A 144,179-nucleotide genomic window follows, 5' to 3' on the forward strand; every position below is an offset into this window, starting at 1 on the left:
TGCCATATTTAGGCTGGAGTGTACTGGGTAGAAACTCAGGGTTCCATGGAACAAGGGGAACTAACAGGTGCGATAGTGCACGCCCAAACTAGAAATGGCCATCCGTACCCAACCCAAAATCAGTTTTCCCTGTCATAGGTGTGAGTTAAGTGCTTCACTCAAAATAGTTTGCAGCCTCCCCTGCCTTTCTATTGCTGCTCCTGATCTTTCCAAGCCATCACAAAAAAAAAATTGCATATAAACTGGCAAAAACAGATCTTATCTTCAGAGGTGATGACCACCAGGGAAGTCCATCTATGAACATTCCCACAGGGATTAGCAGGGAGCATCATCAACATTCCTGACAGATACCACCTGCATCAGAGCTGGCCTTATTGCAAGATGGAGGGACGCATGCTTATTTTCCTAATTATTTCTATCACTGCCTGAAGATCTCTACTGTTCCAGGACCAATTAAATGAAGGGAGGCCTGGAAAGGAGCTCAGAAAGGTTTATGGAAGTGGGGAAAGAACCTGTCATCCTAAAAGGGGCTGCAAGCAGTGTTCCAGTGGAACCCTCTCATTCCATTCTTACAATTTCCAGAGAACTTCTATTCAATTAGCACTAAAACCCTAAACTCAGTCTTAAAGTTTTCTTCTCAGATCTCATTCAATAAAAGTTCCAAGCTATAGGATTGCTCCAGAACTAAGTCAAGCAGACGGGGTGTGCCTTACAGTGTTTATCACTAACACATCCTCTGTTTCTATTAACATTTCCCAGAGATCAGACACGTGATAAAGCATATCTTTTGTTGGTCTAGAAAAGGAAGTATTTTCCCAAACATCCTGCTTGAAACGTGGCTAAGCGCGGCTTCCCCTATTTCATTTCTCATTTTTTGCTGTTAAGGCAAAATCATTATAGGGTGTATGATGCATCATTATAGGGTGTATGATGCATCATTCATAGCTACAGCACTAAAGGGAAGAGTGTGGCGCATGGGTTAAAGCAACAGCTTCAGCACCCTGAGGTGGTGGGTTCAAACCCACACTATTCCTTCTGACCCTGGGCAAGTCATTTAATCTCCCCATTGCCCCAGGTACATTAGATAGACTGTGAGCCCAGAGAAAGACAGAGAAAAATGCTTGAGTACCTGAATAAATTCATATAAACTGTTCTGAGCTCCCTTGGGAGAATGGTATAGAAAATTGAATAAATAATAAACTAAACTAAACTAAACCTTAAGTTTGTATACCACATCATCTCAATAAAGATAGAACTCAGCACGGTTTACAGGTAAATTCAATGAGGGAAGGACATAATAAGAAATTAGAGGTTATTAAGAGGATAGCTAGCTTTATATTTTAAATAGATTGCTTTACGTTTTGGAGAAAAGCCAGGTTTTCAGATGCTTTCGGAATAATTGGAATGAGCCTAGGTTCAGCAGCGGGACAGGGAGGTTGTTCTAAAGCTCAGTGAAATTGAAGAAAAGGGATTTCCCTAATTTACCTGCATACATGACGCCTTTTAATGAGAGGAAAGATAGTTTGAGTTTGTGGGCGGATCTGGTAGTGTCAGGTTTCAAAAAATTCCAGGATAGTGGAATTAGGGGAGGAAGAATGCCAAGTAGGATCTTGAATATTAGGCAGGTACATTTAAAGTGAATCTTAGAAATCACCGGAAGCCAGTGAAGTTTAGACAGAAGCGGGGAAACATGGTCAAATTTGCTTTTTCCGAAGATCAACCTAGCTGCAGTGTTTTGGATCCACTGAAGTCTTTGAAGATTTTTACTGGCTAGACTTAGACGGAATTACAATAGTCCAGTCTGGAAAGAATGATTGATTGTACAAGAACAGCAAAATGTTGTTGGCGGAAGAAAGATCTCACTTTCCTCAACATGTGAAGACTAAAAATATTTTTTTACCAGAGAGTTGAGATGATCATTAAAGGAAAGTGTAGAGTCAATAATGATGCCCAAAACTTTGCTTGAGAATTCGATCTGCAGTGTGGGACCAGAAGGTAGTGGAATGAGTAACTGATCTAATTTTGGGCCAAGCCAGAGTAGTTTTGATTTGGACTCATTCAGCTTCATTTGTACAGTGAAGGCCCAGGACTGGAGTTTCGTTAAGCAAGCTGTTATATTTTTGGTGAGGTTAGTGAGGTTCAAATCTACCTCAAGAAGGACAAGGATGTCATCTGCATATGTAAATAGAGTTTCAAAGGGAGATAGATGGAAAAATTTCAAAGACATATAAATGTTGAAAAGAATAGGGGACAGGGGTGATCTGGGGAGCACCACATAGTGGACTCCAAGGAGAAGACATGGTTCCATTCATATTAACAGTGTAAGAGTGGGATCGTAAAAATTTCGAGAATCAGTCTAAGACTCTGGAATCAATGCCTATCTCAGAAAGTTGGTAAATTAGGATATCTTGGTAGACAACATCAAAGGCCGCAGATAGATTGAATTGTAGTAGGACAGCAAACTTATTACGAGATTGAAGTTGTTGAAACTTTGAGATTAAAGAGGCCAGCAGGGATTCGGTGCTGAAATTGGGTCTGAAGCCATATTGGCAAGGTAATAGAATGGAGAATCTCTCTAAGTAAGATGAGAGCTGAGTGGTTCTCCTAGGACAAGCAGGATGAGTCAGCCACATATGGGTGTTGTCCCAACACCTCCCAATTTGCGGATAAGCTCTCCAATAGCTCAGAGAGATTTTTTTTTTTTTCTCTGAGCACGTGCAGTGCCCGGGCCCCATTGGGCATGCCCGAGCCCTACCCATTTCCCCAGTCTTTAGTTTCCGCCCGTTCCCATCGGTCGGATTTTTCTACAGCTCTCCATTACAACTTTTCTACTCATCAACTTGAAGATGCCTGAATCATCTAAAGAAACAACTGGGATGCAGGAGGAGGATGAACACACTGGATCCTCATGAATTGTGCGCCCACTGATTGGATCTGGCACTCGAGGTTTTCGTGTGGCTTGCATTGTGCGCACATGTCACCACGTGCACGCAAGCTAAGGAAGAGGGCACTGAGAGACTTCATGAAGAGAAGTGAGGCCCGAGAATCTTCCTCCAGCAGCCATCCTCATCGGAGCGTAGCAGCGGGGGATCCACAGACGAATCCAGTGAGGAGCCTCCAGGACATCCTGGCTCAGTCAACCCCCCCGACTGCAACTTGCCCGGTCGAGAAATCTCTCCCGGAGGTCCTGCATGTTGCTGCTTACAGCCAGGCATGAAGAGAAGTGAGGCCCGAGAATCTTCCTCCAGCAGCCATCCTCATCAGAATGCAACAGCGGGGGATCCACAAGCTACAGTGGCAAGGAGCCTCCAGGATGCCCTGGCTCAGCTAATCCCCCCGCCTGCACTTGGCCCGGTAGAGAAATATCTCCCGGAGTCCCTGCATGTTGCCGCTTAGAACCAGCCTCTGCATGGCAGCCGATAGGAGTCTTGCATGCTGCTGCGTAAATCCACAGCCTCTGCAAGCAACAGATTGGGCCTTTCACCCTCCAGACGGCATGCTGCCTCTTACAACCAGCCTCTGCAGGGAGCCGATTGGGGTTCAAAGGTAAGTCCTATCTGCTTGTTTTTGGGAAAACCTCTGATAATCTGTTGCAGCCCCGAGGGCTCTGCCCCACCCTCCTCCCAATCTGAATTTAAGGAGAAAGAATGTCCCATGCTTCTTTCCCTTGGAGGGGACCTGCAGACCTCTCCCCCCAGTAGGAGACATGCTGCCCCAGAGTTCAGCTTATAAAGGACATGCTGAAAAAAAAAAAAAAAAAAAAACCCAACTCGATGTTTCTTTCCCTCTTGGGGTCCTGCAGAATCTACAATTCACACCTTTCCCACCCTGCCCCCCTCCCCCTCTCATGTTGGGAACGAGGAGTCTGCCTTTCTTAGCAGGGTGCTGATATCTTCAGAGATGCGGCATGTCAGACCATGCCTCTCCAAAGGTGGGGGTTTAAAACTCCTCAGTCTAAAAAGCTGTTTGCTCTTCATAAAACCTAGGCAGAGTGCTTTTCCAGCTAGCATGAGGGACTCTGTACTATTCATGATTTCTATAGCACTGAAAGGCATATGCAGCGCTGTACAGTTTAATATACAATAGGCAGTACAGCAGCAGAAGCCCACTCAAGAGGCATTATCACTCCTCTTTCTCTGCCTTCAGGCACAGTGGGAAACGCAGCCAGGAGCACTGGCACAGATGAAGGGGTGCATCCTGCCCCTTCTCTGCAGGCTCTCCCCCCCTCTCAAGAAGGACAGAGAAGGGCGGTGGGGTACATGGAGCCACCCAACCAGTCAAGTGGAGCAGTACATGAACCTGCGAACCACCAGGGGTGGGACCAGCAGCCACAGTTAATCCTCCTGCTGACCCACTCCTCTCTCAGCGGGCTACATTCCCCACTATGTCCCCCTTTAGAGGGAGCCACGCACAACAACATGGCGCGGTTCAGCGGCATGCCATGCACCCAAGCAACGGAGGAACAAGCTACACACCAGCCTCCAGCCACGCCCCGAGTCACCACCCACAAAAATAAATAAATATTTACTAAAAAAAAAACAAAACCCCCCACAAACGAGGACTCACCCCAAGTCCCTCCAGAAACTCACAGCCTTTCTCAAGATCCACGTGGGTGGACAACAAGTACCCAAGACAGAGTACTACAAGGCCTGAACTACCAGTACCAGTACTTCACGCAGGCAGTGGCGATTCCAGTCCACAAGAACCTCCTGGACTGCAGAGACAAGATTTGGCTGACTCCCTCCTCAGGGCAACCAACATCAAGGAGACTGGGATTGAAGTACCAGATCTTTCCAGCCCAGGGATTCGATAACCCGCAGCAGCCATACATGGACATTGCGGTAGCTTAAGAGAAACAGGGCAGCACGACCCCCCCCCCTCCAACCCCCGTCAGGGAAGGACCTGAAAAACCCTGGTTTCCATGGGGAAAAAGACCTTCGAGGGCGCAATGCTGAGCACACGAATTGCTGCGCTCCAGTTCCAGATGCGGCTTTATCAGGAGGCCAGTGAGAGGAAATAAATAAATAAAATAAAATAGAGACTCCAGCTCACAACTGAGCCAGTCCACACTGGCAGCAGTCTGTGCCCCAGCGCTCGCAACAGTAACATAACTGCTACGCAAACAAGCACCGCCCGAGGGGCAGGGGCATCCAAGGGCAGCCCTCTCCCCAAGACAAAAACAGAACCTTGATCACCCTCCGGCCCAGCATGATCAGATTGTCTGCGAAGGCTTGGCCCAGGATCACCATCGACCAGTGGGCCCTCAGCATCATCAAGCAGGGATTCCGAATTCGTCTCCACTCCCGCCCCCCCCCCCCCCCGAGTGGGCAGGGCACCCTCCTTCTGACGACCCAACTTTCCTGCAGCAAGGAGAGGACCTGCTTCGGCAGAATCAATAGAGGCGGTGACGAACAGAGGAGATCACCAAGGGGTTTCTACTCCAGGAACCCCCGCGTCACCATGGACAAGGACAACGCTCGTTCCTGGATCTCTGTAAGCTCAACAGATGCATACACAAGGTCCAAACGCACTCTCTGGGTACAGTCTTGGCCCTGTTACAGCCCGAGTATTGGCTAGTATCCCTTGCACCCAGACCACAGGAGGCATCGTCGCTTCTAAAGCCAAGACAGACGCCTCCAGTACAAGGTCCTGCCCCTTGGACTCTCAACGGCTCCAAGAGCATTCACAAAGTGCGTGGCAGTGGCACATCCTCGCCTTCAAGGGGTGCGCGTCCTATCTTATCTCGACAGCTGGCAGCCCCGTCAACCACCATAACCCTCCTCCAAGAACTGGGGTTCCTCATCAACTACATGAAATCCCACCTGATACCCACCCAGGGGATATCGTTCATCTGGGCAGTCATCAACACCACGCAGACCAAGGCCGTCCTACGGGACTACCAGATCGACGCCATGACATCCCTGGCCCAGCGCATCCCTGCCAGCAGCTCATCGTCAGCACGCTCCGGTCTTTGTTGTGCAGCACACCAGACTACTCATGTGATCCCTGAAAGGGCACCTCAGACGTCACTGGGACCAGTGTACCCAACCTCTGACTACCCACCTACTGGAGCTCAGGGCCTTAGGGAATGCCCTCGAAACTTTCAAACAGGCAGGGCAGTCCTCACCCAAACAGAAAACCAGGTGGCCTTGCACTATATCAACAAACAGGGAGGGACAGGGTTGACCTCGCTATGCAAGGAAGCTTGCCACATGTGGGAGTTCTCCAACTCCATTCAATGCCCCATCCAGGCAACTTACCTCCTGTGGGAGCAGAACGACCTGGCAGAGAGACTCAGCCACCAGCTGGATCCCGATGAGTGGTGTCTCAACCCAGCGGCGATGAAGAAGATCTTCAGCACCTGGGGCACACCGAGCATCGACCTGTTTGCAACCGAACCGAACTCAAAATACTCGACCTTCTGCGCAAAGAGATCAACCCATCGCCGTCTCAGCCCTGACGATCTGTCTGTGAGTTGGAACACCCTACGTCCTGCAGAAGATTCTTCAGGACAGAGCAACGGTGATCATGATTGCCCTGTTCGGGCTCCTGCAACCATGGTTCCCGTTCCGGCAAGGGATAGCGGTTCACCCACCTCTCCCTGCTCCTGATCAGTGCAGTTCTCATTACACAACGCGGGAACCTTACCCTCCACCACGACCTGCGTTCCTTAGCCCTGACCGCATGGATGATGAGAGGATGAACCTACCACAAGACGTGGAGCACACTCTTATGGCAGCCAGAAGACCTTCAACCAGAAAACGCTATGGGTTGAAAGGGAGAAGGTCCCGCTACCAGTGCACAGACACGCAGCGAGACCCCTACAACTGCCCCATACCGGACATCCTGCAGTACATACTGAGCTTATCTCAGGGGGACCTAAAACCCACTTCCATCAAGGTCTACCTAAGTGCAATCACGGCATACCACGCTGGCCTAGACAGCAAACCAGTGTCGAGGCATCCAGTAATCACAAAATTTCATGAAGGGACTGCCCAATCTGCACCCACCGGCCAGACCACCACCGCTGGGATGGGACCTCAACTTGGTGCCGCATCATCTCACCTCGACCCCTTCAAACCTTTGGGGGAGGCAGATCCCGTATTCCTGGCTGGGAAAACCCTGACCATCGTGTCTACCGACACACTCCCTCATGAGAACAGGGTGGTACCCAGAACCCACCCCCGATTCTTGCCGAAGGTGGCTTCAGCGTGCCTCCCAGCACTCTACATCTCCCCACAGGGAGGCACACTGCCACCTCAGCAACACCTCCTGGACTGTGTGTGGGCCCTGACTATGCAGCAGATTAGACAAGCCTCAATTGTTCATCTCCTACGACCAAAACAGACCAGGACTTCCGGCCACCAAACGCAGGCGCTCGCGCTGGATATAAGAGTGCATCCCCTTCACCTATAGAAAAGCGCAGCATCAACCGCAGGTGGGAGCCAACGCCCACCAGCGCAGAACCATAGCCAACACAACGTCACTTCTGCACCACACACCAATAGGGGACATCTGCGATGCAGCCACTTGGTCCTCCATGCACACCTTCACCAAGCACTACTGCCTCGACATAGCATTCCACGCTCCAAATGCATTCGGCCGAGCAGTCTTGGAAGTGGCTCTTCCCTCCCAGGAGGGACAGCAACCACTAGCACAGCCTTGACAAACACTGATCAAGTAGGGGGTTATAAATATCGACAAACACTGTTCAAGTAGGGTGTTATAGATATTGATTAAGTAGGTCTTCCAGCACTCCTTCCTAGACTGAATGTGGAATAGGCAAGTATGAATTCTCATATGCAAGTACGAATTGTCACTATTAACCAGTTATGAATTGTCACCGTTGACCAGTTGGTTTTCTCACTGTTCATTGATTGTCATTGACCAGTTTTCGCTGTTCTGTGAGTTAAGTAGGTCTTCCAGCACTCCTGTCTAGACTGAATGTGGAATAGGCAAGTATGAATTCTCACATGCAAGTACGAATGGTCACTGTTGACCAGTTGGTTTCTCACTGTTCATTGATTGTCATTGACCAGTTCATTGTTCTGTGAGTATTATTGCTCAGTTAACATAGCACTTTATCTAAAACCTTGTTTCCACAACTTTACCTGCTTTGCCTGATTACCCTGCCCGGCTCGGCCTCCACAGCCAGGCGAGGGATGCACAAAGCGCTAAGGCGCAGGTCCAGTCGGTACATCCCTCGGCTAGGGAGTCACCCATATGTGGCTGACTCATCCTGCTTGTCCTAGGAGAAAGTGTAGTTACTTACCTGTAACGTAGGTTCTCTGTGGACAGCAGGATAGTCAGCCACACAACCCACCCGCCTCCCCATACGGCCGACCCGGCCACAGCTAGGAACATCCTGGGGATTAGGGGGAAGCAGGGGGAAATGGGTAGGGCTCGGGCATGCCCAATGGGGCCCGGGCACTGCACGTGCTCAGAGAAAAAAAAAAAAAAAAAAATCTCTCTGAGCTATTGGAGAGCTTATCCGCAAATTGGGAGGTGTTGGGACAACACCCATATGTGGCTGACTATCCTGCTGTCCATGGAGAATCTATGTTACAGGTAAGTAACTACACTATATAATAGCCTCGAGCATTTTGGTCATCAGAGGAGGGGCAGGACTGCGGCAGAGGGAACGTGCTGTGGAAGCTGACGGCAGCCTGCTAGGATCGCTACAGCTGACCGGCGATCCTCTGCAGGCTGCTTTAATGTGAGACCGGGAAGCCGGGATAGAGGGAGGGAAGGAACAGAGGGCCAAATCTAAGGCTAAAAGGAAAGATGCCAGACCTCTGGGGGGAGGGAAGGGAAGAAGAAAGAAGGAGACCAGAGCCCGGGACCAACATGATTGGAATAATAGCCAGACAACAAAAGGTAGAAAAAATAATTTTATTTTCTGTTTTGTGATTACAATATGTCAGGTGTGAAATGTATATCCTGCCAGAGCTGGTGTTAGACAGCAGGCATGAAGTAGGACCTAAAAGAGAGAGGAAAAGTCTTTTATTTATTTTGTTTACATCACAGAGCCGGCTTGAGGTTGGAGAGGTTGTGACCAGTGTTCCCTCTAAGCGGGCGGGTGTTGTGAGCAAACTTTTTTCACTGTGAGCTAAAAATATCGGGCGCCAGCAAGTTATGAGCCAAATAAATATGTTGCTTTCTACCACAGAACTTCCTTACGTTTGTATGGAATCTATCCCCTTTCAACTTTAGAGAGTGCCCTCTCGTTCTCCCTGCCTTAGCTACTAAGTCTATTCCCTTCAGTACCTTGAATGTTTCTTTCATGTCCCCTCTCAATCTCCTCTGCTCAAGGGAGAAGAGGCCCAGTTTCTCTAATCTTTCGCTGTACGGCAACTCCTCCAGCCCCTTAACCATTTTAGTTGCTCTTCTCTGGATCCTTTCGAGTAGTACCGTGTCCTTCTTAAAGTACCAGTGCTGGACGCAGTACTCCAGGTGAGGGCGTACCATGGCCCGGTACAGCAGCATGATAACCTTCTCTGTCTCTTCAGTCCAGCATCTGCCCCTTCCATTCACTGTCTGTCTTTCCCTGCCATCTCTCCTCCTGCCCCCCCCCCCACCCCCCAATTTGGTCTAGCATCCATCATCTTCCTTCTGTTCCCCTCATGGTCTGGCATCTCTATCCTTCCCTCCCCCCTGTGGTTTTTAGCATATCTCTCTTCTCATTTCCTCCACTCAGATCTGATCATTCTCTGCTCTCTCTTCCCTTTTCTTCTCTGGTCTTCCTTCTCTATTTTCTGCCTCCATCTAAATTAAATTCTTTCTTACTATTTAGTCCCGTTTCCCTCTTTTCACTGTGTCTACACACAGCTTGTCACCCCTTTCCCTCACCCCTCCATTATCTTACTATTTTCTTCCCCCTTTATTTATCTCCTCCTTCCATCCAGTATGTGTTCTTTCCCCACTTCCATTCAGCATCTGCTCTCCCTTCTCAACTGACATCCATCTGCCTTCTGCTCTCTCTCCCTTCTTCTCACTTCCATCATCTGTCCCCTTCTCTCTCTCTCTCATCTCCTCCATTCCATCATCTGCCCCTTCTCTCTCTCTCTCTCTCTCCCCCCCCCCAACTTCCATCATCTGCCCCCCTTCCCCTCACCTTTGTGGGTCACTTTCTTTCCCCTGAGGGTGGCTCATGTCACAGGGGAAGCTTTGGCCGAGCAGAACCGCTTGATTGACAGTGGAACTTACTTGATTGATGTCGATGCTGGGGCCCGTTGCCGTTTGAAGGAAAAAAAAAAAGGTGGAAAAAAGGAACCTGTAAAGGCGAGAGGAAGGGAAACCTCCAGGACAGCTGCTTTTTGCCCTCCTTCAGCGGCCCAAGAGTTCAGACCAGCAGCGGCAGCTCTGTATGCTTTTAACTTCGGCACAGAGCTGCCCCTAATCAATAGTTTAGCGCGGTTTCATGAGGCAGCCTCGGGGCCTTTGATAGCCGGCCCGCTTCGATGATGCGATGTGGGCCGGCCTAGCAAAGGCCCCGAGGCTGCCTTATGAAACCGCGCTAAACTATTGATTAGGGGCAGCTCTGTGCCGAAGTTAAAAGCATACAGAGCTGCCGCTGCTGGTCTGGAGGTGCGGAGACAAGGCAGGAGTCCCGGCGAAGGCAGGAGTCCCGGCACAGCGACTGCAACAGGAAGTTGCAAGTCAGCTGACGCCGGCCTTTCGTTGCGGCGGGGACCGAATCCTTCGCGGACCGGCAAGATTTTGTTTGCGGACCGGCGGTTGAAGAACTGTGCTCTACACTGTGTGCGCTGTGACGAGAAACATGTGCGCTGCGAGGTAATATTTTGTGCGCAAGCGCACCCCAGCGCAGCTTAGCGGGAACACTGTAATACTTCTAAGACTAAGGGGTCCTTTTATTAAGGTGCGCATTTAGTGCACACTAAATCGGTTAGCGTTCCTTAATAAAAAAAATTTGGCCCGCGACTTAGCTTAAGTTTTAGATTTCGGCACCTTATGTGATTGAGCTTGACATCCCTGATCTATAGTGACTTGGTGCATCTGCTTATGCTCAGGGCCTGCCGGCTCCCACCCTCTCCGAGATTCTCAGAGAAGGCGGGAGCCAGCAGGCCTTGAGCATGAGCAGATGCGTTTAATTCATGTATGATAAAGGGCGATTTGGGGGATCAACAGCCTGTTAAGAGCTAAGACAGAAATATTTAGTGCCGTTGTTCCAAAAGGAGCATGAGAAACAAAGAATGAAAGTAGTGAGAAATCCAAAAGCTAGGTAGGGTCCTAATGTAGTCTCTGAAACTTGTGTCCAACATCAGCTTGTTTTGGTTCAAGAACTAGGTTTGTAACCTAGCAAAGTTCTCTTCAGGCCCACTTAACAGCTTTGACTTTAAAGGTAGTTAGCAATGAAATGAAATGCAACAAAAATAACCGGGAACATCATGTCCAAGTGACTGAGAAAACCCCCCACACAATTGTGAGATTGTTTATCAAAAGTTAGGAAGGAAACGAAACCCAAGCAATCGGAAAGATCGGATGGAGGTCATCACATGGTATTTCTGAAACAACTAAGTACAGAAAAGAACTCGCTATATCACGACAGCAAAAACTACAAAACAAATATACTGTAGTGTAAGAGTTGTCATAGAACACCAGCCCCCTAAAGCTATACCAGATCCCCCACTGAATCTGAAATGTAGAAGAAAAAAATACCTCAGAAAACATGTTCCAGATAACTTTTAAGCACAGCAGAAATTATTCATAGGAGCTAGAGAATGACAGAAGGACAAATTTTTCCCTGTCCCCGCAGGAACTTATTTTCCCATCCCTGCCCCATTCCTACAAGCGCCATCCTCATCTGCATGAGCCTGAAACATTTTAAAATCATAAGTGTTTGAGGCTTGTGCGGTTAAGGCAGAGCTTACAGGGACAGGGCTAGGAAATTGAGTTCCTGCAGGGGCGGGGAAAAATTTGTCCCCGTGTCATCGGTCAAAAATTCCACTTTCTTAGTCTGTGTATTAATATCTAATTAAAGGCAAACAAGAGTCCCAATAGCAGATCTCAGTACGAGCAAAATTCCCCGTCAAAATAAGGTTGTTTTTGACTATGCCAATTACCGCAGCAGCCCACGGTAATCGCAAAGAAGCCCACTGGGAATTAATGGGCTTTGGTGTCACTACCACGTGTAGGGTTACTAGAGGTCTGGATTTCTCAAGACATGTCCTCCTTTTGAGGCACTTTGTCCGGGGTCCAGGAGTCGGGGTCGGGCAGGAGTACATCTGCACATGCATGGTTGCCCCATGATGATGTCACGTGCACAGGTGTGTGTGTGATGTCATCATGTCGCATCAGCGCATGCACAGATGCCCTCCTGCCTGATGAGAACAGGCAGTGGGAGCGGGTCTGGGGCAGGATTGGAGGCGGGATTGGGATGTAATGGGGGCGGGGATGGGTGGAAGTGGGCGTGCCTGGGGGGCAGGTCTAGGGGTCCGGATTTTCCAAATGGAAAATCTGGTAACCCTAGCCACATGGCTTTGTAAAAGGAGGGGGATGGGGTAAATGAAGGCATACAGCCTCAAGAAGACAGATGAGCTGCTTAAAACCCCCCGAGAGCGACCCTATTTCCCACAAAACTTTCTCTTAACGTAGCGGCATAGCCATCATTCTGAAATTCCTGCAAACATCCAGGGGATTACTCCGTAGCTGCACTCAGGTAAAAAATGCTGGCCTGTTTCTGAAACAAGCCACAAAGATACAGGAAGTAGGAAAGACCTTGAAAAAAGCAAAGTAAAACCAGCTAACCACAACCTTCGGCTCACTAAACACCCATGTCCAGCCTCCTCAGATGGCTGAAGCTCAATGCCAACGTGAGCCACATCAAATTAATTCTGCGAGTTCTCAGGCAACAATTCAAGCTGAGCTTGAAATCTGAAATAATTTTCCGTACGTGGTCCTTAATTCACACACATATCAGCCACAGACTTTCAGAAATAGACATTTTAAGAGGCTTGCCCTGTTCTGGCACAATGGCAGTGCAAAGCTAAGTTACTGGATGCCATTGTTAACGCTGTCACTCATTCAGTTTATGGAAAGTTCAACAAGCTTATAGTTTCTGTTCTTCCCTGTTGAATCATCCTTTGTGTGAAAGAAGATGGCAAACAGAAGGTTTGTTAAATGAATCTTACTTCATCTGTTTGTGAAAGAAGCTCTACAGTGCTGCCAGTCCATTAAATTGGCCAGGTTGAAATGCCCTCATACAGTTCTACTACTACTACTATTTATTATTTCTAAAGCGCTGAAAAGGCATATGCAGTGCTGTACATTTTAACATACAACAGACAGTCCCTGCTCAGAAGAACTTACAATCTAATTTAGACAGGACATTACAGGGTTGGGGAGATTATGGTAGAGGAAATGATAGAGTGCCGCTAAACATATTATTTTAACATAACATAAGAACATAAGCAGTGCCTCTGCTGGGTCAGACCAGAGGTCCATCACGCCCAGCAGCCCACTCACACGGCGGCCCATCAGGTCCAGGACCTGTATAGTGATCATCTATCTATATACCCTTCTATCCCCTTTTCTTTCAGAAAATTATCTAATCCCTTCTTGAACCCCAATTCTATCACACCCTCTGGAAGCGCATTCCAGGCGTCCACCACCCTTTGGATGAAGAAGAACTTCCTAGCATTGGTTCTGAAACTGTCCCCTCTTAATTTTATCCGAATGCCCTCTCGTTCTTGTAGTTTTCAAAAGTTTGAAGAATCTGTCCCTCTCTACTTTCTCTACGCCTTTCATGATCTTGTTAGTCTCTATCATGTCCCCTATAAGCTCCGCTTTTCCAGGGAAAAGAGCCCCAGTTTCTCTATTCTTTCAGCATATGAAAGGTTTTTCATACCTTTTCTCAATCGTGTCGCTTTTTTCTGGACCCTCGAGTATCGCCATATCCTTCTTAAGGTACAGCGACCAATACTGGACGCAGTACTCCAGATGCGGGCGCACCATCGCCCGATACAACGGTAGGATAACTTCTTTCGTTCTGGTTGTAATACTTTTCTTGATAATACCTAACATTCTATTTGCCTTCTTGGAGGCCGCTGCGCACTGTGCCAATGGCTTCATTGTCTTGTCCACTATTACCCCCAATAATGATTATGGGGTTTTCCAGAGTGAGGGGGATGGATTGATTTTGTGAAACTTGAAAAGATTTTGGTAGATAGGGAGGTAAGGTCAGTTTCCAGCTGAATGGTTTAGTTGAGATTAGTATAAGGACTATTATAATGGTTTGTAAGTCGATGCAGAATTAGAAAGTTTCTTTTAATCTTTCTTTTCCGTTTTTGTTTTACGTGTTCTCTCTGGGATCCCAGGGTGAGAGCCAGTGGCGGTCAGCCCCGGGTACAAGCCATGATGGAGGTGTTCCTGGCCTAGGAGTCATGGTCCAGAAACTTCTGTTCTCACGGCCCAGTCCCAAGGCTCTGGGTAGTCCCTGTGGCCCAGCATGTTCCTAGCCTTCTCGCCTGTCCAGTTCGATGGCCCTTTTTCTTCCGTGAAGCTGAAAAAACTGCCGGCCTCGACAGTGATTAAGCTACGTTGCCCATGGCTCCTCTTCCTGCTTTCCGCGTCTGCCAATGACGCCCAGGCAGATTGCGGGAGAGGCAGACGCGGAAAGCAGGAAGAGGAGCTGCGGGCAATGTAGCTGAGTCACTGCCGAGGCCAGCAGTTTTTTTAGCTTTACGGAAGGTAAAGTGCCATCAGACAAGAGAGAAGGCTGGGAACATGCTGGGCCACGGGGACTACCCAGAGCCTTGGCACCGGACCGTGAGAAGGGAAGTTCTCAGACCATGACTCCCAGGCCAGGAACACCCCCCTCATGGCTTGCACCTGGAGGAACATTACTAAAAATATATTTTTTTACATTGGTGGAGGGGTGTCAAAAATGATGGCAGGGGTGTTAAAAAAACAATGGGCTCCGGGTGTCACATAAGAACATAAGTAGTCGCCTCCGCCGGGGCAGACCAGAGGTCCATCCCGCCCAGCGGTCTGCTCACGCGGCGGCCCATCAGGCATATTGCCTGAGCAGCGGTCCCTGACTAATTTTATACCTACCTCTACACTTATCTCTAAACCTTCCACTGCTCTTATCTGTACCCCTCAATCCCTTTGTCCTCCAGGAACCTATCCAGGTCTTCCTTGAAACCCTGTACTGTGCTATTTCCTATCACGGCCTCCGGAAGGGTGTTCCATGTGTCCACCATCCTCTGTGTGAAAAAGAATTTCCTTGCGTGTGTTCTAAACCTGTCCCCCTTCAATTTCATCGAGTGACCCCTTGTTCTTGTGGTTTCTTTCAAATTAAAAAATCTGATCTTGTCAACCTTTTCGATGCCCCTCAGGATCTTGAAGGTCTCTATCATATCTCCTCTGAGTCTCCGCTTTTCCAGGGAGAACAGCCCCAGCTTCTTCAGTCTGTCAGTGTATGTAAGGTTTTCCATACCCTTAATCAGTTTAGTTGCTCTTCTCTGGACTCCCTCAAGCATTGCCATGTCCTTTTTGAGGTACGGTGACCAGTACTGTACACAGTATTCCAGATGCGGGCGCACCATAGCCCGGTACAGTGGCAGGATGACTTCCTTCGTTCTGGTCGAGATACCCTTCTTAATGATACCTAACATTTGGTTTGCTTTCCTCGAGGCTGTGGCGCACTGTGCCGACGCCTTCAATGTCGTGTCTACCATCACTCCCAGGTCTCTTTCCAGCTTACTGACCCCTAGCATTGATCCCCCCATTTTGTAAGTGAACATCGGGTTCCTTCTCCCTATATGCATGACCTTGCATTTCCCCACGTTGAAGCTCATTTGCCACTTTTTCGCCCATTCTTCCAGTGTCGTAAGATCCCTTTGGAGATCCTCGCAATCTACTGTGGTTTCAACCTTGCTGAATAGTTTGGTGTCATCTGCGAATTTGATGACCTCACATTTTGTTCCCGCCTCCAGGTCGTCAATGAATATGTTAAACAGGAGCGGTCCCAGCACTGACCCTTGAGGAACCCCGCTCGTGACCCCTTGCCAGTCCGAGTAGTGGCCCTTTACACCAACCCTCTGCTTCCTGTCTGCCAGCCAGTTTTTGATCCATCGGTGGACCTCCCCTAGGTACACTACTGGTGAGAGCTTAAAAGTGCTGAGTGTATGTGATTATACTTTCTGCCTACTCTCTTGCTATTTATTTAATAAGTGAGCAGATTGCTTTATGTTTCTGTATATAGAAATTGTGAAATAAAAATAAAATTTAATTACAAAACAGATTTTTCTGAATAACTTCAGGAGTTAACTGAAGAAATCTTAACTTTTGATTTCCCACCCTACCAAATCTTGTTAAGCGCTTAAGTCCCTGATTCTATAAAAGACGCCTAGATGGAGAGGCCTAGATTGGTACGCTTAACTGAGAGCCAGATTCTCTAATATTTGCGCTGCCATTACATTTAGTGTGCCATGGCTCAAGAAAGTTTGCGGGACACTGCAATAGACCACTGGGGTAACTCCCTTTCCCCCCACATTTACTGACAGAGTATCATGCTTGGATGCTGCTTGAACCCAGTGAAACGTAATACAGTCTTAATGATACTTCAAAAAAAGAAGGAAACAAGTTCTTCTAGGTCCTTGAAGATCAGTATGATAGTCAATGAAATAAAGCTCATCACACATATTGTCTGACCAAGATAATGAAATGTTCCCGATACCATCTGGAAAAATAGTTCAAATTACAGAAAAATACTTGTTCCAAATTGCATTCTAACACAAAACACAACCAGTCTCTCTTCAATTTCCTGATGCTCCTTTACACCCCCACCCCAACCCCATTGCCTCCAAAACTTCCCTAGTAACAGATGTGCGATTTTCTGTTTGTTCCATCAGACTTTCCCTTGGATCTGAATTCTTCCCAGATTCCCAATGGGACCCATCTCAAATTGGGACAGCAGAACTCCTCTGGTTGCCAAGACGTTGCTTCATGGTAGATTTAGATTTCAACTAAATAGTTCTGGGTCACTGAAAGAGTAGACCCGTTCTTGTTGTCAGGGGCAGGAAAGGCTAACCCTCCTTCTATCCCTTCCAGAGGCCAAATAAGACTGCAGAAGCCTCTCTATTTTCATTCCTCTCTACATGACTTCTTGTTTCAACTCCGCCGAACTTCTTGGAATTCTATTATAAATACTAAGGAAACGTCTAAAAAATATGCCATGTGCGATGGATTATACAAGTATTACTAAGCTTCTTTACACTTTCTTGGTAAGAAACCTGAGAGTTTTGTATTGTTTAAATATTGTTTAAAATTTGGGCCCTCTTTTACTAAGCCGCAGTAGAGGTTTCTACCCTGACCCAGGGCGCTAAATGCTCTGATGCTCATAGGAATTCTACATTATAGGCACCGCTCAACACAGTTGTCCCTAGGCATCACTAGGCATCCACAATTGTGCGCCTAACCTAGGCTCCATTTATAGAATCAGGCCTTAGGTGTGGTTGTCAATCAACCGCTAGGCCTAGGTGTGCATAGGTGTCACTAGGCATGCTAGAGGTAGGTTCTGGTATATTAGGCCAAGTTTTACCTGGCCTAATATACCAGTGCCTAACTTTGATGCCTATCCACACCCATGTCAACCACACCTGTTTTCTGCACCTAACTACACCTACTTTTCAGACGTCAGAGGGCTCCTTGACTTAGGTGTCACTTGGTATCCTAAGAGTTCCATGTGAAATCCTTAATTGGTGATCTAATTTTTTGTTTTTTGATTGGCTATAAACTGGTGCGGTCATTTACCATGCCAATTAAAAAAAAGTTGTGCATAGATTCCAAAGTTAGGCATTGCTAGGCATCTTTGATTTAGTGTTTCTCCGTGCAGCGTCTTAGACAGGAGAGCTTTACGCCTGTTTCGTTTGAGATTTTGTTTGTTTTATCCAATTTGGTTTTTGATACTCTATGTACTAAACATCCGGGACCCCTGAGGAAGAAGTGTTTTTTGAAACACGGACTGTGTTGGGTACGGTACACATGAGAACAAGGACCAGTCTTTGGATACATTTATTTTATCTATGTGTATCTATGTTTTTATGATTTTTATTGAATAAATTCCTGGACCTTGTACTCTTTTCTGCAGTTTGGTTTTGGTTTCTTGCTTTGCATCCTTACTGCAGTCACCGTTGGTTTCTTTTTGCCTTGCCTAATGTAGGCATCGTATACAGAATCTGGCTCTTAATCTCTCCGCTATGGCCTTGTCTTCCTTGTATGCCCCTTTTATCCTTTGGACTTCTAGCAGTCCAATTTATTCTTTTACTGGCTTCTTGCTTCTAATATACTTAAAGTTTTTACTATAGCCTGAATTCTATAAATGGCGCCTGGTGCACAGCACCTAGGTCGGAGGTGCCTAACCAGTTAGGCGCCATCTTAAATTGAAAACCAAGGTCAATTAAGATTTTTAATTACCAATACACTTCTCCTTCCGTATTCACTGTGATAGGGGATTAACAGACCTGCGAATACAGAAAACCTGCGAATAACTTTTTCATATGTTCGCTGTTTTCTATTAAAAACCATCGTGAATATGGTGAAACCGCGAATAACATGGTGGGAGACCTGGTCTGTTCCTGAAGGAGAGGCAAAACACGGTGAAGAAAGTGCTGGGAATCAGCAATTTTCTCTGTAAACGCTTGTAATCGGTGATTTCTCTGTGCAAGCTGATGTAATTTTTTGGGGGGGGAGGAGCCAGCAAGCTAAAAACCGTGAATCGAAACTGTAATTGCTGAAACTGCGAATACGGAGGGAGAAGTGTAATTAATACTTAGGCGCTAATCACTGAAAAATAATTCTATAACATGGCGGCTCTGAAATGTAAGGAACATAAGAACATAAGAGTTGTCTCTGCCGGGTCAGACCGGAGGTCCATCGCGCCCAGCAGCTCGCACCCGCGGCGGCCCATCAGGTCCGTGACCTGTTAAGTGACCCTGTCTTTCCTGTACCTATCTCTATGTCTATCTGTCCCTGCCTTTCCTATACCTATCTCTATGTTTATCTGTACCCCTCAATCCCCTTATCCTGTAGGTATTTATCCAAACCTTCTAGGCACCGTCTAAATTTAAGCGCTATGGATGCTGGGGGGGGGAGCGTGGTTTGAAGATAGGTGCTGTGTTACAGAATCAACACCGTTCAGCGGTACTAGGCGCTCTGATGACCGCCTAATATTTAGTCGTGGGTGAAGTTGGCCTAAATGTTGAGCGCCCCTGGCATAGGCGCCGAGCCGCATTCCATGATGATAAACTATTTTATTTTCTCCCTTTAAAGACTCATTTTTAAACTCACAAATTCTGTGTTTTTCTATGAATTCTCAATATTTCTAGATTTATAGCTACATTTTCCCCACAATTTTTCCCTTTCACAATTCTTTGAGTTTTAGGTTTCTCAACTGCTCTGTCCCCTAGAACACATGTTGTATTGTAGATGGAGACTTCAGCTTTGACTTAAGGTTATGAATACAGAAAATGAAGTGTCAATAGGGACACAACTTCACATACTGTAGAATTGTCCCTTGCATACCTGCTACTCACATCCGTGCCCTTTCTGCTTCTCTTTGTGCTGTGCTGTAGTTTTCAGTGCATACTTTGGTAGGGATTACTGTTGTCTGTGATAGAAAACCTGTGCTGTTTACATGTAGGCTGGGTATATTTATGTTTATTAAAATTTGGTATCCTGCAATTCACAACAGATCAAGGCGGCTTACAAAACACAATAAAATCAGTTAAAACAAGAAAAGAACGCCTATAGGAAAAATCGAATCTAAATATTGAGGAGAGAAAAAAAAAAAAAAACCCAAACCTTTTTGTTGTGGTCTCGGGAAATGTATCATTTCTTTCTTCTCTTTGGTTTATTGTCTTTTATAGTCTATAAATTCTGTTTTTCCTATTTCATTATATGAGAACATAAGAACATAATAGCAGCCTTACTGGGTCAAACAAATGGTCCATCGAGCCCAGTAACCCATTCCCATGGAGGCCAATCCAGGTCACTTAGTACCTGGCCAAAACCCAAAGAGTAGCTACACCCCATGCTACCGATCCAGGGCAAGCAGTGGCTTCCCCCGTGTCTTTCTCAATAACAGACTGTGGACTTTTCCTCCAGGAACTTGTACAAACCTTTCTTAAAACCAGCTACGCTATCTGCTCTTACCACAACCTCTGGCAACGCGTTCCAGAGCTTAACTATTTTCTGAGTGAAAAAAAATTCCTCCTATTGGTTTTAAAAGTATTTCCCTGTAACTTCATCGCGTGCTCCTAGTCTTAGTAATTTGTGACGGAGTGAAAAATCGATCTACTTGTACCCATTCTACTCCAGTCAGGATTTCCTATCTGGCACTCAGTTCGGAGGGGGTGGGGGGGATTTAGCACAGAATATATGTGTGCTACACACACTGAAGTATATGCAGGAGTACAACTGATTATCCTATTGAAGTGTTGTTTTTATATATTTTTAGCTTTTTTTTCTGGCTTGCTTTTTTTGAGCTGCAACCTCTCATTCTCACGTGAAGATGAGATAAGACGATAAGACAAGGGCATATGCAGCAATGAAGAGTGCCAGTCTGTGTAGGATGGAAAGTCTGTTAGAACACTTTAAAATGTGTGTGCTGAGATTTGCTTCACAGAAAGCAGTACTGGCGCTGTGTGCAGAAAGCCTGCACCATACCTCTCCTTCTTGCTGTATTAGCAGTGTGGGGTAGTGCTGCCCAATTCACCGATTCACTTCGGTGAACTGATTTGTTTTCTAAAAAATTCAGACTCACCATTCCAGTGAATCCTGACCTGCCTCCTAAAGAAGGAGTAGTGGTGGCTGCTACTTGGGCTTTCCCTCTGCCGTGTCACTGATGACTTGGCAGAGGGAAGCCCTGGCGGGGCAGGCTGCGAGCTGCATGTTCACCGAGCTGCCTCTGCCAGCCAGCCCCCGCCATCGCTGCTGCTGCTACTTTAGGAAGCCCAAAGGAGAATGGGTGGTCAGGAGGTGCTGCACAGGGGAATAGGAAAGATGGAAAGCTGCTGCATAGTAGGATAGGAGGGAGGAAAGCTGCTGCAGAGGGGAATAAGAAGGAGGAAAGCTGCTACACAGGGGGAGAGAGGAGAGGAAGAATTGTTGGACATGAGATGGAGGAGAGAAAGGGAAAGATGCAACAGATATAGAAAGAGGTGAAAAGAAATCCTGCATATGGTGGAAGGGAGGGAGAAATGCATGGAGAAGAGAGAGGGAGAAATGTTGGACATATGGTGGAGGGCAGGGAGAGATGGTGCATGGGAAGAGAGAAAGAAATGTTGCACATGATAATGGAGGGGAGGAAGGAGATGTTGCATGGAGGGGAATAGAAATGTTTGACCTAGGGCATGAGGCAGAGTAGAGAGAGAGAGAGAGATGGTAGGCAGTGGAAAAGAAACAGAAATGTTGGATATGGCAGTGGAAGGGAAGGTACAGAGGTGGAAGATGGATGGTGAGCACGGAGAAATGTGCAGGAGACCCTGGTGAACAAGTTAACAGAAGACAAACAGAAACCAGAACCTTGGACAAACATGATTTGAATAATATAATGACCAGACAACATAAGGTAGAAAAAAATAATTTTATTTTCTAATTTGTGATTACAGTGTCAGATTTGAAATGTGTATCCTGCCAGAGCTGGTGTTAGCAGTGAGTGTGAACTAGGACCTAACAGAGAGAGGAAAAGTCTTTTTTTTTTTGTTTACACCACAGTGCCGGTGTGGGGTTAGAGAGGGCAAAGGGGCCCGGGTTGGGTGAAGAGGCTACAAAATAAACCTGCCAGGATGTTTGATAAAAACACGCCCGATAGGGTAGGAAAAGTGAATTGAACCGAAATTTTTTTTCCCCTAAATCGGGCATGGGGACAGAATTAGATAGGCACACTCAGATGGCAGTTCTATGAAGGGATGCCTAGATGTAGATGCCGCAGTGCAGAAGGTACATTTGGGGGCTCTGATTCCCTCATGCAGGCAATGGCAGGTATAAATAAGCACACCTAAGTGTGGCAATCAATGCATGCAACATAGAAGTTGGATGCATAATTGGAAGATGTACCTTAAACTCACCCATGCTCCACCTGTGTAATAGTGCACCGTAGCACTTCTGTGTGGCCTTATAGAATGGCCCCTAGTGCACTTATGTATGTAAGTCCCTGCATGAAGTTATAGAATGACCTTTTCAACCCTGCATGAAGTTATAGAATGACCCTCTTGCTGTCCCACCTATAGCTTTTCATGCACTTTGTCTCTGAATAGACAGCCCATGCCAAGGGGAGGAAGTTTCTAGAGCAGTGTTCTTCAACCACCGGTCCACAGAAATTTCCTGCCAGTCCACAGGGCCAGCATGTGCATCAGGCCCAACACAGTGTTCTTCAACCGCCGGTCCACGGTGCGATCGATGCGGCGTTATCTTCGAGCCAGCTCCATCTTCCTAAATGATTCAGTGCACAAAGCCACGGACAGTGGCTCCTACGGGCATCCTGCGCCTGAACCAGAAGCCTTCTCTCTGATGTTGCAACGTCAGAGGGAAGGCTTCTAGATGAGGCACGGTGCAATTAGTACTATTATGGGGGCGGGGTCTGGGGTGGAGATTGGGTAGAGATGGGCGGGGTCTGGCCCACGACTTAGCCCCGTGTTCTTCAACCGCCAGTCCACGGAATAATTATTTTATTTCTGCCGGTCCATAGGTGTAAAAAGGTTGAAAAACACTGTTCCAGAGCACTACCAGATGTAAGCAATGCTGTATGTACAGACTCACGAAAGAGACGGACCCTGCTAAAATGGCCTTACAATCTAAACCAGGGGTGTCCAACCTTTTGGCTTCCCTGGGCCGCATTGGCTGAAAAAAATGTTTCTGGGGCAGCACAAACGCGGCAGCAAGACAGAGGAAGGAGCCGGCAAAACGGTAAATATCTGGGGGCAGCGGAAGAAAACATTGTATCGCCCTCGACCGGGGCTGCACAAAATACTTCACGGGGCCGCAGGTTGGACACCCCTGATCTAAACCCTCAAGACACACAGTATGCCAGTTCCAGGTCCAACTCTTTGGAATTCACTGGCACTGCCCCTGCGGGAAGAGACCCTTATTGAAAAATTTAAAAACATTTTTATTCAAAGATGCCTCTGATTTGTAACTCTCCAACCAAAGAACAATGACAGAAGAGCATATCCCTCCCATTGTATTGACCTTTTTATCTCACTATCCTATTGCAAATTGTCTCTCTCTCCCCCCCCACACACACTTTCCAAATGTGTTTATGGTTTTGTCATTGTTCATGTCTTATTCATGTCACCCTGATGATTTTACGATTTTATATTCTTCTTTTGTATACCGCTTAGACAATTTTTTAAGCGGTATATCAAATTTTCAGAGTAGGGGTTACAGTTAGAGGGTGGTACGCAGAGTTGGGCATAATATATTACAGTATTAAGTAATATATTACTTTTACAATACATTATTTTCACAATAACCGACCTAGCTTAGTAACTGTAATATATTCCTGTTTTCCCTCCAGCCATTAAAGAAGAAGGGACCCATGCCCCCAAGGGCTACGCCACTGGTTTCAATTAGTTGCATCAACATTTATGGTTTTCATATGATATTGCAAACATGGGAATCTAATGGAAACCAGCACTGTGACTCCTTGATGTAGCTTAATGCACTTGCAGTATTCAATATACACTAAAGACTGTAGAGCAAAGTGAGCCTTATAACAAAATATTGTCCCTGTCAAAAGGCATCTTGATAGAGGAAAGATGGCCAAACTCAATTGTAGCAGTGGCCTGTTGGTAATTCTAAAGAATCTGGAAAGGAATAAAACTATTTTGGTGAGACATAATTCATGTTAGCTCTGCCAGTGGTGAAAGTGTCGCATGCAGTTTCTGAAAACGGGAAACAGTTTCTGGTTTGATTTCACAGTTATAATATACTGCCATTTCCTTCCGCAACCCACATGATTATATATTCCACTTTAGGAGGGAACAAAAGCACACACTGTGCTAAGTTCCTGGCTGTTGAGGCTCATTTACAGAAATGGCAGATAATGAAATCAATGTTTCTGCTTATCATCAAGGCTACTTTTTTTTTTTCAGCTCTTGGCACCCTTTTTCCTGCCTTCCAAAATTGCCCTACTCGCCCCATTAAATTTCTCACTTAAAATCTCCCAGCTTGATAGTTTATTGCCCTGCGAGTGCACGAGCCAGCCTCAAACCAGTGACCCTTAGGGCCCGATTCATTAAACTGACCAGGTTGCTCCCTTGTGGGACATCATCGCGTGTGCGGACTTCCTCCCTGCTCGTCAAGCGCAGGCAGCGGGGGCAGGGCTAGGGCGGGCTTGGGGGAGCAATTAGGGCGGTGATACGTGGAACTAGGCAGGCCTGGAGCCGGGGCTAGGAGTCGAAAATCTGGCACAGGCCAATATTAAAGAAAATCCACTGATTGCTGGTACATTTTTGTGTACAATTTAAAATCCTGGGCTCAAACTCTATCTAATGTACCTGGGGCAATGGGGGATTAAGTGACTTGCCCAGGGTCACAAGGAGCAGTGTGGGATTTGAACCCACAACCTCGGGGTGCTGAGGCTGTAGCTCTAACCACTATACCACACACTTCCCACAAGGGAGCAACCTGGTCAGATATTCAGTTAAGTTAGGACAACCTTAATGCTGTCTTAAGTTAAGCACAGACTAATATTAAAGAAACTCCACTGGTTGCCGGTACATTTTCACGTACAATTTAAAATCCTGAAGATAGTTCATCAGGGGATTTATGCTATTTTACCTGGGTATCTTAGCAAATGTTTGACCTTATACAGGCCAAGTAGGTCACTGAGATCAGAGAATTGTATGCTATTAGATCTTCGAAAAAGAGAAGAGGTAAAGACTGGAAAATCCACTTTTTCTATAGCTGGACCCAGACTTTGGAATGAGATTTCTGGAACAATACGATTGTGTAAAAATGTGCTACAGTTTAAGAAACTGCTTAAAACACAATTTTTTTGTTCAAGCATTTGAGTGAAACAATGACTTTTGGCATTCAGATGAATGTGAAATAAGAATGTTTAAAAACTCAGACTAAGAGATGACTTTCGCATGATAATTCCATTGGTTCTGTTTATATTTAGACTGCATGGGTCAATGATTGGCTGAGTGGCAGACTTCAGAGGATGGTGGTTAATGGCACCCTCTCTAAAACATTGGAGGTGACCAGTGGAGTGCCGCAGGGCTCGGTCCTGGGTCCACTCCTTTTCAACATATTCATAGGGGATCTGACTCAAGGGCTTCAAGGTAAAATAACACTATTCGCCGATGACGCCAAACTATGTAATATAGTAAGTGAATGCAGTTTACAGAATTATATGGCGCAGGACCTGCTTACATTGGAAAGTTGGTCCTCAACCTGGCTGCTAGGCTTCAATGCTAAGAAATGTAAGGTCATGCACCTCGGAAGCGGAAATCCATGCAGGACGTACTTCTTGAACGGAGAAACTTTAACTAGGACTTCAGCAGAACGAGATTTAGGAGTAATCATCAGTGCAGACATGAAAACTGCCAATCAAGTGGAGAAGGCTTCATCTAAGGCAAGGCAGATATTGGGTTGTATCAATAGAAGTTTCGTCAGCCGAAAGCCTGAAGTCATAATGCCGTTGTACAGGGCCATGGTGAGACCTCATCTGGAGTACTGTGTGCAATTCTGGAGGCCACATTACAGTAAAGATGTGCGCAGAATTGAATCAGTTCAACGGACGGCCACCAGGATGATCTCGGGGCTCAAGGGTCTCTCGTACGAAGAGAGACTGAACAAATTGCAGCTCTACACTCTTGAGGAACGTAGGAAGAGGGGAGACATGATCGAAACATTTAAGTACCTCACGGGACGTGTCAAAGTGGAAGATGATATTTTCTTTCTCAAGGGACCCTCGGCCACAAGAGGGCACCCGCTCAAACTCAGGGGCGGAAAATTTCATGGCGACACCAGAAAGTATTTCTTCACAGAGAGAGTGGTTGATCATTGGAACAAGCTTCCAGTGCAGGTGATCGAGGCAGACAGCGTGCCAGACTTTAAGAATAAATGGGATACCCATGTGGGATCCCTACGAGGGTCAAGATAAGGAAATTGGGTCATTAGGGCATAGACAGGGGGTGGGTAAGCAGAGTGGGCAGACTTGATGGGCTATAGCCCTTTTCTGCCGTCATCTTCTATGTTTCTATGAGTAAGTGGGAACATGTGTCAGAATACTATATTAAATTATATTGGCTGAAATTAGATTACCAGATGCGTTACAAGCTGCTGGTTATGGTATACTTATGGGTACATGGGCTAACACCAAGGTATCTGGTTGACAGTATTTTGCCATATGTTCCCCTTCCAAAACTCTGTTCTGTGGAACATGGTAATTTGTTTGTTTCGCCTGCTAAACACTTGCGTTTGCAAGCGTCGAGGACAGGTATGTTTTCATGCGGAGGCCCGCAGACACAGAATGAGATCCCTCTGTATACATCCTGGAGCAGGGAAATTTGTACAATTTTTAAGAAATTACTGAAAAAGCATTTGTTTTGTAAGATGAAATATGGGGATTGAAGGTTTAATATAATTGTAAGCGCTGGTCGCTGAAATGTTTTGTTTGTTTGATTTGTTCTAATTGTATGTGATGTGATAATATTATATAAGTACTTTTTGGAACCCGCTTTGTATAAAGCGGGATATAAGCCAATAAACTATAAACCATGTTTAGATTAGCAAAGTACGAGGCAAGGCTCTGGGTTTCTGGCCCAGAAATATCTAAGAAAAAGGGCTATTTAAATTAAATGATTAATTTATGGAGCATGTATGGTTGGGCAGACTGGACGGACCATTCGGGTCTTTATCTGCCGTCATTAACTATGTTACTTTTCAGATTGATATGTAATTAACATTACAGTTCTGAAATGAAATTGGTTTTATGTTTATGTATTATTTGTTCAATATATTATTGTTTTATAATAGTAGATTTTGTAATTATGAATGTAACTCTGTAACTTGCACAGAACTACAGGATGTAGCAAGTAAGAAATGTTTAAATAAAATAAAAAAAACAGGCTATTAAGTGGATAATAAATTAATTAATTAAAATAACACCCCCTTTTACAAAACCGTAGCACGGTTTTTAATGTTGGCCATGGTGGTAACAGCTCTGACTCTCATAGGAGTATGAGCGTCAGAGCGGTTACCACCGCAGCTGGCGCTAAAAACCGCGCTAAGATTTTGTTAAAGAGGGAGGGTAAATAATTCAATTAGATGCCGCTACAAATCTGGAGATCCCCCATCAGTGGGAGATAACTGGCTAGGATTATGTTCTCTCTAAGCACAGCACATGAGCAGTCGTTCATACATTTTACATGGTCACTCAGAAAAATACTGACCTGACTTTTAAACCAAATTAAACTCTAAAAAATTAATTAAACTAAACTATCCCCCCCCTCCTTTACATAAACCGCGAAAACGATTTTTAGTGCAGGCCGGCGTGCTGAATGCTCTGCGCTGAGCAGTGGAGAGCATTCAGCGTGCCGGCCTGCACTAAAAAACGCTTTTGTTAAAAGGGGGGTAAATCAATTACCATATGTGTGATGGGTTATTTGGGCTATATACAGAAATGCATTGCCAATACTGGAATCAAAAATTGTAGGTTTTTAGAACTTGTTGCACCCAGCCATTCCTTAGAGGAAGTATTGGGCTATGAGCATCTTCTTCCTGTTTACATCTTATTAAATGTTGGCCATGTGCCTTCCCCTCTTTCTGAATGAACAATTGAATAAAAAAAAAACCAAAAACATTTAAAAACCCAAGAAATGTTTTTTCTGTATTTGACGTACCTTAATTGTATAGACATTTGAGAGCAAAAATCAATAAACATTGCCTAGGCTAGAAATGATAAGAAACCAACCCCTCCTTTTATGAAGCTGCGTTTTTATCGCCGGCCAAGGCGGTAATAGGAATTCTATGAGCGTCAGAGCTTGTACTGCCGCAGGCCAGAGAAGCTGCTCGTGAAGATTTAAAGAGGTATGGGGTGGGAAGGGAGGGCACAAGTGTGGCATAGTGGGTGTAGAAGGAATGGGGTGACATGGAAGGAGCGAGGGGGGGAGAGGAGGGCGCCACCACTCTAAGCACCTTCTACCTTCACTACGCCACTGATCTAGAGGAAATATGATCATCAGAGCACAAATAGATCACTAGTGCTTTGTATCCAACACAACTGCCATATTGAGGCAAACCTACCAAATCTCTCACATAGAATGGGAGACTTCTGCTTTGGAAGGCCACTTCCTGCCCAAAATCGGGAACCTCCCATGGTGTGTGGAGACTGAGGATCCACCACTCAAGTTTGTCTCTGCCTACAAGCAGTTTCAGATCTCACCGCTGATCCTTCCTACTGAGTGATAAACGGGCAGGAAGTGCGGGTTGAGAGATCTGAAGCTGATCAAGGTCATAGGGCTGACGAGAAGTGTTGCAGCGGAGGTTGCAGCATGAGCAAAATGGGGTGGGGAATGAGCTTGGTTGGGGGAGGCCAAAATCGAATTATTGCTCCCTTTTAGGATCTCTGACTAGATATAAGAGCCTGGAACTTTCTTTACCTTCAAACAATTATTACTAATACAGACTTTCATAAAGAGGGTGACAGGTATAGAAACAGAGAAAAATGAGGTGTAGATAGTGGCGGACCTAGAGTATGTGACATCTTGGGCTTATAATTTTTTAACACCCCCTCCACGTACTCACCAGAGAGCTTATGTTCTTATATAACTCGGCATGGCTCCTACCGCTGCCTACAATGAGGCACCTAATTGCGCCCACCCACACATACTCGCAAAATAGATGTGGTAAGGGGCGGAGAATAGGCGTGGTATGACTTAGGCATTGGTAGGCATCCATGTTAGTTGCTGGTAAATTAGGACAGGAAAACCCTGGTCTAATACACCGGTGCCTAACATTATGATGCCTACCAGCATTTAAGTCGAGTTAGGCGCTGCCACGCACGATTCTAAAGACAATGTCTAGTGATTGATTGACAACCACACTGAACATCGTTTATAAAATCAGGCCACAAAGGCCTGCATCTTAAGCTGCTATATTATATGTTTGCTTATTTGGATTTATTAACCACCTTTATGAAGCTATTCACCCAAGGTGGTATGTATAATACGGTTAGCATTGCTGATGTCATCCACTTACATTAGGATTGCTAAATGGCCCATCCAGTCTGCCCATCTACAGCATCCACTATCTCCTCCACTATTGGCTAAGACTCTTTGCACCTGCGTTGTGAGGTCTTAGAGCTTTATGGTTATAGAAACAGAGAAACATGATGGCAGATAAAGGCCAAATGGCCCATCCAGTCCGCTCATCCGCAGTAACCTTTATCTCTTCCTCTCTCTAAGAGATCCCACGTGCCTACCCCAATCTTTCTTGAATTCAGACACAGTCTCTGTCTCCACCACCTCTTTCGGGAGACTGTTCCATGCATCTACCACCCTTTCTGTAAAAAAAAGTATTTCCTCAGATTACTCCGGAGCCTATCACCTCTTAACTTCATCCTATACTCTCATTCCAGAGCTTCCTTTCAAATAAGAGACTTGACTCATGCACATTTATATTACATAGGTATTTAAACGTCTCTATCATATCGCCCCTCTCCCGCCTTTCCTCCAAAGTATACAGATTGAGATCTTTAAGTCTGTCCCCCATACGCCTTATCACTGCAATCCAGAGAATTCTATCGTGCTTACTTTGCTCCGCCCATCTCTTCTATCCCTCCATTATACTGATACTATCAGGACTGTAAAGGAGGGGGTAAGTTAGGTGCTTTAAGTGGCCTTTATAGAATCAACTCCTAAATGTATACCAACTGCTGGTAGTCATATTAACTTTCTTTGAAAATTGATCTCAAAGTCTTTAGGTTCCTCTGAATTTCCACATCAATAAATGTCACCCAAGCCAACTGGACCAACAAATGTGTTATGGAAAATCTGAACGCACATTTCTAAATTACTTTCAGTGCTATCAGTCCAGTAAAGCTACTGTCTAGACATTTTTGCTCTAGAGCATCTGGCAATACACCAGTTATACTGTATGTTTTCTCTTTTTCTGCAACAAACGACCGGCTTATTGACTACTTCAAAGTGCTCCTGACACGCACATCAAAGTCGACCACGGGGGAGAAGATAACATAGCTTTGATGGTAAAAGCGTCGGTTGAAACCCAACTGTGCCGCAGCATTTTCCTTCCTTATCATTTCAGACCAGCTTTTCAGGGCCTCTCTTTCTGATGTGGTCAAAATCTTTCAAGCACAGATAAATAATTAAAAAAAAAAAACAACCAACCCCAGCAACACTAATGCAACATAACTGTTTTAATAATTGACAGGACATGTTGGTCTAATTTATAAAGTATATTTTAGCATGGCAGACTTACATTTTTATTCCTTATTTTAATTTTATTAGATTCATCTGACATCAAACATGCTGGGGCACAAGCAGAAAATTGAGAGGGAGTTCCAAAGTCAAGTAATAGACTGTTTTACCTTCAGCTTCAGGCAGGCTTGAGGACCAAAGAAATTGTCTTGTTTGCATCAGAAGCATAGCCAGACACCCAATTTTGGGCAGGTCTGAGCCCAAAGAGGGTGAGCACGATAATGCTACCTTCTGCCTGGCATATCTTCCCCCCAACCAGACACTTGGAGGGTCACTTAACTCCACTCCCCTGACCTCTCTGGTACCTTTAAGTCTTTAAGGTCTTTGTTGTGTTCCTTTTGCTCATGCCAGTTCTGTGCCTTCCCTCTAATATAACTTCCTGGTTACTATATGGCTCCAGAAAAAAGAGGATGGATTTAGATATCCGGGATTTACTTCCATGAAAAGACATCTCAATCTGTCCTCCTTCTTCTGGATGATAATTTAAAAAAACTCAAGGGGATAACGAAGGAGGTATTTCCCACAAATTCAAACTATAAAAGAGCCCCCCCAATTAAAAAGTGAAGAATTTATATTTGTGTCAGTTTCAGTAACCTGGAACTCAAAATGACAGCAATCCCTACGGAATCTCAAGGGACTTTGCAAAATAAGCAAGAAATATCCAGAGTCGGTGTTATATCTTTAACTCTCACTTTTTTGGTTTTAGTATTGCTAGTGCTGCTGTTGCAATAAAATAATCCAAAATCTTTAAATCCCAAGGCAATTCCAACTACTGGAAAAGGACCCTATTCAAAGATGTACTTAGTTGGATGTTAGACACGGTCTCAGCGGCATCCGACTGACTGCTCTGTTTCATTTATTCATCAGGGGTAATCTGCACTTTGTGGAACTGCAAGTTTCTTAGAAGTTTGTCATTTTCAAAAGATCTGCATCTGATTCTCACTAATCTAAATTCCAAACGTGGCCATTCAGCAGTGGAGCCACCAGTGGAGTGGTTACGCTAAGAAATTGCATCAGAGGTAAGGCTCGGGCCTGCACAAGTAGAGGGAATGTATTGCTGCTTTACCACCAGTGAAGAACTAAAGGGTTTAAAGCAGGGGTCTCAAAGTCCCTCCTTGAGGGCCGCAATCCAGTCGGGTTTTCAGGATTTCCCCAATGAATATGCATTGAAAGCAGTGCATGCACATAGATCTCATGCATATTCATTGGGGAAATCCTGAAAACCCGACTGGAATACAGCTCTCGAGGACCAGATGCTAGCCCTAATGAATATGCATGAAGCAAATTTGCATGCCTGTCTCCTCCATTAAATGCAAATCTCTCTCATGCATATTCATTGGGGAAATCCTGAAAACCCGACTGGATTGCGGCCCTCAAGGAGGGACTTTGAGACCCCTGCTATAACACATGTCTTTGGTTTTATATAACCTTTTACTAAGTACGGTTTATTTTAGTTATTATGTAAACCACCTTGATTACCTGAATAAACTTAACTTGAAACTTGGAATGTATGAAACTAAACTAACTAAACCCCCCCAAATTGGAAAACAATTCAGGACAAAATGAAAAATTAACCAGTTTTTTTTTTTTTTTTGCCTGTACACATCCCTGCTAAATGTAATGTCTTCCTGCTACGAGGGCCCGCTGAAAAGTTCTCAGCCCGTGTTGTCTCCATCGAGGGCTATACACTTACCCCCTCTTCTCCAAAGCCGCACGGCAACAGCCCCGAAGTCCTTTAAATCTCTGTGGGCTTTGGGGCTGTTACCGTGCGATTTTCTACTTTGTCGTTGCGTATTTTTCTGATGGAACCAAAACCAGTGGAAAATTACTGGATGGAGATGGAGACTGGCTCAACTTTGTTGTTTGGGCTGAGAACTTTTCAGCGGCCCCTCGTAAAACAAAATAAGCAGGGAAATGCATCTCAAAAGAAATGCGACACATTACAAAAAATGAAAACTTGTAGTGGTAAGAAATCTGCCTATTGTATGTGCTTTGATCTCTCAGTCAAATGATTGAGAAAAGGAAGGGAAGTCTGTGAAGATAAACAGAAGCCAGGGCAGTGTGAATAGAGGTCAGCTTCAACCGTCATGTCTGTTAGCAGTGTCCCTGAACAGTGAGAAGTAGGAAGTCCTCAGATTGCAAAACCCATGTCCTTATCGTTTCAAAAACAGAGCACTTCCTCACTCTCTTAACTGGCTGCTACATCAAAGCCACCTTTGGAGGTCTTAACATTTTATTTAAGAAGTTTCCTTGAAGTAAAAAAAAACCAGCCGCTTGCCTCTGTCTATTTTGGGTCAGATGGCCCACTTTTGGTCAGTCCCACCCCCAAACATACCTTGCCTCTTTTCCATCCCCAAGTCCGTGCCATGCCTGGAAGGCCTCTGAGCATGCGTGGATGTGACACGATGATTAATTGATTTTTATATTTTATATTCTAACTTCTTCAATCATTTTAAAATCACCTACCTTTCCCCATTGTTTTTATCCTTAAATGTTTCTATTATATTGAAATGTATTTCTACTCCTCATCTTACCTATTGTTTTCAAGTTTGTCTAGTTATGTTATGTATACTTTGGATATTTTAATGTGTTTTAAATTGTTATAAATATATATAATTTTGTAATTGCTGACTAGGCGATTAATCAAATTTTATAATAAACTTGAAACTTGATGACATCACATATGATGTCATTGCATTGTATCCATGCATGCTTGGAGGCCCTTCAGATGCAGCCCTGAACTTGGTGTTTTCCAAAACCCGGACAAACTGCTGGGTTTTGAAAATCTGTTCAGATACCCCGACAATCCTCTAAAAAGAGGACATGTCTGGATTTTACTGGGTGTCCGGTAACCCTACCTGAGTCTCACTGCATCATCTAAAGCTGTGTTTTTCAACCTTTTTACACCTATGGACCGGCAGAAATAAAATAATTATTCTGTGGACCGGCATCGGTCCGTGGACCGGCAGTTGAAGAACACAGGGCTAAGTCATGGGCCAGACCTCTCCCATCTCTACCCAATCTCCACCCCAGATCCCGCCCCCATAATAGTACTAATTGCACCTTGCACGTCCCATGCCTCATCTGGAAGCCTTCCCTCTGATGTTACAACGTCAGAGAGAAGGCTTCCGGTTCAGGTGCAGGACGCCTGTAGGAGCCGCTGCCCGTGGCTTTGTGCACCGAATCAGTTACGAAGAGGGAGCTGGCTCGAAGATAACGCCGCATCGATCGCACTGTGGACCGGCGGTTGAAGAACACTGTTTTGGGCCTGATGCACATGCTGGCCCTGTGGACTGGCACCGGTCCATGGACCGGTGGTTGAAGAACACTGATCTAAAGTATTCTGCAAGTGAAAAATTGTATTGAGATGAAACAAATCCTGCCTGTTACTGTCAATAGTGGGACAAGTGAAGGAATTCAAGAGATATTGTACATAATTCCTGATACCTGTTGCTTCTGTCATATTCCTGCATCTGCCACTTTTATTTTTTTTTTTACCAAAACCTGATTTCAGTTTATATATTTTTATAAAAATTATATTCCACTCTGTCAACATTTTTAGGCAGATTCCAACAAACACATAATTATTAACAAGCAAATACATTAAAACTGCAATTACTTAATAAAGTTAAACACTTTTAGAAAAATCTAGAAAGTCAGCATTGATATATCTCCCTAAACACTAGTTTGGGAGTAAGCTAAGTTATTGAGTGATTGGAATGTATAGTGAGAGTTTGGCAAATAGGAGCTCGATTCAGTTTACATAATTAGATCACAAAGAAAGATCCATTAACATTCATTGGAGCTTTAGCCTATAACATGATGAAACATAGTGGTTTTTGAGGTTTTGCAAAAGATCTGATGAGATAAACACGATCTAATTTGAGGTCATCCATTCCATATCGCAGTTAGTAAGTACTTATTTTAGTTTATATCGTATTATCCTTATTCATTAGTTTTAATGCTAGTACTTAGAATTTTTTTTATGTATGATGTTATTTTTAAGATATTGTATGCTGAGTATTTAACTGTGTAAACAGCTATGAACTACTGGTTAGGCGGTATATAAAAATAAATTATTATTATTATTATTAAGTATGGAAAGGAGTGTGACATTTTACTAATGGATTTGATTTCTCTTAATGATGGAAAAGAGAGCTTTCTGTTAACTTTGTAATTACTGTATTTCCCTGAAAATATGACAGTGTCATATTAATTTTGGGCCCAAAAAACACACTAGGTCTTATTTTCGGGGTATGTACATGATCATCTCTCCCTTCCTCTCCATCCCAATTTTAGACCTTTATTCAGTACGGAAACAGTAATTGCGGCCATTTTAGCCATTTTGCGGCCTATCGTTTAGCAAGGGCCTCAATGCCTTGATCATGCAATTCGATATGAACTCTGCTTTTGATCTGGTAGACCATGGGAAATTGCTACAATGCCTAGACGCCATTGGTATCAGGGATGAGGTGTTGAACTGGTTTTGCGGCTTCCTTACATCCCGTACCTATCAGGTACGTTTCAACTACGATTTTTCCAATATCTGGAGCAACTCATCCGGTGTGCCACAAGGATCACCACTATCCCCATTGCTTTTCAATGTCTACATGTCCTCATTGGGCATGCAATTAACCCAACTGGGGATAAAACTATTCAGTTACGCAATCGATTTCACGATCATCATCCCATTTGCTAACTCTATCTCGGAAACCATTCCCAAGGCATCAGAAGCCATAAATGTGATGGAACAATGGATGACAGATTTCAAGCTCAAACTCAACCCAGAAAAAAAAATTCTTCGTTGCCTCTCCACATCCGATTGACACCAAAACCCCACCATGCATCAGTGAACTTAGTTACCCTATTCAGTCCACCATGAAGATACTGGGTGTAACTCTAGATCAATGCCTAACCATGAAAGACCAGGTGGACTCCTTAATCAGAAAGGATTTTTTCACACTCTGGAAACTTAGATAAGTTAAATCATATTTCGATACGTCAGCATTCAGAATCCTAGTGCAATCCCTCGTACTAAGTCAACTTGATTACTGCAACATCGCCTACCTAGCAATCTCCCCAAAAAATATGCGACGTCTTCAAATAATGCAAAACGCAGCGGTCAGACTTATCTTCGTGCTAAAGAAATTCAACCATGTAACACCCTACTACCGGCAGTTGCACTGGTTGCCGACGGAAGCACATGTAAAGTTTAAATTTGCCTGCCTCTGCTTCAAAGTACTATATGGACTAGCCCCCAAATACATAACGGACATTTCTCCTTTTTCACCAACAAACGCAAGAGAAGCACACATTCAAACTTCGTTTCCCCTCCAGTTAGAGGCTGCAAACTTAAAAAACACCATGAACACCTTCTCTCACATCGGGCGGCATTATGAGGTAAGGACCTAGAGCAATTGCTCTCGCCCACTACTTACGAGGAATTTAGAAAGCGTCTATAAAACATACCTGTTCCTGAAATACCTAGACAACTGACCTGTTCTTCTCTCTCGTACTCACTCACTCTTTCCGCTCTTAAATCAGAGTCCAGTCCTCTTCGGGGGGGGGGCCCTCTTCTGTTCGTTCTTGGAAATGTTTACAATCCTTATCTGTATTCTATGCTTGTGAGTTGTTATTCCATTTGCCAATAAAAATAGTTTCATAATAATAATAATAAATCTAATTATTCTGTACCTTCTCTAATCTTTTGTAAATCGCATAGAACTTCACGGTTTTGCGGTATATAAACTGTTATTATTATTATTATTATTAATTCTTCCTTTCCTTTCCCTCCCACACATGTGCAGCATCTTTCTTCTCCTCCCTCCCATCCCTTGTGCAGCAGAACGTCACCACCTTCTGCCGCCGCACAACCATCTTTCCCTCCCATCCGAACCGCCAACCACGAGCGAGCCCTATATAGTGGTACCTCCCTCCAAATCGGCGTCGGGCCAGCAGCATTCTAAACAGGCTGCTTCGGCCTTGTCCACCAGTGAATTCCCTCTGACCACTAGACACTTATCTTTAGAAGCTATAAACATTAGAAAAAATGTTCCTGTCTGCTGCCTCCCTCTCCCCATCCAGTAAATTGGTTGAATTTAATCAAGCCCATGTTCATAATGCATGAGAAATCGTTTAAACTCTAAGCAGACAATCCAGAATGTTTTCCTAAGAGAGGTAATGTATTAGAACTTCACGGAGGAACAGAAAAAAGGTGGTTGCCACAGTATAAGGGGCCGCGGAAAAGTTCTCAGACCAACCAAGAAGAGAAATGACGTGGAGCTGTGAAACTTACCAGTTATTCCACACTTTTTCTGACACTTTTGTTTCAATGATATGAAATGAAAAGTGTCAAAAGTATGGAATAACTTGTAAGTTTCATGGCTCCACATCATTCTCTTCTTAGTTGGGCTGAGAACTTTTTAGCGGCCCCTCATACAGGTACTGAGGTATTTAGTCTCGCAAGATATTTCTCCTCCATTTCTTAACCAGAAAGGAAACTTAAGTTTTCCAGGTATACAATCGGGGGGGGGGGGGGGGGGAAGGTTGCAATAAAAAGAAAGACATTGGGGTCAATATTCACAGCAATTTAACTGGCCAGAAATTGCTCCTGACCTGATTAAATCACTTGTGCAGTGCTATCCGCTGATTTTCAGTGGCATTTAAATGGCCTAGACTATCACCACAGATCACTAGACTGAAAACCAGCTATTTTATGGGCGGTCCAGAGGTGGAGTCATCATTTATTCGGATAAATACCATTGTTCAGCAGTTAAAGTGGACCGCATCAAAGTCAGTGCTATCTTTATGTGATGCCACTTAGGCTGTTAAGTGTTGATTAACACATAATCGCAAAAAAGATAGCTGACTGTATAAATCCAGATATTTAATGCCGCTGCCCAAACATGATCCCTTATTGAATATCCGAGAATAACGACAGTAACTGCTAAAATAACACTCGCCGATGTAGGCCGAATACTGATAATCCAAAATATAAAGAATGAAAAGAGAGGTACACTCCAAAAAAATGTCGCAAATATACACAGATCAAAAGAGTGAACTTACACCATATAACTATTTAGTCAGACCTTGTACACCCAGAGCATTACTTGAAATACTAACCAGGAAAGTTCAGCTTAGAAATCCAGAGAAAAAAAAGAACTTGGAGTCTAGATGATTCCTTTGAAAATATAATCCACAGTGCTCAGGACGAATTTGTTATATATAATTTTTGTGGCAGGTATTCTCTAGAAAGGCTGAAGCACTTAAAATGTCCCACTTGACTAATGAATATGCAACGATGAGATACACGTAACCCAAAAGGCAGACTCTGGCAGGATGTTATCTCCTGTTGTAATATTCAGATCACAAAGCAGCAGACTATTATCCTCATATGACCGGACACTTCTTTAACTTTATTCCTGGAATAACAAATTATTAGGCATATAAATAAACAAAGCAGTATGAGACAAAGCACTCATTCTGAAACTAGCGTATACTGAGAGAGACTATTATAATAGAGCTATGGTTTAGCCAAGAACAGTCCCAGGAGACTGTCTTAGTCCAGCCCATTTCAACATGATGTCATACCTTACAAGCTCCCATAACCCTTTGAAGAAGCTACTTGAGATGTAAATGTCTATACCAGTGATTCCCAACCCTGTCCTGGAGGAACACCAGGCCAATCGGGTTTTCAGGCTAGCCCTAATGAATATGCATGAGAGAGATTTGCATATGATGGAAGTGATAGGCATGCAAATTTGCTTCATGCATATTCATTAGGGCTAGCCTGAAAACCCAATTGGCCTGGTGTTCCTCCAGGACAGGGTTGGGAACCACTGGTCTATACGAAGGGCTGATGAAAGTTCTCAGCCCGACCGACAAAGTTAGCGCAGTCTCCACCGAGGGCTAGACACTTACCCCCTCTTTTATGAAACTGCAGTAGCAGTTTCTAGCACTGGGAGCTGCGCTACTCCTGACACTCATAGGGAGCAGCAGGGGCCATTCAGCGCGGCTCCCTGCCCTAGAAACTGCTGTCACAGTTTCATAAAAGGAGGCTTTAGTCCTGCAATTTTCCACCTTTTTCGTTCCGTATTTTTCTGACGGAATGAAAAAAGTGGAAAATCACTGGACTAAGTGTTAAGCCCTTGATGGACACTGCCCCAACTTTGCTGGTTGGGCTGAGAACTTTTCAGTGGCCATTCGTAGTGTTAACATGACTTGAACTATCCACCTCAAATCAAAAGGCCATGTTTCAAAAAGCTCCAATATGAGTTTGTCTTGTTCATGGACTCCCTAGTGCCTAAGGTTGCCAGCTGGATTGCATTGGCCTTTCATGGTTGATACCAACTTAGGTTTACCCCATTGCATGCAGAGTTCTGACTTCCACATTGTATTGCTAAAGTAAAGCAAGACTTCAAATCCTTGCATGCAATGGGATAAACCCAGGATTAGATTGACTTTGTTGGGTGAATCTGGATCTAGTGAACCACCCTTCAGTAAAAATGAGGATTTCTACTACATTTTATTCAGAAGATTATGGATATCTGCCCTTGTTTAATAAAGAGTGTTTCCCATAGGCATGGAATAGGAAATCATCTTTGTCGCATGAATGTTATTACTCATTTTGGCAACAACCTTATGATCTTGAGTTGGCACTTTGTTATTTTCCCCCTGCTGAAAAGTGAATATGTAGATTGTAAAGGATGAGTTTACATTAGTTCAAACAACAAGTGGGTCAATACGAGGGGGGGGGTGTGCTGAAAAATGTTTAGCCCAGCCAAGAAGAGAATGGTTCAATTAATGATCTGAACATAGTAACATAGTAACATAGTAGATGACGGCAGATAAAGACCCGAATGATCCATCCAGTCTGCCCAACCTGATTCAATTTAAATTTTTAAATTTTTTCTTCTTAGCTATTTCTGGGCAAGAATCCAAAGCTTTACCCGGTACTGTGCTTGGGTTCCTACTGCCGAAATCACAGTTAAAACCTACTCCAGCCCATCTACACCCTTCCAGCCACTGAAGCCCTCCCCAGCCCAACCCCCACCAAACTTCCATACACAGACACAGACCGTGCAAGTCTGCCCAGTACTGGCCTTAGTTCAATATTTAATACTAGTCATGATGGCTTTTCCATTGGGAGCAGGGAAGAAGACCAACTTGTGGACATCTGTTTTTCTAGTGCAGAGCCTCAAGCTCTGGCACAAAATAATATGATTATTTTCTGATTCTAAATCTTCTGTGTTCATCCCACGCTTCTTTGAACTCAGTCACCGTTTTCCTCTCCACCACCTCTCTCGGGAGCGCATTCCAGGCATCCACCACCTTCTCCGTAAAGTAGAATTTCCTAACATGGCCCCTGAATCTACAATCCCTCAACCTGAAACAAGGTTTGGACAATTTCCTAGAGGAAAAATCCATAGTCTGTTATTGAGAAAGACATGGGGGAAGCCACTGCTTGCCCTGGATCGGTAGCAGGGAATGTTGCTACTCCTTGGCTTTTGGCCACCATGAGAACAGCTACTGGGCTTGATGGACCATTGGTCTGACCCAGTAAGTCTATTCTTATGTTCTTAAATTGGCACTTAACGAAATAAGATAACACTCTTTTCAGCTACAGTGGCAAAATAACACTCGGAATTTAGGAAGTTGGTCAGTTGGGCTGAGAACTTTTCAGCACCCCCTTGTATTCAGCAGTTTTCAATGCCGGCTACCGCAGCTGAATTAAAGCCAGACATTCGGAGCTGCTATCTGAATAGTGATCCGTTCTAAATATCTGGATTCAGCAGCGATGGTACCATTTTCTAGATAAGGGATGATATTAAAACTGTTACCTGGATAGCAACCTGAATAATGTTAGAATAATCTTTTGGCTGTCCTAATTTTATTTGGATAGTTATCAAACATTAACCCCCCCCCCCTTTTTTTTTTTTTTACAAAAGCGTGGAGGAGGTTTTTAGCGCTGGCCAGTGCGCTGAATGCTCTGCACTGCTTCGACAGTCATAGAGTTCCTATGAGCATCGGAACAGCGCAAAGCATTCAGCATGCCGGCCGGTGCTATAAACATCTTCCGTGCTTTTGTAAAAGGGAAGGGAGGGGGGACTGAATAACTGTGACCTCTGCCCCACCTCCACTCACAGACTGCTCCAGCACTATGCGAATAGTGTTGAGTGGTCTGTGTTGAGAATCTGTGGTGTCTAAATCGGTACTTCACAACCCTAAATAGGGTCATGTACGCTGCCTTTTAAGGTCATGACCTGGGCAAACACTACACAAGTGCGTCATTATGATGTGTCACGGCAGGGTCATGAGTTTCAATCACAAGGAGTTTGAACAACACTGATCTGGATGGATGGTGTGACTGAATATTAGCGGATAGACCCGACCAAGCCATTAATTCAGAAATATTTTGTACGACTGTCAAAACTCAAACAAGATTTAGAAAATAAGGGTTCCATTCCTTAGAACTAGGCTTGATTTTCTGAAGGAGACTGTTTATACTTTATACCGTATTTTTTTGCTCCATAAGACGCACTTTTTTTCCACCCAAAAGAGTTTGGAAATCTCGGTACTCCTCCTCTCTCTGGTTACTCTGTCCTAAATTTTCTCTTCATTTTGTCTTTTCCCTTCACTGGAGTTCCTTTCTACCCTAACCCTTGTTAACCGTGTCGAGCTTTGCGAATGTAGAGATGATGCGGTATACAAACCTAAGGTTTAGTTTAATTTAGTTTATTGAGCGAAGAGATAATTTTTAAACCCCCGCACCATTTTAAAACACCCGCCGCCTCCCCTCCCCTCATTTTTTAAAGCACACCGCCGCACCTTCTAAAAACACCCGCCACAGTCATCGTAGTACCGGTGGTCCAGTGTATCCCTCCCTTGCTAGCGGCACACAAGTCAGGAGCGCGGAGGTCAGGCGCAAGCTTTCCACGCTCCCTATTGGGCTCGTACCGCTATCTGAATGGCTACTGTGAGTTCTTGTGAGACTCAAGTGAACTCACGGCAGCCATTCAGATAGTGGTGCGGGGCCAGGCGGGAGCGTGGAAAGTTCGCTCATGACCTGTGTGCTGCGAAAATAAGACAAGACAGCCGTCTATTTAAAAAGGTATTGGGGAGCCGGAGACAAAAGATTTTTCTGCCTGTCCTACGGTCGGGGCTGCCTCTGTGGAAGACGGACCTTTCTTCCTTTTTTTCTCCCTTTGTCTGGGGTTTCAATGCCTCGTTTCCTCCCCCGAAGGCTGGGGTCTCTTAGGAACCAGAGCTTTGGCTATTCCAGCATTGATGCCACATAGATGTGTTGTTGACATGGTGGGGAGGGGGGGGGGGATTTTCTTGTTGCTTTTGGGGGATGGGAGATATTGTAGTTGTAAATGAATATTTGATGATATTATAATTGTCATTTTTCTGATCTTGTTACCAGTGGTGTTATGTATTTTGTATACTGTTTTTCTGCTTGTAATTTTTCTTCTCAATACAAATTGTTTGATCATAAGAGAGGAAAAGGGTGGGTGGGATGGAGTTGGGGCACTTCCTGTAACTTCTGCTGGATGATTTAATATAGTCTTGCATTCTTTGTATTCTATGTTTTTGAATTTCTAATAAAAGAAGATTTAAACTTAAAAGTATTGGGGGGGGGTACGGGGCAATTATTTTAAAGTACTGGGAGAGTATGAGGGGATGATTTAAAAATGTACTGGGGGTGTAAAAAATTGTTACTTCACTGAGGCAGATCCCTCCTGTCCTGGCCTACCACTAGACCACCATAGGGGGGGACAGGATACAGAGCCTGGCAGGGAGGGGGGGCAGGGTGCAGAGCTTGGCAAGGAGTGTGGAGTTGGGTGCAGAGCCTGGCAGGGAGAATTTGATTCAGAATGTTTTTTTTCTTGTTTTCCTCTAAATCTAGAGTGTGTCTTATGGTCAGGTGTGTCTTATGGAGCGAAAAATATGGTATATGATTTAGATTCTTTAATTTGTAATTTTTCAATTTGTATTTTGTATTTCTTATCTTTTCATTACTTTTTATTCATTAAGGCTCTCATTTACTAAGCCATGGTAGAGGTTTCTACCGCGTCCCGGGGTGCTAAATGCTCCGACGCTGCTCTAATGCTCATTGAATTCCTATAAGCGTTGGAGCATTTAGCGTTCTGAGCTGCGGTAGAAATTTCTACCATGACTTAGAATGGGGGGGAGGGGGGGTAAATTTTAACTTGTAATTGCAATTTATCACACGATTAAAGGCATTTTGTTCATTGTTGGGGTTTTTTTTTTTCTTTCATTGCAGCTCCTTGTGACTCTGGGCGTTGGAGAATTAAGTGGCCTGCCCAGAGTCACAAGGAGCTGTAGTGGGAAAATAAATAAATAAATATTACCTTTTAATCGTTCAATTAAAATTAAACACAATTAAAATTTTAACCGACATGCAGCCCTATTTAGACCTAATGGTATCCTTCATGTTTTAAGGTTAAAAGCATGCAAACAATGCATCTCTGGAGACTAGATTTGGTGCTAAAATAGATTATATCTCTAAGAGCACTGAAGGCAGCCTGAATCAAGTGAAGCAAAATCTCAGATTACAGGAAACCTTATTTACTGCTCACTTTCCTCTCTCTGGCTACCATTAGACAAAGCAGTTAGCAGTGACCTTATCAGATTCCTTGGGGAGTTTGCTTTCAGAACCATATTACTCACGTTACAAATACAGGTTGTGGAATGCATCTCTGTCCCCAGAGGCGAAAGAGAGACAAAACCCAGGCATCACAAAGAAAGGAAAGCCACTCGCATACAAGCCCTAATACAGGCATGCCCAAACTGACTCATCTAAAAACATTTCCCAGTATTGGTTTGATAAAATACTGAAGCAGTACTGGGTAAAACCTTAGTAATTTAGGTTTGGATGTTATAGTAACATAGTAGATGACGGCAGATAAAGACCCGAATGGTCCATCCAGTCTGCCCAACCTGATTCAATTTAAATTTTTAATTTTTTTCTTCTTAGCTATTTCTGGGCAAGAATCCAAAGCTCTACCTGATACTGTGCTTGGGTTCCTACTTCCGAAATCTCAGTTAAAACCTACTCCAGCCCATCTACACCCTCCCAGCCACTGAAGCCCTCCCCAGCCCAACCCCCACCAAACGGCCATACACAGACACAGACCATGCAAGTCTGCCCAGTACTGGCCTTAGTTCAATTTTTAATATTATTTTCCGATTCTAGATCCTCTTTGTTCATCCCACGCTTCTTTGAACTCAGTCACCATTTTCCTCTCCACCACCTCTCTCAGGAGCGCATTCCAGGCATCCACCACCCTCTCCGTAAAGTAGAATTTCCTAACATTGCCCCTGAATCTACCACCCCTCAACCTCAAATTATGTCCTCTGGTTTTACCATTTTCCTTTCTCTGGAAAAGATTTTGTTCTACGTTAATACCCTTCAAGTATTTGAACGTCTGAATCATATCTCCCCTGTCTCTCCTTTCCTCTAGGGCAGGGGTGCCCAATACGTCGATCGCGATTGACCAGTCGCTCGGGAAGGCAATGCGAGTCGATCACGGAACCCATCCCGGGTTCAGTGATAGGCTCATGTTGCGGTCCCGATCGACCGACCGATCAGCCTTCCTCTCCCCGAGGTTCCCCACCGGTCATCACTTCATGCTCGCTGCGTCCTTCCTTGCCCGACTGCCTGAACCCGTCTTCCTTGCGCGCCTTTGTCCCGGCGCGCTTTTGACCTGACACCCTTGCTTTCTCCCGTAGAAAATCTTTGATAGACTGGAGGATGATGTCACTTCCTTCGGGAGAAGGCGGAAGGGAGGTCTAGGGAAGTCACGTCACTGGAAAGCTGAGCGCCGGCTGCCCCTGGCGGAATCAAGCCGCCAGACTGGAAAAAAAGGTGGTCGGGAGCAGGAGGTGCTCTGCCCAAAAATGCAAGAACTGCTGCTGCTCTGGCATCTTGAGCCTGAAAATGGGAAGTTGAGGAGGGGGGGCTATGCATTTTTGTAAGTGTCCTGTTGAAAGGAGAATGGAACGGCTCTCATGGAAGGATTTATAGACTGTCTTTTTCTTTTCCTCGGCCCTGGGTATCCGGAGATTTGGGCCTGCAGAAGCCTCGCGCTGACCAGCATTCCTCTCTCCGATGTCAATTCTGACATCGGAGAGGAATTTCTGGGCCAGCCAATCGCTGCCTGGCTGGCCCGGAACTTCCTCTCCCACATCAGAATTGAAGGGGAGCGGAACCCTGGTCAGCGCAAGGCTTCTGCAAGGAAAGCTTGGGGCGGTGGTGGCTTGGAGGCCTGTTTTCCGGTAGCGGTGGCAAACCTAGTGGCTTGGGGGAGGGCAGGGAGACAGAAAGAAGGGGGGACAGGGAGACAAAGAAAGAAGGGAAACAGAAAGAAAGAGGGAACAGGGAGACAGAAAGAAAGTGGGCATGGAGAGAAAGAGAAAGAAAGAACAGGAGGCAGGGAGAAAGAAAGAAGGGGGCAGGGAGAAAGAAAGAAAAAGTTGGGGGGAGAATGAGGTCTGGACTTTGGAGGAGAGAAAGCATGTAGGAGGCTGAAAGAAGGGAAGCAATATTGGATGCAGGAGTGGGCTGAAGTCAGAAGATGTCAGAAGAAGAAGTGCAGCCAGAGTGAAGTGAGAAGAAGTTAGAAGAAGAAAGTGCAACCAGAGACTCATGAAATCACCAGACAACAAAAGTTGGAAAAATGATTTTATTTTCAATTTAGTGATCAAAATGTGTCCATTTTGAGAATTTATATCTGCTGTCTATATTTTGCACTATGGCTCCCTTTTACTAAACCTCAATAGCGGTTTTTAGCGCAGGGAGCCTATGAGCGTCGAGAGCAACGTGGGGCATTCAGCGCAGCTCCCTGCGCTAAAAACTGCTATGTGGTTTAGTAAAAAGGGAGGGGGTATATTTGTCTATTTTTGTATGGCTGTTATTGAGGCGACATTGCATAGAGTCATTTGCCTTGACCTCTTTGAAAAAAACCCAGAATATGAATTATAATTAACATTTTCTCTGCCTTTCAGTGTGCTTTGTGGGGTTTTTAAAAATTATTTTATTGTTGGTAGATCATTTTGATTTGGTCATTTTAAAAGTAGCTCGCAAGCCCAAAAAGTGTGGGCACCCCTGCTCTAGGGTATTCATATTCAGGGCTTCCAGTCTCTCCTCATACGTCTTCTGGCGCAAGCCTCCTATCATTTTCGTCGCCCTCCTCTGGACCGCCTCAAGTCTTCTTACATCCTTCGCCAGATACGGTCTCCAAAACTGAACACAATAGTGGGGCCTTACCAATGACTTGTACAGGGACATCAACACTTTCTTCCTTCTACTGACTATGCCTCTCTTTATACAGCCCATCATCCTTCTGGCAGCAGCAGCTGTCACACTGTTTTTTCGCCTTTAGATCTTCGGACACTATCACCCCAAGGTCCCTCTCCCCGTCCGTGCATATCAGCTTCTCACCTCCCATGTCTTTGTACCATTTTCAGACGTAAGGGATTATCATCAATGTGAGCTCTGTAAAGAAGTGCTATTTTATTCTTAACCCCAGTTATTAATAACTAGGTCACACTGAATAAAATTATACCTGTACTGAAATAGCACGTTAGTGGTATAATAATATGTCTTAACACTAGTTCATGTTGGTACCTTTCCCCCTCAGTGTGCAGAGTTTCAGTGTCTGGAACCAGAGCTGATATTTCGATGTTATAATGCCTCATTCCATCAGTGCCTAAGAGCCAACCTCATCAGTGATGTCACAATGGCTTCATTGTCCTAAACTTGGCTCACTTTTATTACATATAGGTAGGGTTGCCAGATTTTACGATAGCAAAATCCGGACCCCTAGATCCACTCCCAGGCTCGCCCAGTTCCACCCATCCCTGCCCCATTACTGATTATTGTAATTTTATCTAGTAATTAATGGTGTTAATAGAATCAATTAGGGGTTTTGCATATAAATTTAGGTGCAGGATGTGTTCTTAAATTTTACACGCAAGTCACAAAATGGGGTGTGAAAATGGGCAGATCAGGGGCATTCCTTTAAATTGCACGCATATTTACAGAATTAGGGCCTCCTTGCCTAAATTTAAGTGATGTCATCACGTTTTGTCTTGATCTGCAGCTGTTTCCTGGGCGTCTCCATGCTGAAACACCATTTTGCCTTGAGACACTCACGTCTGATCTCCCCCGATGATTTCTCTGCCAGCATCCAGTGTTTGCTCCTGAAGAAGGGGATCAACTCCCTGAAACGGAGCTCTGTCCAGTAAGTCATAAATAAGCGTTTACAACTGTCTTGATGTACAGAGAAGTACTACCGTAATTGTTCTGCTTTTTTTCAACAAAGTCTTGACTCTATATTTGAAGCAGTGGATGTTAGGGGAGCGTTATCAAGAACCTAGTTCTGTGTTTAACTTTTGATCTCATCGTATGGATTTCAAAATAACTTATGGCACATTGGGAGTGATTTTGCTATCGTTCAAAAGAACAAGTAAAAGATTAACAAAAGATAAAAAGAAAAAAGAAATACAGTGTAATCTCGTTATAACGGACTCGCTTATAACGGAACCTCGCCTATAGCGGATGAGGTCCGCTGGTCCCAGCCGTGCGCCATTATAAACATACAGAAAATTGCATATAGCGGACTCGCATATAACAGACTTTCAGATATAATGGACAACCAATTTGGTCCCCCGTGCCGCTTTTAGGTGTAGTTTTCTTCGGCTATAACGGACATGCAGGCTCCGCCTACAAGGCGCGTGGCATGCCGGAGATATAGTATCAAAATGCAGCCCAGAAGAAAATGACAGTGTATTTTTCTTTCCAGTACAGTACAACATAATGCTTTAGAACAGTGGTTCCCAACCCTGTCCTGGAGGACCACCAGGCCAATTGGGTTTTCAGGCTAGCCCTAATGAATATGCATGAGAGAGATTTGCATAGAATGGAAGTGATTGGCATTCAAATCTGCTCCATGTATATTCATTAGGGCTAGCCTGAAAACCCGATTGGCCTGGTGGTCCTCCAGGACCGGGTTGGGAACCACTGCTTTAGAACATCTTTTAGTGTTCTGCTTTTGCAATCATTTCGTGCCATACCAATGTTTTGCTGAGTTTTGTTCTTGATGTTGCTGATATGGTTGTGCAGTGACTGTTGTTCATCGATTGAACGTTGTTTCAAATTGACCTAAATAAAGTTTTTAAAAAATGTGACTCTGGATATAACGGACCGTTTTTCCAGGTCCTTTGAAGTCCGTTATAATGAGATTATACTGTAACATTTCTCTGTAATTTTCAGCACTGTTTTGTTTTGTTATTTTTGTTATTTTCACTGCGGGTGTATGGTTAGAGGATGTTTCATGCTTGAGTACCCCTTTGGGTAACATTTGCTCATGACTCTTATTACAGGCCTGTCCTGACTCAAGAGGAGTGAATACTGAGGACCGTTATTCATGTATTTATTATTTTTTGGACATATAATCACTTTAATTGAGTGTCATTTGATACTTGTGACTTCCAGTGGCTATAAAATAGTATAAGTTTGTTTGGGGTTTTTTTTTAAATTTAGGTGAAGGCATTTGCACCACACTTTTGTTGATACAAATAGCCACACCTACATTTAGTTATGTTTCCCAGGTGTATGCAATATTCTATAAACCACAAACTTTGTATGGTTACAGAACAGCGCTTTTATCAGTGCTGATTTTTTTGGAGTGCCATATATTGAATTTAGCCTATAGTGCACATTCTTTAAGAAGAGGGCACACTATTACTGGTAGATGACATTCATTTCAAATGACAGCCCATCTCTATTGGACGATGGATCTTAACCAAAATTTACTGTGCCTCAAGGTGCAGCATTACTTTTTGGGCCATGGGGGAAATAAAACATTCTAGGTATGTTTTATTTCTATTTTATTGAAAGCTTCTATACCGCTGCTAATGACTGGGGGAGTCAATTCAATGCGGTTTCTATGAGATTTGTAATGGTGTTACAATACATGAGCTTCTGTAAAGGTGTTACAATTCAGAGTTAGCATTTTCTGAGTTGGTTCTCAATACAGCCCTCTTAAAATATAATCAATCCTCTTTCTTATTTCCACCTATAATATATAATCAATTTACCTGCTTATACATACCTACTTGTACATTTCTTTATAAAATATATCTTTACATACTTATAAATATGGCGTAGAAAAGGGAGGCAGGTGGCGCTCTGTCCAGGGCACAGGCATCCGTCCTCCTCTCTGCTCCCCCGCTCCTTCCCCCCCCCCACTGCTGCGTGTGCATGCTGCTTCCCTTCCCCCATACCTCTGTTACGATCCTGATGCGAGCAGCAACCCCCCAAGCTGCTGTCACGCCAGCGTTTACTCTTCCTCTGTCATCGCTTCCGGAACCCGCGCCTAGCAGAGCCGATGCTGGTGCGACAGCAGTTTTGGGGGTTGCTGCTCGCGCAAGGAACGTTGCAGAGATACGGGAGAAGGAAAGCGGCATATGTGTGGCAGGAGGGGGCAGGGAATGAGCGTGTGGAGGTGGGGGGGGGGGGGGGGGCGCCACCGTTCCAGGCGCCTCTTACCCTCACTACGCCACTGCATATATACATCCATATTTAGTATTGTGGACTAATTTTCTAAAATAGACAATGCAAAGCTTAATTTGGAAGGGTGTGGTAAACCGGGAAAAAAGAGCCTTCCACAAGCACCACAAAGAGCTACTTCTTTGACATCAGCTATGAGTTCTTGCTCTTAGCTGACATTTTCTTCAACTCTAGGCACATTGATGCATCTGGAGGCTTCACAAGGAGAAAAAAGTCTCAAAATATCTAAAATATTCAATTTGCATGATGTTTAGTGTGTTAGGTTTCACACTGTTCTGTTTTTCTTCTTTCTCAGTCTTAAAATACCAACCTGTGGGGTGCAAAAACATGACCGTGTTGGCGGCTCTTCTGTGGCACATTTCAAAAATACACTGGGGGATCTATTATGGAAAGAGAGAGCCGTTGTTTCATTCAGCCAAAATGACTCTTTCCCTTTGCCGCACACACACAAAAACAATCCTCTCAAAACAATTCCTATGTAAATACAGTAAAGCATTCAGCAGAGAATGCTACTACCAAGGCTTGCTTGGGCGTAAGTACAGACTTAACTCAGTAGAAGTTGGCAACGGCATTGCCACCTACACACAGTATAAAGAAATGGAGAGGGGAGCGGAAGGGAAAAAGCCATGAAAAGAGAGAAATCGGGGGGGAAGAAAGGAAATTAGATGCAGAGAGAAAAATAAAGTGCCAGGAGAAATGGGGAGAGAAGTGAAAATGAGGGCCGCAACCTTTCAACCTTCTCTAATCCCTACTAGCTTGTGTAACAGATACTGACATACATACTAAGTCTGAGAGCAGTGGCGTAGTAAGGAGGGCGCCCCAGGCGCTGTTTTGCTAAAGGCATGGCATCCATCCTCCTCTCTGAACTTGAACGACCTGTCTTTTTCATTGTCCAAGTGCCGATTTAGACGCATTTTTGTTTAGATTATGTACCTCGTAGAGTTTGCTCAAGCATCCATAGAGCTAGCTCCTATGTGTACAATAGGTATTTCTCTATCCCTGGAGAGCTTACAATTTAAAAGGTTAAGTGACTTACTCAAGATCACAGGGAGCATCCATGAATTTACAAGTAACATGATGATATAGATACCTAATAAATTTAGCATGTGCAAATTGGTTATTTGTGGGTATATCAATGAATTAACATGATCAATTTGTGTGCACAATAAAGTTTTTACAACATGGACAAACGGATGAAACTCATTACAACTTAATTTAAAATGAAGACTGACCAAACCTTTCTCTTGTATCCCTAATGACTACTGTGAACCATTTCGAAAACATCTGATAACTTGACTATTTTCAAAGTTGTAAATTACGCTCGTCTCCATACTATTCCAAATCCATATTGTATCTGTTCTCCTTTCTAATTTCTTGTAAACCGTGCCGAGCTCTACTGTTATAGAGAAGAAGCCTAAGGTTTAGTTTAGTTCATGTATGTCTTATTTATGTTTTGTTAGAACTTGTTATACTGCTTCAGCATATGACAGATCTAAGTGGTTTACAATGTAAATATTTTATGAAAGGAACTCCATTAAAGATAGGAAAGTAAAGAGATAGGATACATATAGCATCCTATATAATAAAAGGCTAACTCGCGCATGCGCACTCCTATTTGTGTGTTTCCATGATCAGTAGTTCCGTGGCCGCATGAGTGCGCATGCGCGAATCCCCAGCACTTCCCTACACTCGCCGGAAGGACTGGACTGTATGAGTCCCCAGCACAAGCGTGTGGCCGACCCAGGATCGTGAGAGGATGCGCCGTGCAAAGTGCTGCACACTACTGGAGGGGGAGGGACATACCGGCACAAACCTCCCGCCAGAAGGGCTGAAGCCAGCAACAGCAGCGAATTGTAAACGCTGCTGTTGCCTGAAGCACCCGAGGCAGACGCTTCTCTCCCAGCGAGATGACTTTAATATCAAACCTCCCTCCAGCGTTGGCAGCAGCAGCACGCTAAACAGGCTGCTTCGGGCTTTCTCCTGCAGTTGAGTCCCTCTGCCGCGTCACCGATGATATCATCAATGACGCAACAGATATACTCAACGGCAGAAGAAAGCCAAAGCAGCCTGTTTTGCGTGCTGCGGCTGCCAACGCTGGAAGGAGGTTTGGTATTAAAGTCATCTTGCTGGGAGGGTCGCAGAGTCCGCAGGGGTTGGACTGGGAGGGGAGAGAAGCGTCTGCCTCGGGTGCTTCAGGCAGCAGCAGCGTTTACAATTCGTTGCTGTTGCTGGCTTCAGGCCTTCCTCTCTGGCCTGTCCTGCCTACTTCCTGTTTTCATGAAGACAGGACCGGCCAGAGACAAAGACCTGAAGCCAGCAACAGCAATGAATTGTGAATGCTGCTGCTGACCAATGAAGTAGTTAAATGAAGAAAGGGAGCAGAGGGGGAGAGAATGGCTTGGAGGGAAGGAGGAAGGTATGCCAGATCAAGGGAAAAGGAAGGAGGAGATGGAGAGAGGCCATATGGAACAGAGAGAGAGAGAGAGAAGGCGGACACTGGATGGAAAGAGAAGAGAGGGGCAAGACAGAGGGTGAACAGTAGATGGAAGGGGTAGAGAGAGGGAGACACACCGAATGGAAGTGTGGAGGACAGGGGGAGCAGATGTTGGAAGGAGGGGGCAAGGGAAAGACACAGACAGAAATAATGACAGCGTCCAAGGAGAGAGAGACAAATTAAAAAAAACAAAACAGACAGACATCTACTCTAGCACCCGTTAATGTAAAAAAAAAAAAAATTACTGTTATTATATATGTATTCTGTTACCTGCCTAGAATTGTTGGATAAGCGGGCTATAAATATTTTAAATAAATAAAAATAAATTGATGATGTCAGAGGGAACGCCAACGCTGACTCAAACAGCAGGCCAGAGAAACTGCACGCACGGGCGAAGATTTAAAGAAATATGGGATAGGAAGGAAGGGTGCGAAGGGAGGGTGTGAGTGTAGCATGGAAGAAGCGGGGAGGGGAGGGGGGTAGTGGAGAGGAGGGTGCTGGAAGGCACCACTGCCCCAGGCCCCTCCTACCCTTGCTACACCACTGCTCCCTAGCCAATCTTTTCAGGATATTCACAATGAATATACATGAGAGAGATTTGCATGCTTAGCCTCAACTGCCTGAAATTGTCTCTCATGCATATTCATTGTGAGTTTCATGGAAACCAAACTGGTTAAGGCAGGGGTCTCAAAGTTCCTCCTTGAGGGCTGCAATCCAGTTGGGTTTCAGGATTTCCCCAATGAATATGCATGAGATCTATTAGCATACAATGAAAGCAGTGCATGCAGCTAGATCTCATGCATATTCATTGGGGAAGTCCTGAAAACCCGACTGGATTGCGGCCCTCGAGGAGGGACTTTGACACCCCTGGGTTAAGGGATATTTTCAAGAGCAACTTTAGAAAAACTAGTTAAGAGAATCAGATCTCGGCCCTTAAGTCACGGGTTATTTCAAAATAGGATTTGGAACTCTAGTAAGAGAAAATGAAAGTGCACATAGCAACTTTGATGTTTTGGGAAAGAATACGCAGGATTTACAGCCACCTCTAGATATGAACTATTGTTGGAGTATCACTTTAAGAAGTGTAATTTGCACATTATAATTTTATGTTAATGCCTAACAAGACAGGAAATGCTAGCAGAGGCATTCAATGGACAGAAGCAAGCTTACAAGGACTGTGGTCTCCTTCAGCTGGTGCACCAAGTGATGGAACTTATTTGGTAAAGGCAACCTTCTCTCCCTTCCATGAGAGTGGATCCGGAATGAAAATTTCAATTGCCTGCCAGTTGCCATGGAAACTAGTAGGTCTAGGACATAAAGCAGCTGCTGAGACAGAAAAAGAAATCACTTATAAATCTATACTTGGCAGATACATTTCTTTTCCTTTCTAATTAGGATGGTTTTCGCTCATTGTTGTTCAAGCCAGAGCTTACTTTAAGCAACCATTCCAACCCTAACGGGCAATCGGATCCCCTGAGCAGTGTATTCTCAGAGTTGATCAAAAAAATCGATTTGTCAACAACATCCTCCACTGTGGGTGATTACTGACCTGCCAAGAAGTTCAGTTGCTATGAGAAGAATTTAGGCCAGGCCGGTGCTACTCCAGCTATGATACTTTGATACTTTCAGGACTGAGCTCAAATGGATGAATCACTGGGGGCTCTAGGATGGACAGTCTAAAACAGCAGATCTGCCAAGTCTCCTGCCCTCTTTTGCATGCCTTCTCCCACCCATAAGCCATGATCTCGTGCTGAGTTAGCTCCCCGTGCCTCAGCAGCAGGAAATGAACCTTTATGAAGACAATTCATGCGGAAGTGGCACAGGGAGGCAAGTCCTTTCATTTATTTAATTTTCTATACTGTTCTCCCAAGGGAGCTCAGAATGGTTTACATTAATTTATTCAGGTATTCAAGCATTTTTCCCTGTCTGTCCTGGTGGGCTCACGATCTGTCTAATGTACCTGGGTCAATGGAGGGATTAGGTGACTTGGCCAGGGTCACAAGGAGCAGTGTGGGTTTGAACCTACAACCTCAGGGTGCTGAGGCTGGAGCTTTAACCACGGCACCACACTTTTGCCTCTGGGTGCCAATCAGCTGTACCAGGGGTGGAGCAACAGGTGGAGCTGTGTGGAGCCAGGCAGAATGATAAGCGAGGTGAGTAGAGCAGAGCGATGGGTAGGCTGGGGCAGACCCTGAATCTCCCGCAGAGTGGGTTAGCCCCCTTGGCAGCTGAAATAGGGGTGGGCAACCTTTACACCATCCAGGAAAAGGAACTGGGCCTCACTGTATGTCCTCTTGCTATGTATCCCCCTTTATGAATTTTATTTACTGTACTACACCATTATTTGGTGTGTTTTATTTCTTTTAATTTATCTCTCCATTGTAAACCATTTAGGTAATATTTGATAGACGGTATATCAAATGACAAATAAGCTTGGAACACATTGAAGGTCTTGGCTCAGTGTGCAATAGAAGTCAAAAAAGCAAACAGAATGTTAGGAACTACTAGGAAAGGAGTGGTGAAATAAAGAATATCACAATACCTCCATATCACTCCATGGTGTGACTGTACCTTGAGTATGCTGTAATACCAAAATGATAAAAAGGATGGAGTGGTTCCCCTATGAGGAAAGGTTAAACAGAGAATGAAATAGCTAAGGGGAGAGGATGAAATGGCTAAGGGGAGAGGAGGGACAGGGGTAAAATGATACAGACATTTAAATATTTGAAAGATATTAATATAGGACCAAATCTTTTCCAGAGAAGGGAAATTGGTAAAACTAGAGGATATAAATGAGTTTGAGAGGTGGTAGACTTAAGAGTAATGTTAGGAAATTCTTTTTCACGGAGAGAGTGGTGGATGCCTGGAATGCCCTCCCGAGGAAGCTGGTGGAGAGAAAAATGGTGATAGAATTCAGAAAAGTGAGGGATGAGCTCAGAGGATCTCTAATTAGAATATGAATGGGAAACTTTCACGGTCTGAATCCATAGGCTGGAGTGAGCTTCAATGGCAACTCTAGTAGTTGGAACATAAGGACAGTATCAGGTGGACTTGAGGAAAAACCAATGAAAAAAGACATTTTACTTTAACCATGAAGTTTGATAAAGGAGATGGAACTCTTCTCTTATGAGGAAAGACTAAAAAGATTAAGGCTCTTCAGCTTGGAAAAGAGACAGTTGAGGGACGATATGATTGAAGTCTAAAATATCCTGAGCGGAGTAGAACGGGTACAAGTGGATCGATTTTTCACTCGGTCAAAACTTACAAAGACTAGGGGACACTCTATGAAGTTACAGGGAAATACTTTTAAAACCAATAGGAGGAAATATTTTTCATTCAGAGAATAGTTAAGCTCTGGAACACATTGCCAGAGATTGTGGTAAGAGCAGATAGCGTAGCTGGTTTTAAGAAATGTTTGGACAATTTGCTGGAGGAAAAGTCCATAGTCTGTTATTAAGAAAGACACTGGGGAAGCCACTGCTTGCCCTGGATCGGTAGCATGAAATATTGCTACTCCTTGGGTTTTGGCCAGGTACTGGTGACCTGGATTGGCCACCGTGAGAACGGGCTACTAGGCTTGATGGACCATTGGTCTGAACCCAGTAATGCTATTCTTACGTTATGTTCTTATGTAATTAGAGGGCAGACCGGATGGACAGATCTTTTATCTACTGTCATTTACAATGATAGAGGTCAACAAAATTATGAATGGAGTAGAATGGATAAATGTGAATTAGTTGTTTACACTTTCAAAAAAGTGCCCTCCAAGAAATTACTTTTACCAAACTGCAGTAAAAGTGGCCATGGTATGTCTTTATGCAGGTCATTCCCATGTGCTAAGGCCATTTTTACTGCTGGAGTAAAACGGCCAATTTTAGGAGGTAACGGCTCTGTGCTAACCACATGCTAATTGGTTAATGTATAGCAGTGTAGCTGTGCCAACCAATTAGCACAGAGCACGTCTATTCTCCTCCCCCAGACCTGCCCTCAGCACCAAAAACTAAATTTTATTTTGTAGCATGAGGGTAGTGAGCGCCAATCCCAAAATTACCTCAGGACACCTGAGCGCGGCCTGCAATAAAGCATTTTTAGCAGCAGTAAGCACGCAGGCCATGATTCTATCAAAAGCACCTATCGTTAGGTGCCTAGCTGATCTAGTTCCTAACAATTGTTTAATTGATTCAATCAGTACTGTTAAATGAACATCGCAATTAAAAAATAAAAAAAACAATTAAAAAAATTAATTTTCTGGGTGGAGTCTAATTCAGTAGGCAAGATGTAGGTGTCTTTATCAAGGCATCTAGCTGGAAATTAGGTGTGGTTAGGGGCAGAGTTTGGGTATGGGTTGAGTTAGGTGCTAGTATTTTAGGCCAAAAAACCCTGGCCTAATATGTGGGCACCTGAATTGTAGATGTCTACCAATGCTTAATTTGATTTAGGTGCCGCTAGGCATGATTCTACATACGGTGCCGTTTCCCTAGGTACAAGGTTACCAGACATCCGGCAAAACCTGAACATGTCCTTTTCTTAGAGGACTGTCTGGGTGCCCAAGCAGACTTTCCAAAACCTAGTGGTCTGGGTTTTGGAAATCCCTGACCTCCAGCCACGTCTGGAGGGCCTCTGAGCATGTACATATGACACATCCATGCATTCTGGGAGACCCTCCAGATGTGGCTCGGAGGTCAGAGATGAGGCTTTGTGAGGGTGGTGCTGAGGGCATAATGGGGCGGGCTGGGGGCAGGGCCATGTGTCCAGGTTTCTAGAGCAGAAAATCTAGTGACCCTACCTAGGCTCCTGGCGAATTAGGTGTGATTTATAGAATTAGGCCCACAACTTAGTAAAAGGACCCCTTAGTAACGTGATTAAAACAAAATTTGAGAAGATATATTTTCACTTGATGCATAAGTAAGCTCTGGAATTTATTGCCAGAGGATGTGGCAAAGCAATTAAGGTAGCATGGGTTTGAAAATTTTTAACCCATTCTTGAAAAAAATTCACACACTAGTATTAACCAGGTAGACTTAGAAATGTCACTACTTATCCCTGTATTATGATAACAGAGCACTACCCCAAAAATGTGCCTAAATAAAGTTTAAATCATGCTATACATATGTAAAGATCAGCTAGGAGACATGGAGGCACATTTTTGGGGTAGTGCTCTGATATCATAATACACAAAGTTTTTCACTGCCTGTTTCCTTGTGAGGTATTTTTTTTACTTTTACCCCAAATTTTTTTGACTTAAGAATACTTATCCCTGGGCATAAGTGGAATGAACTGACCTGTTCTCTGGGATCCTGATAAGAATTTATAATCTGGATTGGCCACCGTTGGAAATAAGATACTAAACTTGATGAACCTTTTGGTCTGGCCTAGTAGGGCAGTTCTGTTATTGTTATATTATAATGGACATATTTGTCATCATAAGAATTGCCACTGCTGGGTCAAACCAGTGGTCCATTGTGCCCAGCAGTCCGCTCCTGTGGCGGCCCTTAGGTCAAAGACCAGTGCCCTGAGTCTAGCCTTACCTGTGTAAGTTCTGGCTCAGCAGGAACTTGTCTGACTTTGTCTTGAATCCTTGGAGGGTGTTTTCCCCTATAACAGCCTCCGGAAGAGTGTTCCAGTTTTCTACCACTCTCTGGGTGAAGAAGAACTTCCTTATGTTTGTATGGAATCTATCACCTTTCAACTTTAGAGAGTGTCCTCTCGTTCTCTCTACCTTGGAGAGGGAGGACAACCTGACTTTATCTACTAAGTCTATTCCCTTCATTATCTTGAATGTTTCAATCATGTCCCCTCAGAGTCTCTCTCCTCTTTTCAAGGGAGAAGAGGCCCAGTTTCTCTAATCTTTCGCTCTATAGCAACTTCTCTAGCCCCTTAACTATTTTAGTCGCTCTTCTCTGGACCCTTTCGAGTAGTATTGTGTCCTTCTTCATGTACGGCGACCAGTGATGGACGCAGTAGTGCAGGTGAGGGCACACTATGGCCTGGTACAGCGGGATGATAACCTTCTCCGATCTGTTTGTGATCCCCCTTCTTAATCATTCCTAGTATTCTGCTCGGCCTTTTTGCCGCCACCGACGAACATTGTGCAGATGGCTTCATTGACTTGTCAACCAGTACTCCCAAGTCTCTTTCCTGGGAGGTCTCTCCGAGTACTGCACCGGACATCCTGTATTCGTGTATAAGATTTTTGTTACCGACATGCATCACCTTACACTTATCCACATTAAACCTCATTTGCCATGTCGCAGCACCAAACCTATGGAATCATTTGCTTCGAGAGTTGAGACTAGAGGAAAAATTCTAAGTCCTTAAAACTATGTTAAAGATAGTTTTGGGTTTTTTTTAAGAGAAGCTTTTGGACATGATTCAATTGAATCTGAGTTTATTCATACTTTTTAATGGATCTTTAGGTCTTCAGTTAGCAGTCCTGTGAAAGTTCATTAATATGTGAAATATTATTTTATTTAGGAGTGAATGTTACCCTGAGTGCTTGGTGTTTGTATGGATTAGGTCTGTCCTATCTAATGATGGACTTCTTTTATTTTTATACTGATTGTAATTTTGGAAACCACTTGGACGAGTAAAATGAACGATTAATAAACCATAGAGTGCCCCTCTGCTCTGCTCTTCTCAGATGTCTATGTGGCCAGTTTGCTAAGAATGCTGGCTGCTTGCATGTCCCAATGGCTTGTTTTTGTGCCAAAAAAGATAGATGTACTAAGGTCCTGATTCTATAAAGGGCGCCTAAGTCCTGGCTAATGCTGAGTGGGACATAGGCATCCAAACTAAGTGGTTAATGAGCCATTTAAGAGTCTTAACAAGCAATAATTGGCACATGGACATCCAAAGGATGTGGATGTCACTTTGTAGGCACATCCACAATTTCATGGATGCCCATTGGGAAAACTCACGCCAAACAGAATAGGCGTGGGCGTGGAATGGGCATGGTTTGGGCGAGGCTTCAATATGGGCGTCTTGATTTATTTGCATTGTGCAGCTGCATACCTCCATTTGCAATGAAGTAGAAGTCATGCTAATGTCTGTATCTGTTTTTTTCAGTTTTTAAGCTTTTGCAAATTAAGTTATGTATGCAATCTATATATTTTTTCATGTGCTTTTCTTGCTTTCAGTAATGAGCTGATTGGAGCACTGTTTAGTCAGAAAAAAGGTTGGCTTTTTAGCAAGAAACCTAAAGCTGTGGTTTTTTTTTTCATATGCTCTGCTTCAGTTAATAGATGTTTTCTTCTAATTAGTAAATAACTTTGCTGTTCACAAAAATAGAAGGTTTTGCGTGCAATATATCTGTTTTGATGTGCCCTGTTTATGTGGTGCCTTATTAAATGTATTTTGAGCTTAAAGCAAAAACAAAAACCCAGAGAGCTATTTAACAGATCGCATTAAGGGCATCCAAACTGTGCCTAAGTTCTGTCCATAGAACTCATGTCTATCTGAAGCCCAAACTATGCTCAAAAGAAGATCTCCTTTACAAAGCCTATAGTTGCTATGCAACTTTCTAGCTCATTGTATAGCACACTGGTTAAACCTACAGCCTTCTACCCTTCATGCTGCTGGTTCAAATTCCACTCACTCTCTCTGACAGAAGAGAAATAAATGAAAGCATTAAACAGATCCAACTCCCAGTATCACAATTATAATGAAAAACACCATAAAATCACCATTCTAATAACCTCATAATAACATATAACATTAAGGGCATTTTTTTGGACATCTAACTCTCACCTAAAACCCAAATCTTTAAAGGACATCTAAAAAGTTGGATGTCTAAACAGTGCTGAGTGTCGCTGAACACAATTCTACAAAGGACGCCTATCTGGGACGTCCAAACTGCACCTCACTTTAGCTGCGCTTTGCAGAATCAGGGCCTAAGTGCCAAAATGTCTAGATAGATCTTTTTTTTTTCCTCAAAAATGACAAGAAGTCTTGCAGTTTCAAAAATGGACATTTTCTCTACTGGATTTTTGCACGTCTTTCTCAAAATGTCCACACTCAGACTGATGTCCTATTGAAAATGCCCCTCCACATATGATATTTTGTAAACCACTGAGAATTTAAGATACATCGAGGGACATTTTGGGAAAGATGTCCAAAAATCAGGTGGAGAAAATGTCCATTTTGAAACTGTATGACTTCTTATCTTTTTTTTTTTTTTCCAAAAATGGCCTAACTAGACATCTATTTTTTCTTTTTATTTTTGCCATTATTAAAAAAACAAAATACCCAGAACCAGCCATTTGCACATAGGAGCCAGCATTTTTAATGGACTGGCCATACAGACATGTCAGCAAATCAGGGGTGAACTTCACATTAAGGATACCAGGTATTTGACCATAACCTCTGTATATTAGATGGCGAGCCCCCCCAAACCTACTGCACCTACCGCAATAGCCCTTATGTCTGGCAGGTGTCACCTATGACAGTACAGTGGAGTTTTGGTGGGCTCACACTCTCCACCAGAAGTGTACTAGTTAGGGTGGCATATGGACCTGGGCCCCCTTTTCTGCAGTCCACAGCACTACTCCCAGGACACTTGAGGCCTGCTTGTAGTTCTACTAGGGTTGGCCACAGAAACTGCAACTATCATAGAGACAGATTTATACTGTTTCATGTAGAAATTTGGAGGATGGGAGGGGGAATGGATGGGGGCCATCTGGTCAGTTTGGATACCTTTTTTGGTCCTTATTCATTTTAAAACAGGTCTAGCCCAAAACATCCAAACTGTGTCCTGGATGTTTTATAAAATGTTTATTACTGTAAAACATCCAAGTGCTAAGCAAGCCCTAATCCTGCCCAAAACACACCTCTAATATGACCAGGACATCTAAAAGTCGGTCTTGAAAATGCCCACTTGGAGGTTTTGACTAGTAAGATGTCCAAGAGCCGATTTATGCTCTTGGACGTTCTTTTTTGAAAGTGAGCCCCATTGTCTATAAATTTTATTTGCATTTTCTCTCTGGCTCATCTTTGCATTTTGGGGCAAAGTATAGATTCAGCTGCAAGTTTAGCATTCCATTTTTCTTGTCAGAATATTCCGGTTTTTTGCAATCACCCTTCGTCCTCTGCTGCTCTTCATCATCAGTGGATTCTGCCTAGAGCAAGATTGGCTGAACCTATATTGATTAAACATGAATCACAGGCCACAGCTGAGCTGATAAAATGTTCCAAGGTGACTGGTCTCTCTGTGGCTTGTGAATGGCGGCTCCTTTCCCAGACCGTCAAGATGCAAAACCCTGTCTGCTCATAAGTGATACACGATTTGATTAACTTGTCTCTTCTTTGATATTTCTGGGCCTTAGACTCTAAAGTCTGGTATTGGCCTAGGTAGCAAATGCTGAAGTTGCCATCCAAGCTCATTCTAGCCTATCCAACCATCCCGTTGTTTGCAGGATTATCTACCATAAAGTCTGGCCAGCAACATCCTCATGGAGTTCCCATTGATGCCCACCCCAGTCCATGCTACATCTAATCATCATATATGGGACACAGTCCATGCAGGTCTGTCCAATACCGGCCTTAGTTCTTTCATTTACATGCTTTGTTTTCTAATTAGCTAGCAAACACGTACACACAAAACACAAACCTTATAAACAAAAAATATTTATTTGCAATATAAACAAGGTCCCAGTATGGTTCAGTATATATATGTATAAGGGTCATTTTTTTTTTCCTTCATAAGTCACAACTGTCTCATTCTACCAAGGTCAAGTTTATACTAATCAAAGAATACATGTCTTTGAAGACCACATACAGCTTTTGCCATATCGTGATGCTGATGCATTGTCTGAATCCCTGAAAGTAAAATTCCTCAGTGAGGTAAAATTGCAATCATACCATTTTCTGTTTAGCTTGATCAACTCATTTGTCTGCTCTTTCGCTCTCTTATGACCCACACTCAAACATTATTACAAAAGATATAATTCCAACATTTTGGAAAAAAAAAAAATGTTAAAAAAACCAAACAGTGACATATCTGCCACACAAACATTCCTCCACATGGAATTTGAAAAAAGTACAAAGTACAAAACAGGGTACATAGAAAAATCCGTGGCTTTCTTTTAAATTACATGAAATTTGCTCGGGGAGGGAAGAAGGAGACTACACTGTAGCCAATATTAAGGGTCTGGGTCAGGATCCATTTCCGGTTCGCCCTCCCCCCGAATAGCTTTCACTTTCTGCTTTGTACAAAAAGGATTTGTCTTTCCCCTTCCCCTCAAGAATCTTTTCTTCAAACGCTCATCAAAAATATGAACATTTATTCTTCCTTAAAAGTATGGCAAAACACTCATAACACACCTGAAGCTCACTGAAGCATGAAGGCTCCTGAATATGCCTCGGGTCACTAGCAGGTGTCAAACACAACCCTCCAGTGAGTTACTCCGTAACCATGCCCTTCCACTCTCTCCTGGTCCACCAAAGTCCTTAAGTTCCAAAAAAAAATTAAGGGTCAGAAATAAAACGCCAGCAGGGCAATTCTTTGTTCCTTGTTTCAGAGGCTGGGCCTATTTCAGCTCAGCTGGCTGCTGAAAACCAGCAAGCACCAAAGCCAAGCATTCAAAGGAGCCCTAACCACAGCAGGTGATGACCCTCCACTCCGCAACATGGAGCAATATCCAGAGAGGCTAAAGGACTTTCCGATGATTAAGGGTGCAGGAGCAATGGGAGAAAGAAAGGGGGATAAATAGGCTTTGGTAAGGAAAAGGGGCAAAAACAAAAATACCACTTTCTACTGGATGCTAGCAGTAACAGCAGCACCTTTTATTCCTGGTCTCTTGAGTACCAAGATTATGCCTGGACTCGTCAAGGCTTCAGAAGTGTGCAAAATGCATTTGGTCAATATAGACATTTGATTACAACCTTTTTGTGTGTACAAACAGTCTGCAATGTTAATTTTTTTTTTGTTTTAAAAAAATGTCAAGCGTCTGAGTTCTGTACTCAGAGTAATTTTACCCTAAGCAGTAAACTTGGTTTTAAACAGTCTTGGGCCATGACCTTAGGTGCATAAGTTTTCTCTCCACAACAAGCTAACTGACTGATACCTCATGTGGAGGTATATATGTGCTTGTGCACACACGTATGTTTACCACCTCTACCCAGGAAAGCATTTATTGCCATGTGCAACTCTGTTCCACACACCTTTACAAACCCACATTAAATAACCCTTTTTTTCTTTGATCCATATTGCCTAGCATCAATATACTAGCCAACGGCCCTAGCCATTAAAGCAGCAAATCAGACACCTCTACTCAGAGAAACCAGTTCTTTCAAGGCTGCCTGGCAAGATTGTTTTCTTTTGAAATGCTTGAGGGAAACTATTCACGAATCCTAGATTCATGTGGACTCCAAGGTATCGAGCTGGAATAAGTGGTGATTGGTGGGGGTGGTGAAGTACAGCTGCTCAGCCGGTGACCGGTTGTCACAAGGGCTGTTGAGTCCTAGAGTCCTCTCAAAGTCTAGCAGCTGGCCCATGAAATTAAAGTTTGGCGAAATATTTGACTTTTTTCTCTTCACAAAGTCATAAGCGTCGTTCAGAGACAAGTTCAGTTTCTGCATCAGGTAGGCAACCGTGACCGTCACAGACCTGCTGATTCCAGCCAAGCAGTGAACAAGGATGCCACATTTCTTGGAACGAGCCTCATCTGCAAAGACAGAGAAAACAAATTGATAAAGATAAGTAAAAAATAATTTGCTTTATTTTTTGCTCTCTATATATATACGGCGTTGAGAACCATGGCATTATCAAGATGAGGGGATCGCAAAGGCAACGCGAGTCGATCGCGGAGCCCATCCCGGGCGTTGCCTTTGCGTTGTTCTCTCTGTTTCTCCAATGCCAGGCCAGGCGCGTACAAGTGCCGGACCCACAGCCTTCCCTTTCCCCTCCCGACGTCAATTCTGACATTGGAAAGGAAGTTCTAGGCCAGCCAATCGCTGGCTGGCTGGCCCGGAACTTCCTCTCCTACTATTATAGATTTATTAGTTTTTCAAACTTAATTACCAAGCTTAACTTGTACAGAAAGCAAATATTACACATTTACATATTCTATCATATTAAGCAATCACTGTTAACAATAAAGAATAAATTTAGGCTGATTATGCTCAAGTCCTCAAATAGGATCCAAAGTGTTAAAATCCAGCGAGAACAAAAGAAAGTCAATTAAGATTAAGGATGGTTATAGCGCTGAGTGAAGGTGTATATTCCATTTAAACAGGGCTCAAGTTTTTTTTCCTTTTCCAAGAGGGACAATGACAAAAAAGTTGTCAACTGGCATGGCTCAAAAAAGACATATTTAACAGCACGATAAGAGACAATACATTTACAAGGGTGCCGTAAATAAAAAGTGGACCCAAAGATGTGACCCCCAAGTTTCATCAACAAAAATTCAAGGCGACGATTCTGCGTTTCTCGTGTCAAATCAGGAAACATTTGTATTTTAAGACCTATAAATTCTTTTTGCCTGTTTTTAAAGAAAAGTTTGAACAACCATGTTTTATCAATTGAAAGAGCTACTTATATAATCAAAGTAGATGGCACTACTGCCTCTTTATCAGATATTTCCAACATTTCTGATACATTTAAAGGCTCTTGATCTGGTAAAGTTTTTAAAGCTTGATTTTTATCAGGAAGATAATATACACGAGAGAATGGGGGTAACATTTCCTCCAAAATTCCCAATATTTCTCGTAAATATCTTTTAAGCATTTCCCTAGGTGTTACAAACGAAAGCCTAGGGAAGTTAATCAATCTTAAATTATTATAATCTGAATTATTTTCAAGCATTTCTACTTTCCTTCTAAGATTGATATTGTCCTTTATCAAGTTCTCATGCAATTGTTTAAAAGTTATTATTTCCTGGTCATGTTTCTGAAGCAAGACATTAGAGGTAGTCGCTTCAATTTTCATATCTTAACTCTTTAGAATGTTCAAGTAGTTTCCCTTCAATTTGCTGAAGATTGGGACTTATGGCCTTCACCAAACCGGTCATAAGATCCCATAAAGACTCCAGGGTTACCACCGTAGGTTTTTCAAATGATATTAAAGATGCAGTAGTAGAAAGGTGCTCAACAGTCTGCAAGCCTTCTTGTTGTCCACCCGTTTGGCCCAATCCGCCCACCAAAGTTGCAATTGAGGGCGAGTCCCTTACGTCAGGGCTCAGAGTTGTTTCTAGCCCTGGAGGAACCGCCGCCATCTTGCCTATTCTCTGTGTCCTCTGCAGGCTGCTTCCTGAATCCACTGACACCACCTGCATCTGTCTCAAAAGCTCATCTATATTTCTGAAAACGTGCACCCCAGTGTGCCGCGAGGCGACAGCAGCACTCTAGCCTCTCTGTTTCAGCATCTTAGGTAAGAAAATATTCCACTGCAGGAACTCTGTTCTGGAGCGATCCTTTCGACGCGTCTAGTCCGGAACTTCCTCTCCGACGTCAAAATTGATGTCAGGATGGAAGGCTTGTGGGCCTGGCTTTTGTGGCGTTGGGGAAGCAGGGAGAGAGAAAGTCAGAAAGAAAGAACAGGGAGAGAGGAAGATAAAGTTGGACTCATGGAGGGACAGAGAGAGATGTTGGTTGGGGAATGGAATGAGGTCTGGAGAGGAAGCATGCAGGAGGCAGAAAGAAATATTGGATGCACAGTCAAAGAATTGCAACCAGAGACTCATGAAATCACCAGACAATAAAGGTAGGAAAAATGATTTTATTTTAAATTTACCGTATTTTCACGCAAATAACACGCACCCGTATAAAACGCGCACACGAATATAGCGCGCAGAAATCACGATGATTTGCACAAAAACTTTGATATACCGCGCTCGTGGGGGTCGCCAGGGGGATCGCGGGTCGGCTGGGGGGCGGTCGGAGGTTCTTGGGGGGAGGGGGGTTTGCGTCGAGGGCAGGAGGGCCTGGGATCCCTCCTGCCCGTAATGTAGTGCGGGGTGGGGTTAGGGGGTCGCCGTGGCCAGGAGGGTTTGGGCCCATGTGCCTCAGGCCACGCCCCCAGGTGGGACCTAAGGCTCCAGGGCCTATTCTGATTGGCCCACGCGCCTTAGGCCCCACCAGTAGGCGGAGCTTTAGGATGGATGGGCCAATCCGGCCTCATTCCTTCGTTGGCTGCCTGCCGGACAGGCGGGTTTGGCTCCCGTCTGTCCGGCCAACTACTAAAGGTACGGGGAAGGGGGGTGGGGGGGTCATGGGGGTCGCCAGGGGGATCGCGGGTCGGCTGGGGGGCGGTCGGAGGTTCTTGGGGGGGGGGGGGGGTTGCGTCGAGGGCAGGAGGGCCTGGGATCCCTCCTGCCCGTAATGTAGTGCGGGGTGGGGTTAGGGGGTCGCCGTGGCCAGGAGGGTTTGGGCTCCCTTCTGGCCCGATATTGTCAGGAAGTCGGCGGTCGTTCGGGGTGGGGGTGCGAGTGGTCCTGCCGGGGGGGGGGGATGTATCGGACGTCGGGGAGTCGGCCGGGCAAGAGGGCTTGGGCTCCCTCTTGCTCCGATCGTGGATGCGGGTGTGGGTGGGAGCGCGTGCGAGCGGTCGTTCGGGGTGGGGGTGCGAGTGGTCCTGCCGGGGGGGGGGGATGTATCGGACGTCGGGGAGTCGGCCGGGCAAGAGGGCTTGGGCTCCCTCTTGCTCCGATCGTGGATGCGGGTGTGGGTGGGAGCGCGTGCGAGCGGTCGTTCGGGGTGGGAACTATGTTTTAAAACTTTGGTATACCGCGCTCACGCATATAGCGCGCGAGGGGTATGCGCGGTAGGTAAAAACGCGTATAACGCGCGCGTTATATGCGTGAAAATACGGTAGTGATCAAAATGTGTCGGAATTTATATCTGCTATCTATATTTTGCACTATGGCCCCCTTTTAGTAAACCACGATAGCGGTTTTTAGCGCAGGGAGCCTATGAGTGTCGGGAGCAGCGCAGGGCATTCAGCACAACTCCCTGCGCTAAAAACTGCTATCGCGGTTTAGTAAAAGAGGAGGGGTATATTTGTCTATTTTTGTATAGTTGCTACTGAGGTGACATTGCATATTTTAGTCATCTGCCTTGACCTCTTTGAAACCCCCCCCCCCCCGAATATAAATGATAATTAACATTTTCTCTGCGTACAGTGTGCTTTGTGTTTTTTAAAATTTTATTGTTGGTCATTTTAAAAGTAGCTCGCAAGCCCAAAAAGTGTGGCCACCCCTGCTGTAGTATGTACACACAGTAAACTCTTACCACATATCAATTTCTCGTATAATCCAGTGCCTCCCAATACCTGCTCTCACTGGTCTCAAACAAGTCTGTTTTTCAAGACAACAGCAAAAACTGATTTGCCTATTGTTCACTGAAATATCAGGGTAGCTAGCATTTATTTTTCCCCGAAAATGAGACCTGTTGGGTCCAGGATGATCTACATTATACACTTTCCTCATATTATTTTGTATGTAACATTACAAGGCATGTCTGAGCAAATGTGGTGATTTTTGCACTTACCACATCTTAACTGCATACTAGAGAATGACACGGTGACAAAATTCATCACCGTTCCCGTCCCCGCGGATAACCACGGGAAATAATCCCATGTCATTTTCTAGTGTCTATTTCAACCTCGGTCCTTCTACACCAGCATTCTTCAAAGCAAAGCTTGCGGGTCAGTGGTTGTGGCCATTCATACTCTGATTCTTATGTGAGCTAAGGATAATGAAGCCATTGTGACATCACTGATGTGATTGGTTCTTAGGCACTGGTGGAATGAGGCATTATGACATCACAATATCTGCTCTGGATACCAGAGACTGTCATTCTGTAGTGTCTGTTTCAACCTCGGTCCTTCTACACCAGCATTCTTCAAAGCAAAGCTTGCGGGTCAGTGGTTGTGGCCATTCATACTCTGATTCTTCCCTTTCTTCTTAAAGAATGACAAGATGGTTTTCCGCAGTTATCCGCGGGGACGGTGATGAATTTTGTCACTGTGTCATTCTCTACTGCATACATTAACAGATAACGCAGTAGTACCGGCACTGCCAAAGGATTCAATGTAGTGCTGGTCTAAAGTTAAATAAGTATTGAAAACAAAAGTAGTACTGTAGTGGTCCAACCCAAATTTTCTACCCTAAACAGCAATTCCCCCCCCCCAATCCCTACAATCAATGTGCCCTGATCTGCTTATCCTATGCACAACACTCCATTCCAATCCCCCTCAAAAGCCATCTCCAAAAAGCAGACCCAGATTCTGAGTCCTTCCCAAAGGCCACCCTTAGAACAGACCCCCACCCCCCAAAGAAAAATAAAGTCTCTACAGTGTCCTGACCCTATTCCCAGAACTTACCTGGGGTTCTCCCTAGTAATCTGGTGGTCCGAGACTATTGCCAGCTTTCACTAGCACCATTTCGAACCCCAGGCAATGCTGGGATGAGAATGGAGGGGATTGCTCCCATCTCAGACCATTAAAGTACCAGAGACTACTGAGTGGATTCCAAGGAGAGACTGGAGTAGAAGTCTGTTCAGGGGGAGGGGGCTCTGGTCAGAGGGATGCATTGCAGCACTACAGCTTCACTTTTTTCAACTTGGACAGTGGCCATACTACCAAACCGTTGTGATAGCACATGGCACTCACCTGTGTGCTACCATGCTCCTCTCTCTCTCTGTCATGGCCATGACCCATGTTAATCAGCTAGCATGCGATATCTACCACCCTGAACATAAGAATAGCCATAATAGGTCAGACCAATATTCCATCTAGCCCAGTATTCTATTCCCAACAATCCAGGTCACAAGAACCTGAAAGAATCCCAAATTGTAGTAATATTCCATGCTACCAATCCCAGGACAAGCAATGGCATGGCATGGCTTTCCCCCCCCCATCCCCCCATGTCTGTCTCAATAGCAGACTGTGGACTTTTCCTCCAGGAACTTGTCCCAACCTTTTTTTTCTAAATCCAGCATGCTAATTGCTGTTACCACATCTTCTGGCAACGAGTTCCAGAGCTTAAGTCTTCTTTGAGTGAAAAAAATTTCCTCCTATTGTAACTTCGAGTGTCCCCTAGTCTTTGTCATTTTTGACGGTGTGAAAAATCGATCTACTTGTACCCGTTCTACTCCACTCAGGATTTTGTAGACTTCAATCATATCTCCCCTAAGCTGTCTCTTAAGCCGTTACTTAAGATTTCTCCCACTGCTATACAATGAAAGATAATGAATAGGGGTCATCAGATGACATTAATATTCTAGCCTCGCTGCCTTCATTAGTTATGACTGTAGTAAGTTTTATAATAATCCTTTATAACAATCCCACATTGTGTATTGTTAGAGCCAAACACACTAAACCCCACCCCCCTTTTTAGGAATTCTATGAGCGCTGGAGCATTTGCCATGCCAGACCACGCTAAAACCCCTATCACAGCTTGATAAAAGTGGGCCTAAGCCTGCAGTTCTTTAAAATAAAACCTCAGCTTTGTTTAGAAACTGCCATTAAAGTAATTTTACAATTGGCAAAATAAACATTTTCACAAAATATTTTCTTACTATGCATGTGGTTAAAAGATATAAAATGGTGGGTTTGGGTGGGCAGATGAAATAATCTGTACCACACGGACAGCATGTGATTACTCAACTCATGCAAACTCAAGTTAACCCCATTTGCACAAGCCATCAAAGAGTACTTTTTCCAGAGTTTTCGATGTACACCCTATCGTTCTCCAAACTGCATCTTAATGGAATTTGCCACTCCTCCTGTTTCTAAGATCCTGATATGCATACAGGGGGGGTCTTTGGAATGTGTCAAAACATTCTGGTTTTTGGGGCACCATTTAAATGTCCTCCTTTCCCCTGTTCTCTTCATCATCTTGATCTGGGCTTCTCAACCCAATCTTCGGAACACACTCAGCCAGCCAGGCTTTCAGGATATCCGCAGTGAATATGCATGAGAAATTTGCAGTGTATGCCAATCTGGCAGATACCTATTCATTGTACATATCCTGAAAACCTGGCTGACTGGGTGTTAAGAGAATGACACGATGACAAAATCATAACCGTTCCCGTCCCCACGGACAACTGAGGGAAAGTATCCTGTGTCATTCTTTAAGTGTCTATCTCAACCTCAGTCTTTCTACACCAGCATTCTTCAATGTAAGGCTTGAGGGTCAGTGGCTTTGCCCATTCATACTCTGATTCTTATGTGAGCCATTGTGACATCACTGATGAGATTGGCTCTTATTGGTGGAATAAAGCATTATGACATCACAGTATTGAGGACTGGGTTGAGAATCCGTGTTCTACAGTGTATCGCAAACTGTGTGCCGCAAAGAGATTCCGGGTGTACCGCCAGGGATTCAAGAACACAAGATGTATATACGAGTCTGTCACTGCTGGCACCTTTCCCCCTTTCCGCCCCAACAAGAACCTCGTCTCATTTTCCCTGAGCTCAGGGCTGTGCCTGGAGGGCCTCCGAGCACACATGGCTGTTGACATGTCACGAACATAAATGCAATATCATTGCGTCAACATTCACACTTGCTTGGAGGCCCTCTAGATGCGGCCCCGAGCTCAGGGAAGACAAGACAAGGTTCATGTGGGGTGGGGCTGAGACAGAACAGGGCGGAGTCACGTGTCCTCATTTTGTGTACCACAGAAAAACATTTGCTGTTAGTGTGCCGGAGCTAAAGAAAAAGTATGCGGGATAGTGGTGTTCTATATACTTCATTAGCAACACAACACTGCAGACAGCAAGCTCTATAATACAGCTCAAAGCAACAACAGAAGAGAGGAGGCAGCCTAGTGTTAAAGCACTAGGCTTCCACTGCATGGATCTCGTGAAAACCTGTCTCACTGAGGTCCTCACAGGAAAGGGTTTCAGATTTTTGGTCGGAAAAAAACAGGAAGCGTGGCTCCACCCCATTCTACCCGCGGCCCTGCATCGTTCCACCCACCGCACCCCCCAACTCTGGCCCCACACAAACCTCATCTCTTCGGGGACCCGGACAAAGTGCTGGGTTTTGAAAAGCCGTCTGGACAGTCCTCTAAAAAGAGGACATGTCCAGGTATATCCGGACGTCTGGTATCCCTCTCCCGGGATTAGATTAGATGCCGCAGTGCCTTTTCACCACTTTTATATGCTAGGATTCACAGCTCTCTTTAATAATAATAATAATTTTATTTTTCTATACCACCATAATCTTGCGACTTCTAGGCGGTTCACAGTGAAGAATAGCTGTACAATCAGCGATTACAACATACAGATGGAGAAGAGGTCACAGAGCGGCCTGTGATTACATGGTGCAGATTAGTAAGAAGAACATGTTACAATAGAAATGTTGTAAAACCAGCGAATAGCAGAATACAAATGGACTTGGTCCTAAATGGTCTCACTGGACCGATAACAGAAGTAGAAGTCATGGTTCCACTGGGAACGAGTGATCACAATGTAATCAACTTTAAACTTGACATCGGGAAAGGGAAACATGTCAAAACCTTAACCACCACCTTAAACTTTAAAAAGGGTAAATACGATTGCATGAGAGCCATGGTAACAAAACGACTCGAGAAGATGGTGGACAAACTTGAAACAGTAGATCAGGCATGGTGCCTATTGAAAAATACTATTGCAGAAGCACAAGATCTCTACATTCCGAGGATTTCCAAAGATCGGAGAACTAAAGGCAAAAGAGAACCGGCATGGCTTACCATACAGGTGAAGGAAGCCATAAAGGTAAAGAAGGACTCTTTCAAAAAATGGAAATGCACGAAGACAACCGAAGCCTGGAACAAACATAAAGATGAACAGAAGAAATGTCACAAGGCGGTGAGGGAAGCAAAACAGGACTATGAGGAAAAAATAGCCCGGGAGGCCAAAAACTTCAAGCCCTTCTTTAGATACGTGAAAGGGAAAAAACCTGCAAAAGAGGCAGTGGGACCCCTGGACGACAAGGGAAGAAAAGGGTACATCAAGGAAGATAAACAAATCGCAGACAAACTAAATTCATTCTTTGCGTCCGTTTTTACGAAGGAGGACACCTCAACAATACCTGAAGCGGAGAAAGTGTTTGCAGGAGAAATAGAAGACAGCCTCACCACAGTTGAAGTGGACTTAGCCCAGATATACTATCAGATCGACAAACTTAAAAGTGACAAATCACCTGGACCGGATGAAATTCACCCGAGAGTCTTGAAGGAATTGAAGATTGAAATTGGAGAGTTATTGCAAAAACTTGCAAACCTGTCAATCAGAACTGGTCAGATACCAGACGACTGGAGGAAAGCGAACGTCACGCCAATTTTCAAAAAAGGATCGAGAGGAGAACCGGGCAACTATAGACCTGTGAGTCTTACGTCTGTCCCCGGCAAGATGATTGAATCACTGATCAAGGATAGCATAGTTCAGCACTTGGACACACACGACTTGATGAAACCCAGTCAACATGGATTCAGGAAAGGGAAATCGTGTCTGACGAATTTACTCCAATTCTTTGAGACCGTGAACGAGCAAATTGATAGTGGAAAGCCGGTGGACATAATATACTTGGACTTCCAGAAAGCATTTGACAAAGTTCCACACGAAAGACTTCTCAGGAAGCTACAAAGCCATGGCATAGAGGGAGATATACAAAGATGGATAGGCAAATGGCTGGAAAACCGAAAGCAGAGAGTGGGCATAAATGGGAAGTTCTCCGACTGGGAGAGAGTGACTAGTGGTGTGCCCCAGGGCTCGGTACTTGGGCCGATCCTTTTTAATATTTATATCAATGACCTGGAAAACGGAACATCCAGTGAGATCATCAAGTTTGCAGACGACACAAAACTCTGCCGGGCAATCAGATCGCAGGAGGACAGTGAGGAACTCCAGAGCGATTTGTGTCGGTTAGAAAAATGGGCGGAGAAATGGCAGATGAAGTTCAACGTGGAGAAATGCAAGGTAATGCATTTAGGCAGTAAAAATAAGGAATACGAGTACAGAATGTCAGGTGCAACTCTGGGGAAAAGTGAACAAGAAAGAGATCTGGGTGTACTGATAGATAGGACCCTGAAGCCGTCGGCACAATGCGTGGCAGCGGCAAATAAGGCAAATAGAATGTTGGGCATGATAAAGAAAGGAATCTCGAGTAGATCGGAGAAAGTTATAATGCCGCTTTATAGGGCAATGGTCAGACCCCACTTGGAATACTGCGTCCAACATTGGTCTCCCTACCTAAAGAAGGATATAAAACTGCTGGAGAGGGTGCAGAGACGAGCAACTAAACTAGTGAAGGGTATGGAGAAACTGGAATATGAGGATCGACTTAAAACACTGGGATTGTTCTCCCTTGAGAAAAGGAGACTGCGTGGGGATATGATCGAGACCTTCAAAATACTGAAAGGAATTGACAAAATAGAGCAGAGAAGATTATTTACAATGTCCAATTTGACACGGACAAGAGGACATGAAATGAAGCTAAGGGGGGGCAAGTTCAGGACCAATGTCAGGAAGTTCTGCTTCACACAGAGAGTGGTTGACATCTGGAATACTCTCCCAGGGGAGATTATTGCGGAATCGACAGTCCTAGGTTTCAAAAGCAAACTAGATGCATATCTCCTTGAGATAGGCATATAAAGATATGGTTGGCTATAAAATAAGCCAGGCGAATACCTAGCAGGGCCTCCGCGTGTGCGGATCGCCGGACTTGATGGACCGAAGGTCTGATCCGGAGATGGCGCTTCTTATGTTCTTATGTTCTTATGTTCTTAGAAGAAGCCATTGAGCAGTCAGAGAATACGAAGTACAAAGAGCAGTTCTGTCAAGACCCCCTCTGAATCTGAAAGTCTCACCTACTCTAAGCACGCTTAGTAAGAAAAGCTTCCCTCAAAACAAATGGGGACTTTCAGTTCATAATACGCAGAAAGGGTACGCCAGAGTTCATAAAGAGGACAATGCGGGAAACGGAAAATAGCTGCTAAACACAAAGCGACACAGCGGATTTTCTTCTACAGTTTCATAAGCATCGCGAGCAAAGGGAAGGTAGGCAGTGTAACATGACTTAGCCAAACACCAGCAGAACAGCTGGTGGAGAAGACAGGAAGAGTAGAGGTAGATTATAGGGACAGGATTAGAGGTAAGTTATAAATTTAGTCAGGGACCACTGTTCAGGCAATAGGCCTGATGGGCCGCGGGAGCGGGAGAAAACGCAGCAGCCGGCAATAAAAAAAACCCTAACGCAGCTTGATAAAAGGGGGGCATCAGTTATTTAATTTATGCTTGGGTGTCCTGAGGCCGCATTCACTGACAGTATATGCTCTGAGCAAAGAGATCACCAAGCAGAAAATTTCCCTTGAAATACTGGAGTACCTGCTTGATCCAAGACTTTACTTTGCAAGTTAACTGCATACTTTCTTGAATTCTACTACTGCTTTTACATCTACCATCCCTTCAGTGAAGAAATTTCTTCACCTGTCTTCTCAGTTTAACCCTTTTGAGGGTGACGGGACAAAAGCACGCGAGACTTCAGCGCAAAACCCCAGCGCACCACCCAAAAACTTACTTTTAAAGAGCTCTGACGCAGGGTGTGAGTGGGGAACGGGGGGGGGGGGGGTCATACTTCATAGTCTTCGCGCTGCCATTGGGGGGGTGTGCAACTCCCCACATTATAGAGAAAACTTAACTTTTTCCTAAAAATCAGGAAAAAGTTTAAGTTTACTCTATAATGGAGGGTTCCAACCCCCCCCCCCCAACGGTAGCGCGCGTCGGAGCTCTTTAAAAGTAAGTTTTTCGCCGGGGCGCTGGGGTCTTGCGCCAAATTGTCTGCGCTCCAATGTCGGCGCACTGAAGTCTCGCACGCGAATGACTATGAACCCCTTTTAAGTCCCATGTCATGCCATCTTGGGTTAGAACATGGGTTTTCAGAGCAACAATACTGTTTTTATACCCTGTGAATAAAAAAATACAGCTGATAAAATTCACAGTGACGATCTTGGAAACCACATCAATTCACAGTCCTTCTAAATAGTGGCGTAGCGAGGGTGAAAGGCACCCCTCCCCAACATGCTCCTTCCCCGCTGCTTCCTTTCTCCCATATCTCTGTAATGTTGCTGTCGCGTGTCAGCTCTTCCTCTGATGTCACTTTTTGGGCACAGGTCCAGAAAGTGACATCTGAGTAAGAGCCAACTGGCACAACAGCAGGTTGGGGGTTGCTGCTCGAGCCAGGAATGTTAGAGGTACGAAGAAGGGAAGCGGTGCGCACGCACTGTGGGGAGGTGGGGAAGGGTTGGGGGTGGAGAGTACGATGGCTGTCTGCGCCCCCACCAAGATGGTACTCCCAGGGCACACATCCCCCCCTTACTATGCCACTGCTTCTAAAACTTCCCTTCCAGTGAGATGGAAAATTTGCCTCATTCTGTTCATACCTTTGAGGCAGACGAATATCCTCACCCTGCCCCCTCTTCAGTCTACAAATTTCATCAAATGGCCCTAGTTGTGTGACCCTTTTGGCTATGTGTTCCACTACTACTATCCAGTCAGTCTTATCTGACCCTTGGATTCTCTGTAGGCCAGTCCTTGCCATGCTTCCCTGTTTTCCATGGCTTCTTTCAATTGCTTGATGTTCATTCCCGTGTCATTCTTGATGGTATCCAGCCAATGAGCCTTTGGTCTCCCCTGCTTTCTTTTACTAATGATCATTCCAATTAGCACCTCCTTTTGAAATTTGCCCTCATCACATGTCCAAAATAGGTCAGTTTCTGTCTGGTAACCTTGCCTTCCAGGGACAAGTCTGAGTTTACAAGAACATCTTTGTCGGTGATCCTAGCTAACCACGAGATTCGTAGAAGTCTCCAGCACAACAGCTCAAAGGCGCCAATTTTTTAAAAAATGTGTGTTCTGCTTATATGGTGAAAAAAAAAAAAAAAAGACCCTAGCAAGATGTCTTGGCCAAAGTCCCAAGGATGAGATATTAGAACAAGGAAGATGTGGACATCAGCATGTTGGTTGAGCCATCAGGCCCTGGAAGTACAAAGTCAGTGCAAGTATATAGCACTGGATACAGAGCAGACGATTAAGCAGAAGACTAAGCAGAAGCTTCTGTAATAGAAGGGCCACTCGAAGTGACTCAGAAGGGTCTGGAATACTGAAGTACATGGCAACACAGTGAAGAATCGTGCTCTGGCAAAGGAGGAAAGTCTAAACACACGCATGCACAAGAAATGGTGAAACCAAAAGGAAAATACCGCAGAGTAGATGTTTATTGAATCGCACAATTGTAGTTCTCTGTAGTGAACTGTATCCACATGGTACAGACCCAACACAAGTCATGTTTCAACTCAATTGTCTTCCTCAGGGGTCCTAAGGATGGATATCAAGCTAAGACACTTATTTGGATAAAATAAAAGATAAACTTTGAAAAACGTACAAGCCAAGCCGGAATGCTCTAATGTGCTCTCAACAAGATGGCCCCTGAAAGGAAGTAGGACCCATAGAACAAGTAGGAATAATCAAACTGGCCAAGAGAACCACACTATCACCTGCTGGTGAGAGGGAAATGTTCACTCTAAGATATCTCTCTAGGACTCAACATTTAGCCTTCTTCCAGCTGTGGGCTGACCTAACCCCTGACTATCTAGGTCTGTCCACTGAACCAGAAGTTATCCAAACTGATTCCTGGTTAACGTGCTGTATAAAGTTAGGATGACTGTTCTGCTGTCCAAACTTTACCAGTTAGCAGACCGAATATCACCGCTAACAACTAAGTTGCCACTCTACCCCGGCCCGCCTCTAACCTAACCAGATAGTGACGATACTCTTGTTAAATACTGCTGAATATTGGTGGCCGGCTTACTCAGTGGGGTTTTATCAGGGAAGAGCCCCTCCTGCTTAATTAAACCCTTCTGAATATCTACCCCCCCCCCTAGAAACTGAGCTACCCCCACGCTGGTGGGAAAACCTCGAACACAGCTGCATCATCACTTCTTATTTCACTCTAATCTCTCACACCATGTAGAACAGTATTCTTTCTGCTCTTGAATCCGCCTTGTTGCACCCCTAACCTGAAATAGAGAAGGATCCTTTCCCCTTCCAGCTTTTCTAGGTTCCTGATCACATCCATCTCCATGTTTTCTGATTAATGCTCCAGAATTCAGTTTCATTCCATCTCACCTCCTGGGTTCCTCTCCAGATATCTCCTCCCCCCTCCACCCCCCAGTTCCATTTCTGTGCTCAGGCTATTCTATTTAATGGATAGTTTTACCTCACATATTCTCTGGTGCATTAATGGAGTATGCAGACCATATTGCAGTTACTTATGAAATACTGAACATAATTAGCTATAGCACTAATCCCTGAGGTACTCTTTATAAGCGCCTCTCCTTTGAAGAGACCATTTCCCACTACTCTCGGCTGCTTATTATGTAATCAGGTTTCTACTGTGACCAAAGTCCAAGCTGCACATTTTACTATCTCCTCACTCAAGTAATGTCTCCAAAAGATTAGCTTTTTCTACATAATGACACAAATGAATCTCACCCTTACTCAGGCACGTCATAACTACTGCACTGTGTCAAAGAAGACTTTTATTTTGAGTTCAGGTGCAATATATGTACCAGTGATGCCTAATATAATTTATTTATTCAATACTGTTCTTCCAAGGGAGCTTAGAACGGTTAACATAAATTTATTCAGATACTCGCATTTTCCCCATCTGCCCTGGTGGGCTCACAATCTATCTAACGTACCTGGAACAATGGGGGGCGGGGGAATTAAGTGACTCGCCCAGGGTCACAAGGAACAGTGTGGGTTTGAACCCACAACCTCAGGGTGCTGAGGCTGCAGCTTTAACCACCGTGCCACTCTAGAATAATCAAAATGTAGCAAAAGTGAGCCAAGCCATTGTGACATCACTGATGAGGTTGGCTCTTAGGCATTGGTGGAATGAGGCATTATGATGTCACAATACCAGCTCTGGTTATCAGAGGCTGAAACTTTTCACATACCATTCTCCCAAGGGAGCTCAGAACAGTTTATATGAATTTATTCTCTATCTGCCCTGGTGGGCTCACAATCTATCTAACGTACCTGGGGCAATGGGGAGATTAAGTGACAAGGAGCAGTGTGGGTTTGAATCCACAATCTCAGGGTGCTGAGGCTGTAGCTTTAACCACTGCACTGCTTTTTCACCATATATTCTTGACCTTCAATTGTATCTATCTAAAGATCTTCTTTATTTCCACAAGTAATGAAGACTAGTCATTTGGCATCAATATTTTCATAATATTGTCAGTCTTGTGGGGGTTATTATTTTTTTTTTTCCCTGTACTACAAATGCCCAGTTTCCTAAAAATGTCAGGTGATTGCAACTTCTTCATTCTCCACAATTTTGTCAGGGCCATGCTCTCATTGACTTTCTGACACAGCAACGTTCGTGTTTACATAGTTTCCACTGGATGAGACATGCTGCATTTTTCATATCTGCACTTTATACTGGGCATCACGATGTTTAACCGTTTCCAGTTCCGTGCTATCACATCTGCATTTGTCTGTTTTTACCATTTGTTCTTACGCTGGCTGTGAACCATCTTGTCCACTGGCCACTACCCTGTGCTACTCTTCTTCATTGTTTCTAGTTTAACGTTTGTCATGTTTTGATCTACTTGTGATTTCTGAAGTAACACTTACTTCCCACTGTGGCCTCTGTGCAATAAAATCTGTAATGGTGTATTAGATATTATAATGTACTTATCATTTTTTCTTACGTCTATATTTATTGCATTTTTATGTTCGTAGACTCCTGATGCAGATCATAGAGCTGAAACACGTTCGTGTCGAGTCTTTTGAGTATGAACAATAAAGCATCTCAGCACCCTTGGTCATCTTCACTGAGCTAGTGTGTGCAGAAGATAATGGGACATAGCGCTTAAAAGGCGTTTGCAGCGCTGTACATATTAACATACAATAGACAGTCCCTGCTCAGAAGAGCTTAGAATCTAATTTAGACAGGACATTATGGGAGAGGAAATGATACAGTGGGTCTAGGTATCTGACATTTTAACATACAAAAGACAGTCCCTGCTCAGAAGAGCTTAGAATCTAATTTAGACAGGTCATTATGGGAGAGGAAATGATACAGTGGGTCTAGGTATCTGACATTTTAACATACAAAAGACAGTCCCTGCTCAGAAGAGCTTAGAATCTAATTTAGACAGGTCATTATGGGAGAGGAAATGATACAGTGGGTCTAGGTATCTGACAGCAGTGAGTGGGAGTTAAGAAGTGAGGGTTTAAAGTGAGCATCTGTGTGCAAGTGTCTGCAAAAACAGCAGTCTGTCCTGTTAATACATTCTCCATATTATAATAAGTAATGTGGGGATTAAAAAAAAAAAAAAAAAAAAGACAAATGATTCAATTTCAGAACCAAAGTCTTTTAATCTGCAATGGGTTGAACAATGCTTGTGGCACATACCTAAGAACTTGACATGGCTGTGTTTAAGCAAAAACATTACCTATGTCAGGAAGCAAAGGTTTTACAATCAGGTGATTTACAGGAACCTGGATTGCCACAATGGTCTGCTATACTTAATTTAGTGCAAAACTGCTTTAACATCAAAGAAAATGGGACTTGTATATTGCTTTTTTGTGGTTACATATTCAAAGTGGTTTACATATACAGTATATAGGTACTTATTTTGTACCTGGGGTAATAGAGGATTAAGCTCAATGCCTCCCCACTCCAAGGCTTGATGTACTCTCCCATAACCCTGAATACCATTAAACCAGTTTTCAACCATCCTGCTAGTGGCAGCTCTTGTGGCCTGCACCAGGCCTTTCCCTCTGACTGTTCCCACCCCCCTTTTGATGGGGCTAAAATGACTGTTCCCACAAAAAGCAAACTTTCTGTACAATATGTAGGAAATTTTGAATGTACCAACTTGAATATCCTTTTTCTGACCCAGATGTCCTATGTAAAATGATGGTGGCTCTTATGTGTAATCTTTTTAAGAAACCCATGCCACCTTCAGCTCTTGATGGACAATCTTGGCACACACTGGGTACATAGATTACCTGAGAGACATGGAAGTGTGTTTAAAAATGTATATTCTGCTTTTTAAAACATAAGAATAGCCCTACTGGGTCAGACCAATGGTCCATGTAGCCCAGTAGCCTGTAAAAAAAAAAAAAAAAAAAAATAATAATCAAAAGTATTATATGATAGAATAACATAGAGTTAAAATGCAAGCCAATTATGTAGCATCCCATATGCCAGTCAAAATTCATATTTCCCAAGGACCAGGATGCTTTTAAACATTTCTCCGGAAAAAAAGTGTTTCTCAACCCAGTCTTCAACAACATACCAACCTGTCAAACCTTTCAAGGTACCCACAATGAAGATTTACATACAACGGAGGCAGTACATTCAAATTGTCATGCATATATATTTTGGACATGTTGACAACCAGATTGGCTAGGTGTATCACAAGCACTGGGCTGAAAACCTCCAGAACAGAAGTCATCCTAATTTGATCTAAGAAACTCTTCCCTACTCAAAGTTCCATCAAAGTTTCAAGTTTCTTGGCTTTTAATATACCGACCATCAGCGAGTATCTGGCCGGTTTACAATAAAAATTTTTAAAAGGAAAAATTAAGTAAATAAATAAATATAAGATAATCAAAGTGTACACTGAAGACATTAACTAGACAGACTTGAAAGTGAGGGAAAATGGGAAGGATGGGGGGAAAGTTACATGTTAAAAGAGGAAAGGAGAAAGAGGGAAGAGGGTAAAACAAATAGGGTGGGATCGCTTTATAAAAGCGGTTGGTTAAATATAAAAAGAAGAAAAAGATGAAGATAGGAAGTGAGGAGAGAAAGAAAAAAAGAAAAGAAATTATATAAGAACATAAGAACATAAGAACATAAGAACTGCCTTCTCCGGATCAGACCTTCGGTCCATCAAGTCCGGCGATCCGCACACGCGGAGGCCCTGCCAGGTGTACACCTGGCGTAATTTATAGTCCATCAAATCCTTATATGCCTCTCTTAAGGAGATATGCATCTAGTTTGCTCTTGAAGCCTAGGATGGTCGATTCTGTCATAATCTCCTCTGGGAGGGCATTCCAGGTGTCAACCACTCTCTGAGTAAAGCAGAACTTCCTGACATTAGTCCTGAACCTGTCCCCCCTCAGCTTCATTACATGTCCTCTAGTCCGTGTCAAATTGGACAATGTAAATAATCTTCTCTGCTCTATTTTGTCGATTCCTTTCAGTATTTTGAAGGTCTCGATCATATCCCCACGCAGTCTCCTTTTCTCAAGGGAGAACAATCCTAGTGTTATAAGTCTGTCCTCGTATTCCAGTTTCTCCATACCCTTCACCAGTTTTGTTGCTCGTCTCTGCACCCTCTCCAGGAGCTTTATATCCTTCTTTAGGTAGGGGGACCAATGTTGGACACAGTATTCCAAGTGTGGTCTGACCATTGCCCTATAAAGCGGCATTATAACTTTCTCTGATCTACTCGAGATTCCTTTCTTTATCATGCCCAACATTCTATTTGCCTTCTTTGCCGCTGCCGCGCATTGTGCCGACGGCTTCAGGGTCCTATCTATCAGTACACCCAGGTCCTTTTCTTGTTCACTCTTCCCCAGAGTTGCACCTGACATTGTATACTCGTATTCCTTATTTTTATTGCCTAAATGCATTACCTTGCATTTCTCCACATTGAACTTCATCTGCCATTTCTCCGCCCATGTTTCTAACCGACACAAGTCGCTCTGGAGTTTCTCTCTATCCTCCTGCGATCTGATTTCCCGGCATAGTTTTGTATCGTCTGCAAACTTGATGATCTCACTGGATGTTCCTTCCTCCAGGTCATTGATATAAATATTGAAAAGGATCGGCCCAAGTACCGAGCCCTGGGGTACACCACTAGTCACTTTCTCCCAGTCGGAGAACTTCCCATTTATGCCCACTCTCTGCTTTCGGTTTTCCAGCCATTTGCCTATCCATCTTTGTATATCCCCCTCTATGCCATGACTTTGTAGTTTCCTGAGAAGTCTTTCGTGTGGAACTTTGTCGAACGCTTTCTGGAAGTCCAAGTATATTATGTCCACCGGCTTCCCACTATCAATTTGCTCGTTCACGGTCTCGAAAAATTGGAGTAAATTAGTCAAACATGATTTCCCTTTCCTGAATCCATGTTGACTGGGTTTCATCAAGTCGTATGCGTCCAAGTGCCGGACTATGCTATCCTTGATCAGTGCTTCAACCATCTTGCCAGGGACAGACGTAAGACTAACAGGTCTATAGTTGCCCGGTTCCCCTCTCGATCCTTTTTTGAAAATTGGGGTGACGTTCGCTATCCTCCAGTCGTCCGGTATCTGTCCAGTTCTGATTGTCAGGTTTGCAAGTTTTTGCAATAACTCTCCGATTTCAAACTTCAATTCCTTTAAGACTCTCGGATGAATCCCATCCGGTCCAGGGGATTTGTCACTTTTAAGTTTGTCGATCTGATAGTATATCTGGTCTAAGTCCACCTCAACTGTGGTGAGGCTGTCTTCTATTTCTCCTGCAAACACTTTCTCCGCTTCAGGTATTGTTGAGGTGTCCTCCTTCGTAAAGACGGACGCAAAGAAGGAATTTAGTTTGTCTGCGATTTGTTTATCTTCCTTGATGTACCCTTTTCTTCCCTGGTCGTCCAGGGGTCCCACTGCCTCTTTTGCAGGTTTTTTCCCTTTCACGTATCTAAAGAAGGGCTTGAAGTTTTTGGCCTCCTGGGCTATTTTTTCCTCATATTCCTGTTTTGCATCCCTCACCGCCTTGTGACATTTCTTCTGATCATCTTTATGTTTGTTCCAGGCTTCGGTTGTCTTTATGCATTTCCATTTTTTGAAAGAGTCCTTCTTTTCTTTTATGGCTTCCTTCACCTGTATGGTAAGCCATGCCGGTTCTCTTTTGCTCTTTGTTCTCCGATCTTTGGAAATCCTCGGAATGTAGAGATCTTGTGCTTCTGTGATAGTTTTTTTTCAGTAGGGTCCATGCCTGATCAACCGTTTCAAGTTTGTCCACCATCTTCTCGAGTCGTTTTTCTACCATGGCTCTCATGCTATCGTATTTACCCTTTTTAAAGTTCAAGGTGGTGGTTAAGGTTTTGGCATGTTTCCCTTTCCCGATGTCAAGTTTAAAGTTGATTACATTGTGATCACTCGTTCCCAGTGGAACTATGACTTCCACTTCTGTTATCGGTCCCGTGAGGCCATTTAGGACCAAGTCCAAGGTGGCGTTGCCTCTTGTCGGCTCTTTTACCATTTGTTCCAGGAAGCAATCCCCTAGCACCTCCAGGAACTTGGCTTCCTTGCCGCAGTTGGAGGTTGCTAGTTTCCAGTCTATCCCTGGGAAATTGAAGTCTCCCAATATAATTACATTGCCTGTCTTGCATTCTTGTTTGATTTCCTCCATCATTTCTGAGTCAGTTTCCTCCGCCTGTCCTGGTGGACGATAGTAAAGGCCAATTTTCGTATCTGCGCCATATTGACCAGGAATTTTGATCCAGAGTGATTCAAGCTTCTCTTTCATTTCTGTTGTAACCATTTCAACAGAATCTATTCCCTCCTTAACATATAGAGCAATACCTCCACCTTTCTGCCCTACTCGATCTCTTCTATACAGTTTGTATCCCTGTAGTACTGTGTCCCATTTGTTTTCTTCATTCCACCATGTTTCTGTTATGCCAATGATATCCAATATGTCATGTCTTGCTATTGTCTCTAGTTCCCCCATTTTGTTACCCAGACTTCTAGCATTCGTATACATACATCTAAGTTCCCTTCGTGTTACCTTTTTGGACCTTCTACTCTTGGCCTTCCCTGTAGTTTCAATTACGGTATCCTTTACTGCTCCTGTGTTATCACCTTTGTTTGCTGTGTGGTCGTCCCCTCCTGTGTCTGAGTTGTCCCTTCCTGATTTTTCTCCCTTATTGGCTGTGAGGTCGTCTTCTCTTGTGTAGGTGTAGTTGTCCTTGGCTTCTTCGTCGGGGCATCCTACTATCCGTACCATCGACCGGTGGTCGACTGTCGGCTTTCCCCTGTCTTTCAGTTTAAAGCCTTCTCGATTGCCTTCTTCATGTTGCCTGCCAAAACTCTTGCTCCTTCCTTGTTGAGGTGTAGTCCGTCCCTTCTGTAGTACTTGCTTTTTCCCCAGAACGCCGTCCAGTTGCGCACGAAGTCGAAGCCTTCTTCTTCGCACCATCGTCTCATCCAGGCGTTGATTACTTGCAATTCCCCTTGTCTCTTTCCATCCGCTCTTGGTACTGGGAGGATCTCAGAGAAGGCCACCTTCACCTCCCTGATCTTCAGTTGTCTTCCGAGAGAGCGGAGCTGGCCCTTCAGCTCTTCCCTGTCATACTTCCGCCCGCTCACATCATTTGTTCCCACGTGGATAAGTACAGCGGTGTCCTCTCCCCCTGCTCCATCTATGATCCTGGAGATCCTGTTGGTCACATCCTTCACTCTTGCTCCAGGCAGACAGGTGACGACTCTGTCCTCTCTTCCTCCTGCGGTGTAGCTGTCCACATGTCGTATGATGGAGTCGCCTACGATGATCCCCATCTTCTTTATTCGGGAGTTCCTTGGGGGGCGTTGGTCCACGTCCTTGGAGTAGGGCCAGTCTTCTTCCTCCAATGATACTCTTGAAATTTTTTCCTGTTCTTTGGGTGGGGCGATGTCTTCCTGTGCTCTCACTATTCCTCCTGGTGTGCGGTTGTCTCCTACCTCGTCTTCGGTTTCTTCTGTGTTTGCATGGGTGTCTTCTCTCCTCACATCGGTTTCCTGAGTACAGTTTTCCAGCCCTGGGATCTCTACGTGGTGCTGATGAGCTTCCTCTATGAACATTTCTAGTTCCTTGACCTCGTCGTTTGGACTGTACTCCACTAGAATCTTCTCCTGTGCTCGGATTCTGCCTTCGAGTTCCATCACTGTTCCTTCCAGTAGTCTTACCTGATATTTCAAGCTATCCATCTCCATGCATCGATTGCAAATGTATGCCTGGGTCCCCGAAGGGAGGTAGTCATACATATTGCAGCCGATACAGAAGACCGGAAAGCTCACCTTCTGACTTCCTTGGGCTTCCATTTCTTGCTTCCCTTGTGTGTGCTTGTGTCCCTTGCCTGCTGCTTCCTTATGTTGCTTGCCTTGCTGTCTCTTTTGTGTGTGCTGTCTCCGCTCTACTTCACCTTGATTGTATGTGTGGATTTGTTCCTTTGGCGTCTGTCTCTTCCTTACCTTCTGTGTTTGTCGCTTCCTTACCGTTCAGTCCTCCTCGGTGTTCTTGATAGTAGATACTCGTCCCTTGCAAGGCCCTTCGCAAAGGCGCTCTCGCTAAGGCGAGCGCCTTTGCCGCTCGCCTTCGCCGCGCGCCGAACGGCCTCGCGCCGTTGACTCCTCCCCTTTTAAGGGGGAGTCTGTCCGATGACGCTGAGGGGGGGCGGAGCTACCTCTCGCCGCTACCCCTAGGCTTGCTGGTCTCCCGGCTGCTAGTCTCCCTTCCGCAGCCCTTCTCCTCCGCTTCCTGCCGGTGCTGGTGTCTCACTCTCCTCTCCCACGAGGCACGCCTGGCTGGTGAGCGATCTCTTGCCTCGCGCCGTTGACTCCTCCCCTTTTAAGGGGGAGTCTGTCCGATGACGCTGAGGGGGGGCGGAGCTACCTCTCGCCGCTACCCCTAGGCTTGCTGGTCTCCCGGCTGCTAGTCTCCCTTCCGCAGCCCTTCTCCTCCGCTTCCTGCCGGTGCTGGTGTCTCACTCTCCTCTCCCACGAGGCACGCCTGGCTGGTGAGCGATCTCTTGCCTCGCGCCGTTGACTCCTCCCCTTTTAAGGGGGAGTCTGTCCGATGACGCTGAGGGGGGGCGGAGCTACCTCTCGCCGCTACCCCTAGGCTTGCTGGTCTCCCGGCTGCTAGTCTCCCTTCCGCAAAGGAAAAAAATTTAAATACAGGAAAAGGCATCGCTAAATAAGAAGGTCTTCAGGCTTATCTTAAATTTGTCGAGTTGATTTTCGGATCGTAGTAGCTGTGGCAGAGCATTCCACAAGGTGGGAGCTACTATTGCGAAGTTTATTTTCCTAGTGTAGAAGAAATCTTTTATAAAAGGAATTGACAAGAGTTTCTGATCGGCCGACCTTAGGAGACGTACTGAGCGTTGTGGGATGAGGAGCTTGTCTAGGTATGAAGGCAGGTGAGAAAGTCTGATTTTGAAAGTGAGTAGAATGGTTTTATAAGTGATACGGTGTGTAATGGGGAGTCAGTGTGCTTCCTCCAGAAGAGGGGTAACATGGTCAAATTTACCAGCTTTATAGATGAGTTTTATTGCTATGTTTTTGAATTAGTTGTAGGCGTCGGATTTCTTTTTGAGGAAGTCCGTTATAAAGAGAGTTGCAATAATCGAGGTGAGAATGAAATTAGAATTTTGATCGCATGTTTCTAGGATCGAAGTTAGAGAGCGGATAAGACGAAGTTTGAAAAAGCAAATCTTAGCAATCAAACAATGATCCAGAAGCTTCAAATCATCCATAAACCATCAGTGTGATGTCATTACTGCCTTTGAAATTAAAACTACAATCCGTAATCCAACGAGCTAAGAAAAGTCTGTGGATTTAATGCCAAAACAGAAAAAAAAAATTAAAAAGAGCAGTGATAGCAAACTTTCCTGAAATACTCTTCCCTGGATCGTTACCATCTTGGATGTCAAATTTTCTTTCGTAATTCAGATGACATGTGGTTTGCCACTTTTCCAATTCAGGATTCACTCTGTACATGTCAAGACAATTTGTTGTTATTCAAGAGAGCGGTCTGATATTGAAAGCATGTTATATAAGTAATTTGATGCTATATTAAGCTTTTTTACAGTAGACGCTCAGTTAATCAGCACCCATGGGGATTGATAGATGCCAGATAAATGTAGTTTCTGGTTGCTTGAGAGTTACTATTAAAAATAGGCCTAACTAATACTATATCCTAAAAACTATGATATACCACAAACTATTCCAGGCAAACTACCAGACATGTGGTAGGCAAAGCGTGGGCGTACTCAGGTGTGGTGTGCCAAGTTTACACTTAAATTTCCTCCAGAAATAGATTTTATTTTCATTTTTATTTAAAGCATTTCTTTGATTATTTTTTCTGGTTGTTTGAGAGTTCTGGTTAATTGAGTTGTAGTTAACAGAGTCTATTGTATTTTGTTTACAGCTGGTCATAACTTTATTCAGCATCAACTAGTCTTGGTTCCATATGCTGTTTTCTATCATCCCATGTCATCAGTATAATACTAATGTTCACATTCTTTCCGCATCTATTGTAGTGAAACTATAAATATGTTATTGGACAGTAGTTTTGGTGGATGGTTGTTGGGTTTTCCTGTAGGAGAAGTTTAGATCCTGTTAACCACTGTAACTAGGTATCTGAACAATTGAATTTCTGCAATTGAAAAGACTGGTGGAAAGGATGTGGAGCGTTCAATCCAAAAGTTGGGTATTCCATCAGGGCCAGAGTCCCACCAATTTGGGGCTCTTAACCTCGGTTTCCGGTTCTTTAGTTGTTATTTCAGGCAGTTCCATCATTCTTATTTGCTTTTTTTGTGAAGTTCTCTATGTTGGGCAGTCATTCCGCTTCTCTGTTCTACTCTACGGGATCTTTATATAGGCTTCTCCAAAATGTTCCGCTTTAGCATGGACTGGTGGTATTTTAATTACACTAATATTCTTCTCCAAATCCCTTAGAACTGCTTTGGGTTTTGTCAAAAAAAAATTAAAAAATTGGCATCTTTCCTTTCTCTCTCTAAAACTTCAGTGTTTGATGTTGAATTCATATCCTCCAATAATAAACTGAAAGTGGAGATCTGTTAGCACTACATACTTTTTGGATCTCTCAGTTTTGGTGGCCTCAGTCCACTGAAATTAGCGGTTCCTCTGCACAAAGTCATTTTATTTTAACGTTTTGTTCCTTTTAGCAGTATTCTCAGCAATGGTTCTAACTGCTCAATAATACATCCAATTATGATGTTATCATTCTTACCCCCCCCCCCCTTTAACGAAGCTACCATAGGCTTTTTTTTTCTTTTTTAAATTGCTGGCCCCGGTGGTATTAGCTCTAACACTCATACAATTCTTATGAGTGTCGGCGCTAAAAGCCTAATGTGGCTTCATGAAAGGGGGGGTTAGTTTGCTAGTTACCATAGGTGTGAAATTCAATTTAAGTATTTTTCCTCTCTTGCACACCATAGGACATATGCTCATATCCACCTCGGCTAGGAACTTGACCATCTATTCCTCCGTCTCCTTGTCACCTGCATTTTCTCTACATTTGGTTTCCTGGTCAATCGTACATTATCCTCTCCCTCCTGTTATACCCATATTTTTCACTGGTATCATCTGTTACCATTTCCAATTGCTTCTGGCACTCCATTCTAAATCTCCCTCTTTATCTTTATTTCTCATTCTACAGCAGCCCTCAGTTGTTTTTAAGATACTATGACTTCCATATTTTTTATTTTGTATTTAGAGATCTCATCTATGCCTCAGTTACTTTTTTTTTTTTTTTGCAACTTTTACTTTGGAAATATTCGTTCAGCACTTGCTGGGTTCTTTTTGTAAACTATCTTGATTTAACCATAGTCTATAATGCACAATATACCCGTATATCTCCAACTTATGAGATCTGCTTAGGCTAGACATTTCTTGGTGAGGCCTGAGGTTAACATGGGTGAGCACTAGGCAGTACCCTTTAGGGTTTACAGGACAGGTAAAAGGTAGGAGAATAGAAAGTGAAGCTATCGGATTGCATGTATCTAAACAGAGGGGAAAGCACCCTTCAGGGATTCATGAAAAGGTTGGATAATTTCCTGCTGGAACCGAACATACGCAGGTAAGGCTAGACTAAAATAGGGCAATGGTCTTTGTCCTAAGGGCTGCCGGTGAGCGGACTGCTGGGCGCAATGGATCACTGGTCTGGCAAATCTTATGTTCTTATGACCATTTTGGTGTTTCTGCCATTATTTACTCTGTTACTAGATGACAAAAGCTTTACTAAGTATGGTGTACCTGCCTTAATATAACTCTTGTCGCCTAAACAAATAACTGATCAGATTGACATGAGCTGCCTCTGGTAAAATTATGCAATATTTGATCCTATAACTAGCTGATAGAAGAACCCGTGGAGGGGCATAATCGAAAGGAACGTCTAAGTCCGTTTTCATCTAAGTTGCAAGTTGTCCAAAGTAAAAAAAAAACAGCCTAGGACACATTTTTGAAAAATACATCCCAAAATTTTTTTTGTTTTGAAAATCGTCTGTCTATACTGATCTGATCGTCTAAGCCGCTAAATTATCCATCTTCATACCACATTTTCTTTCAACTTTTTGTCCAAGTCAAAAATGCCTAGAACAAGTCCTGTTGGACGTGGGAGGGGTCTGCAAAGTGATGGACTGAACACCCAGACATGGCACCTAAATAGTGGGGTACCTTACATGGCACTGCTGTGAACTTCACTAAAAGGGTGCCATGTCTTCTCCTCACTACAGCTCCCTTATAGGTCATGGTGAGCCCCCTAGACCCACTTATCTATCACCCTAATAGCCCTTATGGCTACAGGAGCCACTTATATGCCAGTAGAAAAGGGTTTCGGGGGTGTAAACTAAACTAAACTAAACCTTAAGTTTATATACCGCATCATCTCCACGGGAGTGGAGCTCGACACGGTTTACAAAGCTAAAAATATAGGAAGAGAGAGGAGGAAGATTTACAAGGGGGTATATATAGAGGGGATGGAACAGAGGAAGAGATGTTATATGTTAGAGAAAAGCCAGATTTTCAGTTGTTTTCGGAATAGTTGAAGGGAGCCCAGGTTCCGCAGCGGGATAGTGAGATCGTTCCAAAGGCCCGTGATTTTGGAGAGGAGGGATCTTCCCAGTTTTCCTGCTTGGAGGATGCCATGTAGAGAGGGGAAGGATAGTTTATGTCTGTGGGCTGATCTGGTGGTAGCAGGCGTCAGGGCGAGGAAGGATAGGGGGATTAGGGGCAGGTGTATAGGGGAGTGCACATGTATGGGGGAGTATAGGGGAGTGCACATGTTTCATTATCAATGTAGTGATTACAGGGGCTTATGGGCATGGGTCCTCCTCTCCATGGGTCCCTAACCCACCCCCAATACGGCTTAAGCCGCCTCTGTGCTGGATAACTAGGCTTTCCTATGCCAGGCGATGATGGTCTGGAGGCTGAATTTTAAAGGTGTGAATACGATTTTTATGAGATTGGGGGGGGGGGGGGTTGGTGATCACTGGGTAGTGTGTGGGGGTCTGTTTTATGTGTTTGCAGTGCTTATCTGGTGACTTTAGGTGGGTTTTTGTGACTTAGATTATGTTTTAAATGGTCTAAGTCACAATGTCCAAGTTCCGTTGATCCTGGGCTGTGTTATACATGCTGTACGACTAAGTCTAAGCCGGCCCACATCCCGCCCTCGACACGCCTCCTGAAACGCCCTGTTTAGCTGTGGTCGTTCAGCGGCACTATGAAGGCCTCGGTCATTTAGAAATACGCCCAAAACCTGTTTTTATTATCGGCATTTGACAATGTTCGTCCAAGTGCTGACTTAGGCCGGTTTTTGGACATTTTTCTCTTTCTATTATGAGCCCCTAATTGCCTTTAATAGGCACTCTTTTGCCCCTGGATTTCTAAAATAATTTTGGATCAATGAGCAAACCTCCCTTAGTATCCCAGGATGCAACTTGTCTGATCCTGTCTTTTCCACTTTGTTTTGCAAATTCCACTGCAACCACTTCCTCTGTATACAAAGTGATGGATATTTTTCTACCATTGAATGGTCCTACCACAAGCCTTTCAGAGAACAATGAAATTTGCTTTGCATTTCAAGGGTTTTTTTTTTTCTAGTCACCCTGCTGTAGGAAGCAGGAATCACCCCTACACTGCACGTTTCTCCCTTTCAACTTTCTTTATGTTTATTTAAATCACACTCTTGGAAACCAATAACAATATCCAATAGGTCAAGTGGAAAAGGGATGGGGTGGGAGTCTGAAGGTCATACCTTGCTCTAGAGAAGTCACCCTAAGTATTGGTTGTTCTGGTGGATATATGATAAGGGCAAGGATTAATAAGATACGGTAAAATATTGTTGTGATAGATAATACCAATGCATGTGACAAACTCATAAACAAAGATTGGGAGTTTTCTTGGTATACAGCAGGGATCTCAAAGTCCCTCCTTGAGGGCCGCAATCCAGTGGGGTTTTCAGGATTTCCCCAATGAATATGCATGAGATCTATGTGCCTGCACTGCTTTCAATGAATATTCATTGGGGAAATCCTGAAAACCCGACTGGAATACGGCTCTCGAGGACCGGAGTTCCCTACCCCTGCATTAGGCCTCTCCTCGGGGAGGAGTATAGAGAGATAAAAGAGGAGAGATACTGAGGGGCTGCAGCATGAAGAGTTTAAACTGTATGCGAAGCCAGTGAAGAGGGGTAAGGTGAATGAAGTGAGGTTGGCAGAAGATAAGTTGTGCAACTGAGTTTTCAGCAGTTCAACAGGAGACCGCAGTAGTCTAAGCATGAGGTTATAAGAGACCTGGCATTAGCTTCTTTTCCAACTACATAGCTAAGTTTATTTGATTCCATTCTCTTTCCATACGAATGCTGTGTGCCACGTATTCTTGAATTCCGTTACCGTTTTTGTCTTCACCACCTCCCATTAGAGGGGGGTTTCTAAGCATTCACCACCTAGGTCAACCTATCCTGCAACCTCAGTTCATGCCCTCTAGTTCTGCTGCTTTCCCTTCTTTGGTAAAGAGTTGTTTGCACATTAATATCTTTCAAATATTTAAATGTCTGTATCATATCACCCCCTCTCTCTCAATCATTAAAATCTGGCAGATTTAAATCGCTCAGTTGTAACATCTGTCGCTGCAATCTTATGCATGCATGATCTAATCTATTCAGCTCTTCTGCCTGGGTTTGAAGTCTGTGGATCACACTCTTAAAGAGAGAGACCATTTCTCCTTTTAAGAGTCTCCAGTACTTCTTGTTATAAAGTCTAAATATGGAAAAAAATGAATGAAAATCCCCCCAGAGCCTTTCCAAACAATAATCAAAGCCATTTAAAGTATTTGTAATCAACCTCAACATAGTTTTAATCAAGTGCTTGAAAAATGGCTGAACAGGCAAGTGACCCTACAGGAGTGGTTCCCAACCCTGTCCTGGAGGACCACCAGCCAGTCAGGTTTTTAGAATAGCCCTAATGAAGATGATAGGAATGCAGATCTGCCCCATACATATTCATTAGAGCTATCCTGAAAATCCGACTGGCTAGTTAATGGTCCTCCAGGACAGGGTTGGGAAGCTCTGCTGTAGGGTGCATTCTTGTGGTGAAATATTGTGTTTGGCCTGCCTTTTCACTGTCAAAATGTAGTTCAGCATCTTCTTTGCCTCTAGTACCCTTCTTAACCATTAAGCAAACGAGATGGTCACCTAGCACAGCAGCTTATGTGGAACAGCAAAGAGCAGTCACAGTGGCTTCATTATCCTATACTTGGCTCACATAAGAATCAGAGTATGAATGGGCAGAGCCACTGACCCTCAAGCCTTGCATTGAAGAATGTTAGTGTAGAAGGACTGAGGTTGAGATAGACACTAAAGAATGACAGTCTCTGGTATCCAGAGCTGATACTGTGATGTCATAAAGCTTTAGTCCACCAATGAGCCAACCTCATCAGTGATGTCACAATGGCTCACATAAGAGTCAGAGCATGAATGGGCAAAGCCACTGACCCTCAAGCCTTGCATTGAAGAATGTTAGTGTAGAAGGATTGAGGTTGAGATAGACACTAAAGAATGACAGTCTCTGGTATCCAGAGCTGATACTGTGATGTCATAAAGCTTTAGTCCACCAATGAGCCAACCTCATCAGTGATGTCACAATGGCTCACATAAGAGTCAGAGCATGAATGGGCAAAGCCACTGACCCTCAAGCCTTGCATTGAAGAATGTTGATGTAGAAGGACTGAGGTTGAGACAGACACTAAAGAATGACATGGGATTGTTTCCCATGGGAACGGGAATGGTGATGAATTTTGTCACTGTGTCATTCTCTAGACCCAAGACAATGGTGAGTTAAGCGACTTCCCCAATTTCACGAGGGGTACTAGTGGGATTTGAACTTGGTTCCCAGCCCTCTGCTCCAACCATAAGGATATACAACAGAGTGGAGAAGTAGCCTAATGGTTAGTACAACAGACTGGCATTCTGGGGAATTAGGTTTAATTCCCATTATAGCTCCCTGTGGCCCTGGGCAAATTACTTAACCCTCTATTGCCCCAGGAATAAAAAAAAAATAAATTGTGAGCCCGCTAGTGACAGAGGCCCAGATCCTCAAAATATCACTGTTTTGAAGGTGCTGGTAAATGCCCAAACAGCACCTAAGTGTCTTAATTGGAAATTAAAAACTAATTAGGCAAAGTGAGGTGCCTGAATCATATCTACGCAGATGCTTACCAGCTCCAATCATCAAAAGAGGCGGGGTTATAGGAGAGGTCACTAAGCGTGATTCTATATCGAAGACAGGAGCTGGCCTACATTTCCAATGCCTATGTTGGACGCAGACCGTGATTCTAAAGACAGCGCCATAGTTTGAGTGACGTGCGACCGGCGCCAATTTTTCAGGCGCCGGCAGATTTCAGCGCTGTTTTGAGAATCCAGGTCTGAAAGACTACCTGCCCTCTTTAGAATGCCGATGTGCGATTGACACACGATTGGCATCTTGAAGAGAATCAGGCCCTTAATGTTTAAAAGTACTGTAACTGTGACAAATTTAACCTGCAAACTGTATATTACAGATATTGGTATTAGATCCCTAGGATGTGTCGAGTTACAATAAAAATTTGAACCAGAAAAAAAAAAAAAAAAGACCCGTATACCATAATTATGGCATATTGTAGCCTGTTAACCTGTAACCCCTGTTGAGCTCTTTGGGGAGGATGGGATAGGAAAGAAATAAATTTAATATGTACAGTTTTGTGTATGTCCAGTAGCACTACAGAAATGATTAGTAATGTGATAACGCTCTTCAGTTGGCATATTTCTTTTTACATAGAAAACTCATTTTTAATAAGATTATGTACAAGTGAGGAGTGTGTGGCACAGCGGTTGGCACTACGGCCTCGGCACCCTGGGGCTGTGGGTTCAAATCCCGCGCTGCTCCTTGTGACCCTGGCCAAGTCACTCAGTCCTCCATAGCCCCAGGTGCGTTAGATAAATTGTGAGCCCATCGGGACAGAAAGGGAAAAATACTCAAGTAAAACCGCTTAGATACCCTTGATAGGTGGTATATAAAATACCTGTATGGGGTCAGACCAGTGGTCCATCTAGCCCAGTATTGTGCTTCAAAACAATGGCCAATCCAGGCCACGAGTACGTGGCAGAATCCCGTGTACCAATCCCAGAGACAGTGTGGTCGTGAGGGTGAGTGGCACTCCTCCCCTGCCCTCTTCTCCCCCCCTCCCTTCCCCCGTACCTCTTAAAATTTTCCTGGCACGAGCGTCATCACAAACTTGCTACTCGCATCATATCTGCTCTCCCTCTGACGTGACCTAGGTGTGGGACCTGGAAGTGACACCGATGCAGGCTGCAAGTTCATGATGCTGTTTGCGCTGGGAAAATTAAAGAGGTTCGAGGGAAGGGTTGCTCGTGTGTGGGGCGGGGGGCAGAGAGGAGGACAGGTGCCCGCAGCCCCACCAAGATGGCGAATGGGGCAGACTGCCCCCCCCCCTTCGTACACTATGCCTCCCTCAAGTCTAGCAGTTCATGAACTTTTCATCCAGGAACTTGTCCAAACCCTTTTTTTTCAAGCCCAGCTATTCTAACTGCTCTTACCACATTCTCTGGCAACAAGTTCTACAGCTTAACTATTCACTGAGTGAAGAAATATCTTCTCCTATTTGTTTTAAAAGCATTACCACATTACTTCATGGAATGTCCTCCTATAGCTTTTGTGTTTTTTGAAAGAGTAAATAATGGATTCTTGTTTCCTCATTCTACTCCACTTAGGATTTGATATTTAATAGTTTGGGGTGGGGAGAAGACGTATAATCAATGAGCACTATGACCTCAAATAAGAACATTTTATTGATTCCACATTTAGTTTTCTTAACTTATGAAAAGGAAACTAAACTTAACCGGATATAACTCGCACACAATGCCTGGATTCCCTCAGGCAATGCTTTCAACTCCAATCATGCGGACCCATTCGTCCCTCTGCCAAGAATTAAATACAGATGGAACGGAAACCAATTCCGTCCACAAAAACAGAAACCTGGGGCTCTGACTATGCCGACAAGCGTATTGCTATTACCAAACCCTGACCACTGCTGCCTTCAACGAAGTACTAAAAGCACAGGCATTAAAAAAAGTCTTACCTCCTCTGTCCCAGGTTTTGTCTTGCCTTTGACTGCTCTCATCTTATTTCATTTTGAACAAGTTTTTCCCCACATTTGTCCTATTCAACGCCTGGTACTATCAAGCTGTCTTTTGGGCTTCCTCCCAGCAAAGCTTTTGATAACCCAATACTGATCTTCTCATTCTTGAAACTTCAACATTAAAGGGAAAGAGACCAGACATGGGCAACTTTGGTCCTCGAGGGCCGGAATCCAATCGGGTTTTCAAGATTTCCTCAATGAATATGCATGAGATCTATTTGGATGCACTGCTTTCAATGCATTGGGGAAATCATGTAAACCTGATTGGATTCCGGCCCTCGAGGACCAGAGTTGCCCATGTCTGTTTTAGACTCTTCTCTTACGTTTGAAGATCAAATTTCTAATTTGATTTTATACATTGAGGAAACTTAGGCTAGTGAAGTTGTGCTTTTTTGAACATTTTCCACTGTTGGTTCAGTTGTTAGTGTTACCTCCGTTTGATTACAGTAATTCTTTATATTTTAACTTAATATCAAACCTGATCAAAAAATTGCAGATGTTTCAGAATACTACGGTTAGATTAGTTTTTGGTCTAAAACGATATGAAAGTGTTGCATTAGCATATAAGAATCTTCATTGGTTATCAGTTGAGGCAAATTAAGTTTAAATCATCTTACATAGCTCATTGTATATTATAGACTGACTTCAAATAATCTGATTTTGCTTTTTTCTCATTTGTATTCTTTTTCACCAGATTATGTGGTACTTTATTACTACATTTTCCACAGATTAGGGGAGTATGGTATAAATAAATCAGTGGTCTCAAACTCGCGGCCCACCAGGTACTATTTTGAGGCCCTCGGTATGTTCATCATAATCACAAAAGTAAAATAAAACAGTTTCTTGATCATATGTCTTGTTAGCTTTAAATTATAATATTATTATTAAGACTTAGCCAAAAGGAAAGATTTATAAACTATAAAGAGTTTTGCCTTATGCAAAATTGTCATTTCTTTAATAAGACATTAACTATTTTTTCTGAGGCCTTCCAAGTACCTACAAATCCAAAATGTGGCCCTGCAAAGGGTTTGAGTTTGAGACCACTGGTATAAATGATAGAACAACTCCTCTTTTGCTTATTCTGCTATTACAATTTGAAATAATCTGCCTGTTTACATTAGGACTGATATTACTTAAGGTTTTGTAAAAAAATTTGAAAAATATGACTTGTTAAAATATCATAACATGAATATTACAATCGATTGCTTTTGCATTTTCCTGTAGATTTTACAGCCTCTTTGGATGTAAATCGCCTTGAACCATTTTGGTCTAGTGTGATTAATAAGTTGTGTATAAGACTGGATTGCTGTGGTTACAATCAAATTGGTCTATATATTATATGCAGATACTTATTTTGACCTGAGGCAATAAAGGGTTAAGGGATTTGCCCAGAGTACCAAGGAGCTGCAGTGGGAATTGAACGGGTTCTCAGAGCATGAGGCTTTATGCCCATAAGGAAGGAAAAATTAGGGGGAAAAAAGGAAAATCTGCTCGACAGCTCTATTTAACTTGATTACTTCAAAATTTAGGCTGCTTTTTCTACTAAACCTCATTATGCAGATAACATGGGAATTAGTGCGTGCTGTTACCATATGTCCACCCAGAAGTGGGAATTATTAACACAGGCTACCATTAAGAAATGCTTTTTCTGTTAACCCCAGTTAGTAGTAACAAGGTTTCATTGCATAAAATGAGACCTTTGCTAAAAAAAACGACAGTCTTAAATGATGCCCTTATTGGGAACTACACTTCTCCCTCCGGATTCGCGGGGGATAGGGGCAGAGCCGGACCGCGAATAACGAAAAACCATGAATATCCGGCTCTGACCCACCCCCGCCTTCCCGTCCTTACCTGGTGGTCTAGCGGGCTTTCTGGGCAGGAGCAATCTTCCTACACTCCTGCCCCGTGCAGATCGCCATTAGGAAATGGCTGCTGTGAGTTCCCGTAGTCTCTCGAGACTACGACGGGAACTCCCTACAGCTATTTCCTAATGGCGATCTGCACGGGGCAGGAGTGTAGGAAGATCGCTCCTGCCCCGAAAGCCTGCTAGACCACCAGGTAAAGCCGGGATGCCGGTGGGAAGACTTAATGTTGGGGTTTTTTTTTTCTTTTTCCCCCCTCCCCAAAAAATCGCGAATATGTGAAACCGCGAATGGGGAGGGGGAAGTGTACATTCCTTAGTAAGCAACACCGTGTATGACAGCACACGCTAAACCATATATTAACTACATAACATAAAATGGGTCGGAGACAGTATTGAATATTCAACGTACTACGCGTGAACTGTTCAGGCAGCTGATAAGGTGACATTAACTGCTCTGCTCTACTAGGCAGCATTATATAAACGGGGAAATACTAGAAATTCTAAACGGGTAACAAAGGCTTGAAGTTACTATACAGCAACTCCAAAATGTTACTGGTGAAAGACCCCCCTTTACAAAACTGCAAAAGCAATTTTTTAGCGCAGGCTGGTGTGCTGAACGCTCTGCACTGCTCCTGACACGCAAAGAGTTCTTATGAGCGTCGGGAGCAGCACAGAACATTCAGTACAGCAGCCTGCGCTAAAAAAACGCTTTTGTAAAAAGGGGGGAAGGTTAATTGTTAAACCTATTTTAAAACTGAACCGTAAATTCATAAGGATGTTTAGTAGTCCTAAAAGCTTGCATCTTTAAACAGGAAGGGGAGGAAGGAATGGGACTTGTATACCATTTTTTTGTGGCTACACATCCAACGTGGTTTATATGTATATACTTATTTTGTATCTGAGGCAATGATTAAGTGACTTGCCCAGAGTCACGAGGAGCAAGAGTGGGTGCAGAGGCAGCAGCTTTCCCACTAGGCCATTCATTCATATGGCTATACATCATATCAGTGCTCAGGTGAAATTCCTGCACTTTCCTTTGGTTCTTTGATAAGTAGAACCTAGTGATATTACAGAGGCAACTTTCACAACCTTCAGAAAAACACCCAAAGCTCTGAAACTAAAGGAGAAGGCTCTTAGGCACTGGTGGAATGGGACATTATGACATTACAATACACGGGGCTGCTTTAAAGTCCTCAGCCTAGTCTTCTTGGTTGGGCTGAGAAATTTTCAGCAGCCACCTCATAACTGGGGCTAACAGTAAAACATATGTAATGGTTGCCCACATTAGTAACTATGCCCCTTTGTGTTTCTTGTTTCCATCCCCAACAATATTGGAAAGAATTATACTAAGGAGGCTAAAACGCCTATATTCTAAGTTAAGTCCAAAATGCCGTTTAAAAATGGACATAAAATTAAAGCCGCCTAATGGTGCCTAAAAAAAATGGCACAGGAATAGCGCCTTTGAGGCGTTTTATGATGCCTAATGCCACTGTAGGCATGGCTAACACTGGATGTGGTGTTAAGCATAAGTGCCTTCGGATGCACAATTCATATAAAAGGTAAGTGCTGGAAGTGTAGGCTCTGAAAACTCTGGCCTACATTTACGGTGTCTGCCTTTCCCAAAGTTGTGATTCTGACAACGGCACCGTTTATAGAATCTGGGCCAAAATGTCTTTTAGGGGCAAAATAACTTCAGAAATGTAAAAGAAGGAGCATGTACTTCACCAGCCCAAACTAAAACCTCTAGCACTGTTTAGTAAAAGGAGCCCTTAGCAAGCAGTAAGGTTTTATTGTTTCCCCGGTCGTTCGCGGCATTTTCCGACCACAAACCGCAGACAAGGGGAGGGCAGCAGGAGAGAGCAGCTGGAGCACCGGCGAGTGCAGGAAATTACTCGCTGTATGCTCCGTCCGCCTCTTCCTGCACTAAGTCGGGCCTTATCCAATCAGGCCCAACTTAGTGCAGGAAGAGGCGGTCAGAGCATACAGCGAGTGATTTCCTGCACTCGCCGGCGCTCCGGCTGCCCTCTCCAGTCTCCCCCCATTGAAAAACCGTATTCGTGGGTTTTCACGATTCGCGGGGGTTCCTGGAACGGAACCCCCGCAAATATCAAGGGAGCACTGTATTACCGTATTTTCACGTAGATAACGCGCACATGGGTATAGCGCGCGGAAAACACAAAATTATGTACAGAAATTTTTGTATACCGCGCACACCCGTATACCGCGCATGCTGCCCGACTCTCCAGTCGCCCGCCCCGACTCTCCTCTCCCCCTTGAAGTCCTGTCCCCACCCTGAAAGCCTGATGCCCTCTCCCCGACGTCCGATTCATCCCCCCCCCGCAGGACCGCTCGCACCCCCACAGCCTCCCGACCTCCCCCATCATGTAGAAGCTCCTACCGGTGTCCTGCTGCTTCCCCTCTTGCCCCGCCGACTCCCCGACACGATCGGGGCAAGAGGGAGCTCAAGCCCTCTTGCCCCAGCCAACCGCGGCACCCCCGACACGATCGGGGCAAGAGGGAGCTCAAGCCCTCTTGCCCCAGCCAACCGCGGCACCACCGACACGATCGGGGCAAGAGGGAGCTCAAGCCCTCTTGCCCCAGCCAACCGCGGCACCCCCGACACGATCGGGGCAAGAGGGAGCTCAAGCCCTCTTGCCCCCCCGACTCCCCGACACGATCGGGGCAAAAGGGAGCCCAAGCCCTCTTGCCCCGCCGACTCCCCAACTCCCCGACAATATCGGGCCAGGAGGGAGCCCAAGTCCTCCTGGCCCTGGCGACCCCCCCCTAGTTGTTCGGGCCAGGAGGGAGCCCAAACCCTCCTGGCCACGGCGACCCCCTACCCCCACTACATTACGAGCAGGAGGGATCCCAGGCCCTCCTGCCCTCGACGCAAACCCCCCTCCCCCCAACGACCGCCCCCCAGCCGACCCGCGATCCCCCTGGCCGACCCCCATGACACCCCCACCCCCCTTCCCCGTACCTTTTGTAGTTGGCCGGACAGATGGGAGCCAAACCCGCCTGTCCGGCCGGCAGCCAACGACGGAATGAGGCCGGATTGGCCCATCCGTCCCAAAGCTCCGGCTACTGGTGGGGCCTAAGGCGCCTGGGCCAATCAGAATAGGCCCGGGAGCCTTAGGTCCCTCCTGGGGGCGGGGCCTGAGGCACATGGGCCCAACCCGACCATGTGCCTCAGGCCCCGCCCCCAGGAGGGACCTAAGGCTCCTGGGCCTATTCTGATTGGCCCAGGCGCCTTAGGCCCCACCAGTAGCCGGAGCTTTGGGACGGATGGGCCAATCCGGCCTCATTCCGTCGTTGGCTGTCTGCCGGACAGGCGGGTTTGGCTCCCCTCTGTCCGGCCAACTACAAAAAGGTCCGGGCCAGGGGGGTCGCGGGTCGGCTGGGGGGCGGTCGGAGGTTCTTGGGTGGGGCGGTCGTTGGGGGGAGGGGGGTTTTCTCCCTGGGATCCCTCCTGCTCGTAATGTAGTGCGGGGTGGGGGTAGGGGGGGGTCGCCATGGCCAGGAGGGTTTGGGCTCCATCCTGGCCCGAACAACTAGTGGGGGGGGGGGGGGTCGCCAGGGCCAGGAGGACTTGGGCTCCCTCCTGGCCCGATATTGTCGGGGAGTTGGGGAATCGGCGGGGCAAGAGGGCTTGGGCTCCTTTTTGCCCCGATTGTGTCGGGGAGTCGGAGGGGCAAGAGGGCTTGAGCTCCCTCTTGCCTCGATCGTGTCGGGGAGTCGGGGAGTTGACGGTCCTTCGGGGTGGGGGTGCGGGTGAGCGGTCCTGCGGGGGGTGAATCGGACGTCGGGGGGGGGGGAACTATGTAAAAAAAAATTTGTACAACGCGCTCACGCGTATACCGCGCAAGGGTATGCACGGTTTGTAAAAACACGTATAACGCGCGCGTTATATGCGTGAAAATACGGTACTTATTTCCAAACTAGCACTCTGTTCAACATTCAAAGCGCTCTGTCCCCTTTTCTCACCAAATCAAAGGGACACATACACACGGTTCTATTTGTATCTAAGCCTGGAAGTGAAAGACTTTGATGCTTTACTTCCCCAAGAAGGTGGGAGGAGAACTTCACCATAAATTACAATGGCAGCACTGCTGTTTCAAGGTCAAGTTGCAGAATAGGAAAAAATAAAATTAACATGAGAAAGCAAAGTAAACGTTTATCACAAATGTTCAGCTTTTAGAACCTGCAGCTTTCTTTAACCTTAAGTCCAAACAAATGCATTGACAGTTTTAGATCAGCCATCTCCACTTGCTAAACACAGGAAAGCAAAACCGATACTTTTGAAAGAGGGAAGAAGAGTTGAACTTTTAAAGAAGTCAAAGACTGGAGTCTATAAAGTCTGCCTAAAGTTAGGTGCCAATATCGGCACCTACTTTAATTGCACAATAGGCATAATCAATGCTTACCAGAAAATAAATTATTATTATCAAGATTAACTCAAAAAGTAGGTACCTCATCTGTGAATGCCTTTAGGCAAAAAGAAACCCTGGTATAAATTGGGGCGCCTAAATATTAGAATGCTGAGCACCACTTAGGCCAGTGTTTTACAACCTTTTTACACCTATGGACTGGCAGAAAGAAAAGAATTATTCTGTGGACCGGCGGTTGAAGAACACTGACTTACGCGACGCTGAGCGTGATTCTATAAACAGGTGCCTATGTTTTAAGAACATAAGAAGTTGCCTCCGCTGAGGCAGACCAGAGGTCCATCTCGCCCAGCGGTCCGCTCCTGCAGCGGCCCATCAGGCCCATTGCCTGAGCAGTGGTCCCTGACTATCCCTATGACCTACCTCTACTCCTATCTGTACCCCTCAATTCCTTTATCCTCTAGGAACCTATCCAAACCTTCTTTGAAGCCTTGTAACGTGGTCCGGCCTATCACAGCCTCCATGTATCCACTAACTTCCTGGCTTTTGTTCTAAACCTGTCCCCTTTTAATTTCTCCGAGTGCCCCTTGTACTTGTGTTCCCCATAATCTGAAAAATCTGTCCCTGTCTACCTTTTCTATACCCTTCAGGATCTTGAAGGTTTCTATCATGTCTCCTCTAAGTCTCTGCTTTTCCAGTGCTGATCAGGGCCTTCTGCTACTCCCTAAGATTATACCAATAACTGAAAATATATGGCATAATGCAAGAGTTTACAACAAACACTTTTCCTAAGAGCTTGTAAATGCTTAGAAATTAATAATGTTAGAAAAAAAAAAAACCCACCCTCAGCCCTGTAGTATCACTAATCACTAGCCAGGAGACAACCTTTTTTTTTTTTCTTCCATCAATTAACAACTCTATGAAGCCTAGTGCAATCCTGCCAGAAGCATTTTAAAAATGCTGCTGTTACCTGAAACCATGGCCTGTGCCAAGGACACTTTATCCTCCTCCTATCAGGCCTCACAGGAGAGGAAGTCTGCAGCTTAACCACATTCCTACGAGAGCCTTCCAGTGAGCTTGGAGAAATAAAAAAAAAAAAAAAGGAAACTATTGTACTGTTTTCCTAAATCCACCTTCCTTTATGAAAAGGGATTATTTTATCCTTCTGCGGGATCAACTTATCCCTCTCAAAGCTTCTCAGATGTTGCACACAATTACATCTGACCTAGTCACATATTTTAAAAGTTGGTTTCTCACGATTAGTGGACAAGGTAATCCTCCATTTCCTGACATCAAAGTAAGTACAGATACCACAAGCAATAATGTGTTGAGTGTTTTAAAAAGAGGAAGGCAGGAAACCCTCCAAACCAAAAATACCAAAGAAAAAAAAAATTAACCTCACAAGCAAGTCATAAACAGGGTGTGAGCTGAAATCAAGATACCATGCATTCGAGCTTGAACTAGTACTGTGCCTGCTTTTGAAAGCAATCTAGGTTAAAATGACCCAATTACATGTTCTAAGACAGGGATCTCAAAGTCCCTCCTCGAGGGCCGCAATCCATTCGGGTTTTCAGGATTTCCCCAATGAATATGCAGGAGATCTATTAGCATATCATGAAAGCAGTGCATGCAAATAGATCTCCTGCATATTCATTGGGGAAATCCTGAAAACCTGACTGGATTGTGGCCCTCGGGGAGGGACTTTGAGATCCCTGCTCTAAGATAATATCAAGGGTTACATCTACAAGGATCTCTCAATCCCATCACAAATGCATGTCCTGAAGGGGGAAGTCTGTGGCTGCATGCTTAGGAATGGAAGGGAACGGATATGTGCCATCAGAACACCCAGCAGCATCAATGATGAGCAAAATTTCCAGGATCTGGCAAGAAGTAGGGGGGAAGCTGAAGAATACAGAGACCCATTGTTTAATACCATCTAGATGTTCCATGCTTTATAGGGCCTGGATGACTATTGGCAACAATTGTATTAAACTATGAAATGATAAAATCCCTTTAGCTGTTTTTCTGGCCCATTAGCTCCTCTTTTTCTTCTGTATCTCATAGAAACTAGTACTGAGATCCTTGCACAGTGAGACATCATTCCATTGGCATACCAGACAGTCAATTTTGGGTGGGCCTGAGCCCAAAGTGGGTGGGCAGAAAATTATCTCTGTCCCTACCCTCCATCCCCATTTTCAGTCTGGTAGATATTTCTCCCCTTCCCCGTTAACAATCCAGCATCTCAGCACCCCTTTCCCCACTCCCCCTGTTTGTACCTTTTAAAAACTTCCTTTCCAGAGGTTGTCAGCAGCAAGTGGCGACTTGAATAAGCTGTTCACACCAGCCCCTAAGCCTTTCCTCTGATGCGGTCCCAACTACGTAGAAACAGAAAATTGCATCAAAGGGAAGGCTCTGGGGCTGGTGTGAATAGCTAATGCAAGTCATTGTTTGCTGTCAACAACCTCAAAGTAAATATTTTTAGAATATACTCCCCAAAATATACACTTGGGGGGGGGGCAGGTTGAGAAACCAGAAAAGATGCTGGATTGCCAGCTGAGGAGAGAGATAGAGATACAATGAGTGGGGCTTGTGGATTCCCACCAATCATATCATGGATGCAAAGTTGCTTGGTGGACCTGTGCCTATGCCACTGTTTCATCCACAGGTAGCTAAGAGCTTTTCCTTTATTCAAAAATTGTTCCCTACCACTGCTACAGCCTGTTCAAAACCAACAATGGGACTGGAGCCGGATTAATACACCAGAGGTCCTGCCAAACTTGGTGGCCCAGAAGTTATCACTCTTGTTGACAAGAGTGTTGGAAGTCAGGACTACAGGGCCTGTTAAAACAACCTTTGCAAGATCCACAACCAAAGCAGAATATGGAAGACATGGTCCAGAAAAGGACAACACCATGTCACTGGGTTTTGACAGATGGTTACAGCAATAAGCTAAGAACCAGGGAAGCCCCGTTCAAGTCACTTAACCTGCCATTAGCTCAGGTCCAAAATTACAATTACAAACCCTCCAGGGACAGACCACACTTGCTATACTTGAATGTAACTCACCTTGAGCTACAGCTTAAAAAAAAAAAAGATATGAACTAAATCCAAAGTCAATATTTGAAAAATCTGTTGTGTGTGATGGTGGTGAAGGTCTAAGGGGTGATGACGTGGTTAAAAATTTAGATTCCAAAGACATAGGTTTAAATGAGGTCCTACCTCTAGACAAAACACGATGAACAGATCGTGATATTTTGGTTTTCAGCAGTGAATAGCTGCTAAAGCATGTCTGATGTTCTCACACTGCCTCAGTGCAAAGGGCTAATTAGACTCAATTTGTTCCTCTGAAGCTTAGAGCCACCTCCAGATCTGCTTGTGATTATGGAAAATTAAATAAAATGACTCACAAAATGATATCATGATATAATATATATTAGCTTTCTACCTTCTGCACAGATGCAATTTTGCATGTTGTAAACATTCAACTGACTGGGAAAATGTGTTTACTGAGACAGTTACTCTGCAGTGTCTTTCCAGAAGTTAGCTATGCATGATCCTACAAAGAACCATGCCTAAATTCTCTTGTGCACAACCCAAAAGGGGGCATGTCCCTACGCGGGTCATGGGCATTCCCAAAAGTTATATATAGTGTTACATAAGAATAGACATAGTGGATCAGACCAATGGTCCATCTAGCCTAGCATACAATCTTCCCATGAACGACTACTTTGGAAAATTGCGAGCCATGGAATCGAGGGTAAAATACTCACGTGGATTAAAAAATGGCTGGAGCATAGGAAACAGAGTGTGGGGGTAAATGGACAATACTAGGACTGGAAGAGCGTCACCAGTGGGGTGCTGCAGGGCTTGGTGCTTGGACCTGTGCTCTTCAACATCTTTATGAACGACCTGGACATTGGTACGATGAGTGAGGTGATTAAATTTGCGGACGATACGAAGTTATTCAGAGTAGTAAAGACACAGGGGGACCGCGAAGATCTGCAACGTGACATAATCAAGCTTCAGAAATGGACATCGACATGGCAAATGAGGTTCAACGTGGATAAGTGTAAAGTGATGCATGTCGGTAACAAAAATCTCATGCACAAATACAGGATGTCTGGGGCGGTACTTGGAGAGACCTCCCAGGAAAGAGACTTGGGAGTTCTGATCGACAAGTCGATGAAGCCATCCACGCAATGTGTGGCGGCGGCGAAAAGAATGCTAGGAATGATAATAAGGGTATCACGAACAGATCGGAGAAGGTTATCATGCTGCTATACCGGGCTATGGTGCGCCCTCACCTGGAATACTGCATCCAGCACTGGTCGCCGTACATGAAGGACACGGTACTACTCAAAAGGGACCAGAGAAGAGCGACTAAAATGGTTAAGGGGCTGGAGGAGTTTCTGTACAGTGAGAGATTAGAGAAACTGGGCCTCTTCTCCCTTGAAAAGAGGATGTTGAGGGGACATGATTGAAACATTAAAGATAATGAAGGAAGTAGACTTAGTAGATAGACAGGTTGTTCACCCTCTCCAAAGTAGGGAGAATGAGAGGGCACTCTCTGAAGTTGAAAGGGGATAGATTCTGTACAAACGTAAGGAAGTTCTTCTTCATCCAGAGAGTGGGAGAAAACTGGAACGCTTTTCCGGAGTCTGTTATAGGGGAAAACACCCTCCAGGGATTCAAGACAAAGTTGGACAAGTTCTTGCTAAACTGTAACGTACGCAGTTGAGGCTGGACTCATTCGGAGCACTGGTCTTTGACCTAAGGGCCGCCGGGTGAGCGGACTGCTGGGCACAATGGACCACTGGTCTGACCCAGCAGCGGCCTTTTTTATTGGAATTTTATAATTTTATAAAGGTATAATACAGCCACCACAATCTCGTATCACTGGGATACATCACAGCAGAAAATCACAACAGCAGCGGCAATTCTTATGTTCTATCTTTGGTTGTTACTTGATGAAAATCAGCTTGGCCAGCTAAGTCTGAGGTGGCGAACTTTGCCGCAGATATTCAATGCCAGGAGTAAGACAATGTCCCACCATGATCACCAATGACTGCAGGAGGTAGCCGGACTGCCTCTTGCAGTCTTAATATCGGTCCCTATATGGACTATCCAGGCTGTTCTTGCATATCATCTACTCTCTCTTCCTTTGCTTTAGAGATCATATGCTTGTCCCAGGCGATGGAAATTTCATGCTTTGGTAAACCCAGTGCTATTATAAGGCACCGTCTCTTAAAAGATACATTTAAACCAAAATTTACATTTCCAGTAGTATGCAACACACATAAGATATGTATAGGTCAGACCAGCTAGTGTCCTAAAACTGGATCCTGTCCCCAAACACTAACACATGTGTAATTTTTTTTTTCATGCTTTTGTCAGTTATCAGTAGTCAAATTGACTGCTAAAATGAGAAGGCTGCAGGATAAACGTAAGGGAGTTTAAAACAGAACCAGCCCGATGGCTCGGTGGCAATCCTAGGTTTGACGCCCAAGTCAAGTAATGTGGCTTCAGGTCCCAAGATGGATGAAAAGAAATATAAAATAAGAGAATAAAATCCAGGTACTTGCTAACAGACTCATGATGCTAGATCCTAGACCTATTTCCCACTTACTGGTAACCTAGTACCACAGAAAGGAGGTGTTATCAGACCCGTGGCCCCTTTACTTCCAGCCCCAGAATAAATAAAGGAAAGCCTAGTTAACAAAACACAAGCATTATCTAGATGAGATCCATATTTGCTGGCGTATAGGACAACTTTTTTTCCCCTCAAAATAAACTTAAAATAAGGGTGCATCTTACACGCCGATAATCTGCACCTTGTCTGTCCTACCTCCTCTGCTGCTGGAATCCCTGGTGGTCCAGAGTGCAGTGGGAAGGAGCAAGCTTTCCGTGCTCCTGCCCTGCTGGTATCCCGGTCGGTGGTGGCTACCGTGAGATTGGGTTTCTTCAGCCTCTGAGCAGCACCGATTCAACGTAGCCACCACTGACAGCGGGGCAGGAGCGCAGAAAGCTTGCTCCTACCCGCTGCACCACCAGGGATTCCAGCAGCAGAGGAGGTAGGGCAGACAGACAGGGCAGGGAGAGGGTACAGAGTGGAAAGGCTGGGAGGGAAGGGGGCTTTGATCAGTGCCTGGCAGGGAGGGGGCACTGTACAGGTGAATAAGTATTTTTTCTGAAAAAATTGTTTTGTCTTACCCGCAGGAGCATCCTATACACCGGCAAATATAGTAACTGCAGGTGTCATCTATACCAGTGGTTCCCACAACTGGGAGGGGGAGGGCGGCGGTCACACAATCAGGACCACTCTTTCATATTCTAGATTTCCACTGTGATCTATGCTCAGGACAGACAGTCCGCATGGGGCCTGTGAGCCAGTGACCATTCACAGGAAAGTGGGGAATCTTAATAACTTATCTGTGGACCTTAATTACCAATGATTTTAGTATCACAGACTTTAGCTATATTCAAATAGTTAAACCCACTGCGAAAAAAAAAAAAATAAATCTAACCAAAAGTCAGTACTATATATGAAATACCAAATGAACAAGAAGATTTTGTTACAACCTTATAAAGACTCTGTAGAGTCTTTTGGGCTTTGTTTTTGTACAAAAACCTGCTTTTTGATAACGTTAGAAGAACAAAAATACACATCCCTAAGAGTCCTGTTTTAATGTGTCAAAAAATACCAAAACCTTCATATATAATGGAAAACAATTTTTGTTCATGCTGTCTTGAGTTTACCATCAAGAAAAACCCAGAAAACAAGAATATCCTCTAGCCCAGGGGTGTCCAATGTCGGTCCTCGAGGGCCGCAATCCAGTCGGGTTTTCAGGATTTCCCCAATGAATATGCATGAGATCTATTAGCATTCAATGAAAGCAGTGCATGCAAATAGACCTCATGTATATTCATTGGGGAAATCCTGAAAATCCGACTGGACTGCGGCCCTCGAGGACATTGGACACCCCTGCTCTAGTCCATGTCTCTAAGCAACAAATTTGCAGAGACAGAATTTTACAATAGCTAAACTCAATGATGTTTTAAGTAATGCACTAAATTATATTTTAAAAACGGTCATGAACTGTTCAGTATAAACAAGCTTGAAAAAAATAAATCAACAGCAGCAAGAAATACTCTACACCCAATACCTACCAATGAAAGTAATGGCCTCCGGAAAGAATTGTGAAAGATTTTGGCTCCAGTGATCAGAGATGGGAATCTGCTTATATTTGAACTCTCCGTCGTGCTCAAACATGTTTGGCAGGTTGGGGGTCACATTTAGGATGTATTTAATACCGTACTTGCCCAGCACATCCAAGTTAGTGGAATCTTTGGCACAGCCCAGATACAAGTAGGGTAGAATCTGGACAGGAAAGGCAGGCTGGTTGTTGGGAATCGGGCTCCCTTCTGATTCGGTGGCGCTGCTTGGTTCCCTGTCAGATTCTCCATCGGAACAATCCGAGCTTATCCGGAGCCCTCCGAGCCCAAGAACAGAAGCAGGAGGAGAGCTACTTGGGCATGAGCAATCGAGGTTGGTCTCGCAATGTTCAGGGTACTCGCTTTGAAACTTGTTAAAGCCACCTAAAAACAAAAGACAGAAAAATCATCAGTCTATTCTGTTATTTGACTGTCAACTTTGCTCTGATGTTTTAAAGACTGTTCATAAGTTAATGTTTTGGCCAGGTCTACCCGATAAAGCAAATGTGTCCAATCCCTGTACAAAAGTAAAAACGGAAAATTCAGGATTCTTAATCCACAAGTGCAATGTGCAGTGTTCTTTATCTTCCCCCAACATATGACATTCAGAATGATTAAGTAAAAAGAAATGGCTTTGTTCATTAAGATATCTCTCCCCCTCTCAACATTATAGCCTAGGGAGGGAGGGGGGGAATCCAGGCACATATCGTATTGCAGTGGGTTTGCCTTTACGGATCCCACACTGATGGCATGCCTGGGTAATTATGAATAATAACATGGGAGGAGGGGAGTGATATAAAGGCATTCAAATTTTCCAAACTAAAATAAATATGATCAACGTTGTTTGTACAACACACAAAACCAGCTGTAAGAATGCACAAGTCTGTAAGCATAAAATTCCAGCTATGTATTTTTCACCCTGTTGTATCTCGGCTGGAAAAAAATAAACACCTCCCTACAAATAATCAGTTTAAGAAAGAAATTCCTTGGGGTGGAGGCTGTGCTGGCAAGCAGAGAGAGGCCCAAGGCTGCCCCTTCCCTCCATTCATGAAAACAGGCCTTGCTTTTTCTTAAAGACAACCCAGTGTGGCCATTTTGGAATTTTAATTTGGAAACAGTTTATGGTGGCTGCTCCTAGCATCCCTCCATGTCTGGCCTAGAAATCACCCCCCCCCCCCAACGGAAACGATAAATAAAGCTGACTTTTTCGACTACAGTACACATACAATAGGATTACTTATCCCCGATGTTTTTACAGGTTTGATGAAAATGGAATCAAAACACAAAGCTCGAGTGAAATGTGGAAAGTAACCCCTCCCTCCTAATTCACTGTCTTCTAGCATAACTTTCCACAATCTTGCTGCAGACAACACTCGGGGAATCCTTGCTTAACTTTATTCGGAAAAGCAACCGAGCTGCAGCCTCTCTGTGCAATTAGGGTGACAAGTTTTGTTTCTGTCTGGGGACTTGGCACACCAAACAGCAAATAAAACAATAAATTCCACCCATGTTCGAGAAAGCATGCAAGAAAAAAAGAAAAGTGCAACCGTGGACAATGGTTACAAAAAGGCAAGCCAGAGGGCTGCATTTTTGGAAACGACCCGCTCGCTCTCCCGAGACGCGATGCTGGAATTTCCCCAGCAGCGTCTGGCAGCCCGTTTCAGCCGCAGCCCGCAGAGTCGGTGTTTTCCACGGGCACGCCGCTTTGGCAGGTCCTGGACCCGAGACTGGTGCGAGCACCTCAAATCCTCCGATGCTTTTTGTGGGGCTCATTGGGGTGATCAAAATGCACAAAGGAAAGCTTTTGCAGTGGGATAGCTGTTACAGCTGTAATGGGGGGTAAAAAGACGCTCCTATTAACATTGTTTTCCCAAAACATACATATATAGGGCGATGTTTGTCAATAATCCAAACTACCAGTTAAGCATGAATTAGCAAGCCAAAGAACAAAAAGACAATAAGATTAACAGAAACGCGAGAGCTTAAGAACATACCTAGAGAAAAAAATAAAGTTAAAACATCAGAAAGCATTTTTTTTCCTTGTCATAGTTTAATTGCACTAATCTTTAAAACACTGTTCCCTCCAAAAAGACAAGACTCGACAAGTCAAGGAAAGCAGTTGTTAAAAGTATTTTCCTGTCAGCTCTTCCCCCTGCTGGCGGGGAGCACAGCTTTCCGCCTCGGAAAAGTTTGCCTCCCACACAAGTCGTGCAGCCCGAGGCTCCCCCGAGGAGGAGGCGGCGATTAACCAGCCAGATCCCGTCTGCCTCCGCTGGAAGGAAACGTTGCAGGGGCTGCTCGTCTGCCCTACCAGCGGTGCAGCCCCCCCCCCCCAAGCTGCTGCCAAAACAGCTGGAGCTGCTGCTTGCGGTGTGCGGTTTCCAACTAAAGCCATCTTTCTGGGGGCGGGGAGGAAGAGGGAGGCCCAGTATCGAACTGGGGAAAAAAAGGAATCGTGGTAATATTTTCTGCAGTTCTGAGCTAAGAAACTTCATCCTAGAAGTTTTTTGTGTTTTTTTTTTTTTTTGGGGGGGGGGGAGGGGGTGCATAAAGTTACGTGGCTGGAGAAAATGACTCCATCGAACCAAAGCTTCTGAACGCTGAGATCTGGTTTCTAAAAATGATCTTTTTCTTTGAGAATGTGGAGATGGTTATTATTAAATATACTGTATATATTTTACTTTCTGATAAGAGTAGTCAGCGCAGTCACGAAAGAGAATCTTGAGTAAAGATATAGACTCGTTGATTGGTAAGATTTGATATAGAGTACCATATTTGAGTCCTTTTATTGTTTTTCTTTGAAAAATTCAATAAAAATATTGAACACAAAAATATACATTCCAAACCACTATACCCAACGAAGCCTCCCAATACACACAAAAAAACACCACCAGACATCTGGATCACTGGCAGAGGAGCTGTTGCGAGTGATTTTGTCTAAAAATCGCACGCAGAGGAGCCGTTGCGAGTGATTTTGTCTAAAAATCGCACCCAGAGGAGCCGTTGCGAGTGATTTTGTCTAAAAATCGCACCCAGAGGAGCCGTTGCGAGTGATTTTGTCTAAAAATCGCACCCAGAGGAGCCGTTGCAAGTGATTTTGTCTAAAAATTGCACCCAGAGGAGCCGTTGCGAGCATTTTGTCTAAAAATCGCACCCAGAGGAGCCATTGGCGTGATTTTTTTCCAAAATCGCACACAGAGGAGCCGTTGGAGTGATTTTTCCAAAAATCGTACACAGAGGAGCCGTTGGCGTGATTTTTTTCCAAAAATCGCACGCAGAGGAGCCATTGGCGTGATTTTTTTTTTCCAAAAATCGCACGCAGAGGAGCCATTGGTGTGATTTTTTTTCCAAAAATCGCACGCAAAGGAGCTGTTGGCGTGATTTTTTTCCAAAAATCGCACTTAGAGGAGCCATTTGGAGTGATTTTTTTTTTCCAAAAATCGCACGCAGAGGAGCCGTTGGCGTGATTTTTTTTCCAAAAATCGCACGCAAAGGAGCCGTTGGCGTGATTTTTTTCCAAAAATCGCACGCAGAGGAGCCATTGGAGTGATTTTTTTTTTCCAAAAATCGCACGCAGAGGAGCCCCTTCCCCCCCCCCCCCCCCCACGCACAAGCACCCAATTCGGACTCTTTTGCAGCCCGCCGACCCACCTTTCAGGTAATAGGCTTTGCAGCCGTCGTCCCGGAGCTTCTGCAGCAGCAGCCCGAGCACCGAGCTGGCCGCGCCGCTCTCCTGCCACTCGGCCGTGGCCTCGTCGTAGAGCAGCACCGTGTCGCTCCGGCAGCGCTTGACGAAGCGCTCCTTGTCCTCGTTGTTGGGGATGATGGAGCGGATGGGCAGGTTGCCCTTCTTGAGGCGCCGCAGCATGAGGCTGGGGATGGCCAGGTTGATGGCCGTCTCGATGTGCGACGACTCGAAGAGCTCGTGCGCGCGGCAGTCGAGGAGCAGCAGCAGGCGCGAGCCGCCGCCGCCGGCCTCCAGCTCCTCCTGCAGCCACTCGGCGCTCTTGCTCGGCATCGCGACAGCCATGGCCCGGGAGCTGCCCCAGATGTTGTTTTTCATGAGGATCGGGGTGGGGGGTGGGATCCCCCCAAAATGAAATCAAAATAGCAATACTGTTCCCGATAAAGAAAGTCCCCCAAATGCTTAGGGAATCGGAGCAGAGATACTTGTTAGCACCGAGAAAAGCTGCAAGATCCCGACGGGGGGAAGCGCTCGGACCGCGCTGCCCCGGACATGGCAACAATCCCTTGGAGGAAGGAGCCGGAGCAGCATCTGGCTTCGGCTCGCGGACGGCGCCAGGCTCAGGCAGCGCCCTCGCGCCTACAACTCGCCGTCGCTCTCGCGCGCCCAATTCCTCGCTGCCTCGGCTGCTTCAATTAAAAGCTGCTTTTTTTGCTGGCGTGTCGTCTGCCAGGGGGCGGGGCTAGGCTTAAAGCGGCCACTGGGCTCATTGAGAAAGAGCCTGTGGGCCCCACCCCGCTCCCAGGCTCGCCCTCGTTTTCGTGCCACAGGGGGGTGCTGAAAAGTTCTCAGCCCCAACCAAGAAGGCAGTGACTTGGACCCGCCTTGTTGGCAGTGCTAGCAGTTCATTTAGCAAACTATTACAAACACAACTATTTCTGCAAGCGTTTTTATTGCTGTAAAGAATGCCCATCATTTGGGATTCCCCGGGCTGACTTGGCACAGCCTGAGGAGCCGCCGGAAGTGCACAAATCAATGCTCGACGCGGGGCCCATATCCAAGAGACTGACTCATCACTTGCTCAGCTGAATCCAGTAGACAGGCAGACTCGAGAGCCAATCAGGGGGCAGGGTCTGCGATAGTCTATCAGGGAGGGCGGGGCGAGGGTTTGGAGCAAGAACAGCTCACTCTGCATGGGAGGGGAGGAGAGGCAAAAAGTGAGAAGAGAGAAGTTGGGGGGAACATGGGGAAACTGCCTCCAAATGGAGAATCCGCTTCCACCGAAGGGGTCCGTGTGTCAAGAAGGAAATATGTGAGATTATTGCCACCTAAATGCACATTCAAATAATGGGGCAAAGACCCTGCTAGCCCTCCCCGAAATTGGATTTAAATTCGAGTGGTATTGCGAAATGAAACTTCACCAAGTTGAAGGGGGTGAATTGGAAAAATCTCTTGAAATGGCTGCGGGGAGTATTGGGCTTAATGCAACAGAGCTGAAAACAAGGACATTCCCAAAGAAACTCCGGGAGCGTCTCGAAGGCCCCTGAGAATTGCGCGCGCGCGCTGAACATTTGCGCGCCAACTCAAGCTGAGCCCCAAAGCGCGAGCTGAAGTTTTCTACAGCTCCTAGCAAGGTAAGGTGAATTGGCTTTTACCCTTTTTTGCCATTTAAAGATAGGATTTTGCTTTCTAATCTTCACGGTATTGCGGTATATAAGCTGTTATTATTATTATTATTTAAGGAATACTGTATTACAAGTAGCAACAAAATTATGTTGAGCCAATTATGTTGAGAGCAATTATCTCTCATCTTATTGTCAACAACATTCTTGCTGTTGGATGAGTTTCTTTACCAGATTAAATTTACTTGAATGTTTGCCGAGTTTGGCCTGCATTACTATTCAGTTTTATAATGGTTTAATCTTTCTAGAGCTCACCTGATTTGTGTTAATTAAAATCTTTATCCTGCTGCTTCTGTTAAAAATCGTGATCTGGAAGTTTAGAGTGGTTTTGTTTTCTTCATTAACGTTATATCTGACCTATCAAATAGGTCTTTTGTTTTCTTGAATACTAGAACTTTCTTTTATGATTTAGAAAATAAGTGCAGGACAAACACGTGGTTTTTAGGATTAGTAAATTAGAAAGCAGTAATGGCCACAAAATGAAAGTGCCAAGGAGGGTTGGGTGGGGTCTAACTTCTCTCTGTTTTCTGTTGTTGCTTGATGATCAGTACATCAGGAGTATCAAAGTCCCTCCTCGAGTGCCATAATCCAGTCGGGTTTTCAGGATTTCCCCAATGAATATGCATGAGATTATTTGCATGCACTGCTTTCATTGTAAACTAATAGATCTCATGCATATTCACTGGGGAAATCCTGAAAACCCGACTGGATTATGGCACTCGAGGAGGGACTTTGACACCCCTGATGTACAGTAACTTTTATCAGAGCTGTGAAACTTGTGTTATTTGCCTCCCCCCCCCCCCATGAGTTCAGAGTTGATCATTATCAGTGAACTTGGATACTAGAAAAAAAAAAAGATTTTGTACTCTTTCTAGTTCTGACTCTCACCTCCTTCAGCTTTCTCTCTTCCTTGTCTGTTGCAATGTTCTGCAGCTTCTGTACCCAAGCACCACGTTTTAGGAGCATGGGCAACCTGGCTTCTGGGGGGTTTCAACTTACTTGTGGCGTCACTATCAGCTTAAAATGGACATACCCTCACGAGGGAGCATGACCTCTTAGAGATCTGTTTGTGGAATTCAGCACCTAGCCAGTGCTTGCATTGTATTGGGTCATAGAGCTTGTATAAAACTTTGAGTTGTCCTTTCATTTTGAAGTGAACCTTTTCAGTTTGGAGTTAATCACAACAAAGGTTTAATTTTGGGATTTATATTTCATCTCTGCTCAATTAGCTGATTACAGTAATTAATTTTCTTTACATTTTAATTTGCTGAATGGAAACGTTTAAGGTGATCCAGGAGCTATACAGTAGTGCTGCCTGATTCAGGGAAAAAATTTTTTCAATTCGGTCTATTGAACGGATTTTTTTATTCAATTCACTTTTCCTGCTCAATCAGGTGTTTTCCTTTTTTTATGGCCTGGTGGTTTTATTTTTGTAGCCTCTTCACCCCCTCATCCCATTCCCGACCCCCCCCTTTGCCCTCTCCAACTCCACACCAGTGCTGTGATGTAAACAAAACAAAAAAGACACTTCCTCTCTCTGATAGATCCTAGCTCATGCTTACTAACTGCCTCTTTCTTACCCTTCTCTTTTTTACTTTTCAGCTACCTATAAAATTTCCATCTTCTTGATGAAGTTACAAAGAAATACTTTTAAAACCAATAGGAGGAAATTTTTTTCACTCAAAGAATAGTTAAGATCTAGAACGCATTGCCAGAGGATGTGGTAAGAGCGGTTAATGTAGCTGTTTGTAAGAAAGATTTGCACAAGTTCCTGGAGGAAAAGTCCTTAGTCTGTTATTGAGAAAGACATGGGGGAAACCACTGCTTGCGCTGGATCGGTAGCATGGAATATTGCTACTCTTTCGGTTTTTGGCCAGGTATTAGTGACCTGGATTGGCCACCGTGAGAACAGGCTACTGGGCTTGATGGACCAATGGTCTGACCCAGTAAGGCTATTCTTATGACTCCCGCTTCAGCCTGACTTTTTCTTAAGTGCCAGCAAACAAATTGAACCCATGCTTCAAAACCGGAAGTTAAGTCATGAGGGAGGAGAAGGGAAGCCGGCACGGAGCATGAGTTCAATTCGCTATAGGCTAAGATGGGAAATAGGGCAGCAAGTGAGTCGAAAGGAGGGAGAGAAGCTTACAACTTGCTGCTCTTGCTTCCTTCGGGTCTTCCTTGATGCTGGGTCCTGCCTTCATGGAAATAGAAAGTAGGTGGGACCCAGCAGCGAGGAAGGCCCGAAGCAAGCAAGAGCAGCGAGTTGTGAATGCTGCGCTGCCGATGGGTGTATGTGACAGGGAAAGTGGGGGGGGGGGAAATGCTGCTGCACCCAATTGGAGGGAGAGAGAGGGAAGGAGGGAGGAGGAAGACCAGGGAAGGGAGAGGAAAGAGAGATGCCAAGACCATAGGAGGGAGGGATGGAAAGGAGATACCAGACCATGGAGGGGGGGAGGGAGAGGAGATGCCAGATAATGGAGGGGGAGGGGAAGATAGGAGAGGAGAGAGATTCCAGACCATGGGGTGCAGTGAGAAGGAAGGAAGGAAGCAAAGGAGGAGAGAGATGCAAGAGCATAGGGGAGGGGATGGAGACAAGAAAAATAGAGAGGGGGTGAAGCTGAAATGAATCATGTACAAAGGAGAGAAAGGGCAAAGCATATACAGTTTATTGAAGGGACATAAAGAGGGAAGATGTCGTATTGAAGAGAGGGTGGACAGTAGGTGGAAGGGGTAGAGAGAGAGAATTGAATACTTCTTAAATTTAATAAAAATATTCTGGCACAATTGTCAAACCTTAAAAAAGGAAGTCATATTGAGCAATGGAAAATAATTAATAATAATTAACTGATAAAAATAGTACACATTTAATTTGCCCCACACGGATACTTTTTCATGCCACCCGGCTGGAAAAAATTTCTGGGGAGAACACTGTGTATGTAACCACATTGTAAACCATTTTGATATAAAACGGTAAATAAATGTTTAAAATAAATAAACATATTCAATCCTAAATCCTGTCTGAAGTTTCCCCCAAATACTCTGAAATCTGGTCACTGAAATGCTGCTCTGCTACTGCAATTACCTCAAAATCACTTGAAAATTGCTACCCTTTCAAACTCCTTTTAAGGTTTGGAAGCAGAAAATAGTCGGATGGAGCAAGATCTGATGAGTAGGGTGGATGGTCTATGCCAGGGGTGCCCACACTTTTCTGGCTTGCAAGCTATTTTTAAAATGACCAAGTCAAAATGATCTACCAACAATAAAATTTTAAAAACCACAAAACACACTGTACACAGAGAAAATATGAATTATCATTTATATTCGGGAGAGTTTTTCAAAGAGGTCTAAATGCAATGTCACTTCAGTAACAACCATACAAAAATAGACAAATATACCCCCTCCCCTTTTACTAAACCGCGATAACAGTTTTTAACGCAGGAAGCTGCGCTGAATGCCCTGTGCTGCTCTCGATGCTCATAGGCGTTAAAAACCACTATTGCGGTTTAGTAAAAGGGGGCCATAGTGCAAAATAGAGACAGCAGATATAAATTCTCAAACGGACACATTTTGATCACTAGAAATAAAATCATTTTTCCTACCCTTTTGTCTGGTGATTACATGAGTCTCTGATTGCACTTCCTTCTTCTGTGAAGCCAATATTTCTTTCTTTCTGCCTTTTTTTCTCTCTCCCCTTGCCCCCTCTTTATTTCTGCCTTTCTTTCTCTCTCCCCCCTTCCTACCTGTCTTTCTCTCTTCCCCTGCCCCCCCCCCCAAGCCATCGTGCTGATTTCTCTATAGAGAATGACACGGTGGCGGTTTACCCGCGGCCACCGCATTTTAGCCGCGGGTCACCCGCCGAAAACGGGGAAGAAAACTAGCAGTCGCTGCGGCGACGGGGACAAGGCCATTCACCGCCCGCGGGGCGGTGAATGGTCTTGTCTCCGCAGTGAGGTATCAAGGATCGCGCGGTCCCCGCAGCCACCGCCCGCCCGCCCGTAGCATTTAGCCAGCTCCCTCCCTCCACCTCACCTTAAATTTCGAATTTTCCGGCTTCCTTTTTTCCGAGCCGCACGTGTTCAAAAATCCGTGCACGCGCGGCTGCGCGAGTCAATCAATCTTCTCCTCTGACGCAACCGGAAACAGGAAGTTGCAGGAGAGGAGAAGTTTGATTGACTCGCGCAGCCGCGCGTGCACGGATTTTTGAACACGTACGGCTCGGAAAAAAGGAAGCCGGAAAACTCGAAATTTAAGGTGAGGTGGAGGGAGGGAGCTGACTAAATGCACGGCTTTTTGAACGCGTGCGGCTAGGGAAAAAGGAAGCCGGCAAACTCGGAACGAATATAAGGTGAGGTGGAGGGAGGGTGGGGGCTGCTGGACCATTCTTCATTACTTTGCCATACTAATTCCATTCTATGTTAGGTGCCACGGACTCAGATTCGAGTCCTAGCGATGATGAGTTAAAGATCCCAAAAGAAGCCAACTTCTAAATCCAGTGGTTAGAGCACTCCTTGTGACCCTGGGCAAGTCACTTAATCCCTATTGCTTCTGACACAATGGGCAGTTCCAAAGACCAAGACTGGCCAGTGTCAAAGACAGGATGCTGAGCTTGATAGACCCTTAGTCTCCACTCTTTTTAGTGATCAACAAAGTTCTATGTTTCTATAATCACCCTAATTCTGTTATCATTGGACTAGATATTCAAAATGATTTAAATGGCCAGGACAGGCTCCTGGCTGTTCAAATCATCTGTCCAGGGCTAACCAGGCATTTTCAATCTTCATGTTCAGCCCAAATGGTGTCACACAATTCAGCAAAAATACCCAATGTTGTTCCTCATAATTTAAATATTGCTCATAGAAGGAACAACATTGGGTATTTTTGCAAATGGAAGTTGGAGGGTTAATTCCCTTGAAACAGCCAATTGAGTGAAACATGAATTCATGCTGGGACACAAGATAGGTTGAATTTGTTTTGAATTTAAAAAGAAAAATGATCAATGAAGAATACTATAATGGCAAGAAAATATAATGATAAAACAGCAACTAATTTTGCCTATTTTTATATATTAAAAAAGTACTACATAAGGTGAATGTCCATATTGCTGTCTGTTGTTCTGCTGAGCACTGGCATTGAAACAGCAAAATGCATTTATTGCATACTTGTCCTCTGTCGGAAACATTATGGTGGTATATTAGTTGTGTTAATAAAAATTTATAAACAAAGCCCTGCCAGCTGAACATCTCTTTCTCTAGTTCAGCAGCAGGAACTTTGATTTATAAGAATGGAATACGCTAAATATTAGAGTACTAAGGCTTATATGGATGCTGCGGGGACGGTGACGGGGCGGTGAATGGGATGGCAGTGGCGGTGACGGGGCGGTGAAAGGGATGGCAGTGAAGGTGACGGGGCGGTGAATGGAATGGCGGTGAGGGGGCGGTGCAGAGGATGGTGGGCCGGGGACGGGGCGGTGATGGGGACAGATTTTTTCCCCGTGTCATTCTCTATTTCTCTACTTCCTCGATTCTTTCCCTACCCCCACCCCCAAGCCACCACGCCGATTTCTCCCTGCTGCTTTCCCGAGCCAGGCCTGGCGCATACAAGCACCGGGCCCACAAGACTTCACCTCCGCCGTCAATTCTAATGTCGGGGAGGAAGTTCCAGGCCAGCCAGGCAGCGATTGGCTGGCTCAGAACTTCCTCTCTGACGTCGGAGGTGAAGTCTTGTGAATCCGGCGTGATCGACCACTTGGGCACCCGTGGTCTATGCACTGAAACTTCAACGGCATCAAAACACCCATTTTACCAGCTTTGTAAGTTGCATTGTCTTGCAAAAAGAGGACTCCTTTCCGCAGATTCCCTCTCCTTTTTTCTTTCGAAGCCTCCTTTAATCGGCACAGCAAGTTACAGTAGTATTTTGCATTAACTGTTTGGCCCCTTGGAAGACAGTCATTACAACACCTTTCTGATCCCAAAACACTGTGGCCATGACCTTTTCTGCTGACTTTTGGATCTTGAATTTCTTTGGCCTTGAGGAACCAGAGTGCCGCCATTGCATAGACTGTTGTTTTGTCTGAAGATCATATTGGTGTAACCTTGTTTCATTAACATGGTTCAATCAATGATCTGAAAAGCATCAAAACATAGCATTATGCTGCAAATTGGCACTTTGCAAAATAAAATAACACTCTTCAGCTACAGTGACTCAGAATGTAGGAAATCGGTTGGGCTGAGAACTTTTCGGCACCCTCCTCGTCTTCTAAAATGAATGGGTTCTTTTAGGGTCACACCATTTATGGCACAGAACCCAGCTTTTATTTCATTTCTTATGGTGGTAATTTTAGAAGCTTTTATTTAAAAAAAAAAAAAAAAACCAAATGTGGATATCCGACACATTTGATTCCATATGATCCTCCAAGAGTCTTAAGATCTACTTCTCAATGAACACTCCATGTCCCCTCGCTAAAAATTATCGGCACCCATCGTGCTTCCATTTTCTCTGTCACAGCACCCATGACCTGGAACTCTTCCATTTTTTTTTATCAGAACATAACATAATTTAGATAAATTCAAGGGTAGTTTAAAATGCTTCCTTTGTAAGGACACATATGATAATTTTCTTTTTACTATTTGATTTTTTTTTTTTTTTTTTTACTTCCCCCTCCTCTCCCATCTTGTTTTTTCCCTTATCGTTTTTTTTCCTTTATAATATTGTAGTTCCTCCTCCTCTCTTCTTCTATCAAAGCCTCCTTTTGTCCAGTATGCCAGGGGTCCACCAGCCATTTGGGTTTTCAGAATAGCCCTAATGAATATAAGAACATAAGAAGGTGCCTCCACTGAGACAGACCAGAGGTCCATCTTGCCCAGCGGTCCACTCACACAGCGGCCCATCAGGCCTAGCGCCTGAACAGTGGTCCCAGACTAATTTTGTAACTTACCTCTAATCCTCTAATCCTATCCTTATAACCTACCTCTACTCCTATCTGTACCCCTCAATCCCATTGTCCTCTAGGTACCTATCCAAACCTTCTTTGAAGCCCTGTAGCGTGCTCCTGCTTATCACTTCTTCTGGATGAGAGGATTTGCATTTAATGGAGGTGACAGGCATGCAAATCTGCCTCATGCATATTCGTTAGGGCTATCCTGAAAACCCAAATGGCTGGTGGTCTTCCAGGACAGAGTTGGGGAACACTGTAGTATGCAATGGTCTTCAGTCTTGTTGGTGTTTGTTCCCCCTTTTTAAAAAATGTTTTATTTAATTGTACAATGCTTCAAATTTTGTGATTTGCGTTTAATTGGGGGAATAGGGTTGTATTATTTAAAATGATGATTTTTCCAAAATGGCTATACATTTTCCAGATGATCCTTTTGGTATTAAATAATGGTGATTGGCGAAAGTTATGAACCTTAATTATAAAATTTTGTTGGGCTGCTAAAAAACCTAAATTGTCTTTTGATTTTTTACTAGGTCCGGGAATAAAAGGGGGTTTGGGGTTTCCAGATATTTGTATTTATAATTGGACTTGTTTGTTAAGACATGTTAGGGATTGGGTTTTAAGGATGATTCATTTACTTACCCCTTTGACGTATGAAAAGGCATTTTTTCACCCATACCATTTATTATTTTTGATTCAAGTGCTGAGTATTTAAAATGTAATTCTAGTCTGATTCCATTAAGATCGGTATGGAATAAATTATTGAAATTATGGGAATTTCATCAGTTTGTTACAGATTTTTTGCCTATTCAAGGAAATTGTGATTTTTCTCCGGGTACGACTAATGTTATTTTTACATATTGGGCAAGTAAAGGGGTTAAATTTATTGCTCAGCTTTTAGATGAGTCTGGGAGATTATGTAGATTTCCAGAACTATCCTTAATTGTTGGAAGTGGTCTAGGGTCATTGTATGGATATATGCAAGTACAACATTATGTGAGTCAAATCATAAGAGGGGTTTTTTCATTGGGTGTACATGAAAGGATTTAAAATTTTTTAAATCAATGTAATGATGTTCCTATTTCTGTATCTTTGCTACATAAATTGTGGTTCCAAATCTATATAATAAAACCGTAGACGGCGCATGCGCAGTCTTATCGGCGTGCTTCCATGATCCGTATGTCCGTGGCCGCCAAGACTGCAGCATGCCCCGCGCTTACTACGGCCCCACGCGCAGCTCAGTTCGGCACGGCGGTTTCCCCAGATAGGGGAAGCCGAAAAACTCAATCCCGCCTCATGGTCCTGCCGCCGCTCACGAATTCCCCCCTCCCCAATCCTCCTGCAACAGCCGCTACCGCTCCTGTTCAAAGCGGCCTGCTGAGGTTCGCGGCCGCTGTAACGAACCTCGCAGGCCGCTCTCCACATGGTAGCACGTTCCCTCTGACGCAATCGCGTCAGAGGGAACATGCTACCGAGTTGGAGAGCGGCCTGCGAGGTTCGTTACAGCGGCCGCGAACCTCAGCAGGCCGCTTTGAACAGGAGCGGTTGCGGGAGGGGGGGCAGTTTTAACAGGAGGAGTCGCCGAAAAAAACCTTCAGCCGCAGCAGGCCAGCACACGGGAAGGGAAGGGGGAGGGGCCGAACGGAGCAGGGCAGCTCAAGGTAAGAAGGGAATGGGGGGTGGGGGAAAATGTTTCTACTACTCAGCAGGGACCTGGAGGGGAAGGGAAAACCGCTGCTGCTTCTGCAAAGGAAAGTGGTGGTAGGGGAGAGAAGGGAATGGGGGGTGGGTGGGGGAAAATGCTGCTACTACTTCTCAGAGATCTGGAGGGGAAGGGAAATATCACAGCTGCTTCTGCAAAATAAAGTGGGGGGGGAGAGAAGGGAATGGGGGGTGGGGGAAAATGCTGCTACTGCTTCAGCAAGGACCTGGAGGGAAAGAGAAATACCGCTGCTGCTTCTGCAAAGGAAAGTGGGGGGGGGGAGAGAAGGGAATGGGGGGGTGGGTGGGGGGAAATGCTGCTACTACTTCACAGGGATCTGGAGGGGAAGGGAAATAGCACTGCTGCTTCTGCAAAGGAAAGTGGGGGGGGGGAGAGAAGGGAATGGGGGGTGGGTGGGGGGAAATGCTGCTACTACTTCACAGGGATCTGGAGGGGAAGGGAAATAGCACTGCTGCTTCTGCAAAGGAAAGTGGGGGGGGGGGAGACACAGAAAGAAATACAGACAGACAAAGGAGGCTAGGGAGAGAGACAGACAGAAATAAAGACAGACAGGGGACCAGAGAGACACAGAAATAAAGACAGACAGGCAAAGGGTGCCAGGGAGAGAGAGAAAAAATTGCAGGAGGGAGAAAGACAGAAAGAAAGGAAGAAAGAAACAGGAGCAGGGAGAGAGACATAAAGAAAGAAAGACAGACAGCCATATATTCTAGCACCCGTTAATGTAACGGGCTTAAACACTAGTAGAGAATATTATACAAAAATGGCGTGATGAATTGGGAATTCAATTATCTCTTCAAGATTTCAGTCAAAGCTATTCATCGCTTGCCTAAAATTATTACAGGATATGTTTGGAGAGAATGTATATATAGAGTTTTGCATAGGGCATATTTCTCACAGGTACAAGCATTTCATGCAGGATTAGTTAACTCTCCTATTTGTATCAAATGTGAGAAAGATTCTAATACTTTATCTCATGCATTTTGGACATGTCATCTTCTTAAATCTTTCTGGTCTGCCATCATATTATTTTTAGGTTCATTATGGAATTGTCAATTGGTGGAATCTCCAAAAGGGGTGTTATTTGGTAAAGCAGCAGCTTGTGGGGTTTTTGGACAGGATAGATGTATTCTATTTCAAAAGGCATGTATATGATTGGTCATAAATGCATTTTGCAATCCTCCTAGTTATTGGCATTGAAGGAATCAATTCCATCATTTAATTTTATTTGAGATTTGGGAGGTTCGTAAATTTCCTAGAAGAGCACGTTTATTTTTAAAAATTTGGGACCCTTGTATACAAAAATTATCCTCAAAAGCAAGAAGTATGATTCTTAATACTTTATATTAAAGCTTTGTAAATGTTCTTTGCATTTTATATACTTGGGGCTCCTTTTATCAAGCCGCACTAGTGGGGTTAATGCGCGTGACTTTTCATCACACGTTAACCCCCGTGCTGGCCTAAAAACTACCGCCTGCTCAAGGGAGGCGGTAGCAGCTAGCGTGGCCGGCAGTTTAGCGCACGGTATTACGCGCGTTAAATCCCTACAGCAGCTTGATAAAAGGACCCCTTGGTATTTCATGTCACCTTTCATTCTAGGGGGAAGTAGGAAGGATGATTTTAATATGTGTTAAATTACTTGAACTGCATTTCTGTTTAATTCATTTATTATAATGTTGTAATAATATTAAAACAATGGGGGAAAAATATGGGGGGTAGAGGATAAGGGGGGGTTGGAAATTGAGGGAATATATTGAGAGATGTATTAGGTAATTTGAAAAACTTCTTTTGAAGGAATGATAAACATTTATTAGAAGCTAATATGGTAAATTTAAATGTAATGACTATTTTACTGTATTATATTATTGTGTATCTATTGCATTTCTTCAATAAAATGTTATAAATTAAAATTTTAATAAACTATGAAACATCAACTATAAGCCCCAAAACAAATAAAGCAACATTTTAGAAAAGGCCAGGAACAATGTTACCTCTAAGGACTGAGTTGACCTAAGCAAAAACTGTTTACCTTACCTTCTGAGTATTTCTTCAGAAACATATACAGACATGCACACACACATATAAACACTTGCAAGGAAGTTAGAAAGAATTCCATGAGTCATACTTTGTATACTTTCCTTACTTATAAGCCTGTAGTTTATAGCTGCTCTGAGTAAAATTCAGACACTAGGACCCGGATTCACGAACCAGAGCCAATTTTTTAGGTGCCCAAACTCATTTAAAAATATTGTTCAAACAGTGGTTTTAACTGAGTTTATGGTGCCTACCGAATTACACCTTTGGAGGTGCTTAGGCTGCTGAACACTGCTGTGGGCATGGCTAATGCCAGAAGTGGCATTTGGCAACCTAAGCACCTCCGTAGGCATGATTCACATTATAGATAGACACCAGAAATGTAGGCAGGAAAACCCCGTCCCACATTTCCAGCGCCTACCTTTGCCAGAGATGCATTTCTGTACCTGGTGCTGTCCCGTGATTGACACGTAATTGGCGATCGCTTCTAAGGTAGCCGCCAACCACAGTGCCGATTACAGAATCCAGCCCTAGATGTTTAGTGCAATTTAAAAAGGAACACTGCTCCCCGCTGTATGAGCATCACTCAAAAAAAGGGGGGAGGGGGCATGAGGGGCTTTTCCAAACACAGCAGAGAAAAACTCCTTCAATAATAATAAGATTTATTTGTCTTTCTATACCTTACAGTTCAGAGCAGTTTACATCAAGAGAAGCTGCCAAACACAGCAAAGCTACATACATGAACACATGCCTAAATACATCACTAACTCCGTCTTTTACGAGTGCATAGCGTGGGTTTTAGCGCCAGCAGTGGCGGTGACTGCTTCGATGCTTCGGAGCAGTTACTGCCGCTGCTGGCGCTAAAACCCGCGCTATGTGTTCATAAAAGAGGGGGTAAGATAATATAACAAATTTATCATATATATAAGTTTTCAGTGATCTTCTAAATGTTTGCTATGTAGAAGAGTTTAGCAGCAATTCACGTATGGTTCTACCCCAAATATCAGGTCGGTTGCATGGGCGTAAGCTTTAATAAAGGGATATGAGCCTTGAGAAAATCCCATCAAGTGAAACATGTTGGCGGTAGTATCCCTGAAAATAGGACCACGAATATAAGCTAAGTAAACATCTATCTAAACGGATGGTGAAAAAAGTTTTTCTAAAAATAGATATAAATTAAGGGACCCAGTGAGGAAGTAGTACGTAAAGCCTATTACAATGAGAGACTTTTGAGTATTAGGTGGTACTACTGAGGGTCTGTTTATTGATTGTCATTGAAATGAGGTATTATCCCAGGACAAGCAGGCAGGTATTCTCACTAGTGGGTGATGTCATCCGACAGAGCCCCGACACGGACATCTTGAAAGCATGTCTTGCTTGAAGAAACTTAGAAGTTTCGAGATGCCCGCACCGCGCATGCGCCAGTGCCCTCCCGCCCGATGTACCGGGCGTGTCTCCTCAGTTCTTTTCTTTCCGCGGAGCTGAGAAGTTTGTCTTCATTCTGCGCTGACTGAATTTCAGTTTTTTGCCTTCTTTAACCCGCGTTTCTGTTTATTTCAATTTTACTTTATTTTCTAAAATTATTTCTTCTGGCGGTTCGGCCGGGCCGGCCTCGTGGCTGCGGCCTAGCGGCTTCGACCTTGCAGCGTCGATTTTCCGGCCTATGTCCCGACCAATCACCGGTTTTAAAAAGTGCAGCAAGTGCCAGCGTGCGATTTCGCTGACGGACCCACACCGACGCTGCCTTCAGTGTCTTGGTCCGGAACACGTTCCGAAATCGTGCCGGCCTTGTTCCACGCTCACTGCGCGCTCGTTTAAGCGGCGCTGCTTGCTCTGGGAGTCGATGTTCAAGATGGAGACTGCCAAGGACATCTCTGCTACTGCGGCTGCTGAGGTTTCGCCGGTCCATTCGAAACCTACGTCTGCGACTCCTGCATCGAGCATCGTGAAGCCCGCATCGTTTGTCCCGGCTTCAGCTTCGAGTTCAGCATCGGCACCTGCCTCCGTCTCCTCGGTTCAGGTACCGTCTTCCACTGTCCCTCCCGTGGTCATCAAAGTGCCTAAAGCTAGCAAGCAGAAGCACTTGGCCACGAAGGAACGCGAAGACCGTGCAGGAGGACCCCCTTTCGGTGCGGATCCCTCCATATTCGGCTTCGCTTCGATCCCTGCTAGAAGCTCAGTTTGTCGAGCTTATGCGCACTATGGGACCCCGGCTTATCGCCAACATTCAAGGTGAGATTCCGACCTCGGTTTCAGAGGGCGGTCCGCCCCCTCCTCCTCGTCGTTCGATCTCTCTGCTCGATGAGGGGGATCGGCGGAGGGCGGCGGAATCCTCCAGGAGGGCTTCCCTTCCTGAGATGCCACCTTTGGAGCCCATCACACCTCCACGCCAACAGGGTGCTAGGGCGGCTCCTGATAATCGTAGTCCTGGGCATACTGCATCGCAGGAGGAGTTCTTCCGCACTCCATACCAGACATGGGTGGCGCTGCGTGAATCCGCATCTCTGCCACCTCTGCTGATCCACTGCATCGAGCCCTATCCATTCCTTTGAGGCTTCGAAGGATCAATCGATGCATAGAAGATCTCGTTCTCCGTCCCGTCACCGGGAGGGGCATTGATCTCGGCACTCTTCTCGGCACTCCTCACGTCATTCGGAAGTGTCTCCGCAGAAGAAGATGCAGCGTTTGGGATACTCCTCGTCGGATGTGTCCCAGCCGGAGGGGCCGGAGTATGAGGAACCATCTGCCTCCTATTCTCCATGCCGATCTCACCTCTCCCTGGACCCGGAGGCTTCCACGTCTTCTAGTCCGTCTCGTCGGCCGGCCTTGGCAGACCAACTGTCTTTCTCATCCTTTCTCCGACAGATGGCGGATAACTTGGATGTGACTTTGGACACTGGGTCCAAATATTCTAAAGAGTATTTGGACATCATGCATTTACCTCACCCTCCGGCGGAGACACTTCGGCTTCCTCTACACAAGCTGCTGGACCAGACTTTCATGCGCTGTTTTGAGACACCGTATTCCTTACCTGCAGTTCCCAGTAAACTGGATGCTCGATACCGCATCGTTCACCACAAGGGGTTTGAGGGAGCTCAACTTTCTCATCAGTCCCTTCTAGTCGAGTCCTCTCTCAAACGTTCTCATCCCTCCCAAGTCTATGCTTCTGTGCCTCCGGGCAGAGAGGGGAGAACGATGGATAAGTTTGGTAGACGTATCTATCAGAACTCGATGATGGCGACTCGAGTGCTCAACTACAACTTTTTCTTCTCTTCATACTTGGATTTTTTCTTGCCGGTGCTCCGCAAGTTCATTCCTTTCATCAATGCTCAGGCTCGTTTCCAGTTTGAAGAGGTGGTGGCGACCCTGTCCCAATTACGCCTTCAACTGATGCAATCCTCCTACGATGCCTTTGAGCTCTCGGCTCGAGCTGCGGCATGTTCGGTTGCCATGCGTCGCCTGGTGTGGCTTCGAACCATCGATATGGATCCGAACCTCCAAGACAGACTTGCAAATGTACCTTGTGCAGGAGCTGATCTATTTGATGAGTCTATAGAAACTGTTACTAAAAAGCTGTCGGACCATGAAAAGTCTTTTCAGTCTATTCTGCGTCCTAAACCGAAGCCTCAGCAGTCTCGTCCCTCTAGACCGCCTCAAATTTACCAGCGGCGTTATCAACCGAGGCAGACTCCTCCTGCGAGACAGCCTGCGAAGAGACAGCCTCCGCAAAAGACTCAGCAGAAGCCTCAGATGCCGGCTGCACCCAAGGCTACTCAGCCTTTTTGACTCTCTTCCAGGGAGCATAACCAACGTTCTGTCTTCCCCTGTTTTTCCCGTAGGGGGTCGTCTCCATCATTTTTGTCATCGATGGGAGTCAATCACCACAGACCTTTGGGTCCTTACCATCGTAAGAGAGGGATACTCTCTTCATTTCCAACGGGTCCCCCCGGACCACCCTCCAAGAGAGTATCCTTCCAACTTAACGCAGACCGCCCTTCTTCTCCAGGAGGCTCAGGCCTTACTTCGGCTTCGGGCCGTCGAGCCAGTCCCGTTAGATCAGCAGAACCAAGGGTTTTACTCCCGATATTTCCTGGTTCCGAAGAAGACGGGCGATCTGCGGCCCATTTTGGACCTTCGAGTCCTCAACAAGTTTTTGGTCAAGGAGCGGTTCCGTATGCTGACCCTTGCCTCTCTCTATCCCCTCCTCGAGCAGAACGATTGGTTATGCTCTCTGGACCTCAAGGAGGCCTACACTCACATCCCGATTCATCCGGCCTCCCGCAAGTTCCTCAGATTTCGGGTGGGACATCTACATCTGCAGTATCGAGTGCTTCCATTTGGCCTTTCCTCTTCGCCCAGAGTCTTCACGAAGTGTCTGGTGGTGGTGGCCGCTGCACTCCGGAACATGGGTCTCCAGGTGTTTCCATACCTCGACGACTGGCTCATCAAGGCCCCGTCGGCCCCAGAGGTCATTTCGGCGACCTTGACTACGATTTGTTTTCTGCAGAACTTGGGCTTCGAGATCAACTTTCCCAAGTCACATCTTCAGCCCACCCAGACTCTCCCCTTCATCGGGGCGGTCCTGGATACCATCCAACTTCGAGCGTTCCTTCCTCTTCAGCGCATGGATGCTCTTCTTCTACTCTGCCAGTCGGTGTCTTCTCGCCCGTCCGTCTCAGCGAGACACATGATGGTCCTCTTGGGTCACATGGCATCCACAGTTCATGTGACGCCTTTTGCCAGACTACATCTCAGAATTCCTCAATGGACCTTGGCATCTCAGTGGACTCAGGTGTCCGACCCATTGTCCCGCCACATTGTAGTCACTCCTGCTCTTCGGCAGTCTCTTCTCTGGTGGATGACCTCTTAGAATCTATCCAGAGGTTTGCTGTTTCACTCTCCTCCCCACCAGAAAGTTCTTACGACCGATTCATCGAACTATGCATGGGGAGCTCATCTGGATGGTCTGGACCAGTGCGGAACGACTCCATCAAATCAATCTTCTGGAGCTCAGAGCCATCTTCAATGCTCTTCAAGCTTTTCAACATCTGCTTCACGACATGGTGGTCCTAATTCGCACCGACAACCAGGTCGCCATGTATTATGTAAACAAGCAAGGGGGCACGGGCTCGGCCTCCCTCTGCCAGGAAGCTCTTCGAGTCTGGGATTGGGCGGTCCGCCACAACACCTTCCTCAGGGCTGTCTACATTCAGGGGAAGGACAATGTCTTGGCAGACAAATTGAGTCGTCTTCTCCAGCCTCACGAATGGACGCTCCATTCCAAACCCCTTCATCGGATATTTGCACAGTGGGGGACGCCTCAGATAGACCTCTTTGCAGCCCCCCACAACTTCAAGCTGCCTCAGTTTTGCTCCAGGATCTACACTCCTCTCCGCCTCGAGGCAGACGCTTTTCTGCTGGGTTGGGGGAATCGCTTCCTATATGCGTTTCCTCCTTTTCCTCTCATTCAGAAGACTCTGGTCAAGTTGAGATCAGACCATGCCACCATGATTCTAATTGCTCCTCGGTGGCCCAGACAACCTTGGTTCTCCCTTCTACTTCAACTCAGCAGCAGGGAGCCCATACTTCTTCCAGTGTTTCCTTCACTACTCACTCAACATCAAGGTTCACTACTTCATCCCAATCTGCAGTCCCTCCACCTGACAGCTTGGTTCCTTTCAACATAACTCCTCACCAGTTTTCTCAAGCAGTGAGGGAGGTCTTGGAGGCTTCCAGGAAGCCTGCTACTCGACAATGCTACTCCCAAAAATGGACTAGATTCTCCTCCTGGTGTATTTCCAATGCCACGGAACCTCAGCGAGCTTCCCTTTCTTCTGTATTGGACTACCTTCTACACCTATCTCAGTCTGGTCTCAAGTCTACCTCCATACGAGTCCACCTGAGTGCTATTGCGGCTTTCCATCAGCCTCTACAGGGGAAACCTTTGTCTGCTCATCCTGTGGTTTCCAGATTTATGAAAGGTCTTTTTCATGTCAACCCTCCTATCAAACCTCCTCCTGTGGTTTGGGATCTCAATGTTGTCCTGTCTCATCTCATGAAGCCTCCGTTTGAACCTCTCAACAAGGCTCCACTTAAGTATCTCACCTGGAAGGTGGTTTTTCTGGTGGCCCTCACGTCTGCTCGCCGGGTCAGTGAGCTTCAGGCCCTAGTGGCGGATCCACCGTTCACTGTATTCCATCATGACAAGGTGGTTCTTCGTAGTCATCCGAAATTCCTGCCTAAAGTGGTCTCTGAATTTCACATCAACCAATCCATCGTGCTTCCAGTGTTCTTTCCAAAGCCTCATTCTCATCCTGGGGAAGCTGCTTTGCACACTCTGGACTGTAAACGTGCTTTAGCTTTCTACTTGGATCGCACAAAGCCTCACAGAACTGCTCCTCAACTTTTCGTCTCCTTTGATCCAAACAAGTTGGGACGACCTGTATCGAAGCGCACCATCTCTAACTGGATGGCGGCTTGTATCTCTTCCTGCTATGCCCAGGCTGGATTATCCCTTCCCTGTAAGGTCACAGCCCATAAGGTCAGAGCAATGGCAGCCTCTGTAGCCTTCCTCAGATCGACACCGATTGAGGAGATTTGTAAGGCTGCCACTTGGTCCTCGGTTCATACATTCACCTCTCATTATTGTCTGGACACTTTTTCCAGACGGGATGGACAGTTTGGCCAAACAGTGTTACAAAATTTGTTCTCTTGAAATTGCCAACTCTCCCACCATCCCATTGGGGTTAGCTTGGAGGTCACCCACTAGTGAGAATACCTGCCTGCTTGTCCTGGGATAAAGCAATGTTACTTACCGTAACAGTTGTTATCCCAGGACAAGCAGGCAGCATATTCTTGACTGATGGGTGACGGCACCGACGGAGCCCCGGTACGGACACTTTTAGAGTGATTGCACTCTAAGAACTTGGAAAGTTCTAGAGACCGCACCGCGCATGCGCGAGTGACTTCCCGCCCGACCCCGACGCGCGGTCCCTCAGTTTCTTAGTTTCCGCGGAGCTAAGAAGTCGCATTTTCAACGGCTGTTGAAATATTTTTTCATTCGCCTTCCCGCTCGCGTAAACTTTTTCGGGTTCTTTTTGCCCTTCCGTTTTTTTCTTTCTTTTAAAAAAAAAAAAAAAAAAAAAATTTCTCTTGTTTTTGTCAAGTTTCTTGATTTGACCCGGCGGGGCCTACTGCCATCATCGAGGCCTCGGCCTTCGATTTGGCAGAAGCCGTTTTTACGTTCATGCCCCCCCAACCCGGGTTCAAGAAGTGCCAGCGGTGTGCACGGCCTATTTCCCTTACAGACCCGCACAACTGGTGCCTTCAGTGTCTGGGTCCGGAACATCAGGCCTCTACCTGCACCCGCTGTGCCACTCTGAAAAAGCGGACTCTCAAAAATCGAGAGATTCAGCAGAGACTGCTTTTCGGCACCGACATGTCCGACCCCGCGTCGTCGGCGCCGGTCTCGGTACCTGTTTCGTCGGCACCCACCTCATCGACGCCACGCGATACCGCGTCGACGTCGCAGCATGCAGGTAAGCCGGCTAAGAAGTCTTCCCCGCTGGAACGTCCTCCGGTCTCCATTGCAGAGAGTCCAATCCTGCCGACCGTGAGGCGCCAGCGGAAGCGCTCCGCCCCTATTGAGGTGAGTCCCTCGACATCGGGCTCCTCATCTCCGGGGCGTCGAGCGGCACCGCAGGTACCGCAGAAGAAAAAAGCGGTACCGGTGCCCTCCCTTGATGATCGCATTGCGGCCATCTTGCAGGTGCAGCTGAAGGAACAGCTCAAACAACTCCTTCCAGCTCTCCTGACACCGAGCCCTCCGGTATCGGTCCCCACTGAGCAACCGGTACCGATCGTGGAACAGCCAGTATTGTCACCATCCACTCCTTCGGTACCGGTACGCTTGACCTCATCGGCATCGATGCCTGTCCTCGCACCGGAGCCTAGGTCTCATCACCAATCGGTACAGACATCGGCTCCGGTGCGACCGATAACATCGCCTGGTACCGCGTCGGTGAGGTCGGGTAAGTCGGTACAGAAGTCCCGACACCGAGAACCATCCACCCCTGAGTCTCGGGACCGTGGTCCCCATGTTCGAGACCCTGATCTGTGGGGCGACTCTGAAGAACCTCTTCAGTCAGAAGGGGAGTGTTCATCAGAGGAGGACGAGCCTGTTCTGCAGGATATTTCCTCCAAACCTGATTCCACCTCTTTCTCTTCTTTTTTAAGAGATATGTGTGAATCTCTTTCCATTCCTTTGGAGGCTGAGTCTAAAAAGTCCAAAGCTTTTTTGGACGCTCTTGATTTTGACCAGCCTCCAAAGGAATTTTTGAAACTCCCTTTGCATGACATCCTGAGGGAGACCTTTTACAAGAATCTGGAGACTCCTCTTACCATCCCGGGAGCCCCTCGCAAATTGGATTCCCTTTATAAAGTCATCCCTATTCCTGGTTTTGATAAACCACAGCTCTCACATGAGTCTCTTCTTGTAGAATCCACCCTCAAGAAGTCCTTAGGAGCTAGTGTATATGCCTCTGTCCCTCCTGGCAGAGAGGGTAAAGCCATGGATAAATTTGGTAAGCGACTTTACCAGAATGCGATGCTTGCTAATCGTTCTGGTAACTATGCTTTTCATTTTTCGTTTTATTTAAAGCATCTCCTTACCACCATGGCTTCCTTTGAGCAGTATCTTCCTGTGGGGAATCGTGAGGCTTTCCATCAGTGCTCTTCAGCTCTTTTCCAGCTCAGGAAATTCATGGTAAGGTCTATATATGACACTTTTGAGCTTACCTCTAGAGCAACAGCCATTTCTGTAGCCATGCGCCGTTTGGCTTGGCTCAGAGTCTCTGAGCTTGATGTTAATCATCAAGACCGGTTGGCTAATGCCCCATGTTTAGGGGATGAGCTGTTCGGAGATTCTATGGACTCAACGACCCAGAAGCTCTCGGCTCATGAAACCCGCTGGGATACCCTTCTTAAGACCAAGAAGAAACCTCCACCTTCACGGCCATTCAGACAGCAAACGGCCTATCAGCGGCGTTTTGTGGCTCGCCCCTTGCAACCTTCCACTCAGCAACCTAGGAGGCAGCGTCAACAGCAGCGGCAAACACCTAGACCTCAGCAGCAACAACCAGCTAAGCAGCCTCCTCCACAAAAATCGACTCAGCCCTTTTGACTTGATCCTCGAGGGCATAGCCAGCGTTCAACCATCTCCTCTCCTCCGTCAACCGATAGGAGGACGACTGTCTTTCTTTCTCAGCCGGTGGGAAGTTATCACTTCGGACCAGTGGGTCCTCAACATCATCCGCCACGGCTACTCTCTCAACTTTCACACCCTTCCGGGCCAAAGTCTACCAAAAGAGTCTGCTTTGCACACTCCTCAATCTGCCCTCCTTTGTCAGGAAGTTCAGTCCCTCCTGCTTCTAAACGCCATAGAGGAAGTTCCTCTGGACCAAAGGGGGCAAGGATTCTACTCCCGGTATTTTCTAGTCCCCAAGAAAACAGGAGACCTCAGACCAATTCTAGATCTGCGAGATCTCAACAAATGTTTGGTCAAAGAAAAATTCAAGATGCTATCTCTAGCTACGCTTTATCCTCTCCTCGATCACAACGACTGGCTATGCTCTCTCGATCTCAAAGAGGCCTACACTCACATTCCAATTCATCCGGCCTCCAGACAGTACCTTCGCTTCATGATCAATCACTGTCATTACCAATACAGAGTGCTCCCCTTCGGTCTTGCCTCCTCTCCAAGAGTGTTCACAAAATGTCTGGTAGTGGTGGCAGCATTTCTGCGCTCCCACCACCTTCAGGTTTTTCCCTACCTGGACGATTGGTTAATCAAGGCCATTTCATCTCAGACTGTTCTTCTGGCCACCAACCAGACCATCTTTTTTCTACAACTACTGGGGTTCGAAATCAATATACCCAAGTCTCACCTTCTTCCTACGCGGAGACTTCAATTCATTGGAGCGGTACTGGACACGGTCCAGATGAGAGCCTTCTTGCCGGACAACCGTCTTCACAACCTCCAATCGCTCTGTCAGCAGGTGCTGTCCCAGCACTCCATTTCTGCAAAGCAGATGATGATTCTTTTGGGTCACATGGCCTCCACAGTTCATGTCACACCCCTGGCACGGCTTCACCTGCGCACTCCTCAATGGACCCTGGCTCTCCAGTGGTCTCAAGCGACAGACTCTTGCTCACGACACATATCTGTGACATCGTCTCTTCGTCAGTCTCTACAATGGTGGTTGATATCCTCAAATCTCTCCAGGGGCCTTCTGTTCCATCTGCCTCCTCATCATCTGATCATCACCACCGACGCCTCCCCTTATGCATGGGGAGCTCATCTGAACGAGTTCCAAACTCAGGGCCTTTGGACTCCTCAGGAAAAGAAGCATCACATCAATTTCCTGGAACTCAGGGCAATGTTCTATGCCCTCAAGGCCTTCCAACACCTTCTATTTCCTCAAGTCCTTCTAATTTGCACAGACAACCAGGTGGCTATGTACTACATCAACAAGCAAGGGGGAACGGGCTCTCGCCTCTTATGCCAGGAAGCCCAGAGAATCTGGTCTTGGGCATCCTCGCGCCGCTTATTCCTGAAAGCGATTTATATTCAGGGAGAACAGAACTACTTAGCGGACAAGCTCAGCAGAGTTCTCCAACCCCACGAATGGACTCTCGACCCATCGACTCTACAGTCCATCTTTGCACAATGGGGCACTCCTCAGGTGGACCTTTTTGCAGCTCCTCACAATCATCAGTTGCCCCAATTCTGCTCCAGACTTTACTCTCCTCACCGTCTGGCAGCGGATGCGTTTCTTCTGGATTGTTCCAATCTGTTCCTTTATGCTTTCCCTCCTCTGCCTCTCATGCTTCGGACCTTGTTCAAACTAAAGAGGGAACGAGCCACCATGATCCTGATTGCACCACGGTGGCCCAGACAGCATTGGTTCTCCCTTCTACTTCAACTCAGTTCCAGGGATCCATTTCTACTTCCACTGTTTCCATCTCTGCTTACACAAGATCAGGAAACCCTCCTCCATCCCAACCTGCAATCGCTACACCTGACAGCTTGGTATCTCTCGGGCTGACTTCAACTGATTCTTTGTTATCTCAGCCTGTTCGCTCCATCCTGGACGCCTCCAGGAAACCAGCCACTCTACAATGTTACCATCAAAAGTGGACGAGGTTTTCTTCTTGGTGTCTCCTGCATCATCATGACCCCAGGTCTCTTGCTGTGGAACCTCTATTGGATTATCTGCTTTCTCTGTCTACTTCTGGTCTCAAGTCTACTTCCATCAGAGTTCATCTCAGTGCCATTACGGCTTTTCATGAGCCAGTCCAGGGGAAACTCCTTTCAGCTCATCCCCTGGTCTCCAGATTCATGCGAGGTCTTTTCAATCTGAAACCGCCTCTCAAAGCACCTCCGGTGATCTGGGATCTGAACGTGGTTCTCTCCGCCTTGATGAAGCCTCCATTTGAACCCTTGGCTACTGCCTCTTTCAAGTTTCTCACTTGGAAGGTACTTTTTCTTATTGCTCTCACCTCTGCCAGGAGGGTCAGTGAGCTACATGCACTAGTTTCTGATCCACCTTTCACTGTTTTTCATCACGACAAGGTGGTTCTACGTACACATCCAAAGTTTCTCCCTAAGGTTGTTTCTGAGTTTCATCTCAACCAATCTATTGTACTACCTGTTTTTTTCCCTAAACCTCACTCTCATTCCGGGGAACAGGCTCTTCATACTTTGGACTGTAAGAGGGCTTTAGCTTACTATTTAGACCGTACTAAGCCCCACTGATCATCTCCCCAACTTTTTTTGTCCTTTGATCCGAATAAATTGGGACGTCCTGTTTCCAAACGTACGCTATCTAATTGGCTTGCTGCGTGCATTTCATTCTGCTATGCTCAGTCCGGACTGACACTGGAAGGTTCTGTCACGGCACATAGAATTAGAGCTATGGCAGCATCTGTAGCTTTCCTCCGTTCCACGCCCATTGAGGAAATCTGCAAAGCTGCTACGTGGTCCTCAGTCCATACTTTTACATCTCATTATTGTCTGGATGCTTTCTCCAGACGGGATGGACATTTCGGCCAATCTGTTTTGCAAAATTTGTTTTCCTAATGGCCAACCTTCCCTCCATCCCTCTTTTTGTTAGCTTAGAGGTCACCCATCAGTCAAGAATATGCTGCCTGCTTGTCCTGGGATAAAGCACAGTTACTTACCGTAACAGGTGTTATCCAGGGACAGCAGGCAGATATTCTTGCGTCCCACCCACCTCCCCGGATTGGCTTCTTAGCTGGCTTATCTTAACTGAGGGACCGCGCGTCGGGGTCGGGCGGGAAGGCACTCGCGCATGCGCGGTGCGGTCTCTAGAACTTTCCAAGTTCTTAGAGTGCAATCACTCTAAAAGTGTCCGTACCGGGGCTCCGTCGGTGCCGTCACCCATCAGTCAAGAATATCTGCCTGCTGTCCCTGGATAACACCTGTTACGGTAAGTAACTGTGCTTTATCCAGGGACAGCAGGCAGCTATTCTCACGTCCCACCCACCTTCCCTGGGTTGGCTTCTCAGGCTAGCTACCTGAACTGAGGAGACACGCCCGGTACATCGGGCGAGAGGGCACTGGCGCATGCGCGGTGCGGGCATCTCGAAACTTCTAAGTTTCTTCAAGCAAGACATGCTTTCAAGATGTCTGTATCGGGGCTCTGTCGGATGACATCACCCACTAGTGAGAATAGCTGCCTGCTGTCCCTGGATAACAACTGTTACGGTAAGTAACATTGCTTTACTGAAGGTGTTAAATAATTCAGGTAAATAATTGGGAAAGGGGAGAGAGACAAAAGGGGGAAGGATACTGCATGGAATTGGGTTTAAGGGAAAGAAAGGGAGAGGAGAGAGTGAAATGCCAGACCATGGGGGTGTGGGAGAGGGAAGGGAAAAAGAGGAGAGGAGAGATGCCAGACCATTGGAGGAGGGAAGGGAAGAAGATAGTTGCCAGACCAATGGGGGTGAAGGGAGAAATGGAAGGGGAGGCATAAAGTTTCTGGAAGGGAATAGAAGGAGAGAAGATGCTATATAGAAGGGACAGAGAGAGGGTAGACAGTGAATGAAAGGAAGAGACTGACAAGAAGATGAGGAAAGCAGAAATCAGAGAAGACAAGGTAGAAAAAAAATTATATTTATTTTTTTTTTTTGCTTTAGGGGAGATGCATCGCTGTTTCTGTGGTGTTGCATTGTATGCGGAGTCCAGCTTCTTAGTGGTTCAATTTAACCTTTGTCCACAGATTTCTATTTTATCCCCCCTTTTACAAAACTGTAGAGCGTTTTTTTTAGCGCCGGCCATGGTGGTAATAGCTCTGATGCTCAGAATTCTATGAGAGTCTGAGCTGTTACCACCATGGCTAAAAACCACACTACAGTTTTATAAAAGGGGGATGGGTTAGTTTGTGATTACATAGGCAAAGGTGTTTTCTGTGCTCTGTGTGTTCAAAAGACATGGTTTTCTGTTAGGATTGACTGTGCAAGATTGATCTGTACTAGTCTGGCTTGTTTAGTTTTACAATGGGTGTATTGATGTTGTATTACTCACTGCAGTATGTAAGATGCTGCCTTTTCCTAGGTACACTTTTATGTGACGTGTGGATTGTTAACTAAAAATCATGTTTTTCATACAGATTGGAGGGGGGGGGGTGTCAAAAAATGATGGGCCCTGGGTGTCTCAAAGGCTAGGTACGTCACTGGTGCCCATAGGAGGAGTGTGGGGGGTCAGGAGGGTTCCAAGAAGTTAGGCGCAGAATTACAAAATAATGGCCATCTGTGCTCAACTTTGGATGTGGGAATTACACCAGCTTCTATGAGCATAAGTCCCACACCCACAGTTAGGTATAACTTTTGCACTGAGCCCCTATTCTATAAAGGATGAGTGCCCTTTATAGAATAGGGGCTCAGTGCAGATCTTTTTGGTGCCTAATCTTTGGTGCTATGTATAGAATCCCCCCCCTGTATTTTGTACCCCCAAACTGCAAGCCCTTGGCCATATCCAGACAGTTGTAGAGAATGACACGGTGACAGAATTTGTGATCATCCCCATCCCTGGAAGCTATCCCTTTGTCATTCTGTAAGGAGAGAGGGAAGAGTCAGAGTATGAATGGGCACAACCACTGACCCTCAAGCCTTGCATTGAAGAATGTTGGTGGTGAAAGACCGAGGAGATAGACACTAAAGAATGACAGTCTCTGGTATCAGCCCCAGCACCCTAGGGTTGTGGGTTCAAATCCTGCACTGCTCCTTGTGACCTTGGGCAAGTCACTTAATCTCCCAGTGCCCCAGGTATATTAGATAGAGTGTGAGCCCGCCAGGACAGATAGGGAAAAATGCTTGAGTACCTGAATAATTTGTAATCCACATAGAATTGTAGGATATGTGGAATATAAATAATTAAATAAAACTCCAGTCTCGACACTGTGATGTCATAATGCTTTATCCCACCAATAAGAGCCAATCTCCTTAGTGATGTCACAATGGGTTCATGATCCTATACTTGTCTCGCATAAGAATCAGAGTATGAATGGGCAAAGCCACTGCCCTCAAGCCTTGCTTTGAAGAATGCTGGTGTAGAAGGACTGAGGTTGAGACAGACACTAAAGAATGACATAGGATGGTTTCCCTTGGTTATCCGTGGAGACGGATGACAAATTCTGTCACCGTGTCATTCGCTAATATGGAGCACATAGTGGTTCAGTAACTAAGCCTCAGAAAGGAATCTGTGTATTTGTTCCAATGGAACGCTGGCACATTTGGCACAACGATCAATGTGACAGCATTTTATCTATCCATCAGACATTTTTAGAGTCTCAAAAATTAGTCATCTTGTTTATGATAGCTGGTTCCCTCTTTGGTCCTGAATTGTAGCTGTACGTGAAAACTGGATCATCGTCTTTAAGTTTCAAAGCAGATATTTGCTTCCTTGGAAGTCGGATTTCTGGTACCGTCTGGGTAGAAGTGGTCTAAGTAAGATCATTTGCATTGCAGTTGATCTTTGTCCCACTGCAATATCTGGTATAACATATTCTTCATTCAATTTCAAACGAGGTGAAATAGTGCAATGATTTTATGAAAAATTGGATTTACTTTTACAAATATCTTTGCTCATTTAGACATGAATGCAAATCCATGATCCGGATCAGCAGCATAGAATGTTGCTACTATTTTGAGTTTTTTTGTGGTCTGGATTGGTCACCATGTAGACGGGACTATCTGGGTTTGTCCCAGTAAGGTTATTCTTATGTTCTTATGATACCATGACGTGGAAATTTGACACATTGCCAACTGGTTGGCAGAGCCTCTAACTTTAACAAGAGTAAAATTGAGGAATATTTGTCATTGGAATGGCCCCATAGAGTAGATGTTTAGCCTCAACTGTTGGTACATCTTGACTTCTTGTGCGAGTAACTCTGCTTTCAGTGGTACCTTATTCACAGTTGACATATTGTATGTTGTAAATTTTTGTTAGTCAGTTAAAATAAAAAAAAAGCATTTTTTTTTTCATCCAGGTATAATCCAGATTTAGAAAGCCCTTGATTAATGCCTTTTCTGACCTTGCAAGAACAAAATGTCATCAAAGTACAGAAGGCTTCTTTCCAATCCATCCGGAAGTATGTCCATAAACTGTTAAAGTATTCTACATATTTCTGGTGTAGTTCCTTGTCATACTATCAGACTTTCATGTGGAGCATTCCTTGAGGCTGGAATGTTGTCAGCAGCTGCTTTATGGCTGGCACCAAATACGGATGTGAGTTTAAGAGCTTAATTGACTGTAATCTTATAGATGCCATAGGTGTGTACGCCTCCATCTAGTTTCTCTTCTGAAATGATGGGTGTTACTTGTTTTAGAAATGTGGCAAGCTCTAAAGCACTTCTGTTTGTGCATTAAGTTGTGGGGTGGACATTCATAGCAAAAAGAGTATATTTCCACCGATATGGTGTGATTAGATGGCAGTTAAAACTCGCAAAGACAACATTGAGTTGGTAACTTTTTTGTACCTTTGTTTTGGTCCCATAGCATTTTCTCCATTATGAGAAAAGATATTGGCTCTTTAAAAGACCAACAAGGAAATCTTTACTGTCCCCCAGGGAAAACAGAGGAGCTAGATACATGAACTAAAGCAGTGTTTCTCAACTCGGTCTTGGAGTACCCCCTTGCCAGCCAGGTTTTCAGGATATTCAGAAAACGGAGGCAGTGTATGCAAATCAAGTTTATGCATATTCATTGTGGATATGCTGAACCTGACTGGCAAGGGGGTACTTCAGGACCGAGTCTAGCCCAGGGATAGGCAATTCCGGTCCTCGAGAGCCACAGGCAGGTCAGGTTTTCAGGATATCCACAATAAATATGCATGAGATAGATTTGCATCTCAAGTAGCCAGTGCATGCAAATTCTTCTCATACATATTCAGACAAACCCAGCCCCCATGCTGATTTTGCCCCTAGAGCAGACAGTAAGATCCGGTGCAGAAGAGCTGACCAGATCAGCTCTATTGAGAAACTTGAGACTGACCTCCCTTGCCCATGCTGTAGGAATAGTAAGTAAACATGATCGGGTTGTTTATGAGCAAACAAAAACACAGCCTCTTTACCCTGTCAGCACATCAGCTAGGGCAGCTAAAGCCAGGGAAGCTGTGCCACCCCCCACCCCCCCTACAGTCTGAAGGGGAGTGGCTTTGTGCCGATTTTAAGGCAGGCTGAAGGAAGCAGTAAGGGGAGTGGAGAGTGACCTGGCAGAAGCCTTGGAGAGAGCAGGCAGACCTTAAGGTTTTAAGACTGGCCCATGTTCCAGAGGCTGGGGAGGGAATGGAAGCCCAGGAAGCCTGTCTCAGAAGGCCAATGAGAGCGAATGGAAATTAGCTAAAGCCATGAGTAGCTGTGGTATGCTCTATGTTTTGTTCTGCGATTTTGAGTTTGGCATTATTTTGGGGCTAAGAAGTTTACTTACCTGAGCTTCTGCAGTCTGCCAATTTCATGTTTGGTTTGTGCCAAAGAACTTTGGGCAAAGGAAGTGTTTTTGAATGCTGAGAGCAATCACAGTGCACTGTTCAGTTATGCTGTCTCCCAATGATTGCTATAGGAATCAGAGAGCCTTATGCAAAGCTTACTTACTGCTACCACATATCTCTTGGTGCCTCAGAGAATTTATAAACTGTCAGCTCCTGAATTATAACCCTCCTGTATGCATTATACTTTGAATTTCCTGTTCTGCCTGGAAATAACAGCCACAGAGAAGTAGCTCTGTTTCTTGAGAGCAGCTTTGGTTTGAATGCTGAGCAAGAGTGAATTGCCTCATGCAAACCAAGTTCATTTGTTTTTTTGCCTTTTCGAAATACTTTTTGTGATAACTCACTGCAGTGAGGGCTATGCATTTATGCCAGGAACTGAATGCTTGTTAATAATCACTGCAGTGCTGGACTGGAGCTGCTTTGAAGCTTATAACATTATTTGTGCTGTTTGCCAGAAGCATATATTTTCTTTTGCCTTTATTTTGAAAACTGATTTTATCCCAGGACAAGCAGGCAGGTATTCTCACTAGTGGGTGATGTCATCCGACAGAGCCCCGATACGGACATCTTGCAAGCATGTCTTGCTTGAAGAAACTCAGAAGTTTCGAGATGCCCGCACCGCGCATGCGCCAGTGCCTTCCCGCCCGATGTCCTTTTCTTCCTTCCTCCGACAAATGGCGGATGATTTGGATGTAACTTTGGACACTGGTTCTCGATACTCCAAGGAGTATCTGGACACCATGCACTTGCCTCACCCTCCGGCGGAGTCGCTCCGGCTTCCTCTGCATAAACTGCTTGACCAGACTTTTGCTCCAGGATCTACACTCCTCATCGCCTCGAGGCAGATGCCTTTCTACTGGATTGGGGGAATCGCTTCCTGTATGCGTTTCCTCCATTTCCTCTCATTCAAAAGACTCTGGTCAAGTTGAGATCAGATCATGCCACCATGATTCTGATTGCTCCTCGGTGGCCCAGACAACCTTGGTACTCCCTTCTACTTCAACTGAGCAGCAGGGAGCCAGTACTACTTCCAGTGTTTCCTTCACTACTTACTCAACATCAAGGTTCACTACTTCATCCCAACCTGCAGTCCCTCCACCTGACAGCTTGGTTCCTTTCAACTTAACTCCTCACCAGTTCTCTCAAGCAGTGAGGGAGGTCTTGGAGGCTTCCAGGAAGCCTGCTACCCGACAATGCTATTCCCAAAAATGGACTAGATTCTCTTCATGGTGTATTTCCAATGCCACGGAGCCTCAGCGAGCTTCGCTATCCTCTGTGTTGGACTATCTTCTACACCTGTCTCAGTCTGGTCTCAAGTCTACCTCTATACGAGTCCACCTGAGTGCTATTGCGGCTTTCCATCAGCCTCTACAGGGGAAACCTTTGACTGCTCATCCTGTGGTTTCCAGATTTATGAAAGGACTTTTTCATGTCAACCCTCCTATCAAACCTCCTCCTGTGGTTTGGGATCTCAATGTTGTCCTGTCTCATCTCATGAAGCCTCCGTTTGAACCTCTCAACAAGGCTCCCCTTAAGTATCTCACCTGGAAGGTGGTTTTTCTGGTGGCCCTCACGTCTGCTTGCAGGGTCAGTGAGCTTCAGGCCCTAGTGGCGGATCCACCGTTCACTGTATTCCATCATGACATGGTACTCATCCAAAATTCTTGCCTAAAGTGGTCTCTGAATTTCACCTCAACTAATCCATCGTGCTTCCAGTGTTCTTTCCAAAGCCTCATTCTCACCCTGGAGAATCTGCTTTACACACTCTGGACTGTAAACGTGCTTTAGCTTTCTACTTGGATCGCACAAAGCCACACAGAACTGCTCCTCAACTTTTCGTCTCCTTTGATCCAAACAAGTTGGGACGACCTGTATCGAAGCGCACCATCTCCAACTGGATGGCGGCTTGTATCTCTTCCTGCTATGCCCAGGCTGGATTATCCCTTCCCTGTAAGGTCACAGCCCATAAGGTCAGAGCAATGGCGGCCTCTGTTGCCTTCCTCAGATCGACACCGATTGAGGAGATTTGTAAGGCTGCCACTTGGTCCTCGGTTCATACATTCACCTCTCATTATTGTCTGGATACTTTCTCCAGACGGGATGGACAGTTTGGCCAAACAGTGTTACAAAATTTGTTCTCTTGAAATTGCCAACTCTCCCACCATCCCATTGGGGTTAGCTTGGAGGTCACCCACTAGTGAGAATACCTGCCTGCTTGTCCTGGGATAAAGCAATGTTACTTACCGTAACAGTTGTTATCCAGGGACAGCAGGCAGCTATTCTCACGTCCCACCCACCTCCCCTGGGTTGGCTTCTCAGGCTAGCTACCTGAACTGAGGAGACACGCCCGGTACATCGGGCGGGAAGGCACTGGCATCTCGAAACTTCTGAGTTTCTTCAAGCAAGACATGCTTGCAAGATGTCCGTATCAGGGCTCTGTCGGATGACATCACCCACTAGTGAGAATAGCTGCCTGCTGTCCCTGGATAACAACTGTTATCCCAGGACAAGCAGGCAGGTATTCTCACTAGTGGGTGATGTCATCCGACAGAGCCCCGATACGGACATCTTGAAAGCAT

The 144,179-nt window shown here is 45.0% G+C and overlaps 1 protein-coding gene across 1 annotated transcript; it reads right to left on the minus strand.

Annotated features, from left to right (window-relative positions):
* Positions 1-61,166: 61,166 nt before the first annotated feature.
* Positions 61,167-113,124, minus strand: DUSP7 (dual specificity phosphatase 7). Its single transcript, XM_033926480.1, has 3 exons — positions 112,131-113,124; positions 108,435-108,863; positions 61,167-63,225 (listed from the first exon to the last, which is right to left on the minus strand). The coding sequence occupies exons 1-3, from the start codon at positions 112,540-112,542 to the stop codon at positions 62,918-62,920; spliced, it is 1,149 nt and encodes a 382-aa protein (XP_033782371.1). The 5' UTR covers positions 112,543-113,124; the 3' UTR covers positions 61,167-62,917.
* Positions 113,125-144,179: the final 31,055 nt, after the last annotated feature.

Source organism: Geotrypetes seraphini, chromosome 17 (assembly GCF_902459505.1).
Source record: "Geotrypetes seraphini chromosome 17, aGeoSer1.1, whole genome shotgun sequence".
Classification (NCBI taxonomy): Eukaryota; Metazoa; Chordata; class Amphibia; order Gymnophiona; family Dermophiidae; genus Geotrypetes; species Geotrypetes seraphini.

Excerpts from the sequence above, each read along its gene's own strand:
- DUSP7 (XM_033926480.1), bottom strand. The coding sequence starts at position 112,542 with ATGAAAAACAACATCTGGGGCAGCTCCCGGGCCATGGCTGTCGCGATG. Across the intron at positions 108,864-112,130 it reads CAAAGCCTATTACCTGAAAG|GTGGCTTTAACAAGTTTCAA; the intron begins GTGGGTCGGCGG and ends TTTTGTTTTTAG. Across the intron at positions 63,226-108,434 it reads GGAGGCCATTACTTTCATTG|ATGAGGCTCGTTCCAAGAAA; the intron begins GTAGGTATTGGG and ends CTGTCTTTGCAG.